Source organism: Camponotus vicinus, unplaced genomic scaffold (assembly GCF_025532165.1).
Source record: "Camponotus vicinus isolate PSW18456_S1 unplaced genomic scaffold, iyCamVici1.0 SCAF_4, whole genome shotgun sequence".
Classification (NCBI taxonomy): domain Eukaryota; kingdom Metazoa; phylum Arthropoda; class Insecta; order Hymenoptera; family Formicidae; genus Camponotus; species Camponotus vicinus.
This window is the reverse complement of record NW_028141976.1, coordinates 3,824,066-3,968,244: the sequence shown is the minus strand read 5'-3', so window position 1 is coordinate 3,968,244 and position 144,179 is coordinate 3,824,066. Positions and strand designations below refer to the sequence as shown.

At 30.9% G+C, this 144,179-nt stretch overlaps 14 protein-coding genes and 1 long non-coding RNA gene across 44 annotated transcripts in view; 11 read left to right on the top strand and 4 right to left on the bottom strand.

The window, feature by feature from the left end:
* The window catches only part of By (focal adhesion protein tensin), a 161,792-nt gene extending 112,861 nt beyond the window's left edge, over positions 1-48,931 (top strand). For 5 of the 9 annotated variants that reach the window (XM_083097613.1, XM_083097619.1, XM_083097616.1 and 2 more), the window contains 18 exons: positions 4,491-4,553; positions 10,677-10,898; positions 11,223-11,386; positions 11,850-11,999; positions 14,456-14,753; positions 15,639-15,876; positions 32,390-32,673; positions 32,801-33,396; positions 38,688-38,901; positions 39,332-39,523; positions 40,762-41,385; positions 41,677-42,023; positions 42,543-42,632; positions 43,542-43,650; positions 43,976-44,159; positions 44,734-45,099; positions 45,428-45,710; positions 46,034-48,931. In XM_083097613.1, the coding sequence (XP_082953739.1) occupies positions 4,491-4,553; positions 10,677-10,898; positions 11,223-11,386; positions 11,850-11,999; positions 14,456-14,753; positions 15,639-15,876; positions 32,390-32,673; positions 32,801-33,396; positions 38,688-38,901; positions 39,332-39,523; positions 40,762-41,385; positions 41,677-42,023; positions 42,543-42,632; positions 43,542-43,650; positions 43,976-44,159; positions 44,734-45,099; positions 45,428-45,710; positions 46,034-46,193 (4,584 nt within the window). In that variant the 3' untranslated portion in view covers positions 46,194-48,931. The remainder of the gene's footprint in view (positions 1-4,490; positions 4,554-10,676; positions 10,899-11,222; positions 11,387-11,849; positions 12,000-14,455; positions 14,754-15,638; positions 15,877-32,389; positions 32,674-32,800; positions 33,397-38,687; positions 38,902-39,331; positions 39,524-40,761; positions 41,386-41,676; positions 42,024-42,542; positions 42,633-43,541; positions 43,651-43,975; positions 44,160-44,733; positions 45,100-45,427; positions 45,711-46,033) is intronic. The other 4 variants (XM_083097614.1, XM_083097617.1, XM_083097615.1 and 1 more) reach the window with 4 other exon arrangements.
* Positions 48,932-54,371: 5,440 nt separating this feature from the next.
* On the bottom strand, positions 54,372-56,870 carry LOC145970587 (uncharacterized). Its single transcript, XR_014438548.1, has 4 exons — positions 55,687-56,870; positions 55,230-55,303; positions 54,859-54,937; positions 54,372-54,569 (listed from the first exon to the last, which is right to left on the bottom strand). It is a non-coding gene; the product is annotated as an uncharacterized LOC145970587 (long non-coding RNA).
* A 3,274-nt stretch (positions 56,871-60,144) lies between these two features.
* On the top strand, positions 60,145-62,612 carry Mrps5 (mitochondrial ribosomal protein S5). Its single transcript, XM_083096883.1, has 6 exons — positions 60,145-60,294; positions 60,424-60,519; positions 60,608-60,955; positions 61,103-61,333; positions 61,409-61,608; positions 62,113-62,612. Exons 1-6 carry the CDS (start codon positions 60,222-60,224, stop codon positions 62,494-62,496), a joined length of 1,332 nt encoding a protein of 443 aa, XP_082953009.1. The 5' UTR covers positions 60,145-60,221; the 3' UTR covers positions 62,497-62,612.
* Positions 62,613-68,251: 5,639 nt separating this feature from the next.
* LOC145969607 (carboxypeptidase B) lies at positions 68,252-73,512 on the top strand. Of its 2 annotated transcripts, none has more exons than XM_083095664.1 (9): positions 68,252-68,456; positions 69,617-69,993; positions 70,076-70,175; positions 70,711-70,816; positions 70,925-71,086; positions 71,386-71,599; positions 71,987-72,217; positions 72,362-72,546; positions 72,726-73,512. In XM_083095664.1, exons 1-9 carry the CDS (start codon positions 68,337-68,339, stop codon positions 72,899-72,901), a joined length of 1,671 nt encoding a protein of 556 aa, XP_082951790.1. In that variant the 5' UTR covers positions 68,252-68,336; the 3' UTR covers positions 72,902-73,512. The 2 variants fall into 2 exon arrangements, with proteins under 2 accessions (XP_082951790.1, XP_082951791.1); XM_083095665.1 differs by having other exon boundaries at positions 68,293-68,456; positions 69,610-69,993.
* A 514-nt stretch (positions 73,513-74,026) lies between these two features.
* LOC145969611 (trypsin-1-like) lies at positions 74,027-76,588 on the top strand. Its single transcript, XM_083095669.1, has 4 exons — positions 74,027-74,097; positions 74,545-74,842; positions 75,596-75,899; positions 76,230-76,588. Exons 1-4 carry the CDS (start codon positions 74,055-74,057, stop codon positions 76,389-76,391), a joined length of 807 nt encoding a protein of 268 aa, XP_082951795.1. The 5' UTR covers positions 74,027-74,054; the 3' UTR covers positions 76,392-76,588.
* A 2,389-nt stretch (positions 76,589-78,977) lies between these two features.
* LOC145969610 (trypsin-like) lies at positions 78,978-80,653 on the top strand. Its single transcript, XM_083095668.1, has 4 exons — positions 78,978-79,052; positions 79,337-79,622; positions 80,044-80,350; positions 80,435-80,653. Exons 1-4 carry the CDS (start codon positions 78,986-78,988, stop codon positions 80,594-80,596), a joined length of 822 nt encoding a protein of 273 aa, XP_082951794.1. The 5' UTR covers positions 78,978-78,985; the 3' UTR covers positions 80,597-80,653.
* Positions 80,654-81,749: 1,096 nt separating this feature from the next.
* On the top strand, positions 81,750-83,075 carry LOC145969913 (prostate-specific antigen-like). The gene is made up of 3 exons (XM_083096245.1): positions 81,750-81,778; positions 82,491-82,794; positions 82,968-83,075. Exons 1-3 carry the CDS (start codon positions 81,750-81,752, stop codon positions 83,073-83,075), a joined length of 441 nt encoding a protein of 146 aa, XP_082952371.1.
* Positions 83,076-83,494: 419 nt separating this feature from the next.
* On the bottom strand, positions 83,495-88,285 carry LOC145969608 (carboxypeptidase B). Of its 2 annotated transcripts, XM_083095667.1 has the most exons (7): positions 88,206-88,285; positions 87,326-87,602; positions 87,003-87,197; positions 85,464-85,568; positions 85,099-85,232; positions 84,601-85,005; positions 83,495-84,039 (listed from the first exon to the last, which is right to left on the bottom strand). In XM_083095667.1, exons 2-7 carry the CDS (start codon positions 87,585-87,587, stop codon positions 83,683-83,685), a joined length of 1,458 nt encoding a protein of 485 aa, XP_082951793.1. In that variant the 5' UTR covers positions 87,588-87,602; positions 88,206-88,285; the 3' UTR covers positions 83,495-83,682. The 2 variants fall into 2 exon arrangements, with proteins under 2 accessions (XP_082951793.1, XP_082951792.1); XM_083095666.1 differs by lacking the exon at positions 85,464-85,568 and having other exon boundaries at positions 87,326-87,729; positions 88,206-88,270.
* On the top strand, positions 88,161-90,532 carry LOC145969612 (peptidyl-prolyl cis-trans isomerase 6). Its single transcript, XM_083095671.1, has 4 exons — positions 88,161-88,418; positions 89,322-89,526; positions 89,619-89,821; positions 90,004-90,532. Exons 1-4 carry the CDS (start codon positions 88,176-88,178, stop codon positions 90,145-90,147), a joined length of 795 nt encoding a protein of 264 aa, XP_082951797.1. The 5' UTR covers positions 88,161-88,175; the 3' UTR covers positions 90,148-90,532.
* An 863-nt stretch (positions 90,533-91,395) lies between these two features.
* On the top strand, positions 91,396-121,141 carry Piezo (piezo type mechanosensitive ion channel component). Of its 12 annotated transcripts, none has more exons than XM_083098113.1 (39): positions 91,397-91,762; positions 95,651-95,743; positions 99,713-99,928; positions 100,672-100,898; positions 101,131-101,562; positions 103,170-103,214; positions 103,692-103,806; positions 103,886-103,995; positions 104,075-104,341; positions 104,522-104,848; positions 104,938-105,083; positions 105,165-105,311; positions 105,385-105,515; positions 105,601-105,743; positions 105,842-106,018; positions 106,106-106,622; positions 106,693-106,788; positions 106,872-107,314; positions 107,626-108,025; positions 109,478-109,540; positions 109,906-110,048; positions 110,652-110,828; positions 112,378-112,668; positions 112,772-112,848; positions 113,597-113,695; positions 114,569-114,649; positions 115,369-115,645; positions 115,727-115,887; positions 115,980-116,117; positions 116,208-116,372; positions 116,615-116,762; positions 116,863-117,077; positions 117,147-117,305; positions 117,393-117,519; positions 117,718-118,124; positions 118,453-118,754; positions 118,837-119,080; positions 119,260-119,487; positions 119,802-121,141. In XM_083098113.1, the coding sequence occupies exons 2-39, from the start codon at positions 95,680-95,682 to the stop codon at positions 119,914-119,916; spliced, it is 7,620 nt and encodes a 2,539-aa protein (XP_082954239.1). In that variant the 5' UTR covers positions 91,397-91,762; positions 95,651-95,679; the 3' UTR covers positions 119,917-121,141. The 12 variants fall into 12 exon arrangements, with proteins under 12 accessions (XP_082954242.1, XP_082954239.1, XP_082954237.1 ...); XM_083098111.1 differs by having other exon boundaries at positions 103,167-103,214; XM_083098108.1 differs by lacking the exon at positions 103,170-103,214 and adding an exon at positions 102,327-102,449.
* A 729-nt stretch (positions 121,142-121,870) lies between these two features.
* Positions 121,871-127,566, bottom strand: LOC145970986 (uncharacterized). 5 transcript variants are annotated; one of them, XM_083098127.1, is made up of 3 exons: positions 123,427-124,426; positions 123,060-123,224; positions 121,871-122,954 (listed from the first exon to the last, which is right to left on the bottom strand). In XM_083098127.1, the coding sequence occupies exons 2-3, from the start codon at positions 123,154-123,156 to the stop codon at positions 122,167-122,169; spliced, it is 885 nt and encodes a 294-aa protein (XP_082954253.1). In that variant the 5' UTR covers positions 123,157-123,224; positions 123,427-124,426; the 3' UTR covers positions 121,871-122,166. The 5 variants fall into 5 exon arrangements, with proteins under 5 accessions (XP_082954253.1, XP_082954252.1, XP_082954250.1 ...); XM_083098126.1 differs by lacking the exon at positions 123,427-124,426 and adding an exon at positions 127,212-127,566 and having other exon boundaries at positions 121,873-123,224; XM_083098124.1 differs by having other exon boundaries at positions 121,873-123,224; positions 123,418-124,425.
* Positions 123,622-126,034, top strand: LOC145970984 (venom serine carboxypeptidase-like). Of its 3 annotated transcripts, none has more exons than XM_083098121.1 (3): positions 123,622-124,291; positions 124,719-125,450; positions 125,530-125,670. In XM_083098121.1, the coding sequence occupies exons 1-3, from the start codon at positions 123,992-123,994 to the stop codon at positions 125,536-125,538; spliced, it is 1,041 nt and encodes a 346-aa protein (XP_082954247.1). In that variant the 5' UTR covers positions 123,622-123,991; the 3' UTR covers positions 125,539-125,670. The 3 variants fall into 3 exon arrangements, with proteins under 3 accessions (XP_082954247.1, XP_082954246.1, XP_082954245.1); XM_083098120.1 differs by having other exon boundaries at positions 123,648-124,291; positions 124,719-125,250; positions 125,401-126,034; XM_083098119.1 differs by having other exon boundaries at positions 123,655-124,291; positions 124,719-126,034.
* On the top strand, positions 126,823-129,263 carry LOC145970985 (venom serine carboxypeptidase-like). The gene is made up of 2 exons (XM_083098122.1): positions 126,823-127,631; positions 128,075-129,263. The coding sequence occupies exons 1-2, from the start codon at positions 127,335-127,337 to the stop codon at positions 129,179-129,181; spliced, it is 1,404 nt and encodes a 467-aa protein (XP_082954248.1). The 5' UTR covers positions 126,823-127,334; the 3' UTR covers positions 129,182-129,263.
* Positions 129,264-131,416: 2,153 nt separating this feature from the next.
* Positions 131,417-133,646, top strand: LOC145970981 (venom serine carboxypeptidase-like). Of its 2 annotated transcripts, XM_083098101.1 has the most exons (3): positions 131,417-131,588; positions 131,809-132,148; positions 132,462-133,646. In XM_083098101.1, exons 2-3 carry the CDS (start codon positions 131,852-131,854, stop codon positions 133,581-133,583), a joined length of 1,419 nt encoding a protein of 472 aa, XP_082954227.1. In that variant the 5' UTR covers positions 131,417-131,588; positions 131,809-131,851; the 3' UTR covers positions 133,584-133,646. The 2 variants fall into 2 exon arrangements, with proteins under 2 accessions (XP_082954227.1, XP_082954228.1); XM_083098102.1 differs by lacking the exon at positions 131,417-131,588 and having other exon boundaries at positions 131,599-132,148.
* Positions 133,647-133,701: 55 nt separating this feature from the next.
* Ppt2 (palmitoyl-protein thioesterase 2) lies at positions 133,702-135,844 on the bottom strand. Of its 2 annotated transcripts, none has more exons than XM_083098104.1 (4): positions 135,187-135,412; positions 134,840-135,089; positions 134,648-134,766; positions 133,702-134,565 (listed from the first exon to the last, which is right to left on the bottom strand). In XM_083098104.1, the coding sequence occupies exons 2-4, from the start codon at positions 135,087-135,089 to the stop codon at positions 134,212-134,214; spliced, it is 723 nt and encodes a 240-aa protein (XP_082954230.1). In that variant the 5' UTR covers positions 135,187-135,412; the 3' UTR covers positions 133,702-134,211. The 2 variants fall into 2 exon arrangements, with proteins under 2 accessions (XP_082954230.1, XP_082954229.1); XM_083098103.1 differs by lacking the exon at positions 135,187-135,412 and adding an exon at positions 135,474-135,844 and having other exon boundaries at positions 133,707-134,565.
* Positions 135,845-144,179: the final 8,335 nt, after the last annotated feature.

The following is a 144,179-nucleotide window of genomic DNA, read 5'->3' as shown; positions in this document are numbered from 1 at the left end:
ATACTACGGTTTATACCTGTCCCGATATTTTACTATTCATGAATGTGAATTTAAATGAGGAGGCCTCTGTCTGCTTCTTTTTATAACCAAAGCTGCGCTATTCGCATTTTTACACGGCAGATTTAGTAATACAGTACAGTTTTCGCAATTCCAGTCGGAATCCAAACTCCAAGATAGAGGCGACCAACGATATATTCCATCTGCGATCTTTCTCTTATCAAGGACATTCTTGTATATATTTATCTGGTTTTATTTAGTCCTGGTGAAACGTGTTTCACTTACGAAGGCCTATCGACCCTCTTTATGTGATTTATCTTTTCGTAAAATATCGCTGGTGTTTCTTTCACTTGAAAATTAATGTGTTGCGTCAGAACGGATGAATCGCTAAGAAAAACTTTCAAAAGCGTTCGTCCTAAAAGTCTAATTTTTATTTCGACAAACACAGACATGCTAAAATGTTAAAAAAATATTTACTTGCTTCTGCATACAAATTAACGTAAAATAAAATTTATAACTCAGCATTTCAATTTAGTATCGCTTTTAATCGACCAATTATATTATTTACATTAATCATCTTTTATAGAAGAGAGATTTTAAAAATAATTATTTATATAAAAATAATAAAAATAATTATTTATATTATATTTAATCAATTTTTATTTTAAATTTTATACGACAGAAAATGAATAAAATGATCAATAATTGTGTAACTTGCTTTCCCGAAATAAATGAAGTTTCCCTTAAAATTAACCCCACCGTCATTAAAATTTCAACATGAAAGCTTGACTTAATTACATTGGAAAGGTGTGGTAAGATGTGTCAAGTACGCGAGAACATTTTACACGTGTCACGACACGTTCTCGTAAAGTTATTTTATTACGAAATGAAAATCTTGTTGGAACACATTAAAAATTGCATCTACCGTCATGACTTATGAATCTCATTCTCCATAATCTCCCTACCGAGCTACAAATTAGCAAGTTTAAACATGCACCCTGTAATGCGCAAAATTTAGATGTATGTACAAAGTAAATGACATTGGAGAAATTGCGTGTATATCACCAGGTGGCCTAATTGTATGCCACGGGAGTGGCACGACCTACTCGGCTATGCTTTTCTTTATCGGCGATGCGACCGCGCAGAAACACGACTAAAATAATGTATCGAGCAAGCGAAACTTTGCAAATGGTGCTCAAAATGCCTTTAATTTTTCGTTTTATTTGACTTCTCGTTTCAAGCAAAGAATAAAAAATTGGTTAAGAAAACAATTGGTTTCAAATTCAACAAAGATCTTCAAAAAATTGAAAAAAATATTTAATAATCTCTCATAAAGAAATTTGCATCGTGAGTTATTTTAATTAATTCATAAATAAAAACATCGCTTTTTTATTGAATGGAATTGAATAAACAAGATGTGTTATTAAAATTTCATCACCTTTCTTCCAGACATTTTGATCGATCGAATATTATAAATATAACGATAGATTACGTCCGCATTACGACGATCTAGACATTAAGATAAATATCGCAAGCCCGTATCATTAAAGTCCCATTCACGCGAAGACCGAGCTCGTTCCCGCCCCGGCGAATATTTCGAGGCGAATACATCCACCGAGATAAATTCCACACCGAACGACGTGGCCTAATTATATTTCAAGGGAGTGGCGTTTCAACCACTCGAAGGTGTCGTCCCTATATCCTCGCCGGCTTGCGCGGTACTCCGGAAGTTCGCGTCGTACTCGACGAGAGGATCTGCACTCGGCGCAGGATCGAGCCTGCGTGCAATGCCGGCTATGGTCTCCATGGTTACGTGTCAAGTTCTCTCACCCCGTACCACCCCGCCGTGGACCATCTCCCGGCCTGCCGGGAGAGACGCAGGCTTTCAACCTTTCTATACCCGCAGCGCCGGGGCGGCTCCCGTGCGGCGCAGACGTTTGGTTGACCCAGGTTGCGCTATAGCCGGAACTCTCGTCCTGATCACTTTAAACGTATCATTCCTCGCTTCTTGCTTCTCGCTTGTCGTCGACACTCCAAGGAAAACGTGAGGGTGGCCGTGGACGGCGGCCGCGAGCTTGCGTAAAGTGGCTCGGTGAGAGAAACGCTGGATGAATCGAGCGTGTGACCACGAGAGGGGTGCGTACCTTGAAACGCGATTGACCTTGAACGCACACCTGCAAGCCGGAGCCGCGGCAGGTGAATTGATTGGCGCTCGAGAGGGTGGGATCGCGGGAGCGGATCATGTGGCGTAGTTGCGTATGACGTTTTGAAGGTTACATCGCGGCAAGTGCGATCAATGATTTTTATTTGTTCGAGCTGATAAGGGCTTAATGTGGAATACCGAGGGATACGAGTCATTAAAAGATATTGCGATCCGTAATATGCAAATTGACGAAATAAATGACAGTGAAAACAGATAGTGTTGAGACGATCGGGCTAAACAAAATTCGTGTTCTAAAGAATCTCTATTACAAATCGAAAATGATATAAATGATATGTTAAAATATTTATAAATAATATTTAATATATATATATATATATCTGTTATATCCTGTATGTGTAAGAAATTTATAATAGAAAATCTTGGTCTAATCTTGTTATACGTAAACGCAATTCATAGTGAAAATCCCATGATGTCAATATATACCATATACATATAAGTACAAAATACAGGAAGAGAAATGCTCAAATAGTAGTAAAAGTTCGATAATGATAAAACTTCCTCCATCTGATCCTGGTGCAATAAAGGTTGAGTGTTTTGGCTCGTGTAATCGAGAAAAACGGAATTACGTTACGCTATGTATGTTTATACGACACTTGACCCGGAAGCGACACATCAATGATCCGCGTCGTATTGAGGAAACGCGTTTGGCAAGCATTACAGTTTTTTTACAGAGAAGGGAAGAAAAGAGCAAAAGAAGAAGAGAGGCGGTGCCCGATATAATGAAGTGTGCTGTCGGATATATATATGAAAAATTCTGTATTGTTAATAATTAATAATTCATATAATTAAAATTAAAGATCACACAAATACGGAAAACTTTGTGAGAATAAACCGAATCGGTCGTGTTGGGTCTCATTACTCTTACTACTCTTTTTTATGAATGTCGATGACGTTGATGGAGAGAATGATTTATGACTCCTATGATCGGACATCTCGAAGATATTATTGAACATCGACCGCATACTTGTTTCGCTTGAAGATCGTGACGAAGAAAGAGGAAATTACACACAATGATGCCGATGAAGACGTTTGAAAATTCTAACGATTCCTCGTGATTGATGCCAGATATCATTTGCGTTACTGCCGTTGTCGGGGAATTTGACTGATTTAGCGCCGACGTCATTTGCCTAATGGGAAATATATGGAAATTACGAATTACATAAAGGCCTCTATCTTGCGCACCGATGACGAGCTCGAACAGCAGCTCTCTATCGCGCGTTTGGTTACGGGCAAATTGCTGCCGTTGCGGCGACACCCGACAGGATACCGCGAACAATAATCTTAAGGACGTCGAAACGCCATTGCGCGAAGAAACGGAGACGCTTCTGCATCGTATCGCCTTTACTGTTTGGCATACCGCCCTCCATATTGAAAGCGAGGTGCGAATAACACGCGTGCCTCTACACGCGTGCGAAATGTATTAATTTACATAATTTAATTTCGCATAAACATAATCTACGAATTATTTCGGCAGACTCAGAGTTGACTGGCTCTTAATGGAATTTTAATCGTACGTTAATCATGTAAAATATTATTTTATTCAAAAATATTAATTGAAATTATATATATAAATTTTTATAAACAGAAAAAATTCTTAAAGCAGTATTTCTTCTATACATTTAAATATAATCTTTTATTTCCCGAATAAGCTTTTACTATTAGCTTCTTTTATGATATTGTTGCTAAAGAATATATATTTCTTTCAAGTTTAAATTCTCGTTTGCAATTCTCGTGCTGCATTTATATAACTGCAATCGTATATGCATCGCAGCACAATCGTCCAATATAAAATACTTAATAGGTTTCGATAGATTGAATTGATATTGATGATACAATCGTTTTTGTAGAAATATTGAATACGGCTCACTGTTACGGCACCTGTCATTGTATATTTTTCTTTGAGACAACAATAAAAATATCTTACACTGTATATCATTAATTTCAAAACAATTAACCATAATGTCCAACCATTTTTCTTCAGACAACGAGTGAAGAGTGTAATAGTATTTTCGCCGCGCGCGAATAGGAACTTATAAAATCAAACTATTATATTCTTTATTCGATATAAAATATATTAAAATTAATACTAACGCAGCATTATTTTATGAAACAGTAATTAATTTTTTCATATAATGAAAATAATGATAAAAATGATGACATTTCTGTTACTTTAAATCTGAATGTGTTTATGTAAAGATACAATATTTTATTTATTTTTGTACTTAACATATAGATATATTGATTAATTCTTTTCTTTTTTTGATTACAGCACAATGGTGGTTACGAATCACAACCGAAAAACGTTAACAACATCGGAAGAAACAAGCAGCATGTAAGCAAATATATTTATATCTATAACAATTACTCATTTACTGTTCAAATTTCACGCATTTAAATTATAACTTAAAATTATTATATTGTAACTCAATTACAAAAAATAATTAAAAATAATTAATCATATAATCATATATTAATCATATATATCGAAAATTCTACTCATCGAAATTATACTATTTCTATAACTAGATATACATATAGAATAGAAACGAAAAATGAATAATCAATCCTAGAGAAATCTTTTTCTCATGAGCTGGACCAAAGGCTCTCTATTCTATTCATATAGCTTATCGGTATCGATGAAAGCTCGCGATTCATCTCGCTAAGCGATCTCTTTAAATATTTAATAATCATATAATCGATGTTACGCACAAGCGATTGATTCTACATCAGGCATACTTTTATTTATTCCGTGAGAAGACACAGACAAGCGAAACTTCGTTTGCATTCGGAACGCGTGAATTTTGACACGCACACTCGTTTAAATCTCCTGTCAAAATACATTTCGTAGTTTAGGTTGCACGAAATTATTCCCGACGACACGTTGTCGCCGCCCGTCCCGTCGAATACCTGTTTTCGAAATGCAGAAAGCAGAGGGGACACGTGTACGACCTTTCCAAAACGCTGAACTCTTTCTGGATGCGGGAAAGAGCGTTTTCCACCGGCATTCAAATGGAAATGCCGCCTCTTTATGCTACTTTTTTTTAACGCACCGGAAGTTCTAACTCGTTATTCGCACCGCGACATTAAAATAGAATTATCGTTATGTGCGACGAAAGATTTCCTGTCAGAATTTTGTCAGGTTCTTCTGTTTGTTTTCTTTCTCTTTTTCATGCGCAGAATATAAATTTCAATAAATAAACGATGCGAGATTTAATTTCGTTGGCGATTTAATCCGGGAAATTGCATTAAAGCGGTTTAAATTCATGATAACCATAATTGCGATCAGAATGAGACATGCATTGCACAAACCGCCACTTACACGTTGGCGGAATAACTTTCTATTAGCGTGCAACGGAGAGGGAATACTAATATCCGACCAGTAATCAGTACGCTAATTATTCTTGTTCATCGGCTTTCGCAAGCGATTTCCCTAATTTATGTACTATACGAATCGATTCCGTAAATCAATCTACATGGCAAGTACTAAAATTTCTATCTACCGTGTTGGTCACACTTTTTAAAGGTCACGAAAGTACAAGTCATAATTTTATCTGATTTGCAGCTCGCGTTTCTCGATCAATTCAGTATTCAGAAGAATAATGGTAGTCTTATTAAAATTCTATCGTTTCGACAGCGTTTCCTGCGCAAAAACGATGATGCCATTGAAAATTATTCGCTAAAAGTGGCAGTAAAGTAGCACATTATACGGTCGTACGGTCGCGATGTTTCGCCGCGATAACCCTCGTGCGTGTTGACATCGAATGGATAATATATTCGCGAAACCCCGCACTTATTCGCGCACGAATCATCGTCATTATTGTGAAAATTTATGCAGAAAGAGCTACGACAGCCGCTATACCAGTCGCTATTTTTACGTAGACAAGATCACGCACTGTTATAGAGACTTTTTATACACAATAAGTAAGTAATATATTGTAAACAGAAAATATATATTTATTAACACGTTATACTTGATTTAATTTTATTTAATTTTTTAAAATAATCCTTTTTAAAATTAATATAATAATTTATAACTACAATTCTAATCATATTTAATAATATTAAAATTAAGTGGTATATTTAAAATTAAAATAAGAACAAATAATAATAAACTTATTATTAATATGTAGAGATATTTGAGATTTATATTCAATGGCGTTTTTTGAATGACAAACAATTATCAATTAATATTATATATATTTTCTTTTTATGGTGTCTTAATTAATTGCAATTCCATTCCGAAAATCATCATTCGCGATTACATCGCAGTTATGGGTCGTTAAAAGAACAGTAAGGCGCAGTGGGAGCAGAAATAATTATGCGGAATGGCAATTAGTGTACGATAAAAACTGTTGCGCAGCTGTGTGTGTGTTATCGCGTGCGTTTTTTCTCGTGACATTGAGGATTTTCATTGGTTATTTTTGTTCACATATTGCGTTGCATTTTTATTTATCGTTAAAAACTCATACGCTCGAAAATACCTTGCATCGCTAATATTTTTTTTTAAATAAGAAATAATGATTAAAATTCGACAGGGACATTCAAATATAATTTAATTTATTATATCTTTGTAAAATTTTCCTCTCCTTTAAATAAATTATTAAATAGACATGACAAAAAGAACGAGAAATAACATGAACGAAATAATCCAGCCATTATCAGACTCCCAACATAATCGATGAAGATTAATCTTATTCGTTCCAGTACTCTACTTCTAATTAGAAATTAACCGCAAGCAATTAAACGGATTAACGGTAATTGACATTAGTGACGCGGCTCATTGCATATATCGACTTCTCGCTCCTTCAATTGCACAAAATTAATAGCATGTGATATAGTCATAACTTCATTCTTGAGCATTTACATTGTATTAATTTATATCAATTTTCGACTTCCCAAATTTTTCCAAAAAGATTTTGAGATTAAAATGTAAGATTCTGTGACGAAAATGAAGAAATGTAGATATCTTTGAATATAATCAGAATGCAAATATAATGTTATTATCTCGTGTATCACTTTTATATAAGAGAATTCATTTATAAAGGAAGATAATTTTATTACAAAGATATAACGATTTAAATTATACCCTGTTGAATTTTAAAGCACTGTTTCTTATTTTTATACATTAAAAAATGTAAATATATTATTATTCCAAAATTTAATAAAGCTTCTGCAAGAGAATCTTAAGGCGAATATTTCACATTGCGTAGCAAGTCATTCTAGTAACCTACTTCGCTAGCATTTTTCAATTTCATAATCGATGACTCTGAATTTTATAAACCAACGTTATTACGACTTGTATCCTCCAGTATTTTCTCGTTTCGCTTTTAGTTAGCTGTGATAGGCAGCCTCGACCTATGCAATTGAACTCTGAGAAACACGTGGACTTGGGGGTACGTTTCCGCGTAGCAACAGCTGCGGTAGGACCACACGATGTAATAGTAATTTCACACGTGAGCCTAACGGCCAGAGGGATTTATGAGCGGGTGGGTAGACCTGACTGCAAGTCTCGCGAGAAACGAACTCGCGGTGTTACGATCCCATAAAAGCAAGTATTTTTAGAGGTGGCCGTCTCGCTCTTATTCTCTCGCCCAATTCGTTCTGCTTTCTTTTTCGTGACGTTCGTTCATTGTTGAACCGTCCTTGGTGTTTCTGTGAATCTTGAACGCGAATAATCTGACGTATTCATTCGTCATCTCCCTTCACTTTCTGATCATATTTTTGTTTCGGATATAAATTCATTACGTTTTATCTTGAAAAAAAGAGACATTTTTAGCAATTTAATATTTTTTACCATATCTCCTATTTTAAGTATTATATGCGATATAATTTGTGGGACAAGAATATATAAACAGGATTAAAGTACAAGATTACAATGACATATGTAGCTATGCCCACAGGCGTTTTGGCGTTCCACCGCTATAATTAGTTATAATACCATAGTCTAACGTACGAAACACAGAATCTCGGCAAATCGCTTAAAAGGACTGGGCGAAGAACGGTTGAATACAGTCGGGAATTAAATGCGCGTTAGTACAGAAAGGCCAACTTGTCAGACTTACGGATTACATTACGTCTGTTGAGCGCAGCGAATTATCTGTAATTCTGATAAAATTTCTCGACGGCGCACGAGGGATGAGTGATGAGTGCTTAGGGGCAGATAACACAAGCAACGTAGGGTCGTAATCCGGTATAAATCACACGAATAATTTTAACAAGTGCCATCAATAACGCGGTATCTCAATGACGATAGTGCTCGATTATGATGAGACTCTATAAATGATTCCTCCGCCTAAAAATAAAGTTCTCCCCGCGAATATTTAGCGGCGGGGGAGAAACCGCAGCAACCTGTGCAAAAACGTACATCCTGCTCATACGTGCAATTTTCGCACGTCCTCCGCGACAAATTATTCGCGTCTTTCGCGCAATTCCGTGCATCGTATTAAAATGATCTTAACAGCGACCACGGCTCGATTGGCAGCGCGAATAGCGTGACTATTCGGTGGGAATCAAAGTCACGCTACCTGCACGAATTCGTTACATCACGCGTCCACGCGCGAGCGCGCTCTCATCTACATGCAGGGCCGCTGAAACCAGAAATATTTGCATCAAAGCGTCATCGAATGATTTAGGATAAATTGCCTTCTTCATTTTGTATAATTTACAGAAGATTAGAAATTAATTTTTTTTTATTCAATCAGGAATTTAATTTAATTCCCCCGATGCTCGGTGACAAATTCCTGATCAAAAAATCTTTTCGTAAAATGCAAAATACTTTGAAATTTATAATTAAAAATAAAATATATTTTTCAATATCATGGAAATATTTCTTTTTAAAGACAAGCCTTTTTAAAGGAAATCTTAAAACTGGAGCAATATTACAATACTGGAGCAATATTACAATACAATGCGAATCAAGAGCTTATTATCGATCATTACTTGTACAACATATAATTCATCGCAATGAGAAATATATTATACAGTATATCATTTAATCAGAAGTCGAAAATTTCGTTAGTGATGCACCTATGATCATGATTCGCGAATAAACATCGCGAAACAACGATGACGATGGTAAACCGGCCCTGGAGCGTGCGAGCTGGCACACGTCAGACATACATGACAGAAGGCGGCGCGATTATCTGACAAAACCGCCGACCGGCTACTAGATATTCTTGCGTATCTCCAGCAGAACCAGGCGAAACACAATACCCGGCAGTGTATCGTTCCGCGGCGAGGAACACGGCGCATCATTCCAACATATCTCTCCCGGCGTCCTCATCTCTCTCGCGCGATGGAATAAACTCGAAACGTTCCCGTTAAAGCACCGGGATTACATGTCGATCTATTCCGCGATAGCGTGTCCTCGGTAAGGACATCGACATGTCGCAGAACATCGTCGTCAGGATCGTCTACGCGCCAAAGTACTCCAAGGTGGATGCAACTAACTCCCTATCATGTGAATGGACGATAACCCTGCTAATTTATCGTCGCAAATTTTTTTTTAATTATCAAAATTATTCGTGCATTTAGTTCTAAGATTGTGATATATGTGATATAATATAATCAAAGTTGAAGTGTGAATTCAATAATAAACACACATGACATATATAAATTCTTCAAGAATTTTTTAAACTGATTGCGCAATATTAATGAACATTTATAATGTAATAAAATTTTAAATATCCGATTATGTCGTATGTTTCTCTTCTTAATATGAATTTTTTTACACGATATATGTTCTAAATTAATTTTAAATTATCAGAGACATAATTTTTCTTGGCGTTATTTCTTTTAAATGTTATTACGCGTATTGCAATGTTTATCTAAATTGTACATATCAAAGCTATTATAGAGAAAACAATAAAGGATGAAGTGAATTCGTAAGCAAAGATTTAAAAGAAATGAGATCTGCTCTCCGCGAGGAAAATTTGATTGTCTGGCGCGACATTGTTTTGTAAAAGAAAACTAAGTTTTGCAGCAGTCAGAGACAAATTTTGCGGAAAGAGTTCCAAATGAAAATGGAACGAAGCTATTCACGAAAGGATTTTCTTCTCGAAAACGAATTTAGACGAATTTAAACGAATTTCATATTCGTTATAGGGACAATGTATATTCATAATAAAAATAAATTTTCCGTATATTATATGCTGATATAACAGTGCGAAAAAAAAATTTGAAAATATAACAATTATTCTGTTTTAAAAATATATTTACAATAATACTGCATATTGCATCTCTTTCACCTACATGTGCAAAAATATTTTCTGCGACAATAGAGATTAATTATTTTTTAATTATTCCATTATTAACTTTTTCTTAAACTTTTCTATTTAAACTTTTTCTATAATCGATATCACGCGCCTTTGTAATATTTACGTAAAAAACTTTGCTTACGTAAAAAGCTTTGCTTATCAAATCTTGATCAAATTCAAATAAGTCATCGGATTTACAGGTGCAGACGTCAGCGTTGGCGTCAACGCCTGCGAGGACACCGGGCGTCGGCGCGGATTCGACGATGACGGGATCGGGAAAGGGCGGAGGTCGCGTGACGGAGGTAATGGAGCTCTGTTACGTCACCGAGAGGATCATCGCTCTTTGGTATAGGGAGGATGCGCAGGGTGTCCTCGAACATGCCACAACTCTTCTGCGCGGAAAACACGCTGATAATTACATGGTGAGAATTTCAATAATTTTTCTTATCATTATTCTTTCCTTCGATATGAAACGAAGGAAGTATATCGCATTTTGTAATATTAGTCAACGCAAAGATAATATTATAAAATGTATATAACTTGTGATTCTCTTCTATTAGAATATTAATAAATTAGTTTTAAGATTTTATGGAAAATCGAGATTGGAAAAGATTTTATCTCAATTGCTAGAATAAATTTTTCTCTTCGTGAAATAAAAAATTTATATAATTATTTATTCAGTTATTTTATATCTTTTAATTTTTTATTATTTCTTTTAATTTTAGATATATTTTTGTGGTTTCCAGATCTTTAATTTATCGTCACCTGGTCGACCCGGTGAACCGAATACAAGAGAAGCTGGATGGCCGCAGGGATTAGCACCAAGTTTGGAGAGACTATGCGCCCTTTGCAAGGAACTGGACTCTTGGTTAAACGGCGCTTCTAATCGCGTCGTCGTTCTGCATGCCAGGTGACTTTGCGATTTTCCAGTTTCTCATCCAATTTAACTTTTAATTTCTTTTAATAATTCTCAGAAAGATTAAAAGCTAAGTTTTCGCAACTTAATTTGCGAGCGACTCTTTAATAGCACTAAATACCTCTACAAAAGAATATCAAATGAGGCTTTCAAGACGCAAAGAAATCGTTTTCAAAGGATACAATAAAAGAATATCTCTCTATCTATAGAACGTCCAGTGTTCAAACGGTCGATCATAAAAGTCATAATTTTGCCGCGGTGTATACAATCACCGCCCTCTCGAAACTCATAACTTCCCGTTAGTCATTTCCATTCATCATGAATAATAACGTCATTAGAGCGCGATCAGCCCGCGGCGAAATCTTTTCGCGTCTTAGCTCTTACAGAGAGAAGGTACGCAATAGACGTCGTGCGTTCGCAATGTAGTTCCAAGTTAACGTTATCGCGTTCTCTTCAGGGGCAGCAAGGAGCGGCTGGGTGTGGCAGTGTCCGCTTATATGAACTACAGCAGCATCTGCGGGGGACGCGATCAAGCCCTGGACAGGTTCGCCATGAGAAGGTTCCTCGATGACAAGATTGGATCATTGCAGGTTCCGTCGCACCGTAGGTAAGAAAAAGAGAACAAAATCCGTATGAAATGTGTACGATGTCACCATCTGTTGACGTACGCACTTGAAGCTCATTCTATCCGAGCTCGCGAATAAAATTTAGATAAAATTCGTAAAATTAGCCTTGGCATGCATATTGCAAAGAGTATAAATTTAGATAGATTTATTATTTCCTGGTTCTTGTTTTCCAAGCAACGATGTTTGTTCAGTTTTGCGTACATAATCGTTCGTGAGATTTATTTTCATTTCTATTCGGTTTTTCAATAACAAATAATTGATCATGTCGGAAAATCTTATCTTTTTGACATTTTCTCTCTATATCTTATTTTTTTAAATATTACTAGTTTAATTTTATATCAAATAAAACGAACACGATTGTGTTTAATTAAATTTACATGCAGAAAAAAAGGGCTAATTTAGGATATCAGCGATGTTTATTGGAAGCCATTCAATTTTTTTTCAAATTTATATCACAGGAAGAAGAACGTGTAACTAATTCGAGTTTCTTGTTGGGGCTATTCGATTAAGAAGGACACTTCACGTTCTTGAGTGGACATTCCTGTCATTTTATTTGTTATACATTTTACGCGCCATCGACCTGAAATGTCTCATTATCTAGTCGTCATCATTATCTTCAATCATCCTTATTCGTTTTTTATGCCATCCTTCGTGTGTTCCTATACCTCCATTAATCATGTTGATGCCTATCCGATCATTCTTCCATAATGGATTCCGGAATTTCTCTGTCTTTCTCTTTTTCTCTCTCTCGTTCTCCCTCTCATTTTTTAAAAATTTCTCAGAATAATTCAGCGTTCTTTTAAATTTACTCTATAATCACTTCGTTCACACCATGATTGCAACATTTACTTGCAAGAGAAGATAATCGTGAGACGAGATGATATTAACAAAATAAAATGATTGGTCATGTTGCATATTTGATATGTACTTGTTATTCGAGAAGTATTTCTGTCAGCCGGTTCTCCATCGCACGTACTACGAACGATCGATCCAAAGATAACGAACTCTCATCATCATCATCGACAGCCTGATCGTTTACTTCATTATCATGTCGTCGTGTCCATTCGTAATGATTGTAATGAAACACAAGCAAGTTATATAAGTATATAAAATTGTCTCTTTAAATCTTGTTTACACTTATAGCCAGTACATTTTTCTAAAATATAATATAATCAGAATAAGGGACAAAGTTTTTTATATGCATGATTAAAATGCATCAAAATAAATTTATTAAAATATTCTTATTTATATGTATAAAAAGAAGTATTCTTATTTATATGTATAAAAAGAATACTTTTAAGTGATTCGATTTAAGTTATCGCAATCATTTGAGTAATATTATATATTATATTTATATTGTAGGTAAAATAAATAATTATTTTTTAATGTAATTTGTGTAACTGTTTACTAATAATAATAATAATAACTAATAATATTGAAAAAATTTTTTTATTACTTGAGCCAAATCTCTAATTATTAAATTTAATAATATTGAGATGCATTTGAATCATTAAATTATTTTTCTTATAAATAATTAATTTTCGATTCGATTACTTAAATAAAAAACCTCGATTATTCGGATAAACTATGCAGGCAAATAATTGCGCTAAATTTTGCTCTATTTTTCCAAGAAAAACTAATCGATCCTTTCGATTCTCTATTTTTCGCGCGCGTCTCCGTTTATATCGCGATTTATATTCGCAGATCAAGCAACCGGTTGCTTTTAGCGAAATAAATGCGACTCATCCGGCAGTTTATCGCGCGTATTACGCGCCATCGACCCCAACGTTACCGCGGCCGCCGTATCATTACCGTCATCATCGTCCTTATCGTCGTCCTCGTCATCCGCGTCGTCGTACGCATTCATAATGACCGTAATGAGCCGCGACCGAGGTGTGCCCGCGTGCGTGGCGACTTCCTCGGCGCGCTTCTTCCTCTTCTTCTTCTTCTTTTCTCGTTCTATCGTTTCCTCTTCGTGGTCCTTACGTCCTTCGGTCTCACTTACGAAGTTCCTCCATTAATTCCGTGAGTCGCGAACATTAGCATGTCGTTAGTGTAGCTGCGCACTCGCGAACATATGAAAGCATTACCGGCGAGAGATCTCTTACGATGAACGATGTCGAACGTTAGTTGCTCGTACGCATCTTTTCGTGTCATGGGCCAAGGCTTCCGTTGCTCGAACCATCAATCTCATTCATCATATTTCTCATGCATACGCACATTTACTTCTTGGAAGAAATTTGCTTTTTTACGTGAATACTTTTTTTTGCAATGTTGATCATATCAGAAAGATCGTCCCATGCTCTTCATCAAATTCATCGTTTATTATTTATATTATATAGTTTATCCTTGGAAACGTTACGATTGGAAATTAAAAATTAAATTATTATTTATATTTTCGAACGTCGGGTGATAGCGAGTCTCTTGGATATTTCAGATACATCGAGTATTTCAGTGGATTGCTATCGGGCTCCCTAAGGATCAGTCAGTCGCCATTGTACTTGACCCACCTGACAGTTCTCGGAGTGCCGCTCTTTGAACCGACAGGCTGTCGAGCCTTCCTCAAAGTATACGAAGGACTAACACCAGTTTACACATCGGATCTGTATTCGGTGACTAACGCCCGTGAATTCACAGTTAATCTAGGCGGACTTCGACTGAGAGGCGACATCTTAGTCAAGTGCTATCACAGGGTATACTCGAAGCAAACTCGAGAGGTCATGTTTTCCCTCCAGGTGAGAATGCAACGCACATAGTGATATAGTTATTGGAAATTATTATGAAACTTTTATTATTTAAAGTTTTATAAATTAGTATTATATTTTTTAAATATTTTGTGTTTATTTCATTCACATAAAATGATATATGTATCAAATAATATCGAGTCAACGCTCATGTATGCCGTTTATGTTGGTCGTGCATAAATACATTACAGTGATGCATTTATGATGAACGCGTTATACTAGTACGCATGTGACATGTAATCAGTGGCGTAAATGGCAATTGTGCAAAGTGCTTCGTAAATAGTTATAAGGATAGCAATCTAGATGTACGTGTTCGCGGCAAACGTTCGCGCGGTAATTTTGTGCCCGACAGGCAAACAACATCCTCTGAAATCGACGTAACATCATGACTAGTTAATAACTAGATATACTTTATTCTCTGTGACGCGGAAGAAAAAACGAATATATACAATCTCTGTGAAAAGAGCGCATCGATCACGATGTGTAATACATTAAATCTTAAACACAAGATTTATAATAAAAAAAAAGATTGCATACTTGAGCTTAACTTGATCGAAATTATAATGCATATACCTGTTTGCCAATAATAACATTCGAATTTGCATACTTGCTTGTGATTTATGTATCGTATTTTATAACGATAATTCATATACGTCATATATATTGCGTCAGAAATTTCGCATTTATTAAAAATATCCAATCAATTTCCGAAATTTTAAATTTTCATCAAGATTAAATTGCTCAGAGAATCTACAAATGAGGAATAATTTTTGCTTTGCGATGTATATCTGCTATATGCACAACTTTGGACAAAAAACCTGGTGAGAGATTAGCATGCGGATATTCTCACATAAGTTTTTATTATTGTTTCCGCAGTTCCACACATGCGTAATTACGGAGAACGTCGTGTCCTTCCCGCGATCGGAGCTCGACGTCGCCTGCGAGGATCCCCGATGCCCGCCCGACAGTGTGGTAACACTCTACTTTGCCACCGATATGAAACGCCAGGATGGACCAGTGCCGGCACCGACGCCAGCTGTGCCGCATGCATCGGCGCATCACGATCCCATCTTGCACTGGGACAGCTACACGAACCTCGAGATCAGCGACGACGGTAAGTCGCAAATCTTTATTCGTTTTCTTTTCGAGTGCGATAACAAAAAAATTCATCTCTTTATTTAAAAGTCACGTACATAATATTTTATTTTTTTAAAAATTAATTAAAATTGGACATTAAATAGAATCTATTTTAAATTATTAACATTTAAACAATTATCTCACACAAATTAATAAACAACATTTGTGAAATATCTTTGAAGTTTGGCAGAGGAGGACAAAGTGACAAGTTGCTCGAACTTGAAACAACGTTACGTGTCAATTATCATGTTTTATTTCTGAACTGCTTATATAAATAAAATATATAACAGACGTGCATGTAAACGATACGACATTAAAACAAGAAATAATTTTCTTTGATGAGGAACGATATATTTCCGGTAGTGAAAATTCTCTTTTTTACACTATGATTCTAGCAAGTGGATGCTAATCTGTCTCTTGTGCTGTAAATTGAGTGATACGAGCTCGTCGATTAATTTATCGATATCATGAAACCCACGATCTGCGGTTCACGCCACGAGAACTCATCGTTGTCGACTAATTCGTACTAATTTTCGTCGTAATGGTACCCAATTAACCTCGATCTGACAGCGAGAGCAAGTCAGAAATACAACTTGGCTAGTGTTCACGGCGTGGAAGGGAGGGAGGGAGCTAGACGAAAGAGCGGCGGTTAGTATAGTGCATTTAGAACGGCTGACTAACGCCGCCGGAAATACGTTCTGCCAAGTGAAGGGAAAATGTCGGTTTATCGCGAAGGGGGCGATTTCCACGGTTGGAAATAGATCAAAGGTCGGCCCGATGGACAAGGTCCATCGCGTTAACCACCGCTTCCGAGTATAGCATTTCTACTCTGTCGCTACCTATTTACATCTTCACTTTTCTCCGCTACGCTAGCGTAACTTTTTCATGACATGAGCAAAGTGCCTGTCACAACGAATATATATTCGTGGTACTAAATCTATTTTCTACGTTTGTTGAAAATATTATGCAAAAGTTACAAAGTAAATAACGATCCAAATTACATAAAGATGAGAAAGAAAAATATCCACCAAATATTATTTGATAAAAATGATAAATTTTTAATTTTAATCCTTTAAATTTAATTAAGCTCACGAAATAATCACAATAAGCATTTTTTACAAGTTCCCTTATAAATTAATTTTTTTGTAAATTAATTCAAAACTGCCAACACAAACGTGTTATTCAAATTGGTTCCATTCAAAAGGATTCAAGAGGATTTACACTCGTTACACGGCTTTAGCCACGCTTAGTAAAGAACATCCAATGTAGCGATTTGTTCTGCTCGGTATAGTGCTTTAATCAAAACGATTGCGTCATCGCCGTGAATCCCCCAAAAACACGCGTCGGCAACGCCGGACGGCCAACGCTCTCGGAGTCAATTCGTTTCGTTAGCGATCGGCTAGTTCCAATAAAGCTGTGTGACCCAAATTGCGGGCGATGCTAAATCGACGCCGTTTGTTACGGGACGAAGAGCGATGGCAAACGAGACCGGAAAGAAAGATGGAGGGTGGCCCTGAGCGGCGCAGCCAAAGGGAGACGAATCAGTATTTGGGTTGGGCCGATTGGACGCCGTGTAGGTTAATCGCAATACCGGCGGTGACCCGTCTACCGGATATCCACCCCCGTTTACCGGACCGAAGGGTGTGACCAGACTGGAATCAATTCCACCTCTCGATAACCGAACAACCCCGAACGAAAAAGATCGCGTATCCTGTCGTTATCAGGACGCGATCGATTATAGAAATCCTTCCGCATAACTCGGCGCCTGGACTTCTACATCACGCTAGTTTCTATTCTGCCATGAGACTTTTATGTCTAAATAATAATCGCGAAATATTTTTAGAAATTTATTCATTTTAAAGATGTAAACATTAACCCCTTAAATGTACAAAAAGTTTCAATTATTTTTATTTAAATTTTCAGATTAAATTTTTTTATTTCTAGATCAATAGACAATCGTCTGAGTTTGTAAAGGAATTTCGATCACACGAGCGATTTAAAATAACAACACGCAATTTCCCGAGCTGTCGCCCTTAATTGCGCTCGTGTTGGGGCTCAGACGTTTTAAATCATACTTAAATCATTCCAATTCCACTCGCGTTGTCGAGTATCGGAACGATCTGTCGCCGACGGCCGCGCCCGCATCAATTGACGTTCAAGTCTTCGATTTGCGTCGTTACTTTGTTAACGATTTAATGCGAGTCTGGGCACGCAATTTTCCTCGTAGCTCGGTGACAGCAAAGAGTTCTAGAAAATACATTTTCCTCTGTCGCGAGACAACATTTATCCACACGAAGAGCCTCTTCCCGCCGGCGGATCCGCGAGTGTAACGAACTTCCATCGTGACGTCGCGATGCCCACACGCTGCACCCACGCGACACAAAATACGTTTCCTAGAGTATCGTGGTCGCCGAACGATCCGCTTTAACTATCTGCTGAGTTATGTGAGCCGGCGCGAAAAGGGCTTTCCTGATCTTTATCTTTGATCGGTGACGCGAGACGCGAAGCGGAAGTGTAATGAATCTTCCGTGTTTCCGGGTTAATGTTATATGAAACATCTATGTATTCAGTCCTCTTGAGATAGTCTATTTAAGGAACTGCGAGAGAACAAATTTAAAATCTATTTAGATTGAAATATAAACTTAAAAAAAAATTTTTTTGATGTACCGAGAAAAAATTTTTAATTTATTTGGTCTGTGAAATGAACACAGGTTTTTAATCTTTAAATCAAAGTGAGAAGGAAAAAGAAAAAAATCTGTTGTATATATATAATAAATATAAATATATAAATATCGAAATTAATATATTTATCATATATGAAATATATCGATAAATGAAAAATATATCGAAAAATATATATGAAATATATGATAAATATATTAATTTCTGTTAATCGGTATATTTTTATATTCTTTTACTTATTATTTCTTCTACTTAATTTCTCTTTTTAATTATTTTATTTATATTTATGTATACATAAATATAAATACAATAATTAAAAAGAAATTAGGTAGAAGAAATAACATGTAAAAGAATATAAAAATATATCGATTAACAGAAATTAATATATTTATCATAATAAGTAATGTATTATTGCGCACGAATCAGAATGTAACAATAGTCGTGGAAGCTGCATCATGGAAAGAGATGGAAAAAGCCGTACAATATACATAAATGATTTTCATGGTGTGGTGGGGAGTCTTCGGGTTTATTCTTGGCATCAGGACGCCATGGATGGGGATACAGCTTAACAGTTTTCGCGCGCTTCTACGTAACAGTCTCAGTTCAATTCGTGATTCTCTCATGATCAATAGTGCGTGTATAGTTCTCTAGTAGAAATTAGTATTCCTGCCATTTCGGTATCGAACACGAGATAAATACGAGATTTTATCGAGAGTGCTGATTGTGCGCAATTACACTATTGTGCTAACTAGAATCGTAATAGTAAAGTGACGAAAGTGGTCGATGTTCCACAAGTAAGTTGATTTTATTTTTGATTTGTTATAATAGCAACTTTTAAATTATCATGCATAAATTTGATTAACTAATTTTGAAATAATTATATAAAGCAGTTTTATAAATATTGAATTTCAAGCATTCTTACAAATTAAAAATAATGTTTTTTCAATTTGATATTCTAATCTGAAATTTGCAGAAAAAGAAGTTAGAAATTATTTATAAATTAATTATATTCTAATTATTAACATTACTGTTTAAGTATGTGCTATGTGATACATAAAAACAATTCTCTCGAAATATTTCTTTTTATCGCTTTCTATCATGATATTGCAACAAACATCCGTCCAATGTTTCACAATTGGAGATTGACCTTAATTTTACCATCTACCGTTAAGGCAATGCTTCATGTAGGATAGAGACTTTTGATCCAAAATTGGCGAACCGGCTTGACCAGGCTACTCTCGCTTCGAGAATCGGACTGACAACGAGAAAGTTGGTTCCTGGAAAGTGTAGATCAAGTTTGACGTTTAAGAAAACCCCATAGTTGGTTACGGTCTTAGATGTATGATTTGTCGCAGAATTTCTCTATCAAGCGTTTTGTGAAAAAAGGAAAAATCAACGCCGATGTTGCGATTGTGTTTCTTTATATTCTTCTCAATATAACACTTCTATCTCTAGTTCCTGATTATTTATTCAAAGAAGAACTTTACAAAAGTTAAGACTTTTCATCTTGCTTTTTACGAAGGACCGCAATATTAGAATTTATGTATAATTACAAAATTTTATAAAAATTTACTGGAGAACCGTAATGGACCATGTAATAAAACACCGAAATATACGAGAGGAGTGCTAAGTAGTAACGGACATTAGTAAACAGACAGCCCGGTCTTCGCACGCATTAACCACTTGACTGCTTTTAACTTTTACCGCCATTAGACTATCGATTTTTTCTGTCAATATATTTTATATATCAAAAAATAAAGCGAATAATTCATCGAAGTTTCAAAAATCTCGTTCACTGGCTCGGATCTTTTGTTTGCTGTCGAAGAAATTGTAGTACGATAAAACAAGAAGAGAAAACGTCCGTTCAATAAGAATGAGAGAGAGATGTAGGAGTTAGGACAGAGAACAGAGACAAGAACCCATTGTCTTGTCGTTCGGTCATACGTCTTCCCGCTGTTACGTCACCATTGTTTACCCCCAACCTCAGTACAGGGCCGCCTCCAGCAGTTTTATTTTGCCACTTCGATGCCCATTGTGCGGTCTTTTTGCCTCTTATGGGCGGACATAACTAAGAGAAATCATTTTTTGCCCTAGCCAGATGTCAATACCGAAATTTCCGGTATCGTCCGTATCTTGTGAGAAGCCCTTTTTCCAGATTTGAGATGTACACATATTATGATATGAAATATTTTCGAAGAAAAGTAGGTGAACGAGAAGAATTTTAGAATTTGATTTTTGAAAATTTTACAAAGTGTACTTAACAGAGTAATTATGATTAATTAAGATGTAAGGAAAGAGATAATTATTAATGCGTTTCAACAAGAAAATTAACATCTAAAGATGATGTAGATAAAATAATATTACATGTCTAGAATCACGTTCTATAAATTTACATAAATTCTTTTCTTGTTGGCAATGTTACTATTAATTTAATTGATTATTCTTAACATATCACCGATAAAAAGATACGCAAATATGATGAATTGCATCGTCTCATATTCCCGCGTTTCATCGAGATGCATTATGCGTCATGTCATCTTACGCATAAATCGTGAACGCGTCCTTGTCCCAGATTAGTTGCCTAGGAATACATCGTCGCTTCCCGACGGTAGTCGAACAACTTTTCGCTTTATCCTCGTTACTCGCCGACAGTAGAAATAGCCACGTTACGCTCGGACGAGCGCGAGATAATAAATCGGTAGTCGCGATCTGTCGCGGATGTACATTTCAGATTCGAATCCTCGATATAGATCCTTTTCTCTATCATAAATTTCTTGACTTTACTAAACAGAAAGTAATCGCGTTAACATAATGTGTATCAGGAAAGTATCTCGGAGATATTCTCTTGTCAACTATAAATTTATTTATTTTTCCTCGCAGATATATCCGAAGATGTAGATATAAATGCCTGGAAGATATAGATAATGTCGTGTTGCAAAAGTCTTAATGCTATTCGCGTCAAATATTAAATATCGATACGAAACGTCAATGAGTTTCGATCATTTCGACCTTTCACGATCTCCGTATCAATCTTAATCTCGCATATCCGACGTCACGTAGCAATTTCAGAGTTGATAAATCTTTCGTCATTAATGCAAGTGCTGACGCGCGCGTGCGCCGATATCTAAGAAACAAATATAATTTATATGCATATCAAGTAATCTAAACGATTGCGGTTAATTACCGGTTGTCGAAGCTTCGGGTATTACGAGTGACGCGATAATATAACGCAATATCTATATATGGCGCGGCCTATGTCGGTTAAATGAGCGGGTGATGTTATATACCTGGTGAGCCAATTATTCCTAAATACATCCCACACGCGCTTGTACAGATCCGGCTACGAGATAGCGTACTGCGTTACGCATTATGATCCCGGCGCCTAATAGGTTATTATTAGGCTACCGGATAGCAAGGCCAACCTATTCTTGTTTAACGCGGCGTATATTCCAGCGATGCAAATGTCGTATTCGCGTGCTCCCGTTCGTGATGAGCAATCAGCATTAGTGTTAATATGACGCGCCCGAAATTCATACCATTCTCAAACATATGCATATGCGAACCGGAAATTCGTGCCACGCGAATCTTACTCAATGAACACGTCCGCGCATCACGATACTTGGGATGCTGCGAGCGTTAAACAGCCTCTTTCACCCAAGCAATAATCTTCCAATTGAGCAACGAGATGAAACGTTTCGTTGATATCCCACGCTACATAAAATCTATTGATAATGAAATTAATCAATCGTATCTCAATGAGACTTTAATTATGATGCAAAAAAATATTTGAAAAAAAATATATATGTACCTCGTAAAAATCTCTTTCATCAACGGTTGTATAGTCAATCTCTCCTTCATCAGCGAACCATCGCGGCATAGATGAAGCCTTGCGTCAAAGAGAGAGTAAATTCAGCTCGAGCAAAGCCTGGCCTAAACATCCATGTGCTACCGCGGCGTTCATAATGTATAAGCAATCAATCACTTTGATTCAGCGCGCAATCCGCGCGGACCTAACGACGCCCTCCCGCCATAATTCCCTCTCATTGTCGTCTCGCTCTAAGCATTAGCATTAGCATTCGTCACCTGGCGCACCTGGTGTACATGCGACGATCGTAGAATACGCGTTGCGTGAACTCGTTTGAAAGAAGAAGCGCGTGCCGCGCGATGTAGCAGGGAGGTAGTGCGTATTTGCGAGCGGTTCTTGCCCGTCCGCACGCATGTGCGAACATTGCCGGGCGATGAATTATTAATTACCGGCCGTTCATTCGCGACTAGTGCCTAATTAAAGGTGTGAAAAAGGAAACGTTGCGCGTCGCGATTCCTTCGGCTTATACATTATCATGCTAATGCACGTGTGTACGCGTGTGTTTAATTCTTCAGAAATTTGTTCTGGAATTTTATCGAAATATTTCATCTGCTGCATATATACGTATACATATCTTAATGATCTCCCGAGCAAAAGTCATCTGCGAGCGGCTACGCTCCACTTTTCTCGAGTGCGGCCTTTAATTTTGTTATCGATCGGCGCGATACGTGATCGCAAGCGGTGCCGGTCAATTTGGTAGCGTTTTCTCGAGCGCGCCAAATAACATCGACGTGTGCGTGTGCGTGCGGAATCGATGCGTGCGATCGACCACGGTCGAGAAAGACGACGACGATATAGTCGGTCGGCTGAATCGAGAGTTGCCGTAGAAGGACCGACGACTGGAGGCCGTTGAAGTAGTCGAGTAGAGGGGCTACCGCAACGACACTCGTACGAGACACGCACACGTGCGTGAGATCTCCGCGTAACACGAGGAACACGTGCACCGCAATACGCTGCTAATGCGTAATGCGTAATGCGTGCGTATGAGTGAAAATGCATGAATCAAACGGCCCACTCTCTCATCGATTGTTTTCTATTCAGAATATGCGAAATAAGAACCATGAATGTGTGCCAGACATCATCTGACAGCGCACTTATTTCTACGAGCGTTTTCAATTTAATGGTCCGATATATTCTACGCTCTCTTCCCTGATTTATCATTATCAATTCTAGAGAACTCCCCTGCAAGTATGAGAAAGTATATGGCCTACTTATACGAGTGCGCCTCTGAAAATACGCACATAAACATTATTACACGTCCAAAATACACGCATACGTACATGCGACTTTGTATCTGAATTTCAAAGGAACGATTCATGTGTGCATCTCGAAGGAGATGAAGCTGGACGATTCGAGGCCTGCGAAGCCGCGTATCTGCACGCACGTGATCGTCGTACACGAGTGTGTTTATATGGAGAGGCAACGTTCCGAAACTCCATATCGCCATGCCAACTTCTTGCGTAGGACGTTAGCCTGGCCGCCGATGATGATGACGAGGACGGAGACGATGGTAGTGGTGGTTAATGCGAATGACGTGATGGTGGTGGTGGTGGTGGTGATCACTATCGTACGGCATTTGCAACGCACAGTGCCGTTTCTGTGCTCCTGGTGAACGGAACACTCGGTTTCTCGTTATCGTTGAATCCTAAGCAAGTTGCCGAAGAGGTATCGGTATTCTTTCTTAGTGGCTTGGTGAGTCCGCATTAGGAATCGTTTGTGTTTAGTGCGACTAAATGGTTTCAATGGCTGACACTATTGGAGTTTGATAATTCGGTACGATGATAAACATTTCTACATGATAAATATCTTAGTAATTAAATTATAAAACTAAATAAAAAATGTGACGTAACAAACGAAAAACGAAAGTTTTATAACTATATAATTATGTTTACTTTTTATTTTAATAATTAGATGTTTAAAAAATCAAAAAATCAAAAATGTTAATTAGTTAAAAAAAGAATTGCAGAGTTTGCGAATATGTGTGCACATTCTGTTTTATTTGCTTTATGCCTCATATATCATCTGTATGTGCAATTATTTTCAAATTATTTTATATTAGATTCTCTCTCTCTCTCTTTCCATATAAAATATCATTGCCTATTTTATTATATAAAAACAAAAGGTTAATAATAAAATCTGTCTTGATCGATTTTCATGCTCATAGACTAATTTCGCAAAATGCGTTACTTATCAACACCTTTAATCATAGCTCGCTCCGCGCGACCCTTAATATCTTTCCCTACGGCTACCACGCCTCCGTCTTTCGCATTTTTGTCATCGGATGCGGTGAATCCCTGACTGGATCTTGGTGCCCACATCCCATCGGCGTCTCATGAATCTCCATAAGGCCGTCAAACGAGTAATTCGTTCGTACTTCTCTCTTTCTTTCTCTTTTTTTCTGTACGCATCGAGTACCACTTACTTCTCTCGCCGCCTCGCTCTTCGTCATCCACCTGGAGATAATGACGGCTCACTATGCTGATGAATAGAAACCCTTCCAAAAGAAGGATGTAAGTTTTAATACCTTGCGCATGAGTGATCTGTCCTTCGTCAAAATGGAGGGGCGAGGAAGGATGTAATGGTTATATGAGATGCTGAATAAAAAATGTTTTGAGACACAAAAAGACAGCGCGTATTGTACGCGTTGAAAAATTTACGTAGGCGGCTGCTTTGTTATGCAGATCAGTTGCTTGGTTAATTATGATGCTCGTTTTGTTTGAAGAAAAGATGCAATTAAAGGTTTTTGAAGCGTTTATAAAAATGCATGTAAGAAGATAATTTTTTAACAAATTATTCAAAAATACCAGATTTTAAAAAATTATAAAGGAATATTAATGAATAATGCTCTAACGAATTCTCGTGTATTTTCACAAAAAGGATAACATAATTTCAGTTCAACTACATCACTGGAAGCACTACCAGTCTTCCGCTATCAAGACTTCCCACCGTCATGTTCCATAGACTTCCTCCTAGAATTTTTACTACAAGTCCAAGGGCGTAAGTCGCCAGGGAAGTTTCCATTTACATTCGCATCTGAATATGCAGCGGAAACCCGCCGGGTGTCGTAAACCTGTCGAGTGCACTGAATCGCGTCCTTAAATTTCCCATACTCGCCACTATACCGGTATCGCGCCGTGCGTTCCGTTCCTAAATTCTGTGGTTAAATCATAGCATAGCGGTAAATAAGTTAACAACTACGATCAACTATAAATTCGCTTTCAAAAGAGCGAGAGATAGAGAGAGCGAGAGAGAAAGAGAGAGAACATTCGAGCCGACTAAAACGATGACGTTTCCACACGAGAATCTGATTACCATATCCAGCTAGATATCATTGCGCGAATATGCAATTCATTTGCGGTGTTAAGGAACGAGAAATTGAAATAGTTAGTGGTTACATGTCGTTGTCGTCATTATTATTTTGATCGTAATAGTCATGTGAACGCCGATGCACTTTGCCATCAAGTTTAATAATAATTGTCACAAAATGATTCTTTTCAGTAATTTAATTAAATATCGCAATAAAAAATTAATGATGTCACAATGAAATTATAGATATCACAAAGAAAAAAATTAATAAGTAAAATTAGCAACTTAATTATTCAAGCAAAATACTATATGATATATGATATGTATTCCATAAATATTATCTTTTGCATTAAAATTCCTTATATGAAATAGTTTAAATTACATTTACTGATTAAAGCGATACAATTGACATTCGCGATTTATGATTCATCGAAGATATCACTTCCGCGAAGATATTCTCTTAAGATTTTTCACAAGACGCACCCCTCTATCGCAGAGATAAAGTTTATCAGTTTATCCACTCGCGAACGATTTTACGATACGCATTGCGACATCGATATCTAGCTGATAACATCTTTGGCCAGATCTGAAATTGCGAGACTAGTGTTCGCGATAGTATTAATTGATCAGTATCCTGGTCTCCTCTCGGTATTTGCGTAGTCGGTCATTTTGACGTTTATATTAAGGCGCCGAGAAATTTATGTCATCCTCTTAGAAAATTGTTTATCCTGGAACACGGAACTCGTTAAACTTGTAAATCGGGGCAACGTTAAATGACAGTGATATTTTATGATACTTTTAATAAACAGTGTATCGGATTTAAATTAAGTTTCTTTTCTATCCTCTTCGAAAGAGATTGAACTTCCTATAAGCTTCTTTGATGAATTTCTTTTCAACTCTCGGTATTAATAATTTTTTTAATTTGCTATGATTGAAAATTCTCTTTTGTATAAATTTGCCTTAAATATTTCTGCAAAATCCATTAAACATTTCTACTTAATTTGTTGCAAATGCGAATTATATATCTTGTGTATCAAATATAGTTTCAAATTTTTCACACTGCTAAGTTTAAAATAGAGTTGCATGAGATACTAGAATAATCTTGATATTATCTTGTCTTAAAATTCAAAGCAAAATCGAAGCAAGATTTTTAATTAGTTGTCAAAACAGTACCAAAGATAAAATTGTCAAGATTTTGTCAAGATTATTGGTTTCTAAAAAAAGCTAAAAATCGTTGGCATAAATAATTATTTTAAATTATATTATAAAGATAAATATTATATGATAAATATTATTTTATTTTACAATTTTTCAATATTAAATAAAAATTACTAATAAAATCGAGGTAAAATAATGCAAGATTTGCAATGAAGATCAAGACAAGATTTAAGTTCTCGAAAACTTGCAATACTAGTACGATATTTTTACGAATATTGTTTTGTCTTGAATCTTGTGCAATCCTAGTTTTAAAGAATTTTTCCCCCACATCCAACGATAAAATTCAAATTTACAAATTGCCGGTACGTCTTTCGCCGACGCGCACAGCTCATCCGAGACACTCGGATCGCCCGTTATGCGATCGCTCGCGGATGATGAATGACGGCGATAAATCGGCGCGTGAGCCGATTTTATTCTTGGTGCCGCATCGCGCGTTCTCGCGGCGCGACGCAAAAAGCACGACGCACGTCGGAGAAATTGTAACGAGGGTCGGACGGAAAGCTAGTCGACGGTATCATTTGACGCAATAAATCCCCGGCCGATTCGCGTTGGAGCGTGCGGCCGACGGCGACGGCGTTATCCGCCGCGTGATCAGCTGTAGCTCGAACGCGCGCTTCTTTCTGGACCGCGTCGCAACCGCATCCGCAGAAATTTATACGCGCGTGATAAACGCGAAAATCACGCGTATTCTCGAAATACGAGGCGCTGCTGGCTGCAATTTTCAGAACCCGGCTCGTTTTTCCGCGTCGCGCAAGGAATTCCTGGATTTAATTAATTTGTCTTCGTAAAGAGAGGCAGTTAATTATCACTTTCATGGCGCGACGTTACCGATTATCGTGCGTTTTATACGCGCAAAGTATTGGCATTTTTCTCGTGGTACTATTATTAGTATGCGCCGCCTCGGCGGCAATTTAATCACACTTATGTCGCATGTTTGAATTATATGAGATGCTTGCGATAATTTATTAGGGTTGACCGGTAATTGCCACTCGTCTCATTTTTATCCAAATCGATGCGCCAATCTCGGACTAACACACGCGCGCACGAGCATTCGATAAATGCTCAGGAGCACGCAATTCAATGATGCAATGTTGCGATTTTCCTTCGGCCTTTATGCGACGTCGATAAAAGCTTTCTTAAATCAATCAAAAATCATCGATCATGCAATTCTACCCTCCGGCAGAATCCGTTCTTCGAAAAAAATCCAAGGTGGTCTCGAAGTAGGTGGTATTCGAAAAATTCTTTGAAACTAGGCTTGCATAAGACCCAAGACAAAACAATATTCATAAAAAATATCGTATTAATATTGAAATTTTATTTCGCATTGACATATGTAATTTCAAACTTAACAAAAGTAGTGAATTACGATTATTAATGTAAGATTTTTTTATTTATAAAAATTATAAAAATATTGTAAACCTTTTTTTATCATTATCAATGTGAAAACAGTAAATTATCGATTATGCTAATACATTTCACACTTTCATTACAATTTCGTATCATTAAGTTCGCACGTTAAATTAACATCGTCGATCATGTTCTCCATATTTGAGTTTCATCATCGTACTCTGAAAGAAATTACGTTGCAACGGCAATAATTTTCGATCGACAAGCCATGACAGAATTCTCATTTTTAAACATATACATGCGAAAGTGAGTTTCGCTGAGACATCCAGCAAAGTATCATATATAAAACCAATTTTGGAGAAATCAAATCATGTAGTCGTTTTTATAATTCCATCAAAATTCAATTAGTATTATATATTGTACTCTTTACTATTTATATAATTATTATCCTTCTCTTTTTAATTTTAAACTGCAATATTAAATATTGTATTCATCAGCAGCAGAATTTTTTTAGTTATAAATATTTTAGGAAATAAAAATATGAAGAAGATTAAATATTTAAAGCCTTTTTAGCAAATCTGCTTTTGATTCCATGACTTCCAAGTACAATCTTGCTTATTCGCATGTTCGCGAATGAACATTAAATGCGTTCCAACTGTCTGAGTTGGTAGATTAGGCGTCATTGACAGAATGCCCGAGCCGGTTTGAGTATAATAAGCGAGTGAGTCGCTCAAATAAAAATGATTTACACCGGGCGCGATATGTCGACGAGATAGCGGCGACGTGGATTGAATTCAGATGAGGCTCCCTGCAAATGGCCCTAGGAGATTATACTCGGTGTCCTTCGCGAGAGCTCTCTCCAGTGATGATCTTAAATTAGCCCGATCTCGATCACGCCATTATCACAGCAAACTCGTTCGTAAATGCGATAATAGCGTTTTTGTGATTTGTTACGGTTGTCCATATTTTTACGTTATTTCTTTGGATGTCGCTGATAAAATCGAAATATATTTGCAGTTTTATGAAGGAAATATAAAGTTATAAAGAGATATAGATTAGCAAAAATATATCTATTTGCTTGAGTTATTAAAGCCACAAGAAACTTTAGTTAATTGAAACTAGTTAATTCAATCTTTAATTATCTCAAGGTTACATGAATGAATAATTTAGTAACTCATACTCCGTGACGGTGATGTACATATTAATTTACTCCGGTCAAAAAATACCAATTTAATTTCGCACGGACACGTTGGTTATAAAGCTATGTCTTGTAAAATGTCAGACGCAGTATACAAATAATATGACACGTGTTTTGCAAATGCCAGAGCGGTCGTTTCAGCCAGCGAGGCGAAAGAACGGACATTCCGGCAGGCGAATTATGTTAAGAACGAGCTCAATCGAGAGTATGTGGCGCACCACTTAGGCATATAATTATACACCCCGGGAATTCCAATTAAATCCGATAATCCAGCGCTTATAACCGGCACAATTGCGTTAACGCAAAGTGCCGTGACCGCTGCTGTCATCGCAGAGAGAGAAAAAGAGACGTGGAGTGTGACAGGCGCCAAGTGCATTGGCCACACTTGCACCCCGCGGCGCGCAGAATGTCGGATCAAAGAGATCGAGACGATCGAGAGAGGGAGAGAGAAAGAAAAAAAAACATTGATGCTGGGCGAAAAATAAATCGCCGCGAAATTCTGCACGCGGTGCTACCGGATACGCATCTCGACGGAAAGATCCGTTAAGGGCCTCTCGCACCGAGAACCACGACCATCCCCACGATTTTCTCCCTATTTTCCTTCTCTTCGCTCTCTTCGACGCAGTGCAGCGATTATCGATTATATGTATGAAATGATGAGAGAATGTGCAAGCTTCGAACGCGAAGGAAAGCACACCAAATAGCGCCGTAGGAAACGTCAACTCGGATGTTGATTAATTCTCATCGAGTGTACAGATCTTTCGTGAAAACACGTTATTCTTGTTTTCGCACGATGGGCTGATGTGTGTGCTTTCGTCGTGTTATTAATCTTTCACTTGTTTAAAACGGATATTTGCGTGTTCTTTTACGAAGGCAGGTTTTCGCTTTATTACAGACATGAATTATACATGCGAGATATATAAGCGCGAAGGTAATCATTACTCCATGGGATGCACTTTAGCTTGTCGTCTTGTTATCATCATTATTTCTTTCGCATAAATGTGTATTGTCGATATCTCGAAGTAATTGGATACTTAACACCTGGAAAACTTTATAACCGCACATCTAAACTTTCATTTTCCCATCGTACTTCCATTCTGTGTGGATAGATTCGGATGAAGTTTTATCGTTCGCAGAAAGTTGGAACCCCTGCTTCCGGCGTGTTCTCGATTTTGTTACTTTATATCTACAGCTGGGTTCGCGCCTTTTTATCCTCAACATTGTTACCCAAGTTCGCCAGTGAGTTAAATAAACTTCTTACCATTGCTCGCTCGTTTCCTTGTTGCTTTTCTTTTTATTCGAAATAGATTCAGCTACCAGAAACTTTCACGCCATTAATGGGTACCTAGTAAGATTTTATCAACATGTTGGAAAACTTAACGATATATACAGAATACTTTCAGGCTTCATATATTATCATTTTTAATTATTAAACTAACGTTAAAATGTTTTTTTACGTAGCTTTAAATTTTACATCGTGAGATAGTTATTATTAATAGATATCCAATTTATTTTTTATTCAAATTTTTTTCTGAATGTTATAAAATCTTAAAATTTTGCAAAATATAATTAGAAAGCTGATTCGTAGAATTTTCAGCTATCGAAACACGAAATACTATTCATTCATATATCCTTTCTCTTTCGCTCAAAAGTGTTGCATCAATTTACGATTAATCTGTGTTATGTCATGAGTTGAGTAATTTGCGCGCCTTAGATGACGTAATTCTTGTGGTAGGTTAGCCCCATGTCACGCGGTCATCGGGGAAAAAGACTCCTTCGAAATTGCGCCCTAAAGAAAGTAGCCGAGACGCCGGAGGAGATCAAGTAATTATGGCGTGGACTTTCAGAAACCCTTGTTGCAAGTTTGACAATTGCGACAATGCAATGAATTTCCGGAATAATGCTTCGAATAAATGTTGCATCGACCTAGTCGTAAATTATGAAATCGACTTTACTAAAAAAAACTTATTCTAGAACGATTTGTTCCTGACATGGACTTCACAAAAGATATATTACAAATTATTTATATTAACGCAAGGATTGTCTTGTTTTGACATAAATAATGATACATCTTTTATTGAGATATAAATTAAAAATTCACAAATTAGATTTAAAATTTTTCAAAATTAAAGAGATCGAATTATATTATTGTATCATCATTTCCATTTTTTGTATTCGTTCATTTCGTATGATATAAATGGCATAATTGTAAGTTATAAACACCAATTATAGATGCTCCTAATATCCTAGAAACTGAGCAATTAACTCTAAATGGCATGATGCGTTGGTTGAAAAAAGAATATGTGAAATGGACGATTCTTAACTCGTTACGATTCGTACTCGAGAGCAACGTCAACAATTTATAGCCGACGGTTGTTCCTCTAACAAGCTCCTCGATTTCCCGGGGCTCGTGGAATTATAGTTTACGCGGGCGCCCGCAGATATTCCTACACAAGAAGAATTTGAGAGAATTTATTTGCGGCTTAACTTGTTTTCTCTACGAGAGCTGTTGCTATTCAAATCCAGAATATTTATAATTTATCAATATATAATTTATTAATATTTATCATTATATAATTTTAATTTTTGTAAAGTTAATTAAGCACAAACAATTTGAAGAAAGTTTGGAAATATGATTTCCAAATTATGTGTTCTATATTTATTAATTTAATTTTCTATAACTTTAATTTTCTATAATTCTCTCTATTTATTAATATAATTTTTAAAAAATTAAAACTGATAATGTATAGATTACGAATAGATTACAATAGAATTACGAAATAAAATATATATTCGATATAAAACTTGTACTAAAATATATATTCCTTTTTCAATTGTTGTCATTATTTTATTTGGGCACGTGTTTTATTCTAGAAGGCCGTGAGACTCCACTGTCACCGCCGCCCCCTTCGAGTTCTTCGGTTCAGACTTCACCTCGTGGCTTGGGTTACACGTGTGGTCCCATAGATGGATCGTTGTACGCTGTGGTACATCAGGGTGGTGCAGGAGGCGCCCGCGGCTCGCCATTGACGGTTTCCATGGACAGTGGCATAAGTAGTGCACCACCGCAAAAACCCAGTCCACCAGAACCTGAGCCGGACAATCAAGCTCACGGAGATCTTGATAAACTTCTTCATGATATGATGCTCACCGTTGAGGTAGGATAATTATTAATAATTATATGTATAATGTAGATAATTATTATTGCATTTGTATGTAGAAAAATTAAGAGAAATAAAGATTAAAAAAGAGACGCGCCATTCAGATTACGAAATTTTCTCATAGTCTATGCCAGACCCTCCGACAGATGACTACAACCGTGATCGAAGCGAAAAGATGTACATTCAAGAAACACGCAGCTATAGCAGTCACGGTAGCAGCCATCCGACGTCTACCTATTCTACTTTGAAGGACTCCTATAGAAGTTACAGCAAGGAATCCAGTCCGCCCTACAATTCCAGCAGCAGCTACAGCACCCTAAAGAACAGTATCGAGCATCGGAGGGACGATTTTGAGTATCGTGTGTCTCCAGACCGCAAGATATCCGAGTCTTCCAACGATTCTTATAGGAAACACACGGATTCCTTCTCGCCACCTGGCAATATCGACTTCATCGACGAGGATATCCCGTATCACGCTAGGCAGACCAGTCAGCCATTCTCGTACGGTGCCACCACCGACATGATCAAGCATCAGAAACTGTCATCGCCTTCATTAGTGAGGAAAGCATCTGTGCGCGGTGTGGCGCCCGTCGTAGATTTCGAAGACATTCTTGGCGAGAATTCTAGGAGACCCATCAGCCCTCTGAGTCCTAATACTCCGGATCCGCCCCCAGAGTTCGCGAATGGACCCGTAAAGAGTGGAGCCGATCACATTGATGGGTGAGTGATCTTTTGTCTTAAAAAACTTATGTACTGTATTTATAAATCTATTTGCGGCAAAGTTTACTCTCCTATATTTAAGATTCCAACAAGTATTTTAAGAATAATAGAGAGAACTAAAATATTCTTGCTCCGTTAATTATGCCTAAAATTATGTCGCGTTTACGCAACATAATTTACTTTATCCTCTCTGCGAAACATCATTAACTCTATTCGCTTTTACCTCTCTCTCTCTGTCAACATTTCTAAGAGAAATTTACAGCCTTCGTTTCTCGCGACACACGATACCTACTCATTCTGTCAACGACCGAAAACGGTTTCCTCGCGGCAAATAAATAGCGACGTTGCAAAAGCAGAGATTAGACTAGGTTTCCGTGAACGTCGGCAGGGGAAATCGCGAGTGGGCCGTACTTCTGGCAAAGCTTCCAGACGATCGTCGGCCGGTACAATGTCGCAATGCATTGTCCAAATGGGGCACCGTAAAAGAAACGTACTCGCGCGTGAGAGAAAGACAGAAGATGGGAAAAGAAAGAGAGAGAGATAGCAAAAAAATTCGTCAATCGTGGACAATTGTCGACTTATATGTGGTTAAAACACGGTACTTTTGCCACGAATGGTAAATGCGGTCGCCGTGAGTCATTCTCGTTAGTAACGTGAATAAACGAGGATATCTTACATCTCCGTTGATGGTCGATAGCATCTCACGAATGACGTGGATCTGAAAACGCAAGTTGCTAAGTGCAGTCAATGAAACTGCGCAAAGTGCTAATTTAACGTTAATTGATTGCAGGAATTGAGCGCGAATAAACAGAATTTGTGTGTGATATGCAACTTATTGCTCATTAACAGTACTTATTATTTAGGTCTGTTACAATTCTTTTAATAAGTTGAAATTTCTATAAATAAAAAATTTGTTCTATAAGCGTACGTTAATAAATATAGATAAATCACATATTTAAAAATTATACAAAAATATTAATTGACACGCGTACAAATCAGTTATTTTATTTTGTTTAAAATTGTTACTTTTAAAATTAAAAAAGTTTTTGTTAAATTTGCTTTAATTTTTTACACACACAGAGATATATATATAACATGATATAAGTACAATTAACGTTAAAAGAGCACGCTGATCAATATTTCGAAAAAGGATCGCGTTTCGTAAACGCGAACGCATCCTATAAATATACAGTTACTATAATATATATAACGCCATTCACCTCGAAGTCATCAATTTTTTGCCGAGACTTTCGCGGTTCAGTCCCGCCCTGTACATTTTGCGAATAAGATGCCGCACCCGAATGGAAGAGAAAGCACTCATGATCATATTAAACGAGCCTGTTAACTCTGTTCGGTTCGACGCGACTATAAAGTGATATGTATACCGATTCACGCCGTCACTCTTTCACTGCGGTATAATAAAACATGTCAAATTGAGAAAACCGATGTCATTGCATTGCGCGAACAATTTTGCAATTTTTTACAAACTGCAGAAAAATGTTTTTCATTTTTAAATTATAAATTTAAATGTCTATCTGATCAAAAATGAATTTTTCTGAAGAGAGAATTATATATAATTACTATTTATCCTGTAAATCTATGTTTTTAATATTATTTTTAATAAAATATTGTTATAGATTTTATTTTTATAAACATAAATTTTTTAAATAATATTAAACATATTATTCAGTTTATGAAAACTCGCACTCTTTAAAATTCTCAATTATCAAACTCTTCTCAATCTCTTATTTTTTTTAATCACCCAACCATAAAGAGCCTTATAAAACGTGGAATTACGAAGGATGGATGGTAGCTCGTTAAATAGGACGAGCCAAATATCCATGCCGTAAAATTCGTGGCATCATATTGCGCACCACACGAAACGCCGTGAAAATAAACGCACGACTTCTCTTCGCGAGAGGAACGATTTTGCGCTAGGCGCGAACAACCGTAAGATTTCATGCGATTATTTACGAAGAGATACTTCTTGACCTAGACAGGAAACAGACGACGTTTATGGTCGAGGGGATCGACGGATGTTCGGCAGATCCGCTTTCTTGTGGGCAAAGGAAATGGCAGTCTAGCCATGAGAACATCGGAGATCTTTGCTTTATTTATTACCAATCTCCCCCTATCCCCCAATCATCTCTCCCTAAATATAATAAAACGAGATGTTGTAATATGGTGTTATTTAATGAATTGAAACATGAACATTTTAGAAATTCTTAGGATCGTAATATTGCGACAATTATATCGTCGAAGAAAAATACGATGAAGCTTAAGAGATAAAGGAAATTACCTATTTTTCTTTTTCTTTGTCTCCATCTTTTACGAGATAGACGTTGGTCGCTCTCTGACATAATTATAAATATAGAACAGCTGAAAGAGACACGTTAAATCGGTTTTGTAGATCATAAATTTAACTCACTCTGCTTTTCTCTATCTTATTTTTTTTCATTTACTCACATATGTATTGAAATGATCTATATTTATTAGTGAGAAATATCAAATGTTTCTTATTTAAAACAAAATAATTCTTCGTCTCAAAATATATTCGATATATAATAATAGAGAGAAAGATAATAATAGATAATAGATAAATCACTTTTTGACATCTATTAAAAAATCACAAAATTAATTTATAAGAAAGAAATAATTATTTATTTCAATTTATACTCTGTTATATTAGTAATACAATTTTATTTTAATTGTTATCACTAAATTTTCGTTGCAACTTTGCTGTCTCTTTTTTTCCATAAAGTATGTTATATTATGATCTCTTTTTATTTTACGTTAATTTTTCTTTTGTCATAATTGCGGGGATACCAGAGAAACAACACTGGGAAACGGAAGTTGTTGGAAAGTGAGGTGGAAGCGCGAAAAGTCGCTCGTAAAGCCTCATATAATTTCTACGCAAACTCGAGCTTGCGTCGTTTTTCCTAGATGGACGAGACTTTCTTATACCGTGGGTTAAACTTTTCTATTGCGCTCGGAAGACCTTTTCATTCAATGTTCTTTCCCGTACTTTTACATATTCATACACTTTTATAGCTTTGCAAATTATTATGCCAGATAAACAAGATCATGCGTAAAAATGATGCAAATAATAAATGATAATAATTTATAAGATAATATAGAAATTTTAATTTATTATATCAATTTTCTACTTCTGTTTGCTGTTACTGTATAGCATATAAAAGAGAAGATACATCTCTCAAATATTTAATAATTAATAAATATGTAGAAATTATTAATTATTAAATTTATACGAGATGTATTTCCTTTGATATCACGTAGTAACAGCAAACGGAAATATGAAACTGACTTAAAATTACGAAATAAAAGTCATTAACATTACATATAATATATAAACATAAAATTATATAACAAACTCGTATATTTTATTCTTGAATAAAAAAATGCGTTTTGTACAAATTCACGATTTTTATTTTTTATTTTTTAGAATTTTTAGTTTTTTTGACGAAGATTATTTCAATTTAAAATCTATCTATAAAGGGAATTGACGCGTATTGCGTCATTATGCAAATGAGATCTGGCCTCGCATGTATATGTTTTGTGCCATGCTTGGTTTGCGTGCGAGTCGTGCGTTTGTTATAATTTTTGCTAATACTAGCATATATATACAGAAGATATTACATTTAGAATTAACAACTTGCATATAGAATATCGATAATAATAAAAAAATAAATTTTTTCATGTTAAAAAAGTAAATTTTTTCATTTTAAAAATGGTAAAAATTACATATATATTTAACAGAAAAAATATGAAATAATTTTTGAGCGAAATACAGTAAACTTTTGCCGCAACTGAACGATCGAAGCAAATCAACAAAGATAGAATAGTATTTGCTATTCATCATGAATAATAAAAAAGAGGCAGAATTCCAGCTCTTTGTTTTAATAATACGATGTATCGTGTTTGGACTTTCCAAGAAATACAAATCAATATTTCAATCAATGATGAATTTAAAATAAACACTGAGAATCGCGAAAGATTCAACGAATCGGTCAAGGTTGATATAATAAGCTCACAATTCCAATCTCTTTCATATTTGATGCTTTTAAAGTGATGCTCTATATTTGCCCCATCCAACGAATTTTCTTGCATCTTTAGACATACCTACAATTTATTGCTGCAATTCTATGTTTATATATTATGTAATGTTAATAACTTCTATATCGTAATTTTAAGTCAGTTTTATATTTCCGTTTGCTGTTACTACGTGATATCAAAGAAAATACATCTCGTATAAATTTAATAATTAATAATTTCTATTTATTAATTATTAAAAGAATATTTTCTCTTTAAGAAAATTAATTTATTTATTATATTTCGATTTGAAAACTCTCTCTCTTTCTCTTCCTATCTACCTAAATCTCTATTTTTCTTCTACCAGAAATTTCTTTTCATAAAATATTAAAATATTTTTCTTTAAATTTTATATGAATGTATAAATTATCATATATACATTCATGTAACATATTTTGGATAAAAACAATATAGAATTTTATAATAGCCAACAGCAAACTCGAGGATCTAAAGCAATGCGTCTTTAAACTCACGCTCTTCTCAAGCGACAATTCACTTATGAGGCGCAGTTTACAACCCTCCCGGGGGTTGTGTGCGCGTTCGGGTGGGGTATAAATTTTGTTATTAAAAAAAAGAAATCCTCCGTGACTTACTCTGATTGGCTACCGGGGCCGCCGTTTATTATCTCGAGGAATGGCTGGATGTAACACGCTCTTCGGAGCCTCACGGACCGCTGGCCCGAAGCGACCTCATCGATCAGGGTGTAATTATCGGCGTCTATCGCAGTAGGAGGTCCAGAATCTGGCGCAGCAGAATTCCGCGAGTCTATTTGCGAAGATCCGGCGCGTTATAACGAGCCTTTGTTATTGGAGTCGCCGTCTCGTGTTCCTTACAAAGTGCCCGCAACTTCTCGTATTTTCATGTACACAATGTGTAACGCGATAGGACCTTGTTGCAAGACTCTGTTGCAAAACGAGAAATGTATCGCGAGATTCGTTATTTGCGACGTACTATTAAATATTTCGTGTTATTGATAAAAATATTAAACCGGAAAACTCCCGATTCTGTCATCGACCCTGGGAGGAGTCTAATAATTTATATAATGAAACCAATTTATTGAAGAATCCCTTATATTTGATAAAGTAATTCTCATTTTTTCGCTTTTATGCATGGCATATTTGATATAAAGACATCAAAAAGCTCGCGATTAAATAGTTTCATCTCTTTGTGCCCTCATTTAGATTATCGTGGCTAAGGCAACAACAGTTGAAACTAGCCGCTAGGAGAGATGAAAGGAATCCTGGCCGACTTTGGCGACAAGAGACCGGAAACCGTGTTATCGGTGAACTTAGAAGCTTGCAAAGAGGAATATTGAGACACGATGGTTACGCGAGTGACTCGGCGGTTCTCGACGACGATGACGATACGTGGGCAGCGAGTTCCATTTCTGGACAGGTAAGAAATTCTCAGACTATGAGGTTTGAAATGTCAATTGAAGCAAATCATTAATCCTAATTCTTTTTTTTACATGAGTTTTTTTTATGGCAAGAAATTTAATAGCACAAGAAGTTTATATAACTGTATTAAATATATGTTATACGATACATACATAGAGAGAATTTCTTTAGTAAATTCATTATTAATCCTAGAATGCAAGAAATAATATAGCATATAAAAATTGAAATATATATTTAATAAAAAAAAACGTACTTATGTAAAACTTTGGCTACAAAAAAATATATAGATTTTTTTATGACTTTTTGCAACTTGTCGATTTATTGATAATTTAAATAAAAGTGGTTACACGAATATTCATTAATATGTAAAAGACAAATCGCGCATTCTAGGACTAATTTTAATTGACATTCGCACATTTATCAATTAGCCATCCTCGAAAGCTGTTCCGTACACCTCCGCACCAGCTAGTCCTCTACTTCCGCAGAGATCGAGCAGCCGGAAATATAACGGCAGTGCCGGAAACGGAGTTCTCGGCAGACCGCGAGCGGAGAGCATGAACGAACGACCATTCGTCTCCGTAAAACGCGCTTACGAATATCGCAAATATAGCGACAGTCAGGTGAGTACACGTGTGCAATTTTTGAGTATACACTCTCTGCTCGTTAGATCGCTGGAATCGTCCGTACCATCGTTTCGAATAATTATGTTGTACGTTAAGATTGTAATTATTATTTATATAATATTTTTTATAGTACTTAATTACATTTTCTTTATGAAAAACATATAAGCAATTATAAAAACATTTATATAACATTTCAAAAGTTCCAATAAGAAGTTATATATACATATAATACGCAAGTTTGATTTTATATTCAGTTTGTCTGTGTGTGTATTTATATTTTATATTTATTAAATATTAAAAAATTTGCAATTATTACGGAATATTATTGTAGAACTAATGAATGAAATTGCAGTAACCAAGAATAATATTGAACGAAATAAACAGTTATTTTGCATGGAATTTTCAAAACGGTGGTACGATCGATTCCGCTTTACGCCAATAAGAGGGCGGCAGCACAAAAGCTACAATTTAGGCTCCATAGATAACAAGGAAACTCCCACAAACAACACTATATCTTATAACAATACCATATGGTTAGCCCCTTAAATAGCAAGAAACGATCTCTAAAACGTAGACCGTAAGGCGATTACCTTTCTCTCTCTATCCGAGATAGAAATTTCCTTTAATCCTTTTTCGTGCTATACTTTCGATGCGCACTTATCAAAAGAGAAATAAATTGCATAATAAAATATTCGTTTTACATTTGCAATTTAAATATTTAATTAATATATAATTTTATTATAAGTGTCATTCTGCACTATTCAGTAACAAATATTTAACGCAGTATTAATTATGTTATTTAACATAATTATAACATTAACATAATTATGTTAATGTTACTCATCCGCTAATAAGTTCTGCTTCGGCGATTAATATATTTCTCATAAAGAAAAGAAGTAAATCTACAATAACATTATACATCATGTACGTGAACGATTTTTGCGGTTTTTAATTAAAGTTTGCAAAACACACAGAACTATGTAATATTACCAAGAGAAGATTATTCTCCTCATCGTTCTCGCCCAACGCGAACAATTTTCAGCTGACACAGCAGCTGCGTTACGACTCCATCGCGTTAACTCGCGCCATTAATTAGCCCGCGCAATTAATTAACAACGATTCGAGCTTAAAGCTCCGCTAGCGTGGGTAATCGTGAGTATTCAGAGCATAGCACCGAAAGGATTAAACGCTCTTAGTTCGCCGGCATGTAGCATAGCGCTTGGCTTGCATTCCAGAGCCCTCCGACATCCCCTCGCTCAGCCTTAGCGACCGCGCCACCCTTAGGGTTAGCGAGCCAACAATCGAGTTCCAATGGCACAGAGAAGCCGCAACAGCATCAGCTTCAGCAGCAGCAGCAGCAGCAGCAGCAGCCGCCGCCGCCGCCGCCTCCGCGACCGGAATCGCGCAGCGATAGCTTCGCGCGCGCGGATGCTTTGTTGCGCGAGCACCATCGTCACCAACAGCTGCAATCCGGCATCAGCAGTAGCAGCGATCATATTGAGCGAAAGCAAACGATCACGACTCAGGAATACGCGACGCCGAGTCGGAGCGCGCGTCCTGAGTCGCGGAATCGTGTCGTCTATCAAAGTGTCGGGAGTTACAGCTCGCCCAACAGCGGCGACCAGGTGGACGGCGGATTATTGACGATGGTCGATCAACCTGATCCTCTCGTGAGCCTCATTCAGTCACTAGCCGAAATCTCACCGATTCGCACGTCTCCGAGCACGCCTAAAACCGAAAACGAGCATCCTCCTGGCAGCCCCATAATCGCAGCCGCTACAATACCTACCAGTGTATCTAGCAACGTCACTAATTGCTCCCCTAATCAATCGCCAAAAGCATGGCAGAATTGCATTCAGGTTTGTTTCATCCTCACATGCAAATCCCGCGCGTCCTTGCCCAGGAATCGTATGTTTCATGTAACAAGCATTTGTTTTAATTTTTTTATGCATTTTTCTGATCGATCGTTATCAAAAATTCAACACCAATCTGATATTTCAAGCTTATCCAGCACGCCTCGCTTGGCTGGTAGCGCATAAACTGACGTAGAAAATGATGTGCATTTTGCTCGCGACTAATTGATGTCTCATCACACCATTATATCGCGCGTTACACACGTAATTATAATAATCGTCTCGAAATCCACGCAGCCACACAATGACTCGACGTCATCGTGGACCGAGAGAAGCGTCAGTCCTGGAAGCGCGATCATCAGCGGCGCCTCGCGACCACAAACACCAGCATTTCCGGTCCATCCGCGAACGCCGTACGTCAATAATGCGTCACCAACGGTGACATTCGCCAGTGATCGCACTTACATGACTTCCAACAACAGCTACAATGTTAACAACAATAACAATAATGTTAGCAACGAGGCTGGCGGTAACAATAACAATAATGTCGGGAACTACAGCGCCGAACGAACGATATACATCGAAGAACGAAGAGAAGCCTCGAAGGAGACGGGGCTTCCACCCAAGAGTCCGACAACACAGCGGTAGGTTCTACTTTCTATTTGATATGTATTTTTAATGCATAATTATATGAATAATTATTGGGAATGAAAAATTTTTAAACTCTTTTTGAGATGCTGAAAAATTTCATGGTTGTAAGCTATATATAAATAAGATTATAAAGTATTTACATATTACCGCGATATATATTATATATTACCGATATACTACTACTATATGTACGAGAGAGTTTTAATAATTTTAATTTTAATTAAGTGACCAAAATTTTTAATTAGGTAACAAAAAAAATTTAATACAAAATGGAAACATTTTCTGCTTTTTTGCGTAAATTACTTTTGGCAAGAAATATTGAGCTATAAAATATATTTAATTCTTAAATTTTGAAATATCAATTGAAGGACTGCACATTCGCGCCGCTTGGTGTCTTACAAAAATATTTCTAATAATCCATATACATTATAACGTAAAAAAAAATCTTTGAACACGACAGAGGATTGCAAAGCTACGGTAATGATGATGCAGAATGATATTCGTGATTCTAGACGCTTGAGTTTTCCGGCAAGCGGGCCGCTTAAACAAATGCATAACAAACGATGGCCGCTCACTAACCAATCGGCGTCGTTCGACTATAGGTAATATACATCACGAAGAATCGCGCGAACAAGCGATCTCTGTAATTGAACATGCAATTAACGACGTTAGAATTAATCACAGCGGCGGAGAGCGTCGCGTCCAAATATGCACCATGAATGTTTTGTGTCATGTTACTAACCGCGCGTGCATTGATACGCTCGGAATGCGATTGTATCATATCGTGAATAATAAATCATTTTTATTTATGAGATAATAAATGAATGGAAAACATCTTTTCTCAATTAAATTTTTTTCTGCGTTTCATAATCCTAATAACATTTTATATAATTTATTCTCCATTCGCATTTTTAATGTTTTATTAACATTTACTACAAATTTTAAAGATTTATCATAGATAATAAAAAGATCATAACTCACTACAGCTTATCGCGATAAATTGTTTCAATTATTATATTTTATGTCTTTTATGCACAATTGTATTAAAAAAATTTAACTCGATTATATCATGAATATAAATCGTATCCACGTATGCTAGCCATATGTGTGTGTTGCACTTTCGAAATAACAAGAATTCGCATTTCCTTGCATCGTGTGTCATAAAAATCTATCATAGAATAAATACATGTACCAAAGAAATAAATTATATTGTTGAAGAACCGAGACAACTTTTCCTTTTATCCTCACGGAAATTTCAAAATGAATTTCTTTTCTATCAATCCTAATTCCTGCTTTTCACTAGAAGCGTTTGTTTCATTTAACATTAGACGCTCCTTTCGTCTTTTCCGGACTTCTCTCCCACGATAGCGTGTACCATCTTCCTCTGATGTTTTCCCCACGATGTATAGCACTATGCACGAGTCAGCCAATACACGTCTGCCTGCACGGAAATGTCGATATATTTTCGTCGGATATTTTTTTAACGTTACACTTGATTACTCATTTTGCAGCAAGGACCGACCCGTTTCTCCACTAAGCGAATCGGCGATGTCGCAGCCGCAGGCTGTTTCGCGCAGTCCTGGAACACCGACCCATATAGAATTCGCCCAAAGCCCCAAGGTAAGCATTCCTATATTATGTTACGTTAAAACGTAACTGTGTGGTATGGAGTTGTTTTAATCGTACTAAGATGATAAAAGAAAAAAAAAAGAGAGAAAGAATAGCAGTTATAATGGATATAATTTCTGATCAAACTGAAATCTTATGATATGATATCTTACGACATGATTTTTTTATTACTAATTTTGTTCAAAAATAATTTATTGATATGATGATTGAAAGGAAATACTAGAAATGTTTGTTAATTATGCTAGATATTTTGATATATCGCGTGAGAAAATTATCTTTAGAATGTTCGAATAAATTATTTTTCTGGATTTCGCAGAGTGCTACGTCATACACTTCAATCAATAGCGGTGGTCAATCTTCACCGCAGGTTCAATATTATGGTTCGAGACGCTCGAGCGTTCATTCGAACACCGAACCCCAGGAGGTAGCCGACGCTAATGTGAAATTTGTACGCGACACCAGCAGAATCTGGTATAAGCCTAATATATCGCGGGAGCAAGGTAATTTCCAAGCTTTTCTTTTTATTAGGCATTCTATTTTTACCATAATAAATAAGGAATAAATATTCATATTTATGACATAGATCAAATGTATAACAATATAACACACAATAAGATTAAAATTTCATTTATAAATTCCTCTATTTAATTTCTTATGCAATTGTTTAACAAAATTACAAGAAAACAGCATAAGTTTTTTCAATCGAATAAAGATCTAAAATCTTTAGTTTATTTTGCCTCATACACTCAATTTAATATAAATTAAATTAAGTTAAGATAGAGAAACTTAAAATAAATAAAATAAAATAAAATAAATGAAAATAAATTAAATTAAAATAAATTAAATTAAAATAAATTAAATTAAGATAGAGGAACTTTAAATTTGACTTGACATAGATTCAAGCTTAAAATAATCTTTCACTTACGAATTCTTTCCGATTCATTAAAATTAAAAAGAAAAGAAGGAAATTTTATAAATATTTTAAATATTATTGTTACAGCTTGTAATGTTCTGTACTTCTTTACAATTGATACGGAATCTTGCGAGAAATAAACATGACGAAATTTTTGTTAGCAATTTCAATGCTGAAAGACGCGACACCTGGGACATTCGTGGTACGAGACAGCAATTCGTTCCCAGGTGCTTTCGGGTTAGCATTGAAAGTGGCAACGCCACCCCCTGGCGCGCCCAGCAGTCTGCGAGATCCTTCGAGCGAACTTGTCAGACACTTCCTGATCGAGCCAACGTCACGTGGCGTTAGACTAAAGGGATGCGCAAACGAACCGGTCTTTAGTTCACTTTCGGCATTGGTTTACCAGCATAGTCTAATGGCCATGGCGTTACCTTGTCAACTGTTGTTACCCGAACCGGAAGCAGCCGCTAGAGCTTTGGATTCACCTGGTACTAATAGTACTCAACAGCTTCTTGCTCAAGGAGCAGGTAATTAATTCACTAATGATATTTCTACGTTATATTAAATTAAACGCGATAAAAAAACAGCGTAAATTTTCTCAGTCGAGTAAAGACCTAAAATCTTTAGTTTATTTTGTCACATATACTCAATTTAATAAATTAAATTAAATAGATAGAACTTTAAATTTGTTTTTTTTTTTAATAGATATCGATTCTGAACTTAGAATAATCTTTCACTTACAAAATCTTTGTGTGATTCATCTTTTTGTGATTTATTAAAATTAAAAAGAAGAGAAGGAAATTTTATAAATTTTAAATATTTTAAATATTATTATTTTAATTATTATTGTTACAGCTTGTAATGTTCTGTACCTCTTTACAATTGATACGGAATCTTTGACCGGACCGCAAGCCATTAAAAAAGCTATCACCAGCCTGTTCGAGCAGAAGCCGCTTCCGATTGCCACAATTGTTCATTTTAAGGTTTCCACGCAGGGCATTACTTTGACTGACAATGCAAGGAAGCTATTTTTCCGTAGACATTATCCAACAAATAATATAAGTTATTGCGGATTAGACACCGAAGAACGCACGTGGGAATTTGCTAGTGAAGATACCGGAAGACCACTTAGCGCTCAGTATGTTTTTAAATATTAATCCTTTTCTAAACAATGTATGCAATTATACAAAACAATATAAACATCTGACAATGATATTCAATATACATATATATATATATATATATATATATATATATATATATATATACATATGTATATTGAAATATATATTTTTTTTAGAATTTTTAATTTATAATATCTAAAATTAGAAAAAATATGGAGATTCGCGAATTCAAATCTTTTTTAATCGTAATAGATTTCTTTTTAATATTCTATAGAAAATTCGTTGTAATTCACTTTCTGCCTTTAACTTAATTTATTTGTTTATCATTTTTTTCTAGTCGCTGCTTCGGTTTTGTGGCAAGAAAGCCTGCTCATAAATCGGACAATCAGTGCCACGTATTTGCTGAATTGGAACCAGAGCAACCGGCCACGGCTATTGTAAATTTCGTGAATAAAGTCATGATGGGAAGCTCCATCGCCAAGGCTAATATCGTCTAAGAATCGCAACTTGCTCGCCACAATCGTCAAGATCAAGGAGCACAAATATTATTGTGAACTTATTAGCGATTCCACCTTGAATATTTCACATCGATTACATATCTCTAACGCAAAAAATGTAAAATCGAGTTGAGGGCAAAAAGTCGAGAATGAATAATCGATATAATCGATTAATAACATCGTTATGCCTCTGACACGCGAAAGATGCGCGCGAATCTTTTGAAAGAATCCGCCGAAAATGACATCGCACGAATTAATTATTATCGTTAACCACTACGTAATAAATCTTCGTGCATTAGCGTTAAATCAGTAGACATCTATGTTACAAATAATAAGGACGATATAAGTATCGATAAAACGCCGGGAAAAAGTCGAGGACCCTCTCTCCGAAAAAAAATACGAAAAGAACGAGAGGCTATGCATGAATCGATTCCATCCTCGCGTCAATATGCAGTCAGGATAAGAAAGTTATTGTTATGATTATCGTTATTGTTGCGATTTAACATAGCGAATAGTAAAGTCCTATATAGTGGGTGGTCTAAAGCGAGTAAGGTGGTCAAATAACAACGTTAATAGTTTGATTTTTAAATTCTTTCTAAAAAAAGTCATGTGGATACTTGAAAATCTTAAAGTTTATATTATTGCTTCTTTTCTGCGATGCTGATTAGTTTGTTTGCTACGACTTGCTTCATTTGTGTTATTTGCGGCTATCAAATCAGCTATCAATTTTGACAATTTGTGTGAAATAAAACAAAGTTATCATTAAAAATGTACATTGAAAAAGAATTTACGCTTTATGTTGTTTTAGTATTAATAAAATCTTGATTATTCTGTAACACCTTTTAAAACATAAGGAATATTATAATTATAATATTTATCTAATTATTTCCTATTTAGTAGTTATCAAACTACAGCAAATTTCGAATTATATTTTTGCAAAATATATTTATTCATATGTACCTCATTTGCAAGATTTTTTAAAAGATTTTTTTTTTGCGAAATTGTTGAGTTCGTGATTTCGCCACCTTCTCCCGTCTAAAATACGATTAATTAGCCATCAATACGCGAATTTATCGATAGCTCGTAGTCATAGTTGAAAAAAATCAACCGTGCCCTTCGTGCGATCTACGAAGGGTATCGAGCATTCGAAACGAGCGTATCTCGCGCGACATTGAATGCGCCTTCGATTTCAGAAATTCTATTTACGCACTATGCACGTACACTTACGCATTGTTACGCATACTACATACACATAACACTATACATGGAAAATAATAAAAATGTTCGCGCATTATTTAGTGCGAATTATGCAAGTGATCCCAAACAATATTATTCGTATGACTTAGTCTTTAAAAAAATTTTTTAATTCTCTCTCCATTTATGTCCAAAAAAAATCCATCTTAATAGAATTGATTTACTTTAGAATTAAATGAATTTTAAAATGGTGAACGAAATTTTAAGTATTTCTTAAAATTTTAGAAAAATATCTAATAAAACTTGAATGACGAATAAATTATTAAATAATGTGCGAACATTTTAAATTTATAAATTATCATGTTATATTGGAGACTCTCGAGTAATGTTTGACAGAAAATGTTACGTCGTTTGCAGAGCATATTATACACATACACATTCACACATATACGCATATAAGAAACCCCCGTGTCATGCTCCCTCGATGTACGAAAGAACAATATTATAAATAACTGCAAATATGCCATTGCGCGAGATAAAGTCGCCTTAAAAGAAGGCCTTGAGAAGAACTGTCGTAGGCAGTCCTTGGAGAAAGCAATGTTACATTTAGGATTCGTTCAAAGGTAACGCAGATGATTAGAATGAGAGATGCTACTCGGGAAGGAGTATGCACGTGACGAGGCAATATCGCGCGTATTCTTTCGGTGAACCCATAGATTTTCTTGCCATTTCAGGTTCGTGTACCGTCGAGTGCCGGTCTTCGAAGAGCCCGCTCCGATGGGCACGACGATGAGCAGTCAATTATTACGATCGAATCAATTATATTGTAATTACGACAATATGGCGATGCGAGAGGACTACCGGTGCTCGCAGCAGCCGGCCTTCCTCTCGACATGTCGCCGATTTTTTCGTCTACTTTTTCGTCTACTCTTTTTTCTTCTATTTTCGTCTTCCGAACGAAGATCGGTTGAAGCATTTTCCGCTCTTTGCGAATTCCTTTGCGACTGAGGAAGGAAGGACTCATAGTTATGCAACGTGCTAGTCAAAATTCGTGCTGTATATGCGATGATCAAGAAGTAGATTAATGTTGGAAGGGGGTCCTAAGAGTCCTTCTTGGATACGCTCGGTCTTTGAATGGCGAGATGTGAGATATATCACCTCGCGCTGAGGATAGATGTGTAATAAAACAATCTTGAAGAGGGTGAGATTGAAACGACGCCTTGAAATATATAAAGATGAGTAGTCGTCGCCGAAGGGATTAAGGAAACTCGCTTAAAAGAACCGATCGTGTCTTCCTTTACCGTTCTTTCTTCTCTTCGTCGTCCATCTACGCTTTTTTCTCCGTCTAAATTTTCTTTCGTACGCGTCTAAACCCGGCTAACAGCGTAACATTAATTTAACATTCAGTCATTATAATAATTAATAATATTATTATTTGTTTACGCTCTATTATACTCTCTGTACGTTTATGCAATAATTGTATGTCTTGCGTGCTGTATGAGTACGCGCGTATAGTTATAACAATAAATCATATTCACAGCGTTTCACAGAGTTTTCTTTAATCTTATTTATATATTTTAAACTATTCTAATATATATTATAATTTATACAATTTTATAACTTTTATATATTATATATAATTATATATATAATTATATATAAAATTAATATATAATTATATAATTATATATATAATTATATATATAATATATAATTATATAATTATATATAATATATATCTAATATATATATATATATATAAGTTTTATTTATATTAATTTACTAACAATAAGCAAAAGATCAATTTTTGCATATGGGATTTAGTTTCAATATATTATTTTTATAAATTCTATTATTATATTTTAATAATAATAGAATTATTCCTTTCTTCAATTTGAAAAACAAAAAGATATCTTTCTTATGTCAATCTAGAGAGAAGTCTGAGAGTGATCATGTTGCCGATTTAGATAGAATCTATATTCAAAGCGCCTCTATGTTCATAAAACGTGGGCATTGAACTAAACAATCATGTCCATGAAATTTCTTAATAGATAACACGTTATGTTCACAAATTATGGTTCTGCTCCATGCTATGTACATAAAGTATCAGCAATACGAATGCACAAGAGGACGCTTATGAATATTAAATAAATCTCTGATGTAAATAAGTTTTATGGTCTCTCTTTCTCTTTCTTTCTTTCTCTCTTTCTTTTCGACTCGTAGTAGAAATTTTATATATTTTCCCAAAACACATTTAATACGGAACATATAATTCCTTTAAAAATAAATATAATATTGAATATAATATTGAAAACTAAAATTTTTTATTTTTTAGTTTATATTATACTTTTAAATGAATAAAATGCATTTTCTATAGTAAGATGACATACTCGTGAAATTCTAAGATAATGACATAAATGAATCGATAATTAAATATAATGATACTTATAGATTAATACAATTTATTATATTATTGTAATATTTATAGATTAGTACAGAATTTTATTATTAAAATATAATATAATAATATTTAAAAATTAATAAAATTAATACAATTTTATACTATATAACTAAAAATTTAATATGAATAATATATAACATATAATAACAATATTAAATTATATAACAAATAAAATAATAAAATTATATAATATTATAACATGTATAATGTATAAAATATAATATAATTTTATATAATAACATTTATAAATTAATACAAAATCTATAATATCTTATTATATGGAATTACACGAAAATGTTTGAAATGCGTACAACACAAAATTCATTCAAAATTTTCAAATTAAATGATTAATTAAGCGATATTTATAATTCTTGACTTTTAATTACAAAATTTATTAAGGATAACATAATACAAACAAATCGCGATATGAAAAAATCCACCAATACATTTATCAATTATCTTTTAATTATAAAAAAAATATTTAAATTATATTAATGCATTTTGATTTTCTAAAAAAATTTGACGCATTTTGAAAATATTTAAATTATATTAATGCATTTTGATTTTCTAAAAAAATTCGACGCATTTTGAAAATATAAGTGAAGTTTTGATGTAAGCCAGCGATAAAATAAAAAAATAATATTAGCGCCAATAAATATATGAATATTAAAATATTAAATATATAACGCGCGGGATAATTTATAAATATTAATACGATAATTAATATAACGATATATTAAACGCGATATATACGGGATAAAACGATCGCATCGTATTTTGCTTTACATCGAATCCTATGGAATTGATCTACGAAGAAAAGTTAAACGACCCGTCAAACGCCAAGGGTCTCACTACGAGATGGAACGAATTTCGAATCTTCCGGACTGTTCCTAATAGCAATGATTTCAATATTTCAATGACAAAAAATATCATTATCATCTTCAATTTATAAGATCAAAATTCATAGCAATATTACGTGAGAAAACATTCTTCCATTATTCAAAAATATCTTTCTTTATTAAAAAATAAATGGATATAGTTATTTTTATGAAAATATGGTTATGAATGAGTATATTTAAGGATAATAAAATATATGCGCATTTATTACTTGTTAAATGTACAAGTACAATAATTCTCGGATACCAACTCTTCAAGACGAATCGAATCCAATATCAGTAAGATTTAAAAAAAATTCATATTTACATATTTCATGACATAAAATAAATAATTATCCATTTTGTAACATTTGAATATTTTAATGTGTCTCGATATCTTAGGTCTGATATCAGGGTACCCATTCGATTTGCCTTGAATTTTTTAGTACTTGTACATTTCATGTTACACATTTGTATACATTAGTAATACAATATTAACAACAAAAAATTTTATTAAATAATATGTCACATATTGCGCATATATGTCATTATATGTATACAGAATATCTAACGAATTATATTTAAAAACTAATATTGATAACTTGGGATGGCGAGATGTCCAATACCTAGAAATGATTTCTCAAAAAAAACCAAAAATGAAATTAATTAAAAATTAATTAATAAAACATATTCGTCCATAACCATATACTATATCAAACAAGTCGCCAGAGACGAGTAAATAGATTATAATTTACTTATCCAATAAATTAATATTTATCTATATGCAATGGCTATAAATTTTATGTACAATGTTTTACTATTAAATTTTTTTTTCTAAATTAAGACAATATTAATATTAACAATAATAATAATAATAATGGAAGAAGACTTAATAAAAAAGAAGAAACTCTTTCTTCAAAATATACTATTTAATTGATTTTTCATGATTCGACTTTAAAAAAACGTTCATTAATTTATTGTTAAAATCATTGCTTCCAGGAACTGTCAAGAAAATCCGGATTTAATTCCAGTTCTATAACAGAAACCCCTAGTTTTTAAGGAAGGGGGCATCGAACTTGTAAATTAATTCCACAAGAATCGACGAAAAATGATCACTCCGTAAAGATCATTTCAATTTTTTGACAGTATGAATCATATATTTGTTAGTTTACTAACACGAGGAACAAGATAGTAATCGCGCCTCAGACCAAAAATATGAAAAAAATGTGATGTTTGCAATATTAATTATTAATTTATTTAACACATATTTAATTTCAATTCACGAATATATTTAATTGATATCAAATAAACTTTTCAATAATTTTGTCGAATTGCAATTTTGCATTATCGAAAGAACAAGTATTAAATTTCACGAACAAGAAACTATATTGAATCGTTGGTTTAATATCAAATCTTCACACACATGATTTAATCATTTTTATATTATATATTAAAATAATTAGTGAGATAATTGAAATCACGGAATTTGGAAACAAAAATTTTCCGTATTTATTGACTTTAGTATAAAAAAACAAACTGTTAAATTCTAAAATAATTTTGAAATAAAAGGAAAATTCATAATTGAAATTCAGAATTTTGAAATAAAATTCAAAAACTAACGACTATTTATTGGATATATTAATTTAATAAACTTTGCATTATATTGTACGCATTTTTTCAGTTTCGTGAACTTAATATAATTTACAATATATAGACATACTATTTCTCGATACAATAGACAATATTATTGCATTACATTGCATTATTATAATATTACAATATTACAATATATAAATTACAATATATAGATTGTACATAAATACATTTATACATAATATAGGTGGACAATATAAATTATAATTGATGCTATCAAATAAGTCGATATCAGTTGTGAATAATTCGTAAAAAACAAGTACAACACTTTTATTACTTAAATTGATAAATGATAAATTAAAAAATGATAAATTTTGTTAAATTAAATAAGCTAGAAATTTAAAAAATCCAAGAAATTATTTATGATCTAATATAATTTAGCTTTAATATTACCGACATTATTAAATACTGATAGCATTTACATTTGAACTTGACTTTATATAAAATGTTTATAATATCATAAAATTTATATAATATAATTAATAATATATAATTTCTACAATATAAAAACGTAATTTCAAATACAACCAAATTATTAAATATTCACATCACATATAATTTATATTATATATGCAATGTGAATATTTATAAAAAAAAATCAAGAATGATGTCAAACATCATACATCAATCTTGATTGTATAACTTTTTTAAAAGTAATATACAATTTTGCGATCTTAAATTATAAACTTATGTTTTAATAAAGGAAAACTATAGTAATTATTTTACTATATAAAATATATAGTAAAATAAAATATATAGTATATAATAAAAATATATAATATTATAATCTAACAATCCATAGTCCTAATGACCCTAATAGCCCTATTAATCCTAATAACCCTATCGATCCTAACAGCCCTATCGATCGTAATAATCCTATCGATCCTAACAGCCCTACACTGATCCTAACAGCCCTACACTGATTCTAACAGCTTTATCGATCCTAACAGCTCTATCGATCCTAACAGTCCTATCGATCCTAACAGCCCTACACTGATCCTAACAGCCCTACACTGATCTTAACAGCCCTATCGATCCTAACAATCCTATCGATCCTAACAGACGATCCTAACAATCTTACCGAAATGTACCCTAATCAGGATCTTATTCGCGTAACGTTTTTCTTTTGTAGTCATTTATTTTTCGCGTCTCGATTTATTTTTTAAATGTTAACGTGTATTTTACGTCTACCCGTTTATTTTATGCATTTATTTTATTACGTGCTATTGCACGTAGAAATACATATGTATTTTTCATGCATAGATAACTTTTATTTCTGACCAATAGTTTGGTCATCTATCATTTTATTTAAAATTATTCATCGGATCAGTTTAACCTACCTTTCACTGATCTCGATCGCATTTAATTTGGCTATATTTAGCCAAAAAGTTCGACCTCTCTATTAAAGGTCAATAAAGGAGAACAACTCCTTTCGTTGCAGTTTATCACTTGAGTAATTTTACGCTTATTTATAGCGTAATATGTAACGATTTACCATTATTGTATGTTTAATATAACTTTGCTTTAACTAATATAATGCTAAGTCATCAATCAAAATTGATTGATTGAAATTTTTATAATATATATGCATATATATATATATATATATATATATATATATATATATATAATAAAATTTATAATAAATTTATAATAAAATAAAATTAATTAAACATTCATTTTTCACTGTACTTTTTCTTTATATTTATAGAATTTTTTCTTTATAGAACTTTATATCAGTTAAAGCAATGTTTTTGAGATCTACTACACTACATCAATGGATGGACTACAAAAAATTAAAACAAAATCAACATGAGTTATAAAATAATAAATTATTATATAGAATATTAAAAGTTATTAGCACGTATTTATTAAATAAAATAAATAATTGATTATAATAAAGAATTCAAGAATTTAAGAATTAAAATTTTTCTTCTATATTTATTTAATTTTAACTTGCAAACGTAATATGCTGTATTAATATATATTGGAAAAAACTATTAAAAGTTATGTAATTTGTAATTTGTCTAATTTCTTTTAGCCCATCCATTTTAAGGTAACGGACCTACAATTTGCAATCTACATCTGCAATTTATATCTACAAACTTTACAAATCCGTTACCTAAATAAAAGTTTTTCACTCACCAACACTGAAGCGCAACAGCGGAGTTGTCAATATTGAAGCTACGTCGTCTATAACATATAAATATAAAAATCATATTATAGCAACGCTTAAAATGATTAATATATTTCATTATATTCAATTATTATTGTACTCACCGATATGTACAATAATAAACAAATATATAAATATGGAATAATCTTAAAATTCTAAAAGTACTATTTTTTAAATAGAAACTTTTATAGGATTTATATAAAATCTTATTCTTTTAATTTTTCTTGTTTAAATCATTCAAATAAATAAAGCAAATTAATAATAGTAGCAATTTATAATAGTTAATATACAAATAATAATACTCACCATCAGGTTGTTCCGCCGGTGCAGGATGCCTCTCCTAGGCCTGCTCCTCCTCTCAGATCATCAGGATTGTTGCGTCGATCTATAACATAGAAATAGAAAATTCAAATTATAGCAGCTTCTAAAATAATTAATATTTCAAAAAATTATTATTGTACGTATAGAATTTAATATTCAATGCGTATAGTTGTCAGTAGATATATAAATATGAAATAATTTTATAAATAGATAATTTTTAAGTAGAAATTTCTAGAAAGAATTTTTATAAAAATTTTTCTAATTATTTTTTATTTAAATCATTCAAATAAATGAATCAAATTAATACGTGTACGCAATTTATATATAATAATTAAAATAAATATGATAATACTCACCATCAGGTTGCTCCACCGATGCAGGATGCCTCTCCTAGGCCTGCTCCTCCTCTCAGATCATCAGGATTGTCGATCTATAACATACAAATAGAAAATCCAAATTATAGCAGCTTCTAAAATAATTAACATTTCAAAAAATTGTACGCATTATTGTAAATTATTGTGCGCATTGAATTTAATATTCTATGCATATAATAATAAGCAGAGTAATAAAATAATTCTGTAAATTTGGAAAAAGAACATTTTATTACTATATAATTCTCTCTAATAACTTTATAAAATTAAACCTTTACAAAAAAATTATTTTTATATATATATATAAAAATCTTTTTCTCCAATTCTCTTTTATTTAAATCATATAAATAAAAAATCAAATTACGGGAGAGAGATTAATTGTTTAATTTAAATCATAATAAATATTTAGTATTTAATATATAATTACAAATAAATTATTTACCAGAAGGTTGCTCTGCCGGAGCTCGATGCCTCTCCTAGGCCTCCTCCTCCTCTCAGTCTTAGACGCGCGATACTTTTAACGACACTCCCGCACTCACGAGCGATATTTTTATATCGCTATTTCGCATTTTTACGCGCGATACTAAACGGTTTCCGCACTATTTCGGAGCGATTAAAAATTTTCTATTTGGTCGCGCGATGTATATACTTAATATGTATATACTTTGGACGGCACTCCCGGTTTCGGTACGAGCGAAAATCCCATTTCACTTACGAAAATCAACTTTGAGCCAATAGGTCAGGAATGCAACGATACAACGAGCAAGGATTAAGCCCAAACCAAAAAGAAGACGAAACGATTGTCGGAAATAGAGGAAAATGAAGTTCCAACTCTTTTTCGCGCATAATTATCCTATCTCGTATCGAACCTGGACCCGCTAAGCACGATTTCAGGTGCTTCGCCCGGAACATAAAGTTTCCCGCGATTGCAGGACATGGCTACACCAGGCTGGTAGACGGCAAAAGAAGAGGATACCCACATTTTTTAAATGCTAACATTCAGCAATTTAGAAAATGGGGAGGCAACCTCTTTTACCGAGCGAAAATCGTGCCTAGGGGAATCCACTCGACGGAGCCTCGACAGGGTTAACACACGCAGTGCGTGTGGCTGTAGACGAGCAAAGAGAAGGGAACCCATTAACGACCATTCCGAGCAATCGATTGAGTTCTAACTAATTCGGGCCGAATCACTTGACGAAGCACGAAACACGAGTGTACGTTGCATAGCAACGTGTGCAAACTCGAAATCCTAGTTAGTTGGCATCGGAAGTAGAGACTCGTGATATAATTGAACAATAATGAAATTAAGATTTTTATACGAAAAGTCCAACGCGGAAGCGCGAAAACGCGATGACGCGAGAAAGCTAAGCGCGAAAACGCGATGACGCGAGAAAGCTAAACGCGAAAACGCGGTAACGAAACGCCGCCGTCCGCGACACGTTGACGGCACCGACGACGGAAAGTCGACGACGCGTGCCACATATGAGCCATTGTGCGACTCGTGGCAATGCTGTGCTGGGTACTTAGCTTCCTCTTCAGGTTCCTTGAGATTTATCCTAAATAAAAAAATTTAAAATAAACCTCAAGGCACCATCCAAGTACTAAGCCACCCCACCGCGTCAAGGTGTACCCATAGAGGGGTGGATTATATACATTTATAATATAATGTATAATTTGTGTGAAATTTATTTTATAATTGAAAAATTATCTATATAGCATCTCTCTTTTTTTCGATTAAAAAGACAAAGATGCAGATATGTTTCTAAAAAAACAAGCTTCAAGTCCCGATTAATTTGCCTTTTAATTAAAAAATAAATTATATAAAATATATATAAAATATATAATTATAATAATTAATAATATATAATTATAAAATATATAATTATAATAATTATAAAATATATATTATAAAATTATATAGTATACATATCACACAATTCAAATTCATTTAAAATATTGTATCGGAAATTAATTATTAGTCATTTGATCTATTATTATTCGTGATACGAGATTATATTTGAATATAAGAAATGTACATGAGAATCATAATGAAAATAATTATTACTTGTAAATATATTACAATGAGGCATTAGTTAATAATTATCTATTTTCGTCGCTTTAATTTCTACTTTGAGAATGAATAAATTGTGTGTGAAATATTTAATTCAGTAAATAACTATCACATACTTTGACACATTTAATAAATCTTTAACCGTGAAGTTAATTAATTATTCGAACTGTTTGCTACCACTAATTGTTTGTGAATAATGACTACAAGGAACATCACACAGAGCATGTGATCAGCATAATCAAAGAACTTTGCTTATCAAAAATGTATACTAATCGATTTGTTATAATTATAATCCTATAGTATTACTTTTTATTACACACATATATTTCTCATTTTCTATAATATATAATTTCACACAGAATATTTTACTCCTTGCATTTCTAATTAATTATCAATAAACAGTACATCTGCTTTTAACAGTATATCTATGCTTTATTATTAATTTATTAATTATTACTTATAAAATAACTGTTTGAATATTCTTAATTGCGATAAATTATAATTTTTTCCTTCTTTTACTGGAGATAAAAAATAATTACAATATTAATCGATCTATTTTTATCTTCGCGATAATGGCAAATATATGGTTATATCTCACAAAATTTTAACTATATGATTTTATCATTCGATTATTTTATCACGCATTCTCAATTTGAATTGTATTTAGATTGTTAAAAAGTTGAATGATAAAACATCGAATAAAATACACTTAAGATACATTAAATTTGTAGTATTGTTAAAGAAATAATTATATTCTTATAAAGATCACAATAAAACGATAATTTATTAGTTTTATAAAGAATAGATCTATAAGAATATTAATTGATTATATTTGAATTTAATTTTTCACGTATTGATTTAAAAATAGAAGTTTGTGACAAGAATTAAAGTTAATAATAATTTGAATTGTATTTAAATTGTTAAAAAGTTGAATGATAAAACATCGAATAAAGTACACTTAATCTTTAAGTATCGTTAAAGAAATAATTATTCTTATAAAGATCACAATAAAATAATAATTTATTATTTTATAATATATATTTAAATATTTAAATAATTATATTATTTTAAAAATATTTTATAAAATATTAAAATATTTATATATAAAAGTATTAATTAATAACAAAAATATTATAAATGCTTTATTATAGATACTTTAAATGTGTTAAAATAAAACCTGGAATATTTTATACACGCATTATATTATGTGATTTTTAGAGCGAATTATATATACTATTGAGAAAATGAAAAAATAATAAGCAATATATCTATTTTAAAAATAATATATATAAATAATAAATAATTTTTATAAATTACTCACCGCATATCTCTCTAGCTGCTTCAGGCTTTCTCACTGCTTTCTGACTGTCCGATACTTTTCCAGATGTCCTTCTCCTTTCTTCTTCATCCTTTGCTGTTTCCTCATAACACTCATATTCACTCGCGAACAAACAATTAATTATATTTAGTCATATATAGAAATGATCGCGAGACATTTTGCACGGCACTCCCGATCGTGGAATAATTACGAGAAACGCATTTTAATATATCGTATAAGGAATAGAGAAGTACGATTCGCTCGACGTTTTTATGAGATCAAATTAAATACTAATTCGTTAACAAATGTTGTTTTCATTATTGAAATATATATGCAGTACATGTATATTAATACGAATTATAGGATCGAAAGTTTAATATAATTGAAAGTCATGATACAATAATCGTTTAATTAATAATTAATTTAAGAGTATACGACATATATTTCGCACTACTATCTTTACTGCTCGAGTGTCGCCGTGTGAATGATACCAAGACCGTATGACTAGCGCGCTATTGTTTACATTGTCAAGGCCAAACACCGTGTTATTGTCCGTTCGTCATATCGAAATATATTGTATTATATTATATTATATTTTATATTATAATATAATATAATATAAATATGTTAAAGTACGTAAAATATTTCGATGGCGAACAGACAATAATACCGACCTTGGCGGTATTTAAACAATACATATTTATATTATATTATATTATATTATATTATATTATATTATATTATATTATTTTATATGTTACGTATTTTAATACAGCAAATAATTTTTCGATATTGATCATGATCGCGTCTAGAAAAGGATTTAACGGAGCGTCTTGTATACCACTACTTTACTCTTTGAGTGTCGTCGCGCGAATAATAATAGAACCGAAAAAATTAGACCGAAAGACCGTGTTATTATTATTTTTTTATCGAAACATTTTTCAAGACTATGGCATATAAACATTAGCGCGCTATTGTTTACGCCGCCAAGGTCAGTGTTATTGTTTGTTCGTCATCGAAATATTTTACGTATTTTAACATATACATATATACATGGAATATATTAAAGTATATAGAAGTATTTTAGATTATATAGATTTTTTAATTATATGATTATTTATTAAAAGATTGATGTATCATGGGGGGGGGGGGGAGAGAGAAGGAGAGAGAAGGAGAGAGAAGGAGAGAGGAAGGGGGAGGAGGGAGGGGAAGGGAGGGAAGGACCACAAAACTTTATTTATATTATTAGACTATATTAGACTATTATTAGACTATGTTAACTTTATTTATATTATTCGAAATTTATTTAATATATGTATACAAACGTTTTACGTTACTTGTGTTATCGACATTTCGTGCACGTAGCATGGAATACAACCCGAAATTGTGTGTTACCCATTGAAAACATTCATAGATATTGGCTTCATAGTTCATGTTCATGTTTCTTTGTTTATAGAGGATGCATCGCTTTTAGGAATCACCTAAAAGCCGAACATGCCATCTCTCGTTCTTCTCTTTGGATATAAAGTCAATGAAAACTGAATGAAAACTGTGAGCAACTTCGTTGTTTGTTTTATAGGTTTTAAAAATGGCTTGTCGTATGCTACATGTTTGTAGAGTTGTAAATAATTCGATAAAAAATGTTCAATCTGTAAACAATGGTAAGGCAAATTAAATATATCCTTGTCTCTAAATCATTATATGTAATTTACATATAATGTGTATTTAAAATTAATCTATCAACTTAACCCTATACATTAACTCTAATAAAATTATGAAATTGTTTTCAGGTATATGTAATTTATTGTTTGTCAATCACTCACATTTGTTAAAAACACACGTCCCTTTATTAAATAATACGAGAAACTCTACATTCTTTGTGAATAGTAAGTAAAACTTTTATGGATATAGAATGTTGATAGTAGTTTATTTTCACAGTAGAAAATAGTATTTTACTGTGTTTTTGTTCTACAGAAACTGGAGATGAATTATGGAAGGGTGTGACAAGTGTCAGTAATGCAGGAAGACGCAGAGGTAGAGGAAGAGGAGTAGCGAAAAAGAGAGATCTAAACAAGGGGCAAATTATTGGCATGGGAAAAATTCCGATACAATTTCCTGGTCTAAACACTCCTGTGTTTAGAGGAAAAGAATTAGTTCAACAGCAAAAACTGCCTGTAGATCCTGAAAGAAAGCAAAAACTTATAGAATTACGACAAAGTCAGACCAAACCAATGCGAGTAAAATTATCGCCATTGGAACGTGGTTGGACGAGCGCCAGAATGGGTGGCAGAAAGATTGGACCACCGGATCCTATTGGAGAAGGTTAATATTTACGCTATTATTGAATTATAATGGTTAAATCACACATATAAAAATCATGTGATGTGCTGTTTATTTTCAATTTTTTTCTTTTATGTTTCAGTCCTGGTAATATTAGAATCTTATATAACTAATATTTTTGTTCTGCAGATACTTTTGAAGGTTTTGAAACCTGGGTTTTGGAAAACAAAATGATAACTTGTATGACTGGTAATTTAGGGCGCAAGACTAGAATCAGTACATTTGTAGTAACTGGAAATGGAAATGGATTAGCTGGATTTGCAATAGCAAAAGCACCTGTAGCCAGAGCAACCTTAAAGACGGCTAAAAATAGGGCAGGTCAAAGACTAATGTATATTCCTAGATATAAGGAACACACTGGTAAGAAAATAATTGTGAATACTATATAATATAAAATTTACTCTTCCTCTTTTAATATCACTTTGTACTTTTCAGTGTTACATGACTTCTTTACACAGTTTGGGAGTACAAAAATATTTGTAAAGAAAATGCATGAAGGATATGGGCTTGTCTGTCATCGTGTGATAAAAGCGTGTTGCGAGGCAATTGGCATAAAGGACATGTATGCCAAAGTAGAAGGAGCTAAGAATGTAAAACATATTGTAAAAGCATTCTTTATTGGTTTATTGGAACAGGTGTGTATATAAAGTATTTAAAAGCATATTATATATTTTTTATTTAATTTATATTAGAAAAGAAAATTTTTATTTATAGAAATATGTGTATATAATATATATATATATATATATACACACACACACACACACACACATACACATATATACATACATATATATGATTTAGACATTTATTAGACATAAAGCTAAAAAAATGTAAATTGTGTCAAATAATTAATTATTTTATTTATCAATTTATATATTATTAACAATGATTTCTTGTCTACTTAAACTTTATAGAATTGTACATAAGAAATGTAATCTTTTTTTGTTTAGTATTTCAAGCGTATTTTCATAGAACTTTAATTTAATTATTATATTATTAAAAATATTGAATAAAATAAAGAATTAAAGCTGGCTTTCTCTGCAGTCCCATGACAGATGAAATCAGAAATCATACTTTAATTATTGTAATATATCATGAAGCAAATCAATCTCAAAATAATATGGAAATATTTGCAGAAATCATATCAACAATTAGCAGATGAAAAACGGTTGCATGTAGTCGAGTTTAAATCAGAAAATGGGAATTATCCAGTAGTACTTGCTTCACCAACGCAAGTAAGAAAACCAAAAGAAGTGCCATCCAATGAACCTCTCGATTTTACTCAATATATAATGGGTAATAGAGTGGTGTTGAAAAAGAAGAAATTACCGCCATTCTTTACTAAACTTCCGTCTTACAAAAACAGATTGGTAAAACTTGAACGAACGAGAAACTCCGATAAAACGAGAATACAATTGCTAGCGAAATATGGAAAGGTGCATAGTTTTCTGACCGAAAAATATCCAGAGGCTCAAATACTTTATAAGCGAAAGCCACGCGAAGATGAAACAGTAGAATAAAGAAGCCGTATAATTATTATACTTTTATGTATAAACGTTTCAAAATAAAATCTTTATGAATGAAGTGTTACATTAGAAATATTAGTATAAAATAAACATCCATATGAGATTTAAAATTTTTGTCCTTTTTTTCCTAAGCATTCTTTAAGCGAGAACTGTTTCTTTCGCAAGAATATCGAGTAATTTGATTATTTGATGTTTTTTTAGTAGTTTAAATTTCGTGAAAATATTCGAGAGAAAATTAGATTTTATCGTGTTACTGCACATATCAATTAAATGCTATATCAAATATATATAGTGTAAATATTATTTTAATTTTTTCGTATACGAGAATCCATTTTTTATTTCACCGATGTTTTTATAGTGCACCTTGAGTACTTCGCTTCATATGTTTGTAATAAAAGTATATTAAGGCAAATTATTTTTTCAGATTTTTTTGAATATTTTTATCTATTGAAAAAAAAGATCAGACAAAACTGTACATTTTAAAAATGCCAAAAGGCATCTTTTATTCCTGCATTTTCTACAATAACGTACACAAAAATGACATAGATCTATATTTAGCTGGAAAGAAAGAGAGGAGAAATGAAAAATGCATCTAGAGAATTTAAAAGAATAAAAAACAAATCTAAAAATAATAATATGGTGTAAAGATTAATATTATGTATTTTTTTTCATGAAGAATGTAAAGCGCATATTTATGTATTTATTTATTTAAATGAGATTTACTTTAGGGCGCATTCAGACATTCAACTTTAATTTTATTTTCTCTTTCTTATAATTTATATAAATACAGTGTAATTACCTGTAAATACTGTCATTTTTATGTGCTTACATTGCAGAGAACAATATTTCGAGTACTATATTTATGGATAAACATCTGTATAATAAAAAAAGCACCAAAAGTATAATGGTGGAAAAAGGTAATGTTGTAAGCCAGCATAAGTATCAACCAATTATTCCACCGCTTTGTTTCATTAGATTTACAATTTTCTTTTATAATGTTATAAATAAATGTAATATTGTAAATAAGATAAAGATTTAGGCATGTTCCAAATAAATTTATATATTTTACATATGTAATATTGCACATATTAAAAGATGATATCGCAGTTGTAATAAAATACAATCCTGGCAATGTAGTGATTTTTGGATCCGACTAAAAATAATTTAATTTGATTTATTTTTGAGAATTGCGTGCACTACTTGAGAACAAATTATTTTTGTGCCATGTATCACCTGCGTAAAATTTCATGCACAGTATCATATTGTCTGCGACATATGAAAAGCTTCATCGGTGAAATAATGTGGTTGAATACAATTGAGATATAAAAAAAGTAATATAGTACTTGTAATGAATAACGTTAATGTGGAATACATAAATATTTTGTATTTTAGTTTCATGTAATTAAAATGAGATACGACACTCATGATTACTTTAAAAATGTGTCCACAAATATCATTTAACTTCAATAGCTACACATTTGTCAAATTAATACTATTACGTTAAATATATCACCACAGCAGCTTGTTTTAATTAATTTAATCTAACCTAATCAATTATATTATATGCTCCTCATTAAAATGTGTAAAACTGTAACATCGCATGTGTATATCGCACATTTAATACGATTAATATACTACGTAATAAAATGTGTTACACTAATGATTAAATATTATTTTTAAAAGCATGGTCAAATCCACGCAGCATATGCTCGTGTTTACTCGACTCATTCGACATCTGAAGTCTTTGAGAGATTAGGTTAGGTTAGGTCGAAAAAATTATCGTTTGATAGTTGGCATCCCTACAAGATAGGCTGCGCAAGCAGTGCGCGCGTATACAAAATAAATTTCAAATCGCTTCTAGCCTAACCATCTTCGCGTGATTGACTTTACTTGAATTGTATCACGTCGCTTCGAATTATGATACGGCGCCAATTTGCCTCGAATGTAATTCGGGACATCGCGATGCTATATAAGCGTCGAATGAGTACGAATTATCACGCAAATACGATAAATCAAATCGACTCACCGTTCACCGGCTGTTCCACAGGCCGCTCCATTTGCTCGCCTTGGGATGTCCGATTCCGATCTGGATGCACGCAAACTCACACGATATCATCAACGCGAACGCGCGACACTTTATTCGGCACTCCCGATACTCGCTCGCATCCGATAATCATCATCAAAGGCACGAATAACGCGACGCGATTTCGCTCGACCTTCGCGACCACTGACGCCATCACTGAATATTGTCAAAAGTCGCTGTCGCGCACTTCCATCGACATATTATTAAAGTCACGCGATCATCCTTGGACACTCTCAATGCTCGTTCACTCGCGATATTCGTTTACTTACGGTTAAAAGACGCGAAAAATGCGGACGTACGACGATCTGCGTAACTACGTATGACTTCGATTCACACGGATGACGTATGCAATGACGTAACTAACATGGCGGCCGAACCGGTGCGCATTCGTTTCTGCGCATTGCCATTACTGCCTTACTATCTAAAATAATAATTTAATTTAAAATACGTAATTAAAAGTTATATTATAGAACTTGATTTTATAAAAGCGCAGTAAAGCAATCAAATAATAGACAGAGAGATTCGAAATTATTACGGACGTAATTATGGGCCTCGTCTGTTTCTGTATCAAGATAAATTTAATTAATTGAATCACTGATTTTTCATTAAAAATCATGAATTGAAAAATTATTTTAAAATTAATTGGTTTTTGAGAAATAATTCTTTAATTCACATACGCACAATTATATCATGATAGTTAAATATCTTTCTTGATAATATTATTGTAATTTTTATTATAATAGAAAAATTAAATTATCTGAATTATTACGAAAATCCTGATTCATAAGCTCACTCGTCACCGTATTACAATTTCTGAAATTCATTTATGTAATGCATTTTTATTCATTTTCATAACGTGTCGAACTATATCAACATTTATTTTACTAGCTTCCTTTCGCAGAAAACTATTATTTTTATTCGTCACTTTCTCAAATAAATTATTCTCTAATAAATTATACAAATGGATTATCTAAATACGTTACCGTATCTTATATAATTGTCTTTATTATAATAAAAAATATAAAAAATACAAGAATTGCATATAATTTTCTAATATTAATATATTCAATAATAATCTTAGAAAAATGAAAGAATTTATTTTGTGTATATGTAATTACTTTTTTATTTTTAGAAGAAAATTAACTTTGAAATGTAAAATTTACAATTAAATTTAAACAAAAAAAAAGAATCTTTAATTGCCAATTTTGTAAATAAGAATATAATTTTATTGAATTGATATTTGTCAATTATTTCTTATTTATTTTCTTTTTACAGATTCTTGTAAATAACACGTTTATTTAGCACTAACGTAACTTACTATGTATTATTTATTATTTTGAGAAATGGAAAAAAATTACCAATATATCTAAGTTTTTGAAATAAATAAAATGTTTGGTATATATAAGTAAAATATTCATGGATATAACAAAGTGAAACACTTTTCACAGCAAATTGGAATACAATTTTTGCAAAAATTCTTATGTTTTTGTTCTCATTATTCTCGTTTTTCATATTTCATAAACTCATCGAGAGATATGATAGGCATACAATTTTCAGATAAGATCGAATTATATTACATCCTGCACAGGATCTTTTGATATTTTTGAAATATTTAGATTTGTAATGAGTAGCGCAGTTTCGATAATTAACTTAGCAAAGTGAAAAATGTTTAATATATCTCTTTATATGCTGACGTATAATCTGCTATACTGCTTCTGTGTCAAGAGTTTAAGATTTTAATATATTTCATATATATAATATACTAATCGACTTACCAAAATTTCGAAATTTAGCGACAAAAAACATCAGAATCCTCGGAGAATTTTCGTACGTGGTAAATACTTGTAATACTTTGAGCGACAAAATATTGGAGGGAAAACTCTATAAATCTCTCGCGCATGCGTAGTCATCGATCGTCGCAAAAAAACGAGCTCTCTGATTGAATCTTAAATTGTGAAAATATACGTTAAAATCGAAATAATTGGACGTGCCTACTAACAATTGATTAGAAAAACAATGCAAAATCATATTTCTTTTAATTTAATGTCACACAAGTTATTTTTATTTCTCAATTTATACTTACAAGCATCGAAGCGTCGAAGCGTTGCGCCAAAGTTCCGAACCACAATGCACGAATGTTTAGATGCGCATGTTCGTATTCAGATTATGCCCCGAACGCCCTCTAGTTTCATTCGATGAGGCGAACATGGCTGCCGCACCAATCATAACGCTCCATTTGATTTGTATCGACTAGTTGATTCCACAAGTTCGACTTTCCTATCTCAATATTAAAATATACAGTTTATGTATCTAGGATCATAAATCCCCTAACGTTTGCGCACAAAAATGCGCATTTTGATCACTAGAGTAAATTGAACCGTGTTTTAAAATAAAATAAGATAGCTTCTTCGAGATCGTATAAAAACTTTTTTATATTTTACATTATCATTACATATTAGCGGGAAACAAGTGCGTAAACTTGCATTTTCTAAGAATTATCAATCTTTTTCAATTATATAATATATCATAAATAATAATCGTAATCGTAAATATAATCATCCTATGATTATTTTGTAAAAACATTTAATTGGCAAAATTTGCGTAATTATACATAAGATTTAAGAGTATTAATTTTTAATATTTTCAGATTGTATATATGTCAATTGTATATATATGTGTATATATCGTAGTACATAAAATATTGTGACAAAAACGTGACAATATATGTAATTACATATTATTTATAAAAATTAATTGTCATTAATTATATCAATTATATTAATTATATTAATCATAGTAAAAAAATTTCTCAGTACTAATCGCAATCGTGATTTAGAAAAAGAATTTGATGGAACTTTTGCATCATTTTTTTCCTTAAATGCCATTTCAATTTTTAATTACAATAATTGCATATGGTGATTATATAGAAAAGTGGATTTAATACGTACAGTTACGTTGTTTATTTGTACGCTTATATCAGAAAACGTGTTTTGCTAACGGCTAACTTACTGACCTACTATGCGTTGTTCTACCAAACAAATTTGCTGGAACATGTTTGAATAATCAACCAATTTTAGTTTACTGTATTAATTAGTAAACAAATTAATATTTTGTTAATAAATAAATAATTTTTTAAGTTATGCATAGCGTAATTTCAGATAATTATAATAATACTATATGATTTTTTTATTAATAAAATAATATTTTATAATAATAATCACAGATTATTTTATAATAATAATCATATATAAACATTGTTATTCTTAAATAAATTAATTTGAATTGACAATTTTTCAAAATAAATATTTATGCTATTCGAGAGAGAGAGAGAGAGAGAGAGAGAGAGAGAGAGAGAGAGAGAGAAAGAGAGAGAATTTTCTCTCTGAAAACTAGTATCAATAATACATCGAAAAACATACCATATCAAATGTATTATTAATTTTAAATTTTACTTTTCTCTCTCTTCTATATTATTTCAAACTCTATAATATTATCGAAATCAATAATTGCGTTTTCATGCTAAACGATTCAACGATTTGTTCCAATCCTGTCATTCCATTGACATATGATGATTAATCTATATGATGACTAATCACTATATGTATTCAATCCTAACGCTTTCAATATTCCATTCATTAACCCAGAAGCCTCTGATCTACTGTGTGACTAAAGAATAAATGTCATCCAACGCGGAGTTGAAATCCCGTAAGCCAGACTCGTGGGGCAGAACAGTGAAACCATCGTGTTTTACATGAACCAGTGCCGAGCAACTAGTTCCAGCTACAGTCAATGCCAGTCAATGAAGGAACTTTGTAGCGTGCATCCTGACGCGATCGAAGTACATCATGAGCGTCGACATCGATTCGATCTTGTACGTGATCCTCGTAGTTTCAGGAATATTTATGTCATATTCGGTAAACGGTAGTCCGTCTCGCGATAGTTATACAGTGACACATCCGAAATATGATTATTCGGAAGAGAGGATTTTCCAGAAGGATAGAAATCTTGATGAAAAAAGCAGTGGGTTGGTGTCATTAATTGATCAGGAAATTGTGCGATGAGCAGTTTGATGAAATTGTGAATTGTACATTAATATTTTAAAACAATATCAAAATATCAATAAGATTTTGTACACGGAAGGATTATTAGAATAACTATAAAAATAACGCGAAGTTACAGGAGAAACAACGCTCGTTATATATTTTATTTTTCAACAAAAAATGTACTATATGTAATTTTGAGCACATATAAATATATTTTAGATCAAAAGAGATACTCAATTCGATAACTCTTATTTCAAAGTCAGCTTTTTTTAATCAGCTTTTTAACGACATTGGTCGAACTCTGTGAAAGAATCTGAGGAATATCAAATTATAATTCTATTTTTATAAAAATATAATTACCGATTGTACCATTTTTACTTTTAACTTGTTGCAATTATTTTAATTGTTGCAATTATATGATCTGTATTTATTAATTCTTATATTTTGTTTTTATTCCGTAATGTTTAATTAATATAAGATATATTCTTTTGTTTGCTTTCTTTTTTATTCGTGCCTTAGTTTATCTTCTCTTGTAAAGAAGTAGACCGTATATATGTGTTAATCATAAAGAATATTCAAGTTTCTTTACTAGCTTTGTATAGTTGATGCCAAATATACGCAAATTTTCAACATTTTCATGTAAGCACATAAATAATGCTTTTGACATTTAAAAAATATACAAATGATCTATAAACTGTTAACATTGTCATAAACACATTTATAAATCTATATAATCAGAATATCTTTGTAAATATATTTGCAACATTAATATTAATATAATATTTGCAACTTATTTATAACAAGTAATGTATGTATATTTAAAAATTAAAAACTCTTACCAATTTTATATTTATTATAACACACACTTGTTTACTTTTCTAATCTCTAGAAAATATCATAAAATACTTCAAAATACTTAATATAAAATACTTAATATAAAAAATATTTATATCATAAACGTAACAAATAACCAACATATAGTTTCCAGAATATTAATAATGATCAAGAAGTGCGACCGATTTGGGATTCTAAAAACAGAAAAGAAGAAAGAATTGAAGCAACAAATTATTTTCAAGAGACACTCAGGGAATCATCCCAAGATGATGATTATGACAGAGGTTTCTCTCTATTTGGCCTAGTTGAATCCATGCTATCTGTCGTTGCCAATGGACTTAGCACAGTTGTGAGCAGCATTGTTGGCACTGAAAAGAAGAATTTACGATCAAATGTCAATAAAATAAATTATAGAAATTATCAATTAATCAGAGTGTTTCCTAATACGGAAGATAATGTTGCGGATTTGCGTGATTTGAGAGACGCTGAGCCAGAAGACATCAAATTTTGGTCCTTTCCAAATCTTAACAGGTTCACATCTTTACGATTTGGTTTCTTAAAAAATATAATCAATTACTTAACATATTTTTTTATATCGATATTTACTTCTCAGAACCTCCGACATTATCGTCGCACCAGATCTTGTAGCTGACGTTAAGGGCTATTTGAGAGATAAAAAAATGGATTTCAAAGTGTTAATATCGGATATTCAGGTAAAATTAAATATGCATGTTTCATATTCTTCTTTTCTTTACATAAATATTATCGCAAAACATATTAAATATTTTTCAAAATAAATAAAATTGTTTTGAATAACAATTAGTTTTTACATTAAAGAAATACTATTTAGTTAAACATTAAAATTAAAATTATCAATAATCATGAGAACTTTCGAAATTAATTATGTACGTCATTATATGCGGTTTAATCGGAAATTTCAATAACAACAGGTGTTCATGCATAATACTAACACACTTTACTTATAATAATTTCCATGATTTCTTAATGCGCAAAGACATAAAAAGTCATAATAATAAATGAATCATCATTTATTTTATAACGCTAAGTGAAAAATTACCGCATATGTTAATCATTATTCATGCAGCCTATTGATTGATGATTGCTAAGAGAAATGAAGAAAAGAAATCGTACGCTATGTGACATAATTGATTGAAATAATTAATTTTATATGTTGAATTGAATGATAAATTACAGATCTTGAAAATAACTTTAATCTTTGATTAATAGAAAGCAATATCATATCAAAATCCGAAAATGACAAAAGAACAACGCGAAGACTTAGTGACTACTCAAGGTCATAGTATGACATGGAAACGTTATCATCGATACGGAGGTAAAATTATGTTATAAGATATACTTTTTACGATGCATTAAACTAATCTAGTTAATTAAACAATTATCCTTAGTTTGATATATATTGAGTATATTGATATTCTTACAGATATCGTACGCTATTTAGAATATCTAGCTTTTAGGTATCCTAAAATGCTTGAATTAATAACCATCGGCCACAGTTACGAAGGCCAACCAATAAAAATGGCAAAGGTTTCAACAGGATTAAATAAAGATGGGGAAAGAAAACCTGCGATTTGGATCGATGCCGGTGAGTTTTTTTATTTAAGGCAAACATTTTTTCCATAAACAAAACTATAAAAAATATAAATTTAAGGTAGAATTTAAAAAATAATTAAATAATACATTACATATAAATATTGCGAAAAGAATTTTAATAATTTGGCCGCTTCTTTGGTGATTTCTTTTCCTGTAAAAGCTTTTATCATAACTGTCCTTTTTTTACTGAATTTATGATCGACCGGTTTTCGGTAACATCAGATTTGCATGCCTTGACCGTATCTCGTCCCGTTAGACTATCTTTTCGGTGAATTGTCGGTATATTCGTAGGTATGCACGGACGAGAATGGATCGGTAGCGCCGTGGCGACCTACATACTAAGCCAATTAGTTGAGAGGAATTCGACCTACTCGAAATTGTTGGATAATTCAGACTGGATGATCTTGCCCGTTGTCAATCCCGATGGTTACGAGTATAGTCATATCGGCGATCGTTTTTGGCGAAAAACTAGAAGCAATCATGTAGAAAGTCAAGAAGATAGTAGGTAACGAAAAAAGAAAATTCTGTTGTTTATCGCGATTGTGTATTTTAATACGAACGAATAATTAAAGCAACGCATGCGCATGTATTTTTTTAAGTTTAATATACATTTGTATTTTTCGAATGTGATATGTATTAAGAAAAATATTATTCGTTAATATGCTTTTAAAAGATCAATCTTTAGATTAAATTATATACGAAAAATTATATAAATTATATTACGTATATGGTGAGATCTTAGGTAAAGAAAAATGAGAAAGTGTGGTCTAAATTAAAAACACTTTTATAAACTTTATTATATAATTCAATAGAAAATAACGATAAAATTATGGAAAATTATTTATGCCACAATATAAAATAAAATATAGGTAAATGTACAATTTTATTTTAGGTACACACCTAGCAATTTGTTACAGTTCGTAACGCACTATACTAGGTGGTTTTGGACTAAATGCGAAGGAGTTGATCCAAATCGAAATTTTGCATATCACTGGGGCGAGGAGAAGGAAGGGAGAGCTAGTTCAGACCCTTGTCACGAAACTTACTCAGGACCCTTCGCTTTCTCCGAACCAGAGACGAAAGCTATGGCAGATTACATTCTGGCAAATAAGCAACATATTCGGTATATAATTATCTATATTTATTTAATCTACATTTATTATCCCAACTTTACATTTTACTCCTTTGTCCAAATTTTTTATTTTATTAAAAGTACATTTCAAATATTTTATATAAAAGTATTTTGATATTATATTTACATTTTCAGAATGTATTTGACTTTGCATTCTTATTCTCAAATGTGGCTACTACCATGGAGTCATACACGTACAAAACCATCGGATTATTCCGATATGATAAACGTAGCGAAAAAGGCGATTAACGCGATTGCAAAAGTTCATGGCACTCATTATCAACTTGGACCGGTGACAGATCTGATGTATCCAATTTCTGGTAGATACATTTTTACCTATTATTTATAGCATATCATTTATTTCAATTTTAATATGCGATTTATGTGCTCGTAAGAAAGATATAACATACTAATCTACGATCAGATATTAAAACGATATTAAAAAAGCATTTATCGTGATGGAAATATTTATCGCAAAAGAATCCTCTCTGCTTTTCAGGAGCATCCGATGACTGGGCCAAAGGGGTAGCCGGTATAAAATACGCATACACGGTAGAACTACGCGATCGAGGAACATACGGATTCCTGTTGCCAGCGACTCAAATAGTTCCGACTGCGCGTGAGATTTGGGCGGGAATTCGCGCAATCGCCCGCTTAGTCACTTGTAACACGTGAAATTGCTCTATTTATTGAATTAATTAACATTTTTTTCCGAATGATACAGAGCAGGTTAATTCATATATAAAGCGCATAATAACTGGTATTTCTGCGCAGATTGATATTCTATAGAGTACATAGGGCATTCGTATTGAGAAATCGACACTCGAATCGTTATCAGAATAAATAATAGTTAAAATGACGGCGACAGATAGATTTATTACTTAACTGAGATCACAGGAACATATTGACATTATTGATATTATTAACAAACATGCATGAAATGTCAACAAATTTTCATTCTTTACGCATGTACATGTGAATTTATGTTCCTAAATTAATTCCTAGAAAATTATAATTGGATTAAATACTTGAAAATTATATTATATAAAAAATTTTATTTTAATTTAATACATTAAAACTATAAAATTTGTGTTATCTTCGATATGTTTATTTTTGTACATTTCTATTTGTAAATTAAGCGAAGCATGTATTCATGTATACAGACTTATATTTATAAATTAAGTAGACAGATAGAGAGAGAGAGAGAGAGAGAGAGAGAGAGAGAGAGAGAGAGAATTTGTGTGTAATGTATATAATGTAATGTGAATATATTTATTTATTATTTGTTTTACTATTGTTTTACTATATCGATCCTAAACTTCTTTTAGACAAATAATGAAATGAGTATTGCTTTGTGCTATCTACTTAAACAATATACTGGACTGTTTTAATATTTGTTATTTTAATTAACATACATATAATATATTATAAGGCACATAATATTATAAATAAAAGTGATTCTAGTGTATGCTACTATAATATAAATACAGAAATAAATTTTTCTCTTACAATATATATACATATATATGATGCAATAAATTAATAGTAATTAATCTATTTGATCAAAAGGTAAGATTTATAAATTAATAACGAAAGAATTTGTAAATCAATGAAGTGTAGGGCAATAGTCAGTGCACGCTATCTATGCACTCAAGAAGATGCATTATCAAGATGAATCCAAAATAAATGAACCCAAATGCGCATTTATGTCTTATCGTGAGATATTGCGTTATTTCGTAGTATATAAACCGTAAACTGTGTTATTCAACGCAAAGTACCTTCTCTGCTTTTAGGAGTATCCGCCTTTTATTCACTTGATATATCAATAATGCTGATTCAATACCTTTCAATTATCATTCTGGTGTTCCAGAGTAAGTATACATTTTTTTCGATGTGTTACTTGTAATATTTACATTTTCATAAATTGTAAAGCTAAAATAAAATAGAACTTAATATCTTATAATTTCCAATAACATAAATATCGCAATGTATATATGAAATGGGACAAATATCGCCAATATTTTTTTCTAAATTATGAAGTTTGTGTAAATTATTTAACTTAGAAATATTTAACAACATATAAAGAAAATATTTTAAATATTTTAAGTTTTCTAAGTAATTTTAAGATAGATACTTAAAAAACTGTATTTTTAAAAGGAGGATTTATTTCTAAAAAATATTATATTTTGAAATCAAAATAACACTACAAAATAATTGAAATATCAACACATCTTGAATATCAATATATTCAAGATTTATGAAAGTATTGTTTTCATCTAGATATTATTATTAAAAGTTCTCTTTAAAATTTTCCATAGCATGTCTGGCCAGTCCCTTCAGTTTGAAACCTAAAATCACTGACGGTAGAGATGCTACACCGGGTGAATTTCCTTATCAGGTATCTATTCACTCGGGAGATAAATTACTTAACATTCCAATCCATCATATCTGTGGAGGTTCAATTTTGAACGAGTATTACATTTTGACTGCCGCACACTGTGTTAATTTTGTCAGGGAGTTTAAAGTCTTCGCTGGCAAGTATCACATTTCTAAAAATGAAGATACTCAACAAAAAGTTGAAATCGAAAGGATCATCATTCATCCACAATATACGGGGTACGTTTCTATTTCTTTTTAAATAAAAATAGATATCACATTCTCCATAATTTCTAGAAATAGATATCATTATTCTCCATAATGTCTAACTATTAATTTTATTTAATTTCATCAAGAGCCATCTTCTAATCAGAATTTATATTAATTGCCAGACTATTAATATTGTAATTTTTGCGATGTAAATATTACAAAAAATTATAATCTTACAAACTAAAAGATTTCAAAAATACTTAAAAGTATATTTTAGCTAAAGAAATAATAAATTATAATTAATAATAATACATTTATATATAAGATATATATAATATTTATATATAAGATGTTTATGATATAAAATTTAAAAAAGATAGATTATCAATATCATTATTTATGCAAAATTTTTATCCAAATATAGTATTTCTTATTTAAAATTATAAATTAATTCATTGACTTCTTATTATAAATCATTTTATTAATGCAATATTACTTACCGCAATTAAATATCAATTATATCTAAAAGATTACAATTTATTTAAAAGGTTTTAATATAGCAAATATATATGGAAATCAAAATCTCTCAAGAAATTTAAAATTAATTACTTTTTGTAACTATTTTGCAATCTGTAATCCATGTCACGCGATAACGTGTCATCACGTCTTTTTCATAATTTTCGCAATCAATATCCGTGTTTTCCTAACTGATAATATAATAGACATGTCTGGAAGTCATGATATTATCGTAATACTTTAAACTGAATCATATTGTTCTTTCAGAAATATTGCTCCATATGATATCGCTCTTTTGAAATTGAAAACTCCCCTTATTTTCAACAAGAGAGTATCCGCTGTCACTTTACCTCAACAAAACGAGATACGAACTGGAAATGCTATGCTTTCTGGATGGGGTTCCGTCTCGAAAATATTTGACTTGCAACTTCCTGAAGTTCTTCAAAAAGCTACTGTCCTATTGTTGGACAATCAATCTTGTCTGAAAAAATTTCCGAATAATACTAAAACAAAATCAAACCTCTATGATACACAAATCTGCACTGTTTCTAAAAGAATATCCGTTTGCTTTGTAAGTCAAATTAACACATTTTTGCTTTTTTTATTCTCTTTTTCTTTTTCTTTTACATTTAATTAAATTATCATATTAAAAAATGCTATTTTACGATTTTACATTATTAACGTTAATGTTATCTATTTAGCCAATTATTTCGTCAATCTCTTCTGCAAAGCTTAAAACAATTTCTAAATTAGCTTCATTTATAAAAGTTGCAAAATAACTTCATAAATGAAATAATTTATAACTTTTATTCCTAAATATAGTAATAATAGAGAGAATTAAAAGATTATAAATATTTTTTTAAATTAATTGTATAATTTTTTTCATTAATGTTTTTTGTAGGGTGATTCTGGCGGTCCACTAGTCCAATTAGAAAACAACACTTATGTCCAAATCGGTATCGTTTCATGGGGTATCTATCCATGCGGTGCGAAAGACATTCCTTCTGTCTACACCCGCGTAGCTTCTTACGTTGATTGGATTAACGATATTATTAATGTCTGATTATTTATATTAAATAGCTTTTGTCTTTTCTATCGATTATTTATTTGTAAGAATTGTATTACTTAAGACATTATTGTGTGCGCTATTTTCGTACAAATTAAAATAATCAAATTTTTTTAATTGTGAAGAAGAAAATAGTTAATAATTAAAATTTTCCAATAAATACTGATAATAATGACGCTGTATTCCATGTTACAATAAAGAGAACATTAAAAACAAATAAATTCTACAAAACATGATTGTTATATATTTTTTATTTAAAACTCTTATTAATAAATATGAAAAGACAGTAAAAAAAATAATCACACACAATTTTCTAATCTTTTGTATTTTTTACTTCTGTACCATTAAATATTTAAGATACTTCAAATTAATTATTGCGCAATTTTATTAATTTTATAATATGATATTAGTTTAGAATTTAATAGAACTTAAAATTTGCTACAAAATACGTTTGCTGTAAAAACGCGTTTTAGCTGTTTTACTTTATTTATTAATTATCATTATATTAAATCATGTATAAATATATGTGTGTATGTGTGTGTAAAGGTTAAAAGAATTATTACAATGATTTTTTTATAAGTATTTTTGAAATGATGCTTATTTAATTAAATGTATAAAAACTTTTTTTAAGACCATTCTTCTCAGCAATATTTCTCTTATTTTTCTTCTAATTAAATCTTTATAAAAGTTTTATTTATATAAGTATTTTTAATAATAAATAAAATTTTTATATTATTTTTGATTGCTTACCATCGGCTTTATGTAGCATTCTAGTTTAAAAACTAAGTATTCTCTAATATTTTTTTAAGTAATATTTATATTTTATATTTTATCGGAGAAAAAAACTAGCATGTTATGAATTGATTTCAATCACTAACGAAAGCAACACTATGAGCAAACTTGGCTGATGCGGCACTCGATATTGAAGACATTCTCAATGTACATAATTTCTATGATTGACAATCTTTTAACACATGTAAACTTAAAAAAGTTTTTATTAAACTTAAAATAAGCTAATAAAATTATTCATACAATATTAACTCTTTCAATATTTGAATTTTCAAACGCGATTTTCATTCAACAGCAGATTCTCATCTCTCTCGAAATAACAACACATCAAAGTAAATGAAAGAAAGCATAATAAATAAACTTTATTATTGTTTTTCAACAAAAAATCAAATTAAATCATTAGATTCTTATGATATAAAATAATTTTAATAATTTTAATAATTTTAATTTACTAAATTCAAAACTAGCAACATTCTATCTGCATATTATAAAATATTAAACTAATAAAAAACAAAGCAAAAAAAATGGCAATTTCTATTTCTTTAATGGAATATAATATAGACAGCATATTGTAAAATTTATATCCGCAATGCTATAACAATGCAAAAAATTAATTATAACAGTGTCAGCAAATCTTCTATACAATCTTTTGCTAACAAGAAAATGTCTATAATCCTAACCGTCTATATTCCTCTCTTACGAAGTGTAAAATCTTAAGTATAAAATTCTACTTACAGCGCGGAGAGGAACAGCAAAAAAGCAAACATTAAACTGACGATATATAAATAATTTGCACAAAGATTAATCAGACTTTTATGCACAATATCCCTTCCATAATTATTATATTTTTAATCTTTCGTAATGTGCATTTCATTGAAATTTAAAAACAGGAAAATACATTTTTATTAATCTCGATAAATAAATCAATTTCAAACTGTCGTAAATGAAATTATTGACTTTCCGCGTGCTTTCTATATCTATTTTATTGAATGATAATGATTGATCATAATCAGATAATGATAATGCGAGTCATTGAACTACTGAATGATCCATCATGATTGAAATGCAGTGTAGTTGATTAGACCTGAAAGGATGCTTTATTATCATTGTTCCATAACAGATTTGATGCATGATTTGTATGATAGACAAAGATTTAAATAATTTCGAAACAAATTAAAAACGAAAGGAAAATTAAATCTACTAGTAATATTTTCTATAATTGTCATACTTGTTTCTTGTTAATTATAATTTATTTCAAAGATATAAAATAAATATTAGATTAAAATAAATGTATCTCACATTTAATTCTTCATTTATTTTTAACATTTTTTTGTTTTATTTAATAATTCAATTATTTTTTTCTTGAAAAAGAGTTGATTGAATTAACTGATTAAAAAAAATTAATATAATAATGAAAACAAAAATAAATAATATATATCAGAACTTTTGATATTAAAGATCATTCTTTCTTTATCGCAAATGTAAGTTATGTTATTAAATTGAAACGCATAACATAGCAAAAGTAGCAGCATTTTGTAAATTAACTTTGCCTACATTAAGCATTAAAAACAATAACATTGTTTAAATTATCTTTGTCTAAATTATTTCGAGATAACATTTAATGATTAAATCAACATAATCCATCAAATTATAGGGAAAGTTTAGGTTTGTAACAAAATCTTTCTTATCTTTAACAGATCACGGATAATTGCGGAGATTACGATAGATTATCATTCAGAGAGATATTCAACGAAATGAGCATAAAATGCAGCCAATTCACTGGATTGGCATCAATCGACAAGATGTTTCCCAAAGCAATCGTGTTCTTTGCTCTCCTAACGGTAGCTTTCGCTAGTCCGGCAATATTTCGTAAGTATTTTACATTCGACATATATAATAAGTATAACAAGTAAATTGAATCAAATTAGTTAATTGTTTAAAAAGTAAGAATAATTTACAACTTTTATTTTTTAATAAAATTAAATTTCTTAAACAAATATCCAAATTATCTTATAATTCTACAAAGAAAATAACAGTTTAACCTCGCATATTGTTATAAATTACTTCAATTTCGTTGTACAAGACTTTTTTAACGCATTATAATTGATTTTGTTTGCAAATCTTGTTTTAATTATCATTAATTCTAATTTCAGAAAGACCTCATATCGGTCTTCGAGTACCACCAATCTCGCCACAAATAGTCGGAGGCTCCGAGGCTCCAAAACATAATTATCCGTTCATTGTTTCTCTTCAGCAATTTGGTAGTCACTTTTGCGCTGGATCGATCTTGAGCAGTCAGTGGGTCGTAACCGCAGCACATTGCGTTCAAGCAGCTAGTTCCTTCGATGTCAGGGCTGGAAAGCACAGCATACAAGATACTGAGGATACCGAACAAATAGCTCAAATTGCACAGACATTTGTGCATGAAGAATATCAAGGGTGAATAAAATTAAACAATAAGTATTAATTATATTAATAAACCACTTAACTTTTATTCGAATCAGTATTATCAAATGCTTAATAATTAAGTGTCTGTTTATATTTTTATAATACGTATAGAGATAATATATATGTATATATAAAACATAGCAATATCTAAATAGAAAGTATCTAGTTCTCATTGCATATATAGATTACATTAATCAAAATTTTTATTTTAAAATAAAAGAAGTAGTGCATATAATAAATTTATAATTTTTTTTTACACATACAACATTGTTCCATAATGAATTAAATAATAATTTTTCGTTAATATTATATGTTATTTTGTTAAATACAATTGTTTATGAATTTTTATATATGTACCAATTAATAAATATAGATTTTTGAAATTGATTTCAATATTTCTTTTAATTTCCAGTGATGTCGGCCCATATGATATTGGTTTGATCAAGCTTCAAACTCCATTAGTGTTTACAAAAGAAGTACAACCCATCGCATTGCCAGAACCTGGAAGTATCCCGACCGGAGATGCAATACTTTGCGGATGGGGCTCTACTTCGGAAAGCTGGATTCCAGACATGCCAAACGAACTTCAACATATTAATTTGCATTACCTCGATCTTCAAACTTGTGACGAAAATGTTGAGCGCCTGACAGGATCATCTCCCGTCCATGAGACCAATGTCTGTACTGGACCAACTACCGGCGGAATCTCTGCATGCAGCGTAAGAATTACACACTTATATAAAAATTATTGCTCTACTATAAGTATGAAATTTTAATCAAATTTTCAATTACATGTTGTTTAGGGTGATTCTGGCGGACCTCTAATCTCGAAAGAACAGAAGCCGGTGCTCACTGGAATAGTGTCTTGGGGTATTATTCCGTGTGGTACTCCTGGTGCGCCATCCGTATACACTGGAGTCTCCAACTATAATACATGGATTCAAAAGATAATGGATAAATATTAAGCATTTATTGACGACTTATGGATAAATATTAAGCAATTATTGACGACTTATCAATGATTACTGATAACGAATTATTGTATCTTATTCAATATAAACCAAATATCTCGCATAAATAAAAAAATTTTGCTTAACGCAACATATACCTTTTTTTATTTTAAGCACAACATATACATTTTTTTTTAAGTAATTATAAGTTGCAACATATACGTTTTTTATTTTAAATGCAAGATATACGTTTTTTAAAGTAATTATAAATTGCAACATATACGTTTTTTATTTTAAACGCGATATACGTTTTTTAAAGTAATTATAAATTGCAACATATACGTTTTTTATTTTAAACGCAATATATATTAACGCATATGTATTATCAAGTGTAGCGATCAGCTGATCGTAACAGGAGTCCTATGTAAGCGCCCGCGTTTGATGACTCTTGCATGCATGTGTCTTGCATGTGTGTATATAAATTTGTTCTTTTTTTTATTTTATTCACTAACAATAAGTAGTAGTAGTAATAAACAAACACTTCTCAACGTATTGTAACGAAATGTATTCCAAAGCAACTGTGTTTTGTGTTTTTTTAATTGCCGCTTTTGCTAATAAGTATTCTTTTAACTTGTATAACTTATATTTGAAAGTACAAAGCGATAGTATATAAATTAGTCAGAAAAGGCAATAAATAATACGTATCTTTTGTTTTAACTAATAAAATCAAATTTATTAAATAAATGTCGATTGAATTATCACATAATCTCACGGATTTTAAGAGAAGTAGCAAGATTTGAGAAAAAGATTTTACATTGTTAAGAATTATTTTAATTTTATTGTATGAGATTTTACCTAGAGTATCATAATCGATATGTTTATATATCGAAAAGCTCTGTCTTAATTGCATTATTAATTTCAGAGAGACTTCATCTCTTCAAGGAAGGGTATACAGAGATTTTTCGGCCCGGATAATCGGGGGTAATAAACAGCCCAAAAATAATCATTCGTTCATAGTTTCCCTTCGACGGGAACAGTCCAAAATACAAAACATATCTGTGTGCTGGTTCTATTTTAAATAGTGAATGGATTATAACCGGAGCACACTGTCTAAAGAATATTTCTACTACTGATATCATCATTAAAGCTGGAAAATATAACAGTCGAAATGCCGAAAACACCGGCCAAACAATCAAGGTTGGACAGATTATCATACATGAAAATTATAATAGTAAGTAAAAATAATAAGTACAAATCATGTATCAAACTCTCTTTTAAATTTGCTTACTACATCAGCACACATAAATATATATATATTAACACTAATATATATATATTAACACAACTAAATATATATATTAACACTACGTTTTTGTTAGTAATTATGATTATAATTTTCATATTAATGAGATATCTATAGAAATCTGCAAATTATGTTTTTATATGCAATTATATATATATATATATATATATATATATATATATATAATTGCATATAAAAACATAATTTAAATGGTCAGATTTCATATCAAAGATTTATATAACTATAGTTATTTATTGGAATCGAGATGAAAATTATAATCAAAATTATTAATCAAAACGTAGTGCTATCGTAATTATCATTTGCTTATAATATATAATGAATAAATATAAGGAATCTACATCTCAAATATATTTTGAATAATGCATTTGAATAATGCAATTAATTCTATAGATATCATCTCATCATATAGACATCATTTCATCTCATTAATATAAAAAACATTTTTTTCGATTCCGCATAATATTATTTTCCATTAATAATATACAACTTTATATTTACATATAATTTACATATAATTATTTAATTTATATAATAATAAATAAATTAAAAAATTATATAATTATTTTGATACTTTGCAATTTGCAGTAATATTAGTAATTTTGACATTGGTTTGATCAAACTTAAGACTCCATTAAAGTTTACAAACGAAATACAAGCTATTGAATTGCCTCAAGCAGAAAGTGAACCAACTGGAATTGTATATTTGTATGGATGGGATTTAATTTTACCAAATGAAGTTAATAAAAGGAATGAACTTAAGCATATTAAGCTACATTACATCGACCGTAGTGTCTGCAACATATTTTTTAAAGCTCTAAAGCTTGGATTTTCCATTGATGAAACCTCTATCTGTGCTGGACCATTAGCTCGTGGAACCTCTGACTGCAATGTAAGAATAGAAAAAGAGAGAGAGAGAGAGAGAGAGAGAGAGAAAGATAGAAATAGAGATAGAAAGAGAGAGAAAGAGAAAGTTGCAAACTTATAGTAAATTATGATAATCATTCTATATCAAAAAGAGATTATGTTCGAAATAATCAAAATTAATCTCAATTATATCTTTAGGGTGATTTTGGCAGTCCTTTGATCAAACTTTATGGAGAAGCCGGTGCTAGTTGGAATTTTATCTGGGATTGTACCATGCAGACATGGTTCACCAACTGTATACACTAGAGTATCCAAATTTAACTCATGGATTGAACAAAAAATTAACTAATCATACAACACGTTTATATCAATGAATAAATATGTTAATCTATTATAATTTCTATTATCTATTATAATTTCTATTATCTATTATAATTTAATATAAAATAAATAGAAAGCTAATATATAAGTAAAACAGTATTTAATTAAACAAGTATTATTGATGTTCTTCTTTTATTTAATATGTAACAATCGTTAGCGCTATAATTTAAACGTTAGTGATTCATTAATATCTAATCAACAAAAAAATACGTAGCAAAATTTTAAAATTTATCTGATATATATAACTAATGTAAAATATAATAAAAAAGTGCGAAATTTTAAAAATCTTTCATGTAGCTGTTAATACAATTTTTACAATTAGTAATTTTTATTTATAAAGTAGAATAAAATGTAATAAAACAACAACTTTATGTAATTATATACTGTATAATTCGAATATTAAAAACAGAAAATCTTTCTTTCTATAAGTTTTCACAATACTTTCCAAAATACAATAACATGTGAGGTAATAGAAACCTAGCCAAATGTGTCAATTTTATAATCACAATTAATCTAATAACTTAATTAATAATTACACCGTTTTACAAGCCTCCGTAACTATTTCCACTGCAGCAAGCGCTTCTTTGGCCGTAGGTATAATATAACGAGCAGGCAACAAGAAACCGTATTTCCCAGTATCTCTCAATTCGATTGTGTATGTATATTTATGCTTGAGCAGAGCCTTTGCCCAGTCATCAGATCCCCCAGATGCTGGATATAAAGTTGTTGCACTATTGCCGACAGTATACACACTACCACCTGCCTTTTTCATGGCTGTCGCTGCTTGGCGACCGACTTTATCAAGATCAACGTAATCGGGTGGCAGACGATTGTCATAACCCCATGGATATAAGATATACTGCCCATAAGAATGGAAAGTCAAAAATGCCTGAGAAAAAAATAATAAAACGTAATCAATATTCATATATATTTTAGACTTTATCATGTAGGAACATAAACCCAGAATCACAATTTTGTAGAAATGAAAAAAAACATTGTTCACATTTAAATTTTATACATAAGAATGCAATTTTCATATATATTTTGAATAAAAAAGCGTATTTCTAAATTTGCAAAATAATATCTGATTTTGATATTATAACTTTATTGATATTGGAATACTACACTATTATGAAGCCCTTTTTATAACTATTCATATATTTCGGACTTTAATGCAAAAGATGTAAGATTGAAGGATTAAATTGTCTTTATTGAACCTTAGGATTAAAAATTTGTTATAATTCTGTCTCTTCGTGCTAAGTATTTTTTTAAATTAATAATGTTGTAGAAATTTGTGGAATTTGCTTATAATATTTTATTTTTAAATAATGTCTAATAGCAACTTTATATTATAAAAAAATGTAATTTTTAAAAGCAACAAATAGAGCAAAGTGAAAATAGAGCAATTTGAAATTTTGTACAAGTTAATATCAAATATATTTTAACCGACCTTGAAATTTGCTGAGCTGATCTCGAAGAAGTTTCGAATGGCATCACTTTCTGGCTCGGAAAACGGTTTAGAGCCTGCATACGTATCTTTGCAAATATCTTTGCTCGTTCCTTTTCCACCCCACTTATAACCAAAATTGCGATTTAAATCAACACCGGAACAACCGGCATAACCAGCTTTCCTTCTATTCTTCCTCCACAAACGATCGACAGTGAAAGTATATTCATATCCGTCGGGATTGACTACAGGCATAATATAATAGTCAGTTTCCAGTTTTTCGCTGTTTTCGACCAAATACTCGATAATGTACGTAACAGATGCCGGCGATATCCATTCGCGAGCGTGAATGCCCCCATCAATCCAAATTGCTGACGCATTTAGCTTACCATTGCTGATTCTTAGAACCTACAACATTTATAACGTAATTTTTAAACTCTTATAGTATCGTAAATATCTATATTAGATAATTTCAATATTAATTAAGCAAGTGTAATATACTTTTAGAGGACGACCTTCGATGGAATGACCGATAGTTTGGACCGAACAAAAATCAGGATACGTTTCCGCCAAAAAATCCAAATAACCATAGATGTCAGCCAATTGATGATATGTGGTCCACTCCATTCGATGACCTGGTGCATATACCTTCAAGATTATTCAGAGATTGCACGTTCCGTCCCTTCCTACGCTTGTTTTACAATCGCTTCGCAGATTCAGCTCGATATAGTATGACATACATAAGGCAAGAGCATTTTTTTCATTTGCGATCTTATGAAATAATCGACACACTCATAATATAAACGCGATATACGAAACATCGTTCTGAATCGACGAAGCGGATTATGCGCGCTTAAGAAGCTCACCCCTAAAATGCCAAGGACCACCTCCACCGTGTATAACTACGGGATAACGAAGAGGACGAGGACGTGGATATTTACTTCTGACTCCCTGCCACCAAGCGTAACGAGCTAAAAAATGACTGAAAGCCTCACTTCGGTGACGAAATGATACTGACAATTGGCGAGTGTTTGTATTTATTCTAGTACAGCTTAATTTGCAACGCGATCCAACGATTTTAAATAGGGAAATAAAGCTGTTGTTTGCAAATAAAGCGTTTTCTTATGCGACTAAATCGAAAATCGAATCGCGACTTAATCGAAAATCGAATCTCGTCCTTATGTCCTTATTAAATAACGGCATCGCGCGCGTGATCGGATCGACCAAGTATGGAAACGATCACAGGAAAACGTCAAAATGCTGCAAAACGCGCATATACATGCGAGGACTATACATTGGTATTTTACGCACACCTTCCGTACAAGTGAAGTGTAACTGTTAATGTTAATCAGCATTGAAGCGGAACCAGGTTACCGGGTAGTGTTCATTCGAGGTCAATTACCTCGATTCGTTCCCAATCGTTTTCTTTTATCGAAAATAAATAACGACATTCGATAAAGTTATCTATAATAATCGCTTATTAAATTGTTTTCTTGAGACATATACGTTTCAAGTTCATGACTTTCACAATAATCAGATATCAAAAAGTATATCGATAACGACTATCTCGACAAATTATTCTTACACAATAGATTTGTTAAATTGATAATTTAATTTTTAACACATTTGATAATCGAAATCACTGATGAGATTTCGTCGGTGATTTATATAAACTCATATATAGCTTGATTTATAAGAATTTATAATACTTTATACATGTCTCAAACATTAAAGATACTACATGCATAATTCTAATAAAAAATAATTAAAAATGCAATTAGAATATAATAAAATGCTATTGATAGTTATCAGAAAAAAAAACTTATTTCACAACACACAATTCAGTTTGTAATTTTACCAAATAATTTACTCCTAAATTAACAATGAACTGCAATATACATATAACATATCGTTTTTAAGTAAGAATTATCGATTTATCTTTATTAACTTTCTTCGCTAGTTATAAACTGAATAAAAGACAATGCTATGATTACAAATCAACGACAATGCTATGATTACTAATCAAACAATAGCTTTCTTCGTGTCAGTGGAATAAATTCAATTATAACAATTATTAAGCTTTTATTTATTATTAATATAATAATGACTATTAAAAGCGATGAAAAAATGGTAAAAATTGATATAATGCAAATAGCAAGTATAATAAAAGCAGCGGTAATTCATCTCGCGTAAGCTATTAATAAAAATGCTATTTAAAATATTAAACAATATTTGTATGGATTAATATTTCACGTATATAATCACTGTTCAAGAAGTCACTATCAGTTTCGAAAAGTTATTATTCTCATTGATAAGATTATGTTTGCAGCGTGACTACAATAATTTTTCCACATATCAATAATGGATTTATATATATTAATGTAATTGTAATAAAAGTCTCAAACCTTTACGTCCTTCGAGCTCCTCTTGAGCTTCCGGCGAAAGAGGAGGATTCTCCTCCTTGATCGCTTGTTCTACATCATCGATCAAAATTTGATATTTTACACCGTAACTTTTGAATAGAGATTCTATGTTCTCTACCATATTATTTTTCACAAAAATATCAGCGGCCGATGCGTTATTAGACCATATAGAATATGCTAAGGAATATAAAAAGAAAGAAATGCATTTAACTATTCTTTTTCCTATTCCAATTCTTAAAAATATAAGTCTATTTTAAATTGGCAATATAATAGATTCTGTTTAAATATAAATTTTGATTACGTACAACCATATTCATCGTAACGTTCCACTAATTCGTCTACTGAGCTGTTATCTTTATGAATCCTCCATACTTGATCTCCCTCGTAAGTAATTCGTTCGCTGGAAAAATCCTTTGGCTCCTTCTTTCCTTCACTGATATTATGATCAACGAATTCTCTCGTTTGACGTTCGAGAATGGACGCGTCGACGACGAAGACGATGATTGCCATCATCATCAACGTCGTCAATTTTGCGCACTTTATTCGTAGTAGTCTGTGGTTGTTCATCTTCGTCAAAACTGTCTTTGAGAGAAGAACGTACATAGCTTTTATAATACGCGCCACGGTCGGTGATCGGAAATAACGGGATTGCTCGATCGAAGATCCGAAGATTGTCGAATCGCGAACTATCACGTCAAAGATCTTTGACCTTTAAAAATATTGTTTAATAATCTAAAGTAATAAAGATCAATATCTATCTAGTATCAATTAATAAAAATAAAGTTTGATAAGTATAAATTTTTCATCAATTGTGCTTGTTACTTCTCTTAATTAATCTTTCCTCTTTTTCTCTCTTCACAAAACAATCATGATAAAATTAAGAAAAATGTTTTTATAAAAACACGTAATATAATATACGTATGTGTATCTATATAATCGTACATATCATATCTTGCCAGTAACTTTACGTTTTTTTGTCATTCATAGAGTTTTATAAACTTAGAGCAAAAGTAATTTCAAAAAGAATGATAAATGTAAAAATTTTACTTTCTTTAATTTGTGTTAGCCTGTTTATATGTTTTAGAATGATACATTTATCTGTAAACTGGATGCTATCGGTGCAAGAATTCGTCGTCGCAATCAACCTATTGATACATGGCTACTTATTTAATTAAGAACACCTACGTAGCTCTCGACGACGGCGCAAATCGCAAGCAGACCCGCGGCTTCTGCATGTCGTTCTCGCACTGCGATCGCGGAGACCGATTAATAAAAGAAACTGTGTCGCGTGTTACGTCCATATCATTTCAGAACAGTTCAGATTTGGGACGAAATCGTAAAACCATGAAGTGCCTGTTGACCATCGTTATTCTCGTGACTGTTACCTCGACCATCGAGGTACCGTTTGCTGTGTGCGCTAAAACAATTTTATTATATCTTTTTCAATCGTAACTGCATTTTTCGGATACCGTTAATATATGATCTTAATCATCAGACAATACGAGATAGAAATTAATTTATTATATTAGTTCTTTATCTATCTTTATTTTATCGCAGTTCTTTATCTTAGTCGCAATTTGATAAAGTATATCAAACAATTAAAAGTATCTCTAGAATATTTCAATATTAATCTTTTCAATATTGTATCTTAATATTCCATACATTCTCATAAAATAAAAAAACTCAATGCAAAAAACAATCCAATTAATCGCGGAATTTATTTGATTGTATCGAATTTTTATTATAGATTAAATGTTAATTTTAAAAAAATATTTTGTGACAAGTATATTCTAACAATAAAAACAGATTTTATATCGATATATAAATGATGAAACTTGAACACCTTTATAAGCTATTAATTACTAATGCCTGAGAGATACACGTACATATAAATCGCATAATAGAAATAAACAAATACAGTATAATAGGTCAAGTGTTGCTTTTATTATAAGGTTTCCACGATCGTTACGTTTTGATAGACGAATGTATGTGTATATGCAAAATGCACGTATATAAATTTACACGCAAACGATTCTCCTACGGATTTATACTAATTTAAAATTGTGCTTTGGATTAAATTCTATATATTAAATTAATTGGCTCTATTTTATATTATTTTTGTTAGTTTAGTTATTTGTGATCGTACCTTTTCGCTCGTAGAATTATTTAATTCGTCAATTTATTTTTTTTTAATCATTAGTGTCTCTTTTTCCTTCAAAGTAACTTAATAATTGTTGCGTATCGTGTGTATAAAAGATATATGAGAATGAAAAAAAAATAGAAAATTTAATTTTGTTTCAGGCCAAAACATTCCAAGTCACTGATCAGGTGTATTTCGATATCATAATTGACGATCATCCAGTTGGACGAATTATTATCGGTTTGTTCGGCGATATTGCGCCCAGAACGGTAAAAAACTTTATCACTTTTGCTACCACCGGCGTAGTTGGAAAAAAGTATGCGGGAACCAAATTTCACCGCGTGATAAAGAAGTTCATGATACAAGGTTACACACTCCTATAGGACTATGATTATAAAGAAAAAATTTTCTAAATGCTGCATCTAAATCGTCGTTACTTATCGTCATATATATTTTAGGTGGCGACGTCGAAAACGGCGACGGCACTGGCTCCATCAGTATTTACGGCAAATATTTTGATGATGAGACCTTTGAAGTGAAGCACAGCGGACCGTTGTTTGTCAGCATGGCGAATGCTGGAAAGAACACCAACGGCTGCCAATTTTTCATCACCACTATAGCAACACCTTGGCTAGATGATCACCATGTAGTATTTGGAAAAGTAATAAAACAAATACAATTATAATATCCGTAACGGAATTTGTTTCATGCATAAAAAAATATTTTAAAAGATGATGTATTTAATTAATAAAATTAATTATCTTATCTTATTATTATTATAAAATATATTTTGCTCTTGCCAAAATGTGTCTTTATTAATATTTCAAATAATTTTTGTTGTAGGTTGTCAGCGGTGAAGATGTGGTCTTCAAAATCGAACAGACGAAAACGGATAGCGATGATGTTCCATTGGTGCCTGTAGTAATTTACAACAGTGGAACTCTCCCAACAGAACATTATACTATATCAGACAACCCTTACGAGTAATCTCTAACGTTTTTTACGCGATATTATTATTAATTTATAGCCTTTTTCAATTCTTCCATAGATTTATCGAACTATGATGTTCTATTGCTTTATTACAGATCATACGTTAGTAATGTTTGCTAGTAATAATCATGTAGATAATAATTATTACAATGATTAATTAGTTGAATAATTATGTGTAAGATCAATTGTATTTTGTTGTAGGTAGTTATATTTTCCGTAACACGTTTAATAATACTTTATATTTTTAATTATTTCTTGTGTCTGCATGAACGAAAAGACTGCTAATTAGATACAATCACAAAAATAGACATTGAAATTGCAATGCGCTTACACACAGATGTACACATAGATGTATATTTAAAATATATTCTTTCATGCATTATTTAACTTTTAAGCTAAATTGCGTTTGCATTTAACTAGACAAATAATCTTTTAGTGACACAGCGTTTTAAATTTACGATCCATTAATGCGACATTAAAATGGATACTTGCAGTGCATGGGCGTGGATCAAAGCGACCTGCGTACCATTGGGATTCAGTTTCTCAATACTCGCAGTTTTCCATTACATGATGAAACAGCTGGATGTTTAAGCGATAATATCTTAATATGGAAGACTGATTTAAACTGAAATTACGGATTGACGCTCTTTATCATCTAAAGATCTTACATTTATTTTTTTATAAAAAAACTGTAATTATACAAAGTAATTATACACATTGTATGTAATTATATATATCATTTTCATAATAAAATTATATTACATGTATAGCTAATATAGGATAGCATAGGTATGCTTCTTCTCAATAACAAGATAAGGCACATTAGACGCCATCTCTACAAAGATCACAGCATTATAGTAGACATGGACTGCTCTATTTATCTTGTAACAAATTGATTTTACAATAAATTAATAATTTCAAAAAATATAACATTATATTTTCTGATCTCATGTCTGCCTATTATATCATGTAATATCAATAGATATTTCAGAACATATAAAAAATGAATTATACGATAACGATTTATTTTATTCATAATGATATAATATATGTATATTAAAAGCAAATTAAATAGTGCAAGAAAATATTTTTAAATTAATGATTAATGACATATTGGATAGAAGGAAAAAGAATCGCATTAGTGTACGAGATTATCGATGACGCATAAAGATTCCGCGCATGCACGTTAGGTTTCGTCGTCCCATTGTACGCCAGTAAATGCGGGTATCTGGCCTAGCCTTGGCTAGGCGCCTGGATGATCAGTTAGTCGGTGGCAAACCAAACGTTACGAAACATCAGTGAACGACTGAAAACAGATGCGACGGAGAATCGACCGTTGGTCGATGCTCCGACGAGTAGTAGAGTAGTAATAGATGACACGTGGGTGTATACGAGAGCTGCCATTCATAAAGTTATAATAGATACATAGTAATTAAATTCATAGTGCAAAGGTATATCAGTGAAGTAGTGATTAACAGTGTGTTGCTTCCGCGGAAAAGCGTGCCGGGAAGCGTATGTTGCTCTCTTCGAAGTTTGATCGACCTAAGGACAGCTGGGAGAGAACCCTTGGTAGGGGATGCTTTGAAACGGTGTGCTCGTGTGCTCGTATAAGGTACGCATTGTGTTTTCTACTGCAGCGATTTACATTGATACGAAATGCTGACGTTGGAAATCTGTAGAATGTTTGGAATCTAATTTTTATTCTAGTATTTGTTAACTTTTGAACTCATGAATAGATCTTTGTTGAAAAAAAAGAAGAATACTTGGAAAATATCATGAACCTATATGAGAAAAGATTTTTATTTGAATTAATGATTATGGATACAATAGATTATATCGAAGAACGACTTAATAGATTGCATGATAAATTTATTTGCATTAAATAAAACAATTTGAATTTCCTTTCTTATATATTTATAAACAAGATTTCTCTGATGGTTACAAACTAATTTTGGAGTAATAAATAGAATTTAATAAATAAATTTATGAAATAGCTGAAGTGTACAATAGATTGAGGTTTATCTAAAGAGATTAATTATGAAATTAAAACAATGTAGATGTAAAATTGTGATATCTCGTATAAAATTGTGTGATCACGTCTTTCTTACATTGTTTACTATCATTGTAAACGGAAGTATGAGCCATCGCGAATATATGTTGTTGTCAAGGACTACGATTTGTAATGTTGATTCAATTCTAGAAATAACTTTGTGAATAAAATTTCTATGAAATTTCTTTCTTGAAATCTTACGTATTTTTAATCTTCGTGTGGTGTTATACATTTTATGTTTTATATATTTTTACATTTGTTTCTTACTAAAAAACAAGCCAAAAACTTTTGAATAGATCATAAAATATATTTAAAAAAACAACTCTTTATTAATTTTAAAAATACTAACGATTATTGTCAGTAAGGAAATAAGCACGATTCATTCATGATTGCTATTTACATCATCAAATTTTATTACGTTTACATAATATAATATGTGTGTTTTATGGAAATGATATTTGTAATTGATTAAATCTGCAATTGATAAAATATTTGAAATACATATACACTTTTATACTTGGTAATATCTAACAACTTATCGCACAACTGAATACATAAAGCCTCCCACACATACATATAATTATTGCATGTAAGATAAAGAAACTCGAGGAAAGTTTAACAACTTATTTGCAATTCCGCTTACTGAATTTTCCAAATAAAGATAGAAATGAATCAAGTATTTTGCTTTGTTCAAATTAATCAATAATAAATAAAATATGGTATAAATTTTATCATAAAGTATCTTGTTGCTTAAAAATTAAATAATAGTCACTGAATTTTGTAATTTATTGGCTATTTTTACTTAATTTACGATTATGAAGTGATACATGCTGCAACTATGTATATTACGATAATAAATATCAATCGTCATAAGTTCTAATCATATGTTTTATTAATAATTAATAAGTGTCTGTCTTTGTCAATGTTTCTCAAAACATATTTTTTTGACATAACATATTTTTGATATATTTTTAACTTGATATATTTTTCTGATCACTCTAGATCATATAGAAAGAGCCAGTCTAAAATTTTATAATTGTTAAGTAATTTTTATAGAACATTTTTACAGGACATTTCTGAACGTTGAAATAATCTTGATAGTTTTTTATCAAAAACATAATAAAATCTAATGTGATATTTTACAGCGCAATTTATTTCTTAAATAAGATTATGCATTCGTTTGATTAATTCCTCATTCTGAACAACACATTGAGAGAAAGATGTAGTTGCATACAAAATAAGTTAACTCGATATGCAACTGCGCACATTTTGTTATTACAATATTCAATCATAATTCAAGCCTAATTTTTCATATTCAAACATAAATTTTTATAAAGTATATAAGAACAGAAATAAACTACAAGAAAATAATATTAAAAATAAAAAATATATAGAATAATATCACAATGAGTTGTTTACATTTTTTTACGCAATATATATATTATACATTTGAATGAATATTCACTTTAAATTGATTAAAAATAGTTCTTTCTAAATTCAAATAGATTACTACATTATATTTGATCAACATTATCACATTATATCAGATAAAAACGATTATTTGTAATGCATAAAATCAATTGTTATGGTAAATATTAGTAATTAATTCAGTAACATTATTCACTATCTACTTATTGAATTGAGTAGAACACTACTATCTAGTTTGAATCTACTATTGAATCTTACTGTCTGTTTGAATCATTGATATTCAAAGTATTCTTCTCGCATTCCATTCAAATGTAAAAAGATGGATTAGTCATGGATTTTATATTTTATCATGTTTTTGATAAATAAAGATAGATCATATGTCAGCTAACTCTATGAATAATATGCTCATTTTTTATTTATAAACAACATGTTTAAAAGATTTTGTAACCACATAATCTATCTATAATCTAATCTATAATCATAATCTAATATATATATTACGTGATTACAAAATCTTTTAAACATGTTGTTTATAAATAAAAATGAGCATATTATTCATAAAATTTTCTAACATATGATCTATCTTGATTTACTAATTAAAATATGACGCATATGTGAGCTACGTGTAGACATTTGAAATTACATTTGTTATTATTTGCAATTTATATTGAATTACTTGAGTTCTGAAAAGTTACGAATTGAGAAATGTAAAGAGAAATAACGTTAAATAATAATAGCTTCAATATCTTGATAAGGAAAATAATTATATCTATATATGAGTCATATAATGTATGTGCTAAAGTATATATACCTTGTCAATCTAACAATAAGTATTATTTATCACAAGACGGACGTGCTGCACCCATTCTGTCTTCCACAGGCAGTTCAATAAGTAAAGCCATTAGACATGGCTTATGGGTTTGACATTCGATAATATACTTTCTCGTCTTCACCAAAAAATCACTAACAATATATGTATATAATTTAATTATAATATAATATTTCTTATTATTTTTTATAATATTTCTTATTATTTTTATTTTTTTGCAAATCGGATGTACAGAAATCGAATCAAATATTGCAATTAAAGAAAATGATTAACGCTACTCTTAATTAACGCATTCATCCTTTATCTCTCATCATTTTGGTTTTTTTCTTTTTTATACATAACACCATGAAAGCAGCTGTCAAGTCACATAAAATTATACAATGAAATTGATTGATATTATCCATACTGGAATAAAATATCGTCACGCAATGTCATATTTTCCCTCTTTCCACCACACACATCATTTGCGCTCACTTCTTTATACGATAAAAGCGTAACTGGCGCACCTCTCAGCGTCCCTATGTAATTGTGACTCGTAATTAACGTGGGCGTGCCTCTCATGACCAAAAACATACGTGCTCCTGTTCCCAGAATTGCTTAAAGCAAGTCATTTTGGGAATTTTCAGTCACTCGTCCCGACATCACAAATTATCATGCACGCAACTGTCAAATAACATACATGTATAATCGTTATCAATATTAAAGTCTTAAAATATAATAGTCAATCTTAAATTACATATAATAATTATCAGAAAATTATAGACAAAAATTATAATGATTATTGCCACATAAAATTAATAAGATTATTTTATGTTGCACATAAATAATTTTAATATTCATATAATTTTAATATTCATAACAATTCAGTTTGTACTATGGCTGCATAATGCAATTATACGAGAGCAGCTAGTAATACGACGACCTGAGTGTAATATGTTAACGAACGTGAAACGTAACGTAACGAAACCGGTTTATGAAAAAGATTTCAGATCTTAAAGAGATCATAAAGTGAAGAGCGGAACTTCGACGTTGCGTATTTTGATAATCAGGTTAAAACTGTTCAACTGCGGTAGAATTTTATCGATTCTAGAGAGTTTATGTCGTACCTAAAATTTTCATAGATTTTTCAAGAATATTTTTTAAAAGTTCTCGCATAAGTTTCCACTCATCCTACTCCTACTTCTTTGTTTCAGAGTGAAAGGCCATCCAGACAGTTCAAGGCATGACGAAGTACTGGCTGAACGTGGCCCTTCTCAGGGTCATTCTACCAGTCATCTTAGCCGGATGTGAGTTTCATTCACATAACTCCTTCTTCTAGTATATTTTTCACTCTCGTATCTTGCAGATGATAAATAGCTTGCGCGTAACATACAAATAATAAAGTAGATAAAAAAAGCACAAAATATTTTTACACGAGATTTGCACTATTTTGCATAGCTGTTATATTTTTTGCATATTTGCTACTTTAATTAATATGCTATTGATCTCTACATTAAATATATATTTCTCGATATCCTCGATAAAAATTATAATATGATAAACTATCATCGTTATTTAATAACAAAAAGAAATAAAAAAAATAAATAATATAAAAAAATGTTTACTTTTATGCATTTTTTTCCTACCAATATTAGTTTTTACATATTTTTCACATATACCAATTTTATTACTCTAGTCACGTCCTTGTATAGATATAATCATGACGTAATATTTTATCATTCGGTTCAATATGACTCAATATGTCTTATACAATCAAAAATATTTCTAGTATAAAAAAATAAATATTCTTTTACCGTATTACTACACCTTTATTGAAAAACTGCTTATTATATAACATAGTACATAGTACATAGTACATAGTACATAGTATGTATAACATAGTCTTTTACGTTACGGTAACATTTTTTGAATTATAATGATAACAAATACAATTAATAATCATGTTTATAACAGTGGTTATTTCTCATGGATTAATAAATTTAATTCATTGTGTGATTAATATACATATATTAACAATTGATAAAACGAAAAACCTACAATGTCGGTTTATGCTTCGTAACAGAAATAAGAAAATAGATAATAAAAAATAAGAAAAATCAAGGAATTCGATTTAGATTGACTACCTACATTTTGTATAATCATATTCAGTATTATGTTAATGAATAGTTATACGATAACAGATAAAATATTTTGTATCTTTCACGATATATAATTTCCTCTGATGATTGCATGTATATTATATATACATCTTCTACGCATTTTATTTTATTTTTTATTTTTTTATATTTTAGTACTTATCAGTAAATATTTACTAATTATTAAAAATATTTATATTTCGAAATACTTTCTTTTATTTTAATTAGGTGTATTAACTTTCCCAGATTATTTTTTTAAAAAATGCATATATAAAAAAAGATTTATCAAAGAAATAAATTTTATAACACAGATTTTATCCATTTTATATTAAATATAAGTTTATATTAAAAAGAGAAATATTGTCATTATTTATCAACTTGGCACATGTTTGATCACTTGCAATACATGTTATTATCACTAACATCTATCTGTATCCCATATTGTTCAATTATTTCTGTTAGAAAAGAAAAATTTGAATTATAATAAATTTCATTAATTATTTTACTTTTTTCAAACCGTATTAACGCGTTTGCATAAAAAAAGTAAATTATAGAAGGATCTGTTTGATATTTCTAAATATGTTTTTAAGTAATTAATTAATTTAAAATTTGTAATTTGAAAATTAATATGCATTTATTTTTCAAATCTCTAAAAAATTTAATTATTATTAATTTGTATAAATAGACTTTTACATTTATTAAGTAATATAATAATAAAAATAAATACATTTTTATATAAAATATACAAAAACATAAAAACGATAATATGAAAATATATTTCCGTTCCACATTGTTCTCCCTGACATCGTAAATATATGTCTAAGCGGCTTGAGAAGTAATCTAAAATTAGGAGCAACCGCTTGAACTCGTGTATCCATATCACATGAGGGCAAGGATTACTAATTTTGTCAAAACAAACATATCAAATTAAGTGTATAAAAGAAGCTCTATGTTTTCTTATCAAAAATAGAATATTTATGATCTTTAACTTAAATTTGATCTTTAACTTAAATTTATTAAAATAAATTTTTTTGTTTTATATAAACACGACGCATTATTATCTATTGTGATATTGCTGATAAATTTTGATTATTTTACATAAGAATGTAAGCAAAATGTTAATGCTAAAATCTAAATATTAATTTATACTATGAGTTACAAGAAAATAAAATAATTTATCTGTTTTTTAAGTTTAGTTGGATTATATTTTCTTTGCATTAAATTTAAAAATACTTAACAACATTATCGAAATAATACAAAAAATCAATTACATTTAGCCATCTATCCATTTGTGTGCAAAACAAATCAACATTACATAAACTAATTAAATGACATATGATATAAAGAAATTGTATGCAATATCAAATTATAATCCTTATAACAATTAATCATGGCTGGGACTTTATTTCTTAAAAATATTCCAAGACCATTAACATAAATTTCATGCGTGTAGCCTTATTTTCAGTGCCGGCTTCGTGTTGTAAAAGAAATTAGACTTATAAACCTTTGACCTCATTCATCGAATATAAGAATTATACGATAAAAAAAGATCTTACTGACTTTAATATCTATCGTTTAATATCTCGCTAAGATCATTATCAATGTTGCACGTGTGAACTGTTGTAAGTTTAATAATTAGTATATTATATTTTTGACAATCGAGAATTAAATTTATTAATATTATTGTTGCAAAGTAAAAAAAAAGCAATTAATAATTAATTCTATTTTTGATATTAATATTTTTACATATGTATTTGCTTCAAGAAACTAGATAATAAAAAATATATCAATATTTTTTTAAATTAAAGGCATAATAATTTCTTAGAAATATCGTATATAATATTAGCAACACAAGAATAATTATATATTATAAATTATCATTATAAAAAGAGAAAACTATACAGCTTTCCTCATCGTAATACATAAAAAAATATTTAAAGAAATAAATCGCAGTAGCGATTGTTGTAACAATTAGCAGAATTTCGTGTAGAAGTTTGTGATAATTTTCACTTGGCAGTCACACAATGTCGTTATTTAGATGCGTCGGGCAAATTTAACATCTGCCACGAATAGAATGAATAAATTGCTAAAGACGACTGGAAATAATACGATATTTTGTGCGAACATTTGGAAAAGTTTAAATAATACAAATTCTAGCATGTTATAACACTGAAAGTAACGAACAAAGTTACACTCATTTGTGAAACATTTTGTAACGTTCCATGATGCGAAAATAATTATTATCGACAGACTGAAACTCCTCACAATGATTAGCATTAATTATCGCATATGCGTTTGCTATACTTATATACCGGGTACTCATTAAATTAATTATAGATTATTATACAATATATGTACGTACCTCCCACAGAAATATATTTATTTAGGATATTGATTTTTTATTTTATTAAGATAAATATATATATATCTATAAAATGTACATAAGATATTAAATATTGCACATAATTTCTTAAATCAAATAGTATTAAAACATTAAAGTATTTAAAACATTTATTACAATTTAAATACGAATTAATAAAAATAAAAAATCTTTAAAACTCGGAGATTGAAATGTCACTTCCCAGAAATCGTTATTGACTGTCGAGTAATTCCCTATCTCATCTATCATAAATGACCTTTTCACAAATGTAGGAACAATTATATCAACAGCTTATATCAACATATGCTTTTTATGTGCTATTGTATGTTTCATCGTCCAGGAAAGGTTTCTTTTATAAAAATCTGAAAGTGTCAAAATGTACTACAATATTTTACATATAATTAAAATGAGATAATATAAGTTCTGACAAAAGACCTGTGAACGTTTCTATCTTGATTGAAATAAAAAAATGTTATTTTTAATTTTCTTTTTATCTTTCTTTTATACAACCGTGACACAAACGTGAACTTAACATTCTAATATTTTTATTCTAATCTCCAAATATTTTTTAGATTTAATTATTTCCTTTAGATCTCATTTAACTTATTCTAGAACTCTTTAGAAAAGAATAGTTTAAACTGCATATATATATACGTATTAAAGATTTTATTAATTATATCACAATTCTAAAAATGGGAATGTAAATGGGAATTTTATAGAAATGGATTTCAATTTTATAGGTACAATATGGCGACCAGTGGGATTATCAATCATCTATCTAGTATTGATGCTATACTCTCCGATAGTCCCAATACCGACACACGAAACTATGGCAGGTCACACGGGAATATACCTGAAGATTTGCATCTGCTTAGCCTTTATTGTAGCTATAGCTCAGATCACCTTTCACATTGTTCTCCTGTCTTTACCTCCCTACGGATACTTTCTACAAAACTGTAAGCAACACTCTGATACAAAAATATATTATGTTATCTTCATATTTTTATAAAAGTTTAAACAATAAAATATCTATAAATTTTTTAAATAAATAAATATATATATATACATATATATATATAAAGGTAAATTGAAAAGTTTCCGTCTGATTAAGAAAATTTCTTCGGGCAAAATGAGATTTATTTCTCTCAACATAGTCTTCTTTAAATTTAATACATTTATTCCTTATTATTTTTTTCTAAATCTTTCATGCCTTCGGTGAAATAAAATTTGTCTAAATCTCGGAAAAATAGGCATTTACAAAATTAATTAGAGCAAAATCCCAGATAGCTGGGATTTTTTTCAAATTTGAGAAGAGAAAGAAGTCGCTTGAGACTAAATCTAGAGAGTACGGAGGATGAGAAATCATATCATAATTCATGCAATTTTGTGATATTCGATTTTCTCCATTATCGATAAATCGCAACAGTTTGGTCAATTTGAAAGACTGATACAGGAAAATTAAATGTGAGAATGATCTAAAAATTTAGCAGTAGATGTTTGACAGTGCTATTTATCGGATTGTTATAGAATTATGATATAAATATTGCTTTTTGCTAATCAGGCCGGAAACTTTTCATATATATATATATATATATATATATATATATATATATATATATATACCATTTTTTACATAAAATTTAAAAAATACATATCTTCAATATCAAATTCTACTAATAAATCAATTTTATACTTTCAGGCGAGTTTCTAGAGAAGCTTTTCAGACACATAGGCTTTGTCAGATTAGATAGCGCATCTGTATGGGAAATATTTTATTGGTTAACGCCAGAATTCCTAATTTTACCCACCGTACTCGCCATATATTTTATATGTCGTTTCCTTACGCAAAAACGTAACGAAGAGGAAGATGAGCCTTCCCCTCGTGAGGAAAATAAACAGAAGAAGACGAAAGATAGCACTACAAAGGTAATCATATGATCCACACCTGAAAAAAGAGGATGTTTGATATAAAAAGAAATTATAAAATGATTAATATATTTAAAATATATCATATATATATTTGCCTCATCCGAATTTTTCAATCAAAATTGCTCTAAAGGTCCTTCAATCCAAACTGCATCCTCGACATTATAATTCCGAGAAAAAAAATCGATATCTGGCCGAAGATAATTTACGCCTACGCACATTCATGATTCAGATAATCAACTTCCTGGGAGGTATCGGCACCTACGTCGTCCTAGCGTCATTGTGCTGCGTCGCGGCCTTGAAACCATCAATAGAAGCGGCTTTCTACTTCCTGGTGTTCCTCGGCGCAGCAACATGTTGGGCCTGCAACAAAGAACTGCAAAAGAAATTCGCCGTGATTTGCAGGATTATCATGGTTATCGTGATCGTTCACATTGTCGTGTTACTCGCCTATCAAAACGAATGGCCTCAGGAAATTATTCCTGCATCCAACGCTTGGTCACGTTATCTGGCCCTGACTGCAATTTATCACACCAACTGCAGCGACCCGAGGGATGTAGAATATACAAATAATGCCGACTGGTTGATATATGGATACGTTCTGAGACTCTTCTGGCTGTATTATGTCCTCGCGTTGCAATCGCAATTTCTTAGTAAGAAACCGGTGAGTTCAGATTTTCTCAATCTAATCAGAATTATGATATTTAAAAAAATGATTATTTCTTTTAAATTGATATTATTAATCAGAGGAAAGATTAGAATATATAATATGTGAATATATAAGAATCATATTTTACTAATTGTAAGTAATATTAGAGATTGCAATATTCTTATATTTGTCGTTATTTAGATCTTTAGTGAGAGATAGTTGTACTTTTAATGTTACAATAACATTAGAATTATTTAAATTAATATATTATCAAATTTTTTGTTTTTATATTAAAAAGAAATATTTGGATTCAAATATAAACTTTTACAGATAAAGCTACATGTTAGTTTAGATCAATAAAAATTTGGTGTTGTGATTAATAGAATTTAATTAGAATAGTAATAATTAAATATCTCTCCGTACAATATACTAAATTTTTTTTAGAAATATTATATCAAACAGTATTTTTTTTTATATTGTTTCTTTCTCAATTTAGATATACTTTAAATTTAAAAACCTTACTGTTCCAAGCTATACGCTATTTGCCTAACATAATTAACCTTTCGTGGGTAAGGGATAATTAACACCGCAAATAATAGCTGATCATCTAACAATCTCTAAACTAACTCAAATGTAATTGAGATTTTACTAATTACAAACTCGCCAAAATATATAGATTCATTATATATTTTTCTTCTTTTTGTTGCAAAATTACAAAGATAATGGTTTTTGGAAGATTTTGTTGAAAATATCTTGCTTCTACTAACGAGGCATTACAGGCAAAGGAAACGAAGCGATTAAGTGGCAAACTGGAGAATCTGGACACTGCATTGTCTAGACACGTATCTATCAGACGCAGAACACCTTCCCAAAGATGGCAATCAGCGCGACGTAAGGCTCGTGTAAGGATTCGTCCCACATGAGCCAATTGATACATGTACAATTGATGCAATATGCTTCCATATATTTTTGTAATTATGCAACATTTCCTTTTTGCCAGCTATATTTTATTTCAGATTTTATCTCGTTGATACGGCATTGTCACAATTATATGTTTTCTATTTCAAATCCATTTTCCAATTGTTTCAATGTTAAGTTGCCTATTTCCGTAAGAATGTCATTAACTTTTCGAAACTTTCAATATTGTTAAACTTTTAAATATATCTGTTATACATATTTAACATATTTGATGTTTTCAATTCTCATTTTCAAGTTTACGAATCATTTTTTAAATAATATTTTTACTTATTTTTCGTCATCTTATGTTATGACATTTCTCTTATGCTTGTTTATTTTGCTCTTACTAATTATCTCTAATAAATTATTTTTAGTATTTTTTTAAACACATGCATTGTATCAAACACATGCATTCAACAATGTTGCACTTACAAATGATTTTGATTCGAAAAGATATTGACATATCTCTTGCAGCTTCATATTTATCAATAATCTTCATCTAAATTTCTTCTAAAAATTGATTCTATGTAAAAAAAATTGTTTCGCCTATTTTAAAATACTTTCTTATTTGCTATCGCCTTCCAGATGTGCGGTTATTATTTAATGCTGAGCAAAATCTTTTCCGTTTGGATGCTGTTATGTTTAGTTTGCCATTGTTTTAGAAGCCGGTCGTAGATTCGTCGTTACCAACAATCGACGAGCGAACGCCTGTACGTATATCAATTGAATATGCATAGTTAATTAATTATTCGCTAACAGTTCACTCTTCTTACGCATGTGACACAAATAAACTCTATCAAGCAATTCGAGATTTTATTCGTGTAAATATAAATTTCATCATAAATTTCATCATAATCATAAATTTCGATGTACTTTTGCACGAATTGATCTCGAAAATTGTTACACGCAAGATCATTTTATTACTAACAAGATTTAATAAACATTAATAAACTGGTGAAGGTAAATGCATATTGTTATATATCCTCTGCATGAGCCTGCCATTATTAGCATGATAGATCGTTAGAAAAATATTAGTTTAGTAATAGCTAAGAAAAAGAAAGACATGACATAATATAAAGTATATTTTATAGATATAAAATAATATATTTTTTAAATTATATTTTTAATTTTTTAATTATTATATTGAAAACATTCAAAAAAGAAGTAGAACGTTTTTCATTGTATAGTTGATGCGGTTTGGATCTGGAAGAACGGGGCTTCTTCAAGATTCCACTACTGGAAGTATCATTGTCCAAGATGGTCATCAGGATGACAGCATACAAATGCAGAGTCTCAGTGAAGGTAATAATATAAATATTATAACATACGATAAAGTTATGTATATTCGTTTAAAAATCGTTAATTAATTATTTTGTAAAAGGAGTGCCTGATGACACACCAGGTATCATCGAGCAAATAATTATGGCAGTATATTCCATCTTTCAATTAATAGTAAACTCATCATATCTGGCTACAAATATAATAATGATGGTAAGCATGAGAAATTAGAAAATAAAACCTATAAACAAATCAGTTGAAGAATTGTCTTATTATTTTTATCATCTTTCAGACATGGAGTATAATGTATCACAGCTGGACGACATTCGTTCTGCTTCTATGGGCATTGATTCTATGGATGGTTCCTGATAAACGTGCGTCTATGATGAAATGCTCTCCCTTCATCGTATTCTATGCAACTCTTCTGCTTCTCGGACAATATGTTTATAGTATGGATTTGAACGACGAAGAATTACCAAGAGTCGTGAGCGGCGTCAAAATTTCCGAAATTGGCTTCAGCAAAGCCGATGAGCTCAGCCGTTGGCATCTGATAGTTAAGGTATATCTTTTATAAATAAAATTTATTCATTTAATCAATAAAATTTTCATTATTTAAGAATTTTATATAAATCATCAAATTATTAATATTCTTACATTTATATATTGTAGTTTATAAGTATTACATATGTAGTATATATAATATAATACTTAACGCAGAATTTTATTTTTTAATTTATAGTGTCTATTTATATCCATGTTCTGGATCACTATGAGACAATATATGGCAGAACGAAAACGACAACAACGATCTTCCACTCTGAGGGACATGGTAGCGCCCTTACACGTGTCTGTCTCGACAGCTACAACTGCCATGAGTCACGATGAATCAGAAATCAAGAGCAAATTTATGAAAAATGTCGGGGAGCTATTGCAGAATCTATTGACGAGATTCTGGATTGCCGTGGTAGCAATCATGTTGTTCATCTGTGGCATTACGGGCGAACGAATGACAGTCTTCAGAATTGTTTACATGTCGCTATTCCTCATTTTTGTAATCACATTCCAGGTATCTTATTTAATTTCTAGGCACATAAATATGTATTTAAAATTTGTTAATGAAGATATATTATAAATAAATAACGCATGAAATTTTAGATGTCCTGGAGAGTGTGGAGAAGAATGATGTACGTATTCTGGGTGACTGTCATTGCATATTCGATTGCTATGTTAATTCTCGTTTATACTTATCAATTTCAAAATTTTCCAAAGTACTGGGAATATCTCGGTATAGACCAAGATTTGTGAGTAATGACTACTTCATTGTTACTCTAATTATTAGTCGTTTAGATCTCCCAGTGAATGTATTTCTATTATTATTTTAGACAAATGGATATTGGATTAGAGATCTATGAGATTAAAGATTTATTCGTGAGATTGCTGACCCCAACGTTTTTCGTCATCATTACAGTGCTTCAGATTCATTATTTCCACAAGGAGTTTCTCAATGTCACTAATATCGACAGATTAGGGTTCGTAAAAACAATATATTGTAGTATATCATTATATAATGATGATATATTAAAAATACTTCATTAATTTTAGGCCTGAAAGCTCATTTAGACGTGCTAGTCTGGGATACTCGCCTAGTTTAAATATTCCAATAACCTCCCCGGCTGATGTCACGCTTACTGAAAACGAAAATTATACAATGTATACATTGAAGCAGCTAAAACGTACATATGCTCATCATTTATTTCTTTTACCGATTATTATTTTAATGTCACAAAATTTTATTAAATGCTTTAAAATTCTTTTCAGATATGTCAAAATTAGAAAGAATAGCGCTATTTCGAAAAATAACGAAGCATCTAATAAATTTTTATAATTATACTTGGCTCTTTCTCGAAATTCATATGCAGAAAATTGTTTTTATTTCATTTGTACTTTTATGTATTAATGATGTAAGTGAAATCACCATATAATTTATTTCGATTATAAGGCTAAATATATATAATAAATTAATTATATATAAATTAATATATAAATAAATGTGTTCTAGGTATGTGCAATAAATTTCTTCTTTATCATTGCCGTAGTCGTGATGATCAATTTCAAAAGAAACATTCAAATAAATGCAATTAACATTATGGCTGCGATAATATCGCTTTTAGTGGTCGCCAAAATGTTGTATCAAATTCAATATATCAATCATGATAACTGGAACGTCAATTGCACTGTAAAAATTAAAATTATACTTTATTATAATAAACGAAAGGAAAATTTTCTCTTAATTTAATTTGATGTATTATCTGAATAATTTTAGAGATATGGAGAGAAAGACAATCAACAATATACAAGCAACAATACCGTCTACAATATAGCCGAATGGTTCGGGATGAAAAAAGCGGAGCCGGGTGGACTTCCGGATCTATTGAAAGGCTATATTGGCATCGTTACTGTAACAACTTTCAGGAAAATTATTAGAATTCGTCAATGGTTTCATCGCCATAGTAAAGGAGAATCATTGGACACTCCTCAAATAATGTTTCCGAATATCACTAGAACAGATGCTGATAAGGGATTGCCAGAGTGCTTGAAATTCCTCTTCAACTATGGTTTCTATAAATTCGGCCTTGAAATGTGCCTCATCGGAATCGTTACACTGATCGGCACAAGACTAGATTTTTACTCCGTTTTGTATAGCATGTGGCTATTATTATTTTTCCCGTTAAAGAGAAAAACCGTGGCGCAAATCTGGCCTTGTTTCAGAATTTTTGCCATTACTTTTCTACTTATTCAATATGCCATCGTTGTAGCTCCACCTACGTGGCTTTGTATAGGTAATATGATGACAAATATAAATCTTTAGATTAGATAAAACAAATAAATAATTTTTTTTATTTATTTTAGAATATCCATGGAGCGAGTCTGAGGTGATGAGGAGACTGCAAGAATGGTTGTTTCTTCCTGATCCAGATTTTCCACCGAATTCTAGAAAATTGATTTGTAAGTTTTATCAGTTTTATTCTTAAAATTAATTGAATTCTTAAAATGCTTTGCAATATTGTTAATGTGTTTTTTATACTCAGGCGATTTTATCTTATTGATGATGATCGTACGACAAAGTCTGGTCTTTCATATCGAACAACAAAGCTTACAGTCTGGCAGAGAGTTTATAGCTGGCCATAATTATTCCGTCTTCCAAGATATGGAAAAACCAAATTTTGTGAATCCTATCAAAGATTATGTGTCCCATATTCAATCATGGCTCGATATAATCAAACGTGGTTGCATGATGAGTCTCATGTGGGTGACGTTATCCATCATGTTTTTGGCTGGAACAAAAAGAACGAATCTCTTTTCGTTAGGTTATCTCATAGGAGCATTCGTATTCCTCTGGCAAGGAAGCGACTTTTATTTGAGACCGATGAGAGTTATTTTAAAATGGTGGAATCTATTAATTGGATACAATGTAATTGTTATCTTCTTGAAAGCCGTACTTCAAGGTGTAGGTTGTGTTCTCATCAAAGACGTAAGTTTCTTTCATTTCTAAATAAATTTTGATTCTCTATTTTTTATAAAAATAGCATGTTTTTTTTATATTAAATATAAAATTTTAATTAAAATAATTAAAAATAATAGTGTATATATGATAGAAAATATAGTTCATAAAATAAAATATAATAAAAATAAATATAATAAAAACTGAACACATTATATATATATATATATATATATATATATATATATATATATATATATATATATATATATGTACACATACACATATGACATATTCCAAGAAGAATATATAAAAATTATTAAATTATTTTATAATACTAGCTCGAACATTCAGCCTGTTGGCTGGTGCAGTTACTTGGTATCGCATGTCTGAAAAAGTTCAAGAGCTCCAGCGAATTGCTGAATCCCGTCGAGTGTGACGTCGCTAGAGAAGACATCGGCATGGTTTGGGATGGACTATGCCTTTGTTTTCTCTTAATACAGAAACGACTCTTCAAAAGTTACTACTTCTTCCACATAGTAGATGAGACAAAAGCCATGAGCATTCTAGCGTCTCGCGGCGCCGAACTTCTCGAAGAGCTTCATCAGAAGCGTATAGACATTCAGGAGAATGTGGAGAAAACAGTTTTAGAAAAACTGAAATTCAAAATGGATAAAATTAAGGCTAACCAGCAAAGAATACAGAAACCAGATTATAGAGAACTTCAGACTCACAAAGTCGGTAAGGCACTCCTTTCTTGATAATAATTTTAAATAATATTTACATTAGAAAAATATATTTTTTATCGACAAGTAATTTTGAAAAAAATATGATTATTGTTCTTCAAGCGATTGTAAGGTTCTGCCTAGATCATAAACATAAATTAATAATCAATTAACTTCCTTCCAAAAGCCTTTAAAGCTCATATTTCGTTCTAATATCTATGAATATCTTAACTTAAAACAGATAGGTTAAAAAATTCAAGAATTCTCAAGAATTGACGCTCTTTACTCTCTACATAAATATTAATCATTTTTAATTATAAACAAATAATTTCGTAATGTCAAATTCATAAAAGTCATTACTTTCTGCAATGTCATTACCATTTCGTTGCCACACTGCGTTCATTACATGTGGCAGAGATACGATATCCAATATATCTATATCTTTAATGCGTAAAAAAGAGGGACAAGCGCCGCTGGCGAGAACTTCCAGCGTGAGCTCCTGCATATCGGGTCATACACCCCCGCAGGGATATCAGACACCTTTGGACGAAGACGACGATGAGCCACCTCCGTTAACACCACGAGCGGCATCCCTATTACAGGCTCCCACGCCAAATTCCGCCGTTATGACAGCCAGCCTCGAGGGCTATCTCGAGCCGACTCGTATCTCATTCGGTTCGCCGCCCAGCAGCGAGTTGAATCCTCGGGGACCGTCGCCGGACGAGACATTCCCGGTTTTCTCGCCCCCGCCTTACGATCGGGTTCCGATCGATCGATCGTTAACGTCCTCCATGCGGCACCGTCGTCAATCCAGCTTCCCAAGCGGTCCACCGTGGATGAATGAGCTACACACCCCGCGTCAATCCATCATCTCGACGGCCTCTCGTTCCCCACATTCGCATCACACGTGTAATCGCTCATCTGCAACAATCTCCTCGTCGCCAGTGTGCCATGGTGTCTTATACATATGCTTCCTCACGCCTGCATATCTAGATCTTTCACGAAATATTTTATTATCTGATGTTCGTCTCGTCTTGCTAGGAGTGGTAGGAGTGTCCCCTTTTTTTAAGTAGTGAAATATGATACGTATAATTAAAAATAATTAATATTAATGTACATAAACGTTTATATTTTCAGGTCTCTATCTATACATATCTGATCTTTTATCAGTCTCTATTATTCTTTATTTCTTTTGTCATAAATTATCTTCCATATCATTTAATATCATTTAATAACAAATATTATATTTAATATATAATTATTTTTATAAGATAAATGGGATTTTTTACATCTATTAATGATTATAATTTTTCATACAGCAATCTCCTCAACAGCAGAGAATTTAATTGTGAATTACTTGGCATATATGTGACATACTGTAATATAGAATATTATGTGCTCTGTACCAATATCGCTAACTTTTTTTACTTTTTCTATCTTTATTTTATTTTTTGTGTCTTTTTATTAGATGAACTCTATCCAGGAACACGGCCATTGTACAAAATTCGTACGCCGAAGACTAACAGAGAGGGTAAATGTATATTATAGCTATCTGTGCATTATCCTACTAATCGATTTTCTCATCCCAATGATCCTAGGTCCTAGATCTATTCCACAATCTAACTTGTATATAAGATGTACAGTCTAAAAACATAAAAGCTTATATATATAGTTTGAAATGGCTATTGTAGTAAATTTCTTAATTATTTAATTACCTATTTACGTGCATATTTCATAATACTGCGGAAATGTAAAATAACTATATTAAATTTACAATATAATAGTTAAATGTCCTTGCACTTTCTTTTAATTATATTATCACTGCATGGCGCTTTTGCTTACGTATTACAAATAACTTATTATTCTTATTAAAAACCGATAATCTTTTTTAATTAGCCATTAGATCGGGCGACTATTACATGTTTTATCTGGATGACGATGATGTTACCGATTTGGTTCCTGACAGCGAAGCTGAGAAAAAGGAGAAAAAACGTTTCCATGAACAAGAGCAACGACAAAGAAGAATGACTGTTTCGGAGGTATGTATGTGAGGAATATATATGTATCAAAAATTACTCATTATTTTGATTTTTCAAAGATTCGGTATGAATTTGAGTGTGATTATGCTGTGAAATTTCGATTCAAAAAACAATTAAGGTTTTTGTGTTACATTTCACTAATCCCTTAACAAGATACTGATTCATCGAGACTTGAAAAAATTCCAAATATTACAAAAATCAATTCTAATTATTTACATTTAAAATCTTTTATTATATTTATAAGAATAGTTACTAAGAATATAAAATATATAACTTATAGAAATATATAATATTTTCAAATTTTCAAAAAATATTTTTAAAGAGAGCTTTCCGATTAGACAGACCACTTTATAGAGTTGAATGGCAGATCTTTTCGTGTAAAGATCGAAAATTTTCTCCTGTATGCCTTATTATTATTATATATTATTTCTTTTTTCGCTCTAAGTCTATCGATCACTGTTACCCTTGTTCTCCTTTTCTTCTCTCTCTTTTTCTCTCCTCGTCGAGGATAAAAGACCACGCAATACGTCCGGACCAAAATCGACGCACGAAATCGAATGTAAATATTGAATCGTGAGAACTGACGCGTAAGTCTCCTTGCAGTTGATGAACACGCTGATTAAGACAGACATTGAAATCGCGACGCACGTCGCCATGTATGGAGGGACCGAAAAGGACGCGCTGAGACTCCGACGTAGAAGCGTACCCTTGACTCGGAAGAAATCATCCATGTCCTATCTGAGCGCTCGCTCCGAGACTGATACTGCCATGGCTACCGATGTGAGACATTTCCTTTCCCTTTAAAAGGCTGCATGACCGCTGCAGGCACTTATTTGGCTATAATCGACTATAATATATATATCATCAACTTTTACCCTTATATATAATTCTGTCTCCAAACGACTACATAAAGCAAATGACAGATCTCACCATTGGATTTTAATGTGCAGTTGACTTTTGAGGGAAATTGAATTTTATATTTTACACAAAAAAAACATAATGTCATAAAATATATTATTATTAGATTATATTATTATTGGAAATATATTATTGGATTAATTTATTATAAATACTCCAATATTTTATTTCTCTTTTATTAACTCCTCTTTTAGAAAAATCAACTGCACATTACTTCATCAAAATGTAGGATTCGATTTTTGGCCATTGCTTTCCTGTCCTGCAAAGTCCTGTTTCGCACTTCTGTGCTACATTCTTCTGTTAGTTCCTTCTATATTGCTTCTTCTTCATCGATAAAGCAATCTATTCTTCTATTCCGCCCTTGTGCACCTTTATTTTATCGATGTCTTATTATTGTTAGTCTTATTATTTCGTGAAAAATTATTAATTTGCTGTATTAACATTATTATATATCTTTTTCTATATAATTCTTTTTTTTTCTCTTTAATATAATTAATATAATTTAATATAATTAATAAAAAAATCTTCTTTATACAATTTATTTAATATTATAACGTATGTTCTATAATATTTTTACTTATATTAAATTTTTTATTAAATATGATTTAATACAGTAATAAGTAAAGTAATCGGCAGCATATTCTTCTGTAATAATGTGATGACTACACATATATATATATATATATATATATGAGAAAGAAATATCATCAATAAGTAAAAACATTGTATAAATGCTAAGAATATATAGCGTTTATACAACACTTTTATTTATCGATGATATCTTTCCTTTCTCCTGAGCTCTCAGCTTCGTAGCAATAAATTATAAAAAGCAAAATCTTGTTGTGGTCTTTGTTGTCTTTACATTGTCTAACATCGTACTTAATTTTAATTAACTTATGTCGTAAGTACGCAGAAATTTGACAAAGTATTTCATCGTTAATACATACAAATATTGTATAAAAAAATCAACTTATTTATATATTTTTAAATCTATTATAACTCTTGTAAAGTACGGTGATTTTACGCTTATATGTATACTATGAAAGTCTATAAACATCTATAAAGAATATAAATATAATTAATTATAAAAATAGGAATCTTGATTATGATTAAAAATATGATTAGAAATAATTTTGAAAACTATAGGATGAGAAATGTTAAAGCTCCAACACATCAACAAATAAATTTCTTAATAAAGTGTAGAAAATAAGAAAAATTTTATTTTAAATTTTTATAGGAACGTAATAATTATTCGATCACAGTTCAATACATTTTATACGCACCTTCGCATTTCTCTCAACAGATTTAATTATTTTCAAGCTCACGATTACAATTTAAGCACTGTGTGTATGTATGTTCGTGCAATATATATTCTATGATAATATATAAAATTTATTGTAAAATTAATTAGGGTCCCGATCGAACGAGTCTCACTTCAGTGGAAATGGAAGATAAAGAAGTCACAGACTTGGCTAAAACACCAGAAATCTCTTCAGACGAAGAAGAGGATAAATCCAAAGATAAGAAAGAAGACGACAAAGAAAAGGAAGAACAGAAAAAAGCTTCGTTCTCCACATATTTCAAGTTTCTTTTGGTGATGATTAACAGCACTCTAACATCGATGACAAAATATCTAAACCAATTCTCCCACGATTACAGATACATTCGTAAAGTTTTAGCAAGAGAGAAAAAAACTCTAAAGGTATAAATCATTAGAAGAAAGAAACATATTAATTTGCACACACAAAATAGCGTATCGCACTATGCAGTATTTTTAATAATATTAGCGATTATTATATATTTAGGCGAAACCAGATTTTAGAATGGGAACACGATTAGGAATCAATCAAATGTGGCAACCAATACCTCTAATACAAGAACGGTAAGTTTGCTCTTATATATTACAAATCTTATAATTATATCTTAAAATTAAATTGCATCTTAATTGTTTATTATATAATGAGAAATTGTATATATATATTTATTATTAGTAACTCTATAAAGAAATTTTAGCTTCCATAAAAAAAATTATCTTTTTGCTATACCTAGGAAAATTTATATTATTTATTATTTATAGTTATAAAATTCTGGTTTTATAGATATAGGATATTAATTAATCTTACGCTGTACTCTTTCGGCTTTTTAAACGTCAGTTTGTAAATACGTAGTTGCATAAATTATTTATAATTTGTGTAGCTGCTACTTGCATATATTTGTTTAAAAACAGATACAAATTTACTTTTAAAAGATAATTTTCTGTAAATATTTTACGCAATATAATATTTTGATTTTTTCTTATTTCTTTTTAATATCTTACCGCATACATATTCATAATCTAAGCTAGGTGTAATTAAAAATATTTTTATTTATTTTTATGATTGTAACAGTAAATTGTGTTAATAAACAATAAAAAAATTGCGGTAAGAAATTAATTTGTAGCTCTTTAATGTTGCAAAGCATACTTCAAAATATTAGTTGGCATTAATAGCATTTGTAGTTATAACTTATGCTTCCCTGATTAGAGCGTAAATTAGCAAAAAGTCTAAAATCTGGTATTTAAAGAAAGTGTAAGTATATACGAAGTAATTTTAACGATCTCAGAATTTAAAAAAGTAATATATAGATGTTAGTAGTAAGTGTGCTCGCTGTAACAGATTGGCTACAAACGGCAATACTGAAGAATCACTTGATCCTGGCGAAGGTCCGAGCCAACCGTGCCAAGAAGAAAGGTAAAAGCTTTTATGTTGCTGTAAAATATGCTTTAAATAAAATTTTAGTTTTAATAGTATCTATGATTATATATAAAATGATTCTTTTGGCTAAACTAATACTAATCCCACTAAAAATTTTATTAGCAATTATCCATTTAATAATTAATTTTAGCAATTTCAATTAATTTCTCACCGACCTTATTTATGCATGCTTGTAAAAATTGATCAATCATCTATTCTTCGCATGATTATATCCGTATCTTTGTCTCCTAAATTTTGTTTAAAATTTTTTAGTTTATTCAAAAATTAATTTTATATTATACTTTCTACTACATTTTAAACTACCTTGTAAATTACTACATTTCATTTTTTTAAAGAACGATATTCTGTTTAAAAATTGAGGTTGAACAAAATTTGAAAAAATATACATCACAATATCAAATTCGAATATTGATCTGCGGCTAAAAAAAATGTCCCTTAAGAATTACGAGAAATCATAAACTTGATATTGATGATGTCTCTTCTGACTTAACAGTCATAATATCATATAGATATACGATATCAAAAATGTAAGAAACAGTTTACGGATGATGGATCAAGTTAATCGTTGTAAAACTTGTTCTAATATTATTCCAACAAAGAAATAACAAATGCAAATCAAATTCTTTGATTCAATTCTAACGTTATATTGATCTTTTTCAATCTATTTTGTTCTTGTTTTGTTTTTTTTAAATTCCTTCATCATCATTTTCTTTCTATCCATCATTGTCTATAATTGATAAAATTGATTATTATAATAGTAATATTTTTAGATCTTGATTAGAACTTTTTGTGTTCGAAATATATTCGTACGAAGTAAACGTAGAAAGAGCGTGGTGTTGTCTGTGTCAGGAAGGAGAGCTCGCTGGCAGTACCACATATCCGAATTCTGGCGCCGAGTTTGGAGCGAGGATTGGACATGTCCTCCTCCAGGTATCGAAATTGTGTCGTAAAAGCCAGGCACTTTGATGGGCTAGGCCTTCTTATTATTTTAGACGCACTATTTGCACGCCTGCTCTTGCATGCGGCACGTCAATTAAGATCTTCTTGTATCCATTTGCCTGCCACACCTATTTTGCGTGCTGTATTTTGTGACAAATCCTTTAAAAAAAATGGAATTATTTTCTGGTCCGATAAGAGTCATATAATAATTTAAAAAAATGGCTTACGATCAGTGATTCTTTGATTATCATGCACAATGACAAAAACAAACGATGTTCACTGAAGTGAACGTCTTAATGTTTTCGAATGTCTTTAGCTCTATTTCCACAAAGATGAAATTTTTGAGCTAAGCTTTAAATGTGCTTTTGATATCAATTTCTCACAGAAGAAAGATGCATTTCTATTTTAATTTATACTGTCTAACTTTGAAGTCTGAAAATATTTTTATGTATTAGAATACAAAAGCTACACTTTTCTCTAGAATATTATTTTATATTACATTTTGATTTAAATTAAAATTTTATATTCATATCTTTATTTTTTGTTATTGTTCTATTTTTTTGTTAAGGGATTAATATTTTTAATTAAATAATCATACAATCAAAATACATATTTCATATAAGTAACAGATCATCTTTCTTCTGGCTTTGTGTTGAATAAATTATTTAGTATTATAAAATGTAATTGATTGAAAAATTTTATGTATGCAGCACACTTTTCTCGCAAGCTTTAGCAGTCCAGCAAGATGAAGAGATTAAAGAACTTTCAGAAGTGGATCAACCACCTATCATACAGTTGGCAGCATCTATCTGGTTTGGCATCCTGGCTCATTCCAATTTACTTTGTTACTTTATGGTATTTCTTCATCAAATTAAAAACGCATCTGTACTATCGACACCATTGCCATTTATGGTGTTTTTATGGGGTACTTTGACGATTCCGCGACCCTCTAAAACCTTCTGGGTAACATTGATTGCATATGTCGAGGTAAGAAATACATCAAATTAATTTCTGAATTCATAATTAATTTCTGAATATATAAGAGAATTAAAAATATAAACTTTTCAGGCCATTGTCATAATAAAATGTATTTTTCAATTGGAATTGATTTCTTCACTACAAGTTCCACTAAGCAAACCATTATATGTGCCGAGAATTATGGGTGTTTTAAAGAGACCTAATTATGCCCTTTGGGATTTATTATTGCTCCTTATGTTATTCTTTCATAGGTATACAGAAAGATATACTTAATAATATATGCAAAAAATAATATAGGTAAAAATTATTTCATAAAATATAATGACATGTAATTTACCTATAGATTTATGTTAAAATCCTTGGGCCAATGGACTTCATCTTTTAAACAGCGGAAAATTATTCCTTCTCAATTACCTGTGCCATCGAAACTACCATCTTCAGACAAAGAACAAGAAGAATCTGGCACACAGAAAGAAACCGAGTATGTCACGATTATTATTAAAAAATGTTTGATTTTCAGGTCAAATTTCGATTATAAGTGTGTCATTTTCATTTCTTTAATGTGCTATAGTTCTCATGCAGAGATAAAGGCATCTCAAGAACGATCTTTGAACGTCCATGCAACGGATGATACACGCGATGTTCCGCCAACAACAGACGATAACGAGAAACTTATTATCGCTCAAGGAGAAATAAATCCTCAAAGTGAATCTTTACCTAAAGCAATGGATATAACGTAAGCACAATTAATATATTTTATTTAAGAATATATATAAAAATAGATGTTATATATAAATTTCTGAGAAAAAATTTTTATATATTTATTTCTTACATACATTTCTTATATAACATCTTATTTATAATAAAGATATCAAATAGTATATTATATAATATATAGAAATAATATTTTAAGAAATTTTATTTTTAATCTAATCTATTATTCTTTGTCTTACTAAATTATATCACTTAATTTTGCAGCGTTAACAAATATTTCGGACCAATAAAAAATTTCTTTCAAATTATTATCAATCCAACAGGCAAAGAAAAAACAAATGTTTATGCTTACATGTTTCTTTGCGACTTCTTCAATTTTCTTTTGCTTATCTTCGGATTCTCCGCATTTGGAGTAAGTTTATTAAGTTACAAAATTTATAAATCTATTTATATTATATAAATAATAATATTAATTATATATTTTATGTGTGAATTGTGTTTCACAATTTTAGACTCAACAAGGCGATGGCGGAGTTACAGCTTATTTTCAAGAAAATCGAGTTCCTATGCCTTTCCTGTTGATGTTGTTATTACAATTTGCTCTAATTGTTATCGATAGAGCTCTTTTTCTTAGAAAATATATTGTGGGAAAATTAATTTTTCAATACTGCTTAGTACTCGGTGTTCATTTCTGGATGTTTTTCATTTTACCAAGCGTAACAGAAAGGTAAAATATAATCTTATTATCTCTTCTCTGAACATTTATATTATATACAACATATTTTAATAATTGCAGACAATTTAATGACAACCTTGCGCCACAAATCTGGTATATGGTGAAATGTTTCTATCTTTTGCTAGCAGCTTATCAATTACGACTAGGTTACCCAACTCGAATACTGGGTAACTTTCTATGCAAAAAATACAATATTGTAAATTACGTCTTATTTAAAGGGTCAGTAAAATATTCATAAGATATTCATATTTATTAAAGATAAATATAAAAATTATTTTCATATTAATCTTAAAATTTATCCCGCAGGTTTATGTTGGTTCCGTTTCTTTTCGAACTTCGCGCAGTCATGGATTGGATTTGGACTGATACGTCTATGACAATAATGGATTGGTTTAAGATGGAAGATATTTTTGCTAGCATTTATCAACTCAAAGTAAGTTCTACAAATATATATTATAATAAACGATATTACTTTTATATAAAAGTACCATTTTTTCAATCTTAATTCAAATATTTACTTAAAATTTTTATAAATATTTATATGAAAAATATATAATATTAATTTCTTCTTAATATATGGGAAAAGATTAAATTATGTCAAAATTTTTATATCTTTTCTATAAAATTTTAGTGTATGCGAGGAGTCGAATCAGATTTTCCTCAACCACGTGGAGAAAAGAAAAAGCAAATGAGCAAGTATTTAGTAGGTGGGAGTGCTCTCTTTTTTATAATCGGATTAATCTGGTTCCCGCTGCTCCTATTTGCACTTGGTAGTACAGTCGGCATATCGAATTTACCTTATGATGTATCCATGAAAATAAGTATCGGCCCATACGAGCCTATCTATTCCATGTCGGCACAAGGCAACTCTATCATCGAATATACGGAAGACCAATATAAAACTCTTACAAATATAGATTCGACAGAGAGATCGGCAATCACTTTCTTCGAAAATTACATGTATTCTGATGTGGCTGCAGTAAGATTCAGCACTTCCTCGAGAAAACTTTGGAATATCTCCCCACCCGATAAGGACAGGTTCGTTCTATTTAGAAAAAAAATCATAGCTTCAAAATAGTTAATTTAAAATCTAGAAATATTTATAATTAATATAAACAATAGAATCTCTAATTGAGCAATGAAAAATTAGAAATATATATTGTATATATACATGTATATATATTAAAAATTTTATAAAATATAAATTATATAAAGTATACAATAAAACAGATAATAAATTAGCCTTAACAAGATAATAAACATTTTATTATCTTTCTTGGAAAAAATAATATTAAATAATGTTAAGGAATAAAATCTCATTTATTACATAAAAACATTTAAAAGATATATTTTTCACTCTTTTCAGATTGAAAACAGAATTAGCTTCTAATACTACGATGGTTGTTGTACATGTGGAATGGACAGTTTCAAGAAAAACAGATGCCAAAGATGCTACTGGAATCACTACGACAGTTCGTGATATAAAATTGCTGCCCTCGGTGAATGGAGAATTCAATCCTGTAAGACAAACATTAGTGGACATGCTAAATGAGAACCCTAATACAGTAAATGCAACAATAATATTCCCAAGTGCTTTTCCGAAATTTCTCAAAGTCACCGCTAGAACCACCAGCGTTGTTCCACAATTAATGCAATCGCGTTATTCACGTAAGCATAATTAGGCGCTTAATTGGATGAGCATAATTAAAATTATTATTATGAAAAATAAGATTATTACTTATGTTTCTAGCTCAGAGAGACCATGAAGATGGAGATGACAGTTATCTTTATAGAAACGTCAGTATTCAATTATCAACGATCAAAGATTGTTGCGCTCATCAACAATGGTGGGTGATTCATGAGACATGCACCGATCCTCTGTACAGCAATGTTTTGAGCCAGGTGCCACTAAATGATTGTGATAACTCTATTATGATGTTTCTGTTCAATGACAAGGTTTTCCCTAAAGAGTTAAGTTTCATCAGCGGGTTCGGGTAAGTTTATAATAAATATGAAAATAATCTTTGTGTGTGTATGTGTGTTTATTATATAATTTTACAAAAAATAACGAGAAAAAATTTTATAGATTCATTAATGATGATTGCCACACATACACACACGTTATCTAATAATATTTTATATAATATTACAATATAATATGTATAACTTACAGGATTCTTGGTTTATATACTACAGCAGTAATAGTTATAAGTCAGATGATGAGAAAAATCGTCAGTGATATGGCACCCAAGATCATGTTCGACGATTTACCATATGTTGACAGAATTCTTCGGCTCTGTTTGGATATTTATTTGGTTCGCGAAAGCGGCGACTTATGTCTCGAAGAAGATCTGTTTGCCAAATTAATCTTCCTCTATAGATCACCAGAAACACTTATCAAGTGAGATCATGACGTTATATTTGTAAATTTTAGATATTACTGTAACATTAAATTTTATATTATTATAATATTATTGCAATTTTCTGGTTATTTTTGTGGTATTTTATGGTATTTTTGTAAAAATTAAGCTAAAACGTGCATATAAAAGAGTTATAATATAAAAGATTTTAATAGTTGTATAAAACAGTAATTAGACAATCATTTGTGATGATTTGTTAATGATACATTAACAATAGATTTGAACACATTTTGATTTTTAGTTATTAGTTTAGCTAAGAACTATAACATAATTGTAAAAAAATTGTTTTTATTAGATGGACAAGACCACCTGAAGAAGGAGAGAGAACTGATAATGAAGATCAAGAGGAAGAAGGAGAAGGAGAGAGACAAGGAGAAGAAAGAAGACCAGAACCATCTCATCGCGATTGAATCATGAGAAAAAAAACTGATGATTCTTAAATAATTAATGTTTTGTAAATGTTGTGTAAATGCTAATTTAATACGGAAAATTTAAAAATATGCACATTTCTTCAAAATATATTTTTTTTCTTTCTTCAAGGTATATATTTTTTTTATATAAAATATAGGCAAGACAACATTTATTATGAAGGCTATTTTTTCCAAAAATTACATTATTAAAAAATACAAATAAATAGACACTTTATTTAAAATTGCCAAAGAAACTAGATATTTCAAGTTTAAAAGACACATGAATGCACTATTTACACAATAAATTGTTCGCATATATGCTAGCATATTTCTCTGTCATGAATATTAATTCACAAATATTCTTTGTTAAAAAGAATCTCCCGGAAATAGAATTTGAAAAAAGCTCAATTACTAGATTTTACTGGAAAATCAATTGTTCGACCAAAGTTTCGCGAGTCTGACATTCTGCAAAAATGTCGCGTTATGTGTAAAACATATAATACATTAATACATATGTAATAAAAAGAAGAGAAAAAGAGAGAAAGAGAGAGAGGGAGAGGGAGAGAGAGAGAGAGAGAAATAATATCTTTGTAATATAATTTTGATTATCTCTTAATTGCAAATGATATGATATATTTCCTAATTATAAATAATGTTATAAAACAAATTTTCAACTAACGCATGCATATTATATATTCAAATTTAAAAAAAGACAAGTTTGTCTTACAAAACACTCAGGAATTAAATATGAATCTATTTGTTGGAAAAATAACTAATTTATTGACATAAACTAATGAAGTGGTGTTGTTCCTATCTTAAAGCTATATATCAGAGTAATTATTTTGCATATAGCTACAAGAATAGAAAAAAAATGCATGAAAATAATATTTAGTGTTTAAATAACATGTGAAATACATCCAATCCGAAATAAGTATAACGTACGTAGATATAAAAAATCTTAAAAATATATCTTTGGTCATTAATAAATAAATATATAAAAATATTTATTAATTTTATCAATTTTTATTATGTTTTAAAGTTTTATTTTCGCAACATATTAACATTGATATCAAGATAAATTTTGAAAATGGAATTTAATTGTATATCAATGGAAAATGCAATTATTTTAGAATGTTTTTATCGTCAAAATTTGTGTGCTTAGTAATATCTATATATTTTTAATATGTATATTTAATTTAAGATATTAAAAAGATATGATCACATAGATATTGCGTAGTCATGAATCACTGATAAAATGGCATTTCAGTTTTTTATACGTTTTTTAGTTGCGAATACATATAGCTTTGCAGTTTGGCTAATTTTTAAATCCGCATTTTACAATGTTTATATATATACACACAAATATATATATATATATATATATATATATATATATATATATATATATATATGTATGTATATACACAAATAATATATGTGTATATATAAAAATATATTAATTTATTTAATCAAATCCTATAACATTATTTCCAACCGTGTATTATAGATTTATTTTTTTTCAAATATATTTTAAAACTCAGACAGAGATGGAAAGAGAGTAGAAGTTATTAATTTTCAATATCAAATATTTTCATCTCTTTTAAATTTTAAATATATCGATTCTGTAAAATACTTCAACACAATCATAAGAATAAAAGCGTATTCTAAATTATAGGAAGAATGAAAATTCAAGATATCAAAGAAACAAAATTTTTATAAGCAAATATATAAATTCGTTTATTAAATACTTTATTGTAAAAAAGGCACAGAGAACAGATTTTTGTATTAAAATAGTGTGCGTGTAAATCTTAATTAATCTCTAACGCTTTATATCTTATCATTTTAATATATCTTACACATTTTAATAAAAATAAATAAGTTATTTTTTAACAATAATGTAATCAATATCATAGATTAATAAGTATATGTAAAAAGATTCTATTTTTATTACATTATAATATATTAATACTTAAATAGCATTATTTAAAGAATAGCAGTTTTATCATTTTCTTACGTATTATATCTATATTAGAAATAAAGACAAATATCATAATAATAAATGTAATAATCTCTTTTAGCAATTCTTGTAAGCAAAGAATACTTTTCCTATATAACTACAACATGCAATATGTAATATTTCTTAAAATGATAAACAAATAAAATGCAATGTGAACATAATAATTGATATCTAGGCATAAAAAAATTATTCTATTAGTTTATTTTCCATTTGTAATGCAACTGGTATTATATTTATGTTAGTTCATGGCACTTCAATTTTAAGGCAGCATTTTCTTGTTTTAAGAATTCTAATTTATTCTGCTGATCCTCATTCTGCACTCGCAAAGCAATCAACTCTTGCTGTAATTGCTCATTCTCCTCAATCAAGGCTTTTATTCTAGCAGAATCTTGGCAGGAATGCATTTCTTTGACCAAATCATCTGTCTGGTCCAAAAGATTTTTTATCAAGCCAGCTTGGGAGTTGATATGCAGTTCCTCCATAGCATGTAGAATTTTTGTACTTTCTTGCTTAGTATACATACTTATTAGTTCTTTAATAGCTGTAAGCAAACCAACTGGATCCTGATCTTGTATTTTGAAACCCGATTTCTTCGATTTATTGGGCAACTTTTCTTTCTCTTTAATCGAATAAGAATTAACCTCTCTGGAAGAATCTGGAGGACGATTATTCTCCTTACTGGAAGCATCAAAAGAATGATTGGAAGAATCAGGAGAACGTTTATTCTCCTTACTGGAAGTATTTAAAGAATGAATAGTTTCTTTATGCGATCCGGAACGTCGACTACGATCTTTATTTGCAACTTTATTTTCAGATATCTTAGGACATCTTGCTTCCTGTACTTTTATTTTTTGTTCTTCATTAATATGCTGTTTATTCTCAATTTTTATTTTTACATCTGCAAGTTTCCCTTTACTATCAACAATTTTCTCAGTTTTTTCAATTGTTTTTACATTCACAGAAAGCTTTTTTATATTTTGATCAGATAGTTTCTTAGAATCCTTCAAAGAATCTTTACAGCCTGTAAATGTATTTGAAACTGTTATAATGGAATGTTTCTTTTGTGGTCGTGTAACATTATCCCTCTCATCCTGTTCAGAGAACTCAAGTAACGGAGATGAGGTACCATGCCTAGTAGTTATATGACAATCCCTTTGTTCCTGAGTTGATATCTTTGATTGTTTTAATATTGGTTCTAGGTCTTCCAAGAAAGAATCATTCATTTTGAATATCTGTATATGGCTATGCGTGGATGTCTGATTTGATGTTTAAAATAAACGTACCACAGTAGCTATATATAAAACATATATAAAACATTAAACATAATATATAAACATAATATATTTCTTAATGTCTAACAGGTAGGAAATCCTCTCTTTTTGTATAATTTAACATACTAATAATAAAAATATACAATATTAATATCTCTATTATAAAATAATTAAATATAACACTCAAAAAAAATAATTTAATAAATTACTAACGTTACAAACCTGATGAATAAAAATTTATAAATTTAACGAATTAAATAGTAAACTAGATGCAAAAATAAATATAATAAGTCTCGCACTAACTAATTGATTTGATTGCTAATGCTAACGCGACTTGAATGCAAAGGAAGCGTACCAGTTGCAGTTAGGTTAGATTAGGTTAGAGTAAGCTTAATCAGCTGATATTGCGCGGTAAGTGAAAACAAATGTTTATGGCTTGACTTTGTCTTTGACTTTGTGAAATGTTATTGACTTGACATTCTTACTACAGGAAATCGAATATAGTCGATCATAAATCTTTTCTTCTAGCATGAATTCGTGAAAAATGAAAAGTTTCATTGATGAGTCCAATATTCGTCGATGAAACTTTTCATTTTTCACGAGTTCATGTTAGAAGAAAAGATTCATGATCGACCTTCTAATCATATCTAAAGCAAGTAAAAAAAAAAATAACAGCTGTCACACTGGATGCATATGATATATTGGCGATGAAGCCACCAGTCGACACATTCACTGCTCTCACAAGTCGCAGTGAGGAGCCTATTAATCGCAATTTGCAACCAGTAATATGAACAGTGTGCAACTCGTTGCAACTCTGAGCTTATTGTTCTTCGTATTATCTTACGAAGGTACATATGCATTCTTGAACGTATATCCGCAACTCAAGGAATATCCTCTCGCTGACGGAGAGGATCCTGGTACACCGCTTTTCCTGACACCTTTGATAGAAAATGGAGAAATTGAAGAGGCGCGAACGAAGGCTCTCGTTCAACACAAGGATATGGGCAATGTTACCAGTTACTCGGGTTATTTCACAGTTAATAAAAAATATAATTCCAATCTTTTCTTCTGGTTCTTCCCAGCTATGGTAAGCAACGTTCAGTAATCTTTGTGTATATATAATTATGTATATAATTTAGTTGCTATAAAAGATTTTTAAATGCTTGCGTGTAACACAAGTGCTTTATCATATTTACACAAATTTTATAAAAACAAAGAAAGACTAAAACGATCTTCGGTAATATTTTTCTGAAATTCTTAATATCTTTCTAAAACTAATATAACTCTTAATATCTTTCTAAAATTCTTAATATTTTTTTAGATTCTTAATACCTTTCTAAAATTAAACTCTTCCTAGTAATATCTTTAAAGATATTTATGTGATATCTTTAAAAGTATTTTTTATTCCTGTAAACAATTATCTTATAATGATATATATGTACATATACTTTATTACAAATTAGATTATTCGTAAAGATTAAAATTGCTTAAAAGTAATTGTTTGTGTATTACAGCATAATCCAGAAACTGCACCAGTAGTTTTATGGCTACAAGGTGGACCAGGTGGGACATCCCTGTTTGGCCTTTTTTTGGAAAATGGCCCATTCATTATAACTGCTAATAAAACTTTAAAGATGCGACAATATTCATGGAACTTGGAACACAATGTAATATATATTGATAATCCGGTTGGTACTGGTTATAGTTTTACTGATAACAAGAAGGGATATGCCAGAAATGAAGTAGAAGTAGGGAGAAATCTTCATACCGCTTTGGTACAATTTTTCCTATTATTCCCAGAGTTACAAAATAATGATTTCTTTGTCACTGGTGAATCATATGCTGGGAAATATGTGCCAGCAGTGTCTTATACCATTAAAAATCATAATATCAAAGCAAAAACAAAAATTAACTTGAAAGGTCTAGCTATTGGTGATGGATTATGTGATCCAGAAAACCAATTACAATATGGCGATTATTTGTATCAAATTGGGCTGATAGATCAAAATGGAAAGGCCGAATACCAAAAATACGAACGAAAAGCCCGTGAGTATATTAAACAAAAAAAATTCGCCAAAGCAGATGAGATTTTTAGTATACTCATTAATTCTAATCCAAACTCTCTATTCAATAATTTAACTGGTTTTGAGTATTATTTCAACTACTTAATAGTAAATGACAACAGTAATGATTCAGATTGGCTGTCCGAGTGGATTCAAAGAGTTGATGTAAGATCTGCTATACATGTGGGTAATAATAGTTTTCATTACGAAGCTAACATTGTCCAAGAATATCTAACAGATGACATAATGCGATCTGTAATAGGCCGTTTAGAAGATCTTGTGAAACATTATAAAGTACTCGTCTACAATGGACAATTGGATATCATTGTGGCATATCCACTCACGGAGAATTATATACAGAAGATGAAGTGGTCAGGAGCATACAAATTTGCAAAAGCACCGAGAAAGTTGTGGAAGGTCGGAAACGAATTAGCAGGCTACGTAAAATCTGTTGACAATTTAACAGAGGTTCTTGTGCGAAATGCAGGCCATATGGTTCCCTACGATCAACCAAAATGGGCATTAGATCTAATTACCCGTTTCACACACAATAAGGGATTTTAAATGATTATCTTTTGTTATACACAGGATATATATGATAAAAAGCTACAGATTTCAATCATATATATAAGTAGGCTTACATATTAAATATATCAATATAAGACGATAATTCAATATTAAAAATATTCCAAAAAGTTTTATGAACTCGAAGATGAATACAATAGATTGATGTAATAAAAATTAATAAATTTATTTAAAAAAAACTATATTAAGTATTTTCTTATTATGTAATATATCATTTATACATTATAAACAATATGAAATACATAGATTTATAATAGATTTATAATTCTATTTCTTGAATAGTTCTAAGCTCGTAACAAAGTCTACATTCTTATATTACAATTTTTGTGTGATAACAAGAAAAAATTACATTACAGTAAATAATTAAAATTACCATTATCCGTAGGAAATCTTGACAATATTGCTCCAGCTAATAACCAAACTAGTTTGACTATAGCCTATTAAATTAATTCCTTTAGGAAATGCAGCACTAGTTTGAAATTGTTATGATGGAGTTCTTTTGTGATTGTATAATGTTACCGTTCTCATTCTGTTCTGAGAACTCAAATAATAGACAAGATAGCATGCCTGTAACCCATTTGCTGAGTTATATATCCTGAGTTATTTTTTTGTTTTAAATTTTTTTATTGTTTTAATATTGGTTCTAGATCTTCTAAGAAAGAATCATTTATTTTGAATATCTATATATGGCTATGTGTGGCTGTTCGATTTAACGTTTAACAGACGTATCACAACAGCTAGAAAAACATATATAAAACATTAAACATAATACATTTCTTAATGTCCAGATGGAAAATCCGTTTTTGTGCATAATTTAACAATAATAATATGCTATATTAATATCTCATATACTAATATCTTACTATTATAAAATAATGAAATCTAACACTAAAAAAAAAGAACTTATTAAATTATTAATGTTACAAAACTGATGAATATAACTTTATAAATTTTTAACGAATTAAATAGTAAACTAGATGCAAAAATAAATATAATAAGTCTCGCACTAACTAATTGATTTGATTGCTAATGCTAACGCGACTTGAATGTAAACGAAGCGTGCCAGTTGTAGTTAGGTTAAGTTAAATTAGGTTAGGGTAAGCTTAATCAGCTGATATTACGCGTAAGTGAAAACAAATGCTTATGGCTATTGATTTGCATTTTTAAGACCTTGGCATACAAAAATAAGGCGTAAACAATAAGGCAATCATATTAAAACATAAGAATTTTGATTTTTTAATTTTCTTACTGTTTGCGTCTTATTGCTTACGTATTCTTGTGTGCCAAGGCCCTTATTACAGAAAATCGAATATAGTCGATCATGCCTAAAGTGAGTAAAAGAAATAAAAACTGTCATACTGAATGCACATGGAATATTGGCGATAACTCTGATATATTGGCGATGAAGCAACCAGTCGACACATCCACTGCTGCAACAATTCGTAATGAGGAGACTATTAATCGCGATTTGCGACCAGTAACATGAACAGTGTACTCGTTGCAACTCTGAGCTTATTGTTCTTCGTATTATCATACGAAAGTACATATGCATTCTTCACCGTATATCCGCAACTCAAGGAATATCCTCTCGCTGACGGAGAGGATCCTGGTACGTCGCTTTTCCTGACACCTTTGATAGAAAATGGAGAAATCGAAGAGGCGCGAACGAAGGCTCTCGTTCAACACAAGGATATGCTCAATGTTACCAGTTACTCGGGTTATTTCACAATTAATAAAAAATATAATTCCAATCTTTTCTTCTGGTTCTTCCCAGCTATGGTAAGCAATTCAGTAATCTTTGTGTATATATAATTATATATGTAATTTAGTTGCTATAAAAGATTTTTAAATGCTTGTGTATAACAAGTGCTTTATCATATTTATACAAATTTTATAAAAACAAAGAAAAACTAAAACTCTTTCCACAATAATATTTAATATTATCTAGAACTATCTAAATTCTAAATATCTTTCTGAAACTAATATAACACTTAATATCTTTCTAAAATTCTTAATATTTCTTTAGACTCTTAATATCTTTCTAAAACTAAACTCTTTCTAGTATTATCTTTAAAGATATTTATGTTATATGTTTAAAAGTATTTTTTCTTCCTATAAACAATTATCTTATAATGATATATATGTACATATACTTTATTACAAATTCGAATATTATTCGTAAAGATTAAAATTGCTTAAAAGTAATTGTTTGTGTATCACAGCATAATCCAGAAACTACACCAGTAATTTTATGGCTACAAGGTGGACCAGGTGCAACTTCAATGTTAGGACTCTTTTTGGAAAATGGCCCTTTTATTGTAACTGCTAATAAAACTTTAAAGATGCGGAAATATTCATGGAACTTAGAACACAATGTAATATATATTGATAATCCAGTTGGTACTGGTTATAGTTTCACTGATGACAAAAAGGATTACGCCACAAGTGCAATACAAGTAGGGAGAAATCTTAATTCTGCTTTGGTACAATTTTTCCTATTGTTCCCTGAATTACAAAATAATGATTTCTTTGTCACTGGTGAGTCATATGCTGGAAAGTATGTGCCAGCAGTGTCTCATACCATTAAAAATTATAATATCAAAGCAAAAACAAAAATTAACTTGAAAGGTCTAGCCATTGGCAATGGATGGAGTGATCCAGAAAATCAGTTACGATATGGCGATTATTTATATCAAATCGGGCTAATAGATCAAAATGGAAAGGTCGAATACCAAAAATATGAACGAAAAGGTCGTGAGTTTATTAAACAAAAAAAATTCGCCAAAGCAAACGAGATTCTTAATATACTCATTTATTCTGATCTGAACTCTCTGTTTCATAATTTAACTGGTTTTGAGAATTATTACAATTATTTAATAGTAAAGGACAACAGTAATACTGACTGGATGTCCGAATTGATACAAAGAGTTGATGTAAGATCTGCTATACATGTGGGTAATAATAGTTTTCATTACAAAGCTGACATCCAAGAGTATCTAACAGATGACATAATGCGATCTGTAATAGACCTTTTAGAAGATCTTGTGGAACATTATAAAGTACTCGTCTACAATGGACAATTGGATATTATTGTGGCATATCCACTCACGGAGAATTATATACAGAAGATGAAGTGGTCAGAAGCATACAAATATGCAAAAGCACCGAGAAAGTTGTGGAAGGTCGGAAACGAATTAGCAGGCTACGTAAAATCTGTTGACAATTTAACAGAGGTTCTTGTGCGAAATGCAGGACATATGGTTCCCTACGATCAACCAAAATGGGCATTAGATCTAATTACTCGTTTCACACATAATAAGAAATTTTAAATGACTATCCATTGTTATACTCAGAATATGTATGATATAAAAGCTACAGATTTCAATAATATATATATATATATATATATATATATATATATATATATATATATATATATATATATATTATTGAAATCTGAATATATATATATATATTATCTATTATAGATCTATGTATTTCATATTGTTTACAACGTATAAACTATATAATAAAAAAATACTTAATATAATTTTTTTTAAATAAATATATTAATTTTTATTACATAAATTTATTATGTTTATCTTTGACTTTATAAAACTTTTTGAAATATTTTAAATATTATTGAGATATCGCCTTATATTCATATATATTTAATATGTAAGCCTATATATATATATATATATATATATATATATATATATATATATATATATATATATATATAGGCTTACATATTAAATATATATGAATATAAGGCGATATCTCAATAATATTTAAAATATTTCAAAAAGTTTTATAAAGTCAAAGATAAACATAATAAATTTATGTAATAAAAATTAATATATTTATTTAAAAAAAATTATATTAAGTATTTTTTTATTATATAGTTTATACGTTGTAAACAATATGAAATACATAGATCTATAATAGATAATTCTATTTCTTGAAATAGTCTAAATTCATAACAAAGTCTACAATTCTTGTATATTACAATTTCTGTATAAGATTGCAAGAAAAAATTACAGTATATAATTAAATCATTTACTTATATGAAATGAAATCTCAGTGATACACACACACACACACACACACACACACACACACACACACACACACACACACACACACACACACACACATATATATATATATATATATATATATATATATATATATATATACACACATACACACACACACACACACACACATTATATTTATCTTTTTTTTTTAAATTATCTTATATTGGTTGAATTTTAATATAAAATATATACGAGAAAAATTATGTCACAATAAGAATAAATTCATAGTATGTTTATATAACTTTTTTATAATGATAAATTCTTTGGATTTTTTTATTATGATATTTAGCAAATTTCAATTTATTTCATCTGCATTTCATTAAATTTAATCTAAGTATAATAAAAAAATTGATCTTACTGAAATATTTTTATACGATTTAATATAGAAAATTCCTAGCATAGTAATGAGTTTTAGTTTTTCCTGTTTATCTAATGTTTCCGAGAGCCAATTGTCATTCTTATAAATAGTTCTGTCAGGCATTTCTATCACAGTGCTGTTATTAATGTAATATCTCTAACAAAAAAATGATCACTTTGCCAAGGAATGATAACCATATCACTTGACCTTCCGAGTAGGTATCATAAGTTAAACCTGTTACAAAGTTGTTGGATTCACAATGTAGATCCTGAAAGAACGAAATTAACTATAATATAGTATAATGCACTGAAATCATATAAATTATATTAACTTAATGATAAGGATTGCAGTAATTTTCAACACTAGTATATATTGTCCGAATCATGAATAAAAAAGCTCATATAAGCAGTCTCACAAACTAAATCTGGAAAGAACAAATGTAGGAAATATGCTGGAAACAAAATTTCATGACAGCAACAAAATTTTTGCTTCCTTCTCCTTTTGAATCAAAATTTCACATCTATATTCTATTCTGCTTATGGCAAACTCAAGAAAATAAATTTTCTCAAATTATGCATAGGAAACTTTGTTTAATATTGCTCGAATTAATAAACCAAATCAGTCTGATTATAGCCTATTAAATTCCTTTAAGAAATGCAGCACAAATTTGAAACTATTATGATGGAGTGTCTTTTGTAAACTGTGTAACATTCTCTTCCTCATCCTGTTTGGAATTTGGAGAACTTAAATAATGTTTAAAATAAACATATCACAGCATCTATAAAAACATATATAAAACATTAATAATATTTTTAATGTTTAATAGATAGGAAATCCTCCTTTCTGCATCATTTGACATAATAATAAGAATGTCTTTCTTGCTATTATAAAATAATGAAATATAACATTTAAAAAAATAGCTTCAAAAATAACTAACATTATAACCCTTATAAAAATTTATAAATTACAATGTGTTAAATATCGAACTAAATCTATAAATAAATATAGTAAAATAAACACAATAATCCTCGCACTAACTCTGTTTTGATTGCTAATGCTAACGCGACTTGTGAACGTGAAAGAAGCGTGAAGTACTGCCAGTTGTGGTTAGGTTAACAATAAGAGTACTTTCCGATTTACGCATGATGCGCATGAAGTGACAGAAAATGTATAATAATATGCGTGACATGAACTATACATTTTCTGTCACCTCATGCGCATCATGCGTGAATCGGAAAGTACCCTAAGTTTGATCAGCTGATCGATAATTGAGCGGTAAGTAAAACAACAAATGCTTATAGCTATTGATTTGACATTTCTGTTATTGAAAATTGATCATAAATCTTTTCACGAATTCAGAGGAAATAATTCATGATTGGCTTCCTAATCACGCTTAAAACGAATAAAAAATAAAAACTGTCACGCTGAATGCGCATGATACAACCCTGAGATATATACTAGCGATAAAGCCACAAGTCATTTGCTGATCTTTCAGTTCGCAGTGAAGAGCCTATTAATCGCGATTTGCAGCCAGTAACATGAATAGTGTACTCGTTCCAACTTTGAGCTTATTATTCTTCGTATCATCGTACGAAAGTACATATGGATTCTTGAACGTATATCCACAACTCAAGGAGTATCGTCTCGCTGATGGAGAAGATCCTGGTACGCCGCTTTTTCTGACACCTTTGATAGAAAATGGAAAAATCGAAGAAGCACGAGCGAAGGCTACCGTCCAACACAAGGATATGGGCGATGTTAGCAGTTACTCGGGTTATTTCACAGTTAATAAAAAGTACAATTCCAATCTTTTCTTCTGGTTCTTCCCAGCTATGGTAAGCAATGATCAGTAATCTTTATATATATAATTATGTATATGGTTTAGTTGCTATAAAAGATTTTTGAATGCTTGTACATAACTAGTGCCTTATATATTTATACAAATTTTGGACATATGTACCTTTCAAAGTATTTTCTCTTTCTATGAACAATTATCTTACAATGATCTAATTGTGTATAAAATAATTTTTTAAATTTGATAGTTTTTCAATTATTATAATAATATAATGACATATATATGATTTATTACAAATTAAAATTATTGTAAGATTAAAATTGTTTAAAAGGAATTTTGTTTATGTGTCACAGCATAATCCAAAGACTGCGCCAGTAGTTTTATGGCTACAAGGTGGACCAGGTGCAACTTCAATGTTTGGTCTCTTTTTGGAAAACGGCCCATTCATTGTAACTGCTAATAAAACGTTAGAGATGCGAAAATATTCATGGAATTTGGAACACAATGTTATATACATTGATAATCCAGTTGGTACTGGCTATAGTTTTACTGATGACAAAAAGGGTTATGCCACAAATGAAGTGCAAGTAGGGAGAAATCTTAATTCTGCTTTGGTACAATTTTTCCTACTATTCCCAGAATTACAAAATAATGATTTCTTTGTCACTGGTGAGTCATATGCTGGGAAGTATGTACCAGCAGTGTCTTATGCCATTAAAAATTATAACATCAAAGCGAAAACAAAAATTAACTTGAAAGGTCTAGCTATTGGCAATGGATTATGTGATCCAGAAAACCAATTGCTATATAGTGATTATTTGTATCAACACGGGCTAATAGATCAAAATGGAAAGGCTGAATTCCAAAAATACGAACAAAAAAGCCGCGAGCTTATTAAACAGAAAGAGTTCACCAAAGCAGAAGAGATTTTTGAGGTACTCCTTAATAATGATTTAAATACCACTCCATCTCTGTTTCAAAATTTAACTGGTTTTGATTATTATTTCAATTATTTAAAAGTAAACGACAATAGTAATGATTCTAATTGGATGTCTGAGTGGATTCAAAGAGTCGATGTAAGATCTGCTATACATGTGGGTAATAATAGTTTCAACATTGAAACTAGCATTGTTGAAGAACATCTAAAAGAGGACATCATGCAATCTATAGTAGTCCTTTTAGAAAATCTTCTGAAAAACTATAGAATACTCATCTACAATGGACAATTGGATATCATTGTGGCATATCCACTCACGGAGAATTATATACAGAAAATGAAATGGTCAGGAGCAAACAAATATGCAAAAATGCCGAGAAAGTTATGGAATGTTGGAAACGAATTAGCGGGCTATGCGAAAACTGTTGACAATTTAACAGAGGTCCTTGTACGAAATGCGGGCCATATGGTTCCTTCCGATCAGCCAAAATGGGCATTAGATTTAATTACCCGTTTCACGCACAATAAAAAATTTTAAATGACTATCCATTGTTATACATAGGATGTATATAATAAAAACTACAGATTTCAATGATGTATATATACATATATGAACATACATTTAGTATATACAAATATCTTGATAATGTTTAAAATACTCTAAAGTTTTATAAAGTCAAAGACAGACATAATAGATTTATGTAATAGAAATTAATAAATTTACTTAAAAAAAATTTTGTGTATAAGTAATTTCTTGTTATATAGTTTATATATCATATAAAACCGATATAAAGTATATGGATCCATAATAGATAATTCTATTTCTTGAAATAGTCTAAGTTCATAACAAAAAATCTATAATTCTTATATATTACAATTCCTGTGTGTGATTACAAGAAAAAATTACAGTATATAATAAAAATCATTTACCTATATGATATGAAATAATTTTAGCGTTATAGATATACATGTCATGTTCGTCTCTCTCTTTTTTTTTAATTTGGATAAATTTAATTTCAATATAAAATGTAAAAGCAAAATATGTCACAATATAGATAAATTTATAATTATATAACTTTTTATTATATAATGATAAATTCTTTGGGTTTTCTATTATGATGATATTTGGTAAATTTAAATTCTATTTCATCTACATTTCATTAAATTTAATCTAAGTATGGTAATAAAAATTTATCTATTATTGAGATATTTTTATGCCATTCAGTATGGGGAATTCCTGGCACAGTAATGAGTTTTAGTTTCCCTCGTTTATCTAATGTTTTCAAGCCTATTGTATCATTCTTATAAATAGTTCTGTCACGCATTTCTATCACAGAGCTGTTATTATTGTAATATCCAAAATGGCTACTTTGCCAAGGAGTGATAACTCCATCATCTGGTCCTCCAATAAGTATCATACGTTTTAACTTAATTAAACCTGTTTTATAATCAGAATTATTGTAAACATCTATTTCATTATTCACATATGGTAAAAACTTGCTGTATTCACGATATAGATTCTGAAAGAACAAGAAATTCACTATAATACACTGTAATATAATTACTATAATATACTAAAATCATGAGAGAAGTTATATTAACTTGATGATGAGGATCATTCCAGTAATTTCCAACACTAGTATGTTGTCCAAGTCGTGAATAAAATAGTTCATAGGCAGTTTCACAAACTAAATCTGGAAAGAATAAATGCAGGAAACGTGCTGGAAATAAAATTTCATGATTACCACAAAATTCTTGTTTTCTTCTTTTTTTAAACATTATAATTTTACATACTTCCATATTGTCCTGCTTGTGGCGAACTCAGGGAAATAAAGTTTCTCACATTATGCATAGGAAATCTTTGTAATATTGCTCTGGCTAATAAACCACCCTGGCTATAGCCTATTAAATTAATTCCTTCAGGAAATGCAGCACCAATGGAAAGTACATCCGTACCAATTTCCTCTACCTGTTCCCACATTGGTTCCAGGCTACTCCAGCCTGGAAACCTGACAGTGTTGTAAACTGGAGTTCCAGGGTGCATCTAAATATTCATTAAAAATGCATTTCAAATAAAAAGATTAACTCAACTACTTCAGCTAAACTATAAATTATATTCAGAACATCTACAAGTTACCAACCTGAACATAAAAATAGTTATAAGATCATTAACAATATTTGAGAAACTGTATTAAATATACATTTGAAATGTAATAAATCAAATTATTGTATATAAGAGTGTAAATGTTTTTTTATTCCAATATATATAATTATATCTTTTTATCAATATTATGAGGCGAATATTAATATATACAGTAATTTATACGAAATAATTGCAACCATAATCAATGTCAGTGTCATTTCTTCACGCTAAAATGATAATATTAACAATGAATTTTCTTTTATTCTATCGTCAGCTGTTACCTACCTCCTGGATTCTGTTACTAATTATTTCCATGCTGTCACTTCCAGTAAGAACTCCATGAATGATGACTACAGCATGATATGATTTTGCTTCGTTATACGATAATAAAGAAATTAAAAACAAATAAATATATATCACAGAATTTGTATATGTCATTGTTTCTTGCATGAAACTGACTCTTAATCTCACAATTATTAGATTAGATCAGCTGTTTACAGCTGCACAACACATATCCAACTGCACAGCAATTTCTATATTTAAAATGAGATGGATACATAATTAAGTGCTTGAGAGAAAGAAAGAGAGAGGAAAAATGCAAACAAAGAACAGATCTCTCAATGCATTTCATGAAGCTGAAGAATGATAAAATAAAAAAGATAGAATGCAGAGAGAAAACTGAAAGGTAACATGGTCCACTTTTAGATGATTCCTGAAAGTGATACGCCCTCTGTGGACATTAAAAACGTGAAAACTACGAAGCCACAAATGTTCTCAGAGGATAACATATAATGTGCACAATTTCTGGTTCTATTCCGTGCTATGGGCACGAAATGCCGGTAGCACTAGTGCTGTACAGCAAGATGCTTATGTATAAATATAAATATGTATAAATATAAATTTTTAATTTTAATTTTTTAAATAAGTTTTGTGGCTCTCTCTCTCTCTCTCTTTCTCTCTCTTACAGGCTACAACTTTGTTTTGAAATATCTGCGTTATTTTTAGAAATATATATATATGCCGATCGAAAAAGCGAGCCGGAATGCAATCGATTAATTAATTAATATTTTATTCTCATGAAAATAATAACTATTCAATTTAAAATACAGTCAAACCTGGTTAAGTGGGACCTGGATAAGAGGGAAACCTCTATTACTGAGACTATTTCTAAGATCCTAACATTTTTGCATCAAAAAACCTCTGTAAGTAGGAATGCCCGACCTCTTTAACTGAGACTGATATTTAGCAATTCATAGCAATAATTACTTCTATAACTGAGACGACCCCATAGAAAACCTCTGTAACTAAGATTATTATCGTTTTTACATTGCAACGTTGTGTATGGCGTTATCGAAAATGACAGATATTTTTTAAATAAAATTTTTTTACAATGCATTACATTGTACATTTTTTCACATGTGTAATGACATAGTGCTTATTTGCATAATAAAGTTTATTTGAATACTTAATTTATATATGTATTTTTATTTGATAATTACCTCTATAAGTGAGACATACGCGTTTTGAACCTGGATAATTGAGAAATTGGGTAAGTGAGATACCTCTTTAAGTGGGATCAAATGAGCTGTCCCTTGCGATCTCACTTAACCAGGTTTGACTGTATTACATGAAATATATACGTTGGAATTACATACATATTCTATATATATATATATATATATATATATATATATATATATATATATATATATACTTCTCTTTTCGAAAGATATTATATTAGTATTGAAAAATCTAAACATAATATATATTTAATTCATTGATTCATATCTATTCTATGTCGCATCACGATATCATCAAGATATAAATAAGAAGTTGAAATTTGACTTCAATCGCGAAACATACTGTAATCTTTCAATGTAACGTTTAAAGATGAAATAAATATTTTTCTATATATTCATTGTCATATTCATATTTATATTTATTTACAAAAAACAAAATGCCTACTGTAAGATAAAAATATTTTTCAGTGTATTTCTATAAATCTTCTTAATTAGCAGTAAATTGATCTTTGATATTCATCAATCATTTTTTTTTATTATTTAAGAATTTAATTAATAATACATGTATAGAATTTGTTAAATTAATCATTGATTCTTTTGAAGAATTTATAATTAAAATTCGAAAAATATAAATATTGCAAAATATTTTAAAAATGTCTCTTCCTTTATATAAAATATAAAGAATTTCCTTTATATAAAATATAAAGAATGTTCCATTCTAATATAGTCAACATTATTTATATATTTTTATTATAATTTTTCCTAACAGCATAATATTTTTATGCTTAATACTCTATTTAATATAATGTACTAAATTATAAAATTTAATATAATTATATACAAAGTAATATTATTAATAAAAGTAGGTTGTATGCAACTGCAAATTGTCTTTTAGTCTAATCATTCCAATCACCATACATTCTTATCCAATATATTCTCTTCTTTGGGTCCTTAGATTATTATGGTTTATTGTATTCCTTTGTCCTAACATCATAAGGATTTGTCATGCTTCTTCCTTCTTATGGAGTCCATCTGAATATTTTTTATGGACATTTGTTCTCGGGTACAGATATTCAAATCATTCAGGTTTAAGATATTCAAATCACTGTAATTGTCCTTTTTCTATTTTCTCGATTACTGTCTCTTTTTCTTCCATTTTATTCAAAAATATTAATATAATTAATATAACATATATATGTATATATATATATTGTGTGTCACGCCCGCGGATCATAATCGATATTATCGAAGCGCGCGATACAACCGTTCGATACACGCGGCATTCGCGAAATTAAGACATTCGTTATTAAAAAAAGTAACAAGAACTTTAATAATTCACAATGTAGCACAATACAACAATACAAAATACGAAACTTGTAATTAAAATACGCGAATAGTCGGAGCCGTCGGAAATGCGTCCGAACAGTCTGACAGCTCGCTCGAATCTCTCTTGTCTGCTCTTCTTTTTAAACAATCCCTAATAACGTGTTAGGGGATGATACTTTTTTTTTAACTCCAAATTTATATTACAATCTGTCTCTGGCGGAGACATTCAGTAATACATATAACAATAATAATAATAATAATAATAATAATATTAATAATAATAATAATAATAATAATAATAATAATATAATTGCGTCCTGCAAGGAGAGTGCCCATTGGCACGTCCTTATAACTAGTAAGGGATTATTTAATTAAATCCTGGAGTATTTTTCTTTTTAGTCTACGTGTCAACTGTGTAACTTTCATAAGATCTGCTGCAAGAGCGTTGGGATGTGCTTCGATACGTTCCAAGTAGTTCAAACTAAATCTCTTTAACAGTTGGGATACCCAAGTCTCGATGTGGGATTTCGTTTGTGACGTATCACGGGGCATTAACTATAATTCTTAGCATCTTTGACTGAAACTTTTGAAGTTTTTCTATGTTAGAATTTGAGTATGTTCCCCAAAGCTGGATTCCATAACTCCATATTGGTTTAAGGATACATTTGTAAATTAGTAATTTATTGTCGATTGATAATAGTGATTTACGGCTAATAATCCAATACAGTTTTCTTAGTTGCAGTCGAAATTGCTTGCGTTTCATGAGTATGTGTTTAATAATAGTAGAGTCTAAGAGAGATACTAAAATTATATATATATATATATATATTTATATAATTTTAGTATCTCTCTTAGACTCTACTATTATTAAACACATACTCATGAAACGCAGGCAATTGTCGGAGAGACTAAGAGAGATACTAAAATTATATATATATATATATATATATATATATATATATATATATATATAATTTTAGTATCTCTCTTAGTCTCTCCGACTCTTCCCCTTCGACCTGTCCGGCATGAATAATCCTAACAGTAACTACGGCCGATATTCATAATCTTCTTATATTTAAGATCATCTTAAATAAAGTTTGATAATGTTATATGACCATTTTATTAGCCGAATGGAATCTTAAGTACTTAAGAGATGATCTTAAATATAAGAATAATCTATATGTGTGAATATCGATGTATGTTACCGCCGGCATAGCTCTCAGATTCATTAAAGTACTCAAACCTCCTCACCCGGCAAATGCCTTCATTAAGGTAAAGATACCATCAAGGAGAAAAAATTTTTTTTAATTTTATTTTTATTTTCTTTCAACATTTTTATTTTCTTTTTAGAGGTTTTCCAAATAGAAAATACAATACATATATAAAATATATATATATATATATATATATATATGTATTAAATTATAATTAACTTCCAATTACATAAACACATTACAAAATATGTAATTATGTATAACATAAGAATAATTATATTACAAATATATACAATTATATTACAAAATATATTACAAAATTTAATGCAGGATATAATATACAATGTGCATTACAAATATATATTTAAAAAAAATAATAATTTAAAACTTATTACAAAATAATTTATTACAAAGAATTACACGAAAGTATCCATATATGTATAATATCAAATTTATTAAAAATTTCTACATAGTCCAAACAAGACTGATTAGCGATAATTAATTACGCGATATTTATTATTAATAATCGATATACAATAATAGAATTTAAGAATAGAAATTAGTTTTATATCAATAATAATTTAAACGTAAATAATCGTGATCAAAAGAGTCATTAATAAAATTATTGATCGTTTTTTTCGCTTGAAGAAGAAAGTATTTGAATTAATAAAATTATTGATCGTTTTTTCGATTGTAGAAGAAAGTATTTGCATTACTGGCGCATTTTGTGCGGACTATTAAAGACAATATTCAAAGACGTGGAAAGATAGACAAAGCTTCGATGTATAAGTCAACGATTAAATTATAAGATAATGTTAAATTATAATAAATCGCGATTTAAAATTTCCGAGAAAACGCGACGAATTAATCTCGATAATATTCGAAATATCCGATTGCGATATGTATATCTTTTATAATATAATAATCGAAACGATATAATTATTATCATATAAATGCGAAGGTATTTCGACAGACAAGTTGATGTCTGTAATGTTTATGAACATAGTACTCACTGTCCGAGTCAATTGCGAATCTTTATAAGATAAATCCCGACTCGAATTCACGAGAAAACGCGACGAATAAATAAGTCGATAATACGCGGAATATTTGATCGCGATACGTATAATTTTTATAATATAATAATCGAAGCCCTCAATAGACACGTGCGCGATATAATTATTACCACGTAAATATAGAAAATCAAAAATATTTCAACAATCATTTGAGGTCTGTAATGTTTGTAAATATGCAATTCAGCGACCCAATTACTGTGAATTTTTATAAGATATATCGCGATTTAAAATTCGCGATAAAACGCGACGATAAATAAATCGATAATATTCAAAATATTCAATTGCAGATACGCGAGTGACATACCGGTAATCCGATAAAAAGAGGAGCGACCTTAAAAATGGAGAACGATTAACATCTTATTTCTACATCAGATTTCGCAAGCTCAATCTGCGAAAAAAAGTTAAGTGATCCATTGAACGTCGGGAATTCCATCGTAGGAGGAAACGAATCCTGGATCTTCCGGACTATTCCCGATAGCAATGATTTCAGTATTAAATCAAAGACAATTATCCCTCGTCATTATTTTCAATTCACGAAATTGATATTCACGTCAGAAAACATGTTCTTCCATTACTAAGAAATATATTTCTTTATTGAAAATTAAATGGATATAACCTTTGTTATTGAAATGTGATTACGAACGATTATATTTATAAATAATAAAATACATGCATTATTGGAGTTTGTGTTAAATGTGCGAACACATAATTTGGGGTACCGTCTGCGCGCGCGAGACGAATCGAACCCGATAACAGCAAGATTTAAAAAATTTCAATTCGAATAGTTTTCAAAATAAAATTAATGAAATAATTTTAAATATATAATTAATTCTAGATTAATTATCTAGATTCTTATTCTTGTAACGTTTAAATTAATAATTTTCTTTTCTTTTAATCAATATCTTACTGATATAAGGGTACCCATTCGATTCGTCTCTAAATTTTTAAGTATTCGCACATATTATGTAACATTCATGTATAATTTCGCGTATATATAATATATCATATTAACAAAAATTATAAAAATATTTTGGATACGTTAATTTGTTCATGTATTTTATTATACATATATATAAAATGATATATATATCTGAAAACTAATATTCTAAATTGGTGATGGATGTCCAATACTTGCAAATAGTTTCTTAAAAGAAACTAAAAACTACTATTAATATCCCCAGTACCTAGAAATAATTTTTCAAATGAGATAATTAATTAATAATTAATAAAATATATTCGTTCGTAAGCATTTTTATCAAAAAATTAATAAAAATTAATTACAATATAAAATTTCTTGAAAAACTAAAGTTTATACACAACGCTATATCCATATTTAATCTACTATTAAATTTTTCTGGCATTATATATATAGACAATAATAATACCAATCCTAATAATGATAGAACATTTTGAAGGAAGAAAAAAAAAAGATATATTTCTCTCATCTAAATATATATTATTTAAATTAATTCGACGTTAAAAAAGCGTATCGTCGTTGAATTACTACCGAAATCATTGCTTTCAGAAATTGCCAGGAAAACCTGGGATTAGTTCCAATCTTACAATAAAAATTCCCAATTTTTAACAGGGCACCGAACCAGACGTCGCGAATGGATCTCACAAGAACCGATGAGAAATAATTCTCCATGATGAAAATCGTTTCGACTCCTCGGCGGTACGAGCCACGCAACTTTCATTAACGTTCATTTAACGGAAGGAACAACGATAACTCTTTTATTAAAACGACAATTCTGTCTAAGAACGCGAAAAGAACGCGGGAAAAACACGGTGATTTCGCAATCGTAATTTATTAATTTATTTATGAATATTTACCGATACGAAATTCGTAAGTACAAATGTAACTGAAAAACAAATTATTAAATCCATAATAATTAACTCGCGATTCTATAATATCGAAAGTGATCGTTAAATTTTGTGAAGCTAATATTTAATCGTTGACTTATCACATCGAATCTTCACACTCTTATTCGATAATTCTGTATATTTAATTAGCAATATTTAGGAATATTATTTGACGAGAGGGACAGGGATAAAAATCTTTTGTTAAAACGATAATTTTGTATAAGAACTTGTATTAAAAATTTTATATTTGATCGCGCGATGTATATACTTTATATGTATACCTATACATAGACGGCACTCCCGATTTCGGTACGAGCGAAAATCCCATTTCACTTACAAGAATCAACTTCGAGCCAACCGGTCGGGATTGCAACGATACAACGAGCAAGGACTAAGCCCAAACCGGAAAGAAGACGAAACAATTGACGGAAATAGAGGAAAATGAAGTTCACCAACTCTTTTTCGCGCATAATTATCCTATCTCGTATCGAACCTGGACCCGCTAAGCACGATTTCAGGTGCTCCGCCCGGACATATTATGCCTCCCGCGGTTGCTATATGCTACACCAGGCTAGTAGACGGCAAAAGAAGAGGATACCCATATTTTTTAAATGCTAACATTCAGCAATTTAGAAAATGGGGAGGCAACCCCTTTTACCGAGCGAAAATCGTGCCTAGGGGAATCCACTCGACTCCTCAACAGGGTTAACACACGCAGTGCGTGTGGCTGTAGACGAGCAAAGAGAAGGGACCCATTGACGACCATTCCGAGCAATCGATCGAGTTCTAACTAATTCGGGCCGAATCACTTGACGAAGCACGAAGAAAGAGTGTACGTTGCATAGCAACGTGTGCAAACTCGAAACATCCCAGTTAGTTGGCATCGGAAGTAGAGACTCGTGACAATAAATAAAATTGGGATTTTATATGAAAAGTCCAAAAGTTCCGCGAAAACGCGACGACGCGAGAATATTACAACGCGAAAACGCGGTAACGAAGCGCTTGCCGTCCGCGGCACGTTGACGGCACCGACGACGCGAAAGGGTACTTAGCTTCCCATTCAGGCACCTTAAGATTTATCATAAACAGAAAAATTTAAGATAAACCTCAAGGCACCATCCAAGTACTAAGCCCTCCCACAGCGACAAGGTGTACCCCATGGGAGGGTTATATTATATATAATTTTATATATAATATAATACATAATTTGAAATTTATTTTGTAATATAGTACATAAATTTAAATTCGCAAATATAAACGATAAATAAAAATATAAAGGATAAGAGAACATCTATTATACAAAGCAATGTTCAAAATAATTAATTTTAAACCTAATTATTCCGCGCAATTAATTTTTACATTTTTACTTTTAAATAGATATATTTTAATATTATAAACTGCGTAATTACAAAATAATTTATATTTCTTAGATATAAACTTTTAAAAATATGATAAATAAAAAAATTTCTATTTTTTTATATATGAAATATTTAAATAAATATATTAATTTGAAATGTTTTATAAAACATAAAAGTATCTGAAAATATTAATTAATAAAAAATTTTATAAATGTTTTAATTATTTTAAAATAAAATGGAATATTTTTTATAAGTATACGTATTATATATGTTACAATTTAAAATCACTATTAAATCACAATCAAAGAAATAAAACGAAATATGTATATTTTGAATATATATGTTAATGATAAATAATTTATACATTGTTGCGTCCGCGGAACGCGGTATATATCGAACACGATATATATCGAACGCGCGCGACACAATCGGCATACGCTGACGCTCGTGCACTCGTAAATAATAACGCGATTTAAGGTGCACAAGAATTTTAATAAATCGCGAGTAACATACAAGAATTCAGAATAATCGTAAAACGGATCACAAATAGACGCACGTCCGCACAACTTGACAGCTGGGCTTAGACTCTCTGACAGTCGTTGTTATAACAATATCTTGACAACGCGCGCGAAAACGA

Bases quoted from the DNA above. Each gene is read 5' to 3' on its own strand.
- LOC145969610 (XM_083095668.1), top strand. From the start codon at position 78,986: ATGTTTCCCAAAGCAATCGTGTTCTTTGCTCTCCTAACGGTAGCTTTC. The intron at 79,053-79,336 runs GTAAGTATTTTA...TTCTAATTTCAG, and splicing joins CGCTAGTCCGGCAATATTTC to AAAGACCTCATATCGGTCTT. The intron at 80,351-80,434 runs GTAAGAATTACA...CATGTTGTTTAG, and splicing joins GCGGAATCTCTGCATGCAGC to GGTGATTCTGGCGGACCTCT.
- Piezo (XM_083098105.1), top strand. From the start codon at position 95,680: ATGACGAAGTACTGGCTGAACGTGGCCCTTCTCAGGGTCATTCTACCA. The intron at 99,929-100,671 runs GTAAGCAACACT...TTATACTTTCAG, and splicing joins CGGATACTTTCTACAAAACT to GCGAGTTTCTAGAGAAGCTT. The intron at 105,084-105,164 runs GTGAGTAATGAC...TTATTATTTTAG, and splicing joins CTCGGTATAGACCAAGATTT to ACAAATGGATATTGGATTAG.
- Ppt2 (XM_083098103.1), bottom strand. From the start codon at position 135,638: ATGCAAGAAACAATGACATATACAAATTCTGTGATATATATTTATTTG. The intron at 134,767-134,839 runs GTATGTAAAATT...TTTTATTTCCAG, and splicing joins ACAAGCAGGACAATATGGAA to CACGTTTCCTGCATTTATTC. The intron at 134,566-134,647 runs GTTAATATAACT...TTGTTCTTTCAG, and splicing joins GGAATGATCCTCATCATCAA to AATCTATATCGTGAATACAG.
- LOC145969611 (XM_083095669.1), top strand. From the start codon at position 74,055: ATGCTGATTCAATACCTTTCAATTATCATTCTGGTGTTCCAGA. The intron at 74,098-74,544 runs GTAAGTATACAT...AATTTTCCATAG, and splicing joins TATCATTCTGGTGTTCCAGA to CATGTCTGGCCAGTCCCTTC. The intron at 75,900-76,229 runs GTAAGTCAAATT...TGTTTTTTGTAG, and splicing joins AAAGAATATCCGTTTGCTTT to GGTGATTCTGGCGGTCCACT.
- LOC145970984 (XM_083098119.1), top strand. From the start codon at position 123,992: ATGAACAGTGTGCAACTCGTTGCAACTCTGAGCTTATTGTTCTTCGTA. The intron at 124,292-124,718 runs GTAAGCAACGTT...TGTGTATTACAG, and splicing joins TCTGGTTCTTCCCAGCTATG to CATAATCCAGAAACTGCACC.
- LOC145969608 (XM_083095666.1), bottom strand. From the start codon at position 88,255: ATGCAGAAGCCGCGGGTCTGCTTGCGATTTGCGCCGTCGTCGAGAGCT. The intron at 87,730-88,205 runs GTAGGTGTTCTT...ATATTTTTAAAG, and splicing joins GCGCCGTCGTCGAGAGCTAC to GTCAAAGATCTTTGACGTGA. The intron at 84,040-84,600 runs GTCGGTTAAAAT...TTTTTTTCTCAG, and splicing joins TCAGCTCAGCAAATTTCAAG to GCATTTTTGACTTTCCATTC.
- LOC145970986 (XM_083098126.1), bottom strand. From the start codon at position 123,156: ATGAATGATTCTTTCTTGGAAGACCTAGAACCAATATTAAAACAATCA.
- LOC145970981 (XM_083098101.1), top strand. From the start codon at position 131,852: ATGAATAGTGTACTCGTTCCAACTTTGAGCTTATTATTCTTCGTATCA. The intron at 132,149-132,461 runs GTAAGCAATGAT...TATGTGTCACAG, and splicing joins TCTGGTTCTTCCCAGCTATG to CATAATCCAAAGACTGCGCC.
- Mrps5 (XM_083096883.1), top strand. From the start codon at position 60,222: ATGGCTTGTCGTATGCTACATGTTTGTAGAGTTGTAAATAATTCGATA. The intron at 61,334-61,408 runs GTAAGAAAATAA...TGTACTTTTCAG, and splicing joins TAGATATAAGGAACACACTG to TGTTACATGACTTCTTTACA. The intron at 61,609-62,112 runs GTGTGTATATAA...AAATATTTGCAG, and splicing joins TTATTGGTTTATTGGAACAG to AAATCATATCAACAATTAGC.
- LOC145970985 (XM_083098122.1), top strand. From the start codon at position 127,335: ATGAACAGTGTACTCGTTGCAACTCTGAGCTTATTGTTCTTCGTATTA. The intron at 127,632-128,074 runs GTAAGCAATTCA...TGTGTATCACAG, and splicing joins TCTGGTTCTTCCCAGCTATG to CATAATCCAGAAACTACACC.
- LOC145969913 (XM_083096245.1), top strand. From the start codon at position 81,750: ATGCCGAAAACACCGGCCAAACAATCAAG. The intron at 81,779-82,490 runs GTTGGACAGATT...TGCAATTTGCAG, and splicing joins ACACCGGCCAAACAATCAAG to TAATATTAGTAATTTTGACA. The intron at 82,795-82,967 runs GTAAGAATAGAA...TTATATCTTTAG, and splicing joins GTGGAACCTCTGACTGCAAT to GGTGATTTTGGCAGTCCTTT.
- LOC145969607 (XM_083095664.1), top strand. From the start codon at position 68,337: ATGAACCAGTGCCGAGCAACTAGTTCCAGCTACAGTCAATGCCAGTCA. The intron at 69,994-70,075 runs GTTCACATCTTT...TTTACTTCTCAG, and splicing joins TCCTTTCCAAATCTTAACAG to AACCTCCGACATTATCGTCG. The intron at 71,600-71,986 runs GTAACGAAAAAA...ATTTTATTTTAG, and splicing joins GAAAGTCAAGAAGATAGTAG to GTACACACCTAGCAATTTGT.
- LOC145969612 (XM_083095671.1), top strand. From the start codon at position 88,176: ATGGCTACTTATTTAATTAAGAACACCTACGTAGCTCTCGACGACGGC. The intron at 88,419-89,321 runs GTACCGTTTGCT...ATTTTGTTTCAG, and splicing joins CTGTTACCTCGACCATCGAG to GCCAAAACATTCCAAGTCAC. The intron at 89,527-89,618 runs GTTACACACTCC...TATATATTTTAG, and splicing joins AAAGAAGTTCATGATACAAG to GTGGCGACGTCGAAAACGGC.